Here is a 101,457-nt window from a genome sequence, read left to right on the forward strand (position 1 = left end):
ATCATCTTTAGCATTTATAAATGTCCCCTTTGTGGTCAATTCTGCACACAATTAGTGGGCGCCAATGGTGCTGAAGTCAACATGAAATCATATTCCAACATTTACTTGTCTTGACAATATATCACAGATACCTGGCCAGTGATATGCTCAGTATCACCTGAAAAGCTAATGAAAATGTTGATCACTTATCCTTTACACAGAGGTTTATGTTAGTTTTGCGTCCAATTTCATACTTTATGCCTTTTCAGGTCAAATCCATATTTGGGATCTATCTGATACGGACTTTGTTTGAAAAGATCTTTAGCTGGATTTTGATTTTCAGTAGATTTTCACCATTGTGAAATGGTGGGTGGAGCCTGAGCAGGAGGAAGGAGCCTCTTCACTATCAGTTTTTACAGGCCATGTGTACGTATGCAGATCAAAGTTGTATTCTACCGGTCATTTCAGGGGAACGTTAGTGAGATGACTAGTTTTAAACATTAAAAATTATGATCATTAAGAGAACTGAAGGGCTAGTAATAATATTTTGTTAAATATGTTAATTAAGTGTTGCTGATAGATAAGCTAGCATGTAGCATGAAGTAACCCTTCTCAGAGATCCTGAAGAGTTGAGTGGCAGTCACAAAAAGTAAAACTAAGAATGAGACCTGGCAAGTTTTTACAGCCAACTAGGGGTTGTTTAAACTCGCAACCTTATTGGGGTTATGTCTTCCTCCCTGTCCACCAGCACCAGATGATGCAGAGAACTGGCACTTGCTGAGAGGCTTGATTACATCATTGTTCTGAAAGATCATCACGCTGGTTCATTGCTGGATCATTTCTATGCTGGGGCAGATTCTGGCGTCAGTTCACAAGTACGCCATTCGCTCCACTGTACACACTGGAGAAATGAGAAAACGCCCGGCTCAGTTGTTGTATAAAAGCGTCCCCTTTAACTTTGTTGGATTAGAACAGTCAAATTTGTTGGTGATATGTTTTGGAACAGACTTACTTGAAATTATTCTTGAGTGTCGTTGCCTTAAAAAAAGGGACAAAGCTCCGCATTCTCTGTATTTCAACTACTGCTGATTGAAGCAGAGGCAGAAACCTCAGTCATTTATTCTGCCTTTGCCTCCTATTAAGCAACGCTGTCTCCTCTAATAACACAAGTACTGCAGACTAAACAAAATGTATGCTTCGACTGACTGTTTAGTTCTGGATCCCTCTTAACAGGCGTGACGGTGATGATGAAAGCTGAATTCACGTATGGTCACCAAAAAGATCTAATGCTCAGTTTTTAATTCTCCAAAATGATCCTTTGATCATGATGTTTTAATGGGTTAATTAATCTCACCTTAAGAAAACAAAAAGCAGAGTTCTCAAGACGACAAGATCATTTTAAACCCATTATCATAGAAAATGAGCCGAGTTATCTCAACAACTCGTGATCTCAGCGGAATTAATACAAATAATCGCAGATGCAGTTGTTTTTCGACTTAAGATGCTTTTTAGTTCAACTACAGTTTACACAGCGAGCCTGTTTTGGGTTACACATCTAAAGTGTGTAACTCTGGTTATCTTTCTCTCCCTGCACCAGCAGTGGATAAAAGCCTGGACTATCAAATCAAACGTTTACTGAACTAATTTAGTCTTGTATATTTTTGTGAGGAATCGCCAAAGGACACAGCAGAACCTCCACAAAGACAAAGCTCTACTGCTTTCTCGCTTGCAGACAAATGCAGTCTCACGCACACACACACACGTACGTAAAGAGGCGGTGCTAGTAGTAGTAGTAAACATTTGAAAGGAACAGGGGTAATTCACTTGATAAATGTCAACCGAAATGAAGCTATCAGCTGAAAGCAATTTCCTTGTGCTTGCCTGTGTTCTGCGCCAGGGACTTGAGAGATTTTCACCCCTCCATCGATCATGAAGCCTCTGTTTTAGGCCAAGGTACACAATGCCCTCAAATTGCTGACATATGGACCTAGAATCACCACAAAAACCTGCCATTTCCACCCCACCCTCCTCTGTCCCAGCCCAGCTACTCCTCTGCTAAACTCTTGTTTATCCAATGACTCTGTTCTGTTTAGACCATTAAAGCAGAGTCATAGAGGGAGACAGAGAACCAGTGGAAATGTATAAAACACATTCTGTAGTCTGTGGCATAATGTGGCTACAAGCTAGCAGCACAGATTTCACAGCGACCAAGACCGCTGTGAAATCTGCAATGTGACCATTCCTAAATTTAATGTCAAGAAGTCAGAAGGCATTCTAATAAAAACAAAATTAGCAGTTGCAAAGCTGCCGAGCAGTAATCATCAAATGACAGTGTGGCTGTGAGACCAAGTGTGTGGGCAAACTTAAAATAAAGCCTGTCTGACTTGTGGGCTGCCTGCGACCAGTAGCGGAAGGAGCAAAACAAATCCCAGTAAAGATGATGACACCAACCACATGACGGTGCAGAAAGCCTCTAGCTGGTGTAAACAGCGCATAGATGAAAGCGGAGCCGTGTGTGTGTGTGTGTGTGTGTGTGTGTGTCGCTGGATCTTGCAGGATACTTCGCGTCCAAACAATTCTTGTTATTGACTTGGTTTCAGCAAGTAATCGCACCGCGATTCCGAATGGCAGCTTTAAATGTGCAGCTATTTAAAGACAAAGGAGGCCAAGTGCACACCATTAAAACCCTTATTTCCTAATGGACAATCGTGGTGCCAGCAGTCAGGGCCCAGAGGTCCGTGTACAGGAAAAGTCCATTATCACTCCACCTAATGGAGGAGGGGGCGACTTCAAACCAAAAGTGGAGAAAATGAAAAGAAAACAAAAGAGAACAAGATGACGCACATGCTTCAAAGCAGTGTTTCTTTAATGGGGTCCATCAATAATGTTGCTTTCCTGACTTTATTGTGTTTAAAATAGAGTAGTCATGTTATCAATCCTAGACATGGACAGAAATTAAAGGCCTTTTTCTTTTAACTCATGCGCATTTTTTAACAGACTTGGAATCAATGAGAAACAAATGTTTGGCAACATGCTAATGGTATCTGTTCAGTCGACTCCTACATCTCTGGAACAAACTCTCTCTCGCTCGTGTCACCAAGAAAAACCCGCAGCCAGTTTACATTCGAACGGGTGCGCTTGCTTTGTATAAACAGACAGCCCATGTGGCAAGGGGTTTGATTAGGAGGAGGCCCACAAATCCCATTAAAAGTCCATTCTTCCCTTTGCTCAGTGTTTGTTTGAAGACGAGAAAAAGTAACAAGGGAGGAGGGAGGTGACAGGCAGTCTGTCGTTGTCATTTCCGTGCCAATTTCTGTTTATGCACTCGTGCAGCTGGACTTAGGTATCTCACAGCAGCGACAAGCACCAACAATGTGGTCAGGAGCAAAAGCCCAGTTTCTGCCTGGAGAACCAAACCGTGTACTCCAAGTCTGAGATGTCCTTGTGTGTGATTCAGAAACTACCTCTTTGACATGATGCAGTCCATTATCAACACGTTAAAAGACGTGTTGCTGCGGTCGTGCGTGTCCTCTAACCATTGCTGAAAATTAGAGACCTGCTTGTTTTTTCTTATCACTGCTTTTAACCTAACAACTCCTTGGTCTTGGCTGCCAGCTGTTTGTCGATGTCCGCAGCAGTGTTGTCTGCCATCTGTTGAATCTTTGGGGGAAAAAAAGAAAGGGAAAGTGAGAAGTATTTTAAAAAAACACCTCTCAATTGTCTTATTTTTGTTTAATAAAGAGATGCTAATGAGAATATCTCATTTTGATTGAAATTTCTCAGGTTTCTTTTAAACTTCCTTTCTTCACTATATCAATTAAGCAGCTGTATAGAGCTTGCTGAATGACCCTCTGCTTCTCTGGTCTCCTACCTGTTTCTCCAGGAGCCGTATTGTGTCCTCAGAGTGTCCCTCCTTTGTCTTTTTCACCTGTGTGACAGCATTGGAGCGCACCCTCCTCAGTGAGTCTTTAGCCTTGTTGCTGAACTGCTTGGCCAGCTTGGCAAGGTTTTCTCTGTGTTCCCGTGTCACTCTGCAGGGAAAAGAAGATGTCGGAACAGAAAGAAAACCCGAGTGTCAGATGATAAGGAAGAATGCCTGGGAGTTAGATGAGTGGCTAATACTATGGAAAGCTGTACTTCTACTTTGAACAGTCACACCTGTTCTCCCCTTCAGTTTGTTTCCATCCACAGAATCTAATAATAATTAATAATTCTGCGACAGCTTCAACCATGACATCAAGTACAAAGGGTGGAACAAAACACCAAAACAGCAACCAAATGAATGTAATCATGCTGTCATACCATCTGTATTCTCATCCTCTATAAGCTTTTTATTTTGTTCAGGGTGGCAGGGGTTGAAGTGGGGCAAGAGGCAGGGTGCGCTCTGGATGAGACAGACACCATTTCAGCTCGTATTCATATCCGTGTGCAATTTAAAATCACAAATGAACTAAACATGTTTTTGAACTGCGGGATGAAACTGGAGGACCTGGAGAAAACCCACACAGAGAGAACACGGAAGCTGCACAGGGAGACACCGGCTGAGATACCTTCGTGCTGTGAGGTGACGGAGGGAACCACTTCATTCAGCCCATAGAGCAGCCCTTAAGTTGTCAATTTTTTTTCAGGGTCACTGCTGCAGTGGAAACATTTTTCTCCCTAACACCGTGTTGACAGAGGTTCTACAGGGGCAGCAGCTGCATGGTTGAACACACACGTGGGGTAGCTTAAAAAGCATCCTCAAGTCATCTGCACACTCTCTATATTAGCTTAGCTCACCTGAAAGGACAACTACTACTACTAAACTACTATGAGTTTCAGCTACTGATGATGTTTATTCCAAATATCCATGGAACAACTTTTCTGAGTAAATCTAAATCAGAAACGCATAAATATACAAACAATGTGGCGTCCCCACTTGTGCAAACGGGAATGCTAACTGCTTGTTTTAAAGGATTAGATTCCTTTTAGGTCCGACTCATGACATCAGACAACAAGCACTTACCAAGGACATAAACCAGCAAGTTTGCATTCACTTTGCATTTGTTAATCAATCAGAAAAGTCCTTCTTTCAATTTCACTCTCCCTTTTTGCCCTTAATTGGCTTTTTTGCCTTTTTGCTGTGGGGACTATTTGCAAACAATCCAAGAGCAGCGTCTATTTACTGCAAACAATACGGTCTAATTACCGATTCCAAAGCCAATCAAGGAGCGCCTTCTCTTTGGAAATGCAAATGGCTGCTTGGAGCGTGCCGAGACTGATTGCAGAGGGAAAGCAGTCTGACTCTTGTGTCCCTGCTCTGCCAGACTAACACCTGCTGCTCCACTCGCACAATCATACATGCACGTCGGCTCACATGCACGTAGACTCACATGCACGCTACGTATATGTATAAGAAAAAACAAAAAAAACACTTTTTTTTATACACACGGAGCTGCATGTTGAGTGAGTGACGGATTGTTTTGTGTGAAGATGTTTGATTTGGCCGAGGAGAGAATGGACGGGGTGGGAGAGGTGAAGTCAGAATGGAGAAAGAGAGACTGACCCCACCCTCACATCAACACACTGAGGGTCTCTATACATCTACAAGAAAAAGTCAATAAACCTGTCAGCTACAGCAAAGCGCACGGAGACCGGTGGATGTATTAGTGGGGTGAACCACAAAACCATCGGAGAGACATTTAGCTATGGTCATTTACATAACAGGCTGATTATTTTATCAGTTTATTAGTTACAACATAACTGTGTAAAAATAAATGAAAAAAGTAAACGCATCTAAAAGTATTTCAATATGAGACAACGGGCTCAACAGAACATTAAGACTCTCTGGTCTGGCAGAAGTTCATTTTCAAGTTAAAATGAGTGAGAAAAACAGAGTAAAGGCAGAAGGAAAATAAAAGTGAAAGGAGACAGATGGTAAAGAAGGAAAGTGCTAAACGGGGGGGAAAGTATTTCTGGCCTTAGGCGTATTTGTGTGTCAGAAAGGGACTCACTTGGGAACAGGCACCTTGATGATCGTCCCGTCCACCTCTGGGTTTAGGTTCATGCAACTCTCTCTGAGGGCACGGGTGGCTGCTGCTGTAGCCTGGGGGCAAACACACACACACACACACACACACACACAGAAATACAATTTGAGCACTGGTGTGAATGGAAAAGCAGGGCTGCAACTGCAGGTAGTGGCTTAGCTCCAGCTGGCAATCATTAAGGTGTTGTATGTGTGTGTGAGTGTGTGTCAGGGGAATCCCACGCAGCGTGGAAGTGCCTTGGGCCACTGTTGGTGCTCAGCCTCCTGGGACTGGACTGAGAGGTTGCAGGGCAGAGTTTTGACCTCTGACAAGTCCACAGAAGAGTCTGCCTGTGCTCGTATTTGATACATGGACACACAAATGTGCTTTGCGTTTAATTATTAAGATGGTAAACGATAATTATATTGAAGTGATACGTTTAAGCATATTAATGAATGCACATATAAACATTTATTCACCTTAATTAAGAGTTCTCATGCATCGTGGCCAAATTTCACTTGAGGCCATCTCAGGACAAGATGGAACACATTCCTTTTCAAAAATTCTGGTTAAACATGCTGAAAGGTGGCAGTAAGAAATGCTTTTCAAACAGGCAACATATTAAAATAGCTGAGAGGAGGCCTTTGATGATAACTGTGATAACTGTGAAATGTAAAATCAGGTTAGAGCGATTTTTGGTGAATGATTTAATTTCAGCTGATATTTTGTCTTCATGGCAGCTGTGACACAATGTGGCATTGACTTTTACATATAGCTATTGTTACAATTGTTACCGACTTTGTCTCCAATAGACCATAATACTGTTGAAATACCATTATTGTCATTCCTATTTGTAGTTTTTGTTGTTGTTATTTTCTATAAATGCTGTGATCAGAAATTCTTCTGGCCACAGTTTTTCATGTTGTGAAATAGAAGATTTGTGTTTAAAAAAAAAAAAGCAGCAAACACAACATTTTGCAAAAATAAAATCCAAATTCCTCTGTATGAACTTTTTATTAACCATCATCTTCAGGAAAGAACTCAGCTCTCTTTGATGAAATAATAAATACTTCAGCGCATTAACAGATGTAGCTCATTTATAAATGCCTTTATAGACTAAAACTCTGACATCTCTGTACTGCAAACTCTTACTTTTACCTCTATGCTGACTTCTTAGAAGGTAAGTTGTATGTCAGCTCGGATGATTTGTCTGTCTGGCACTGCCAAATGAAAAATGTGTTTGTTGAAACTATGTCTAGCAATCAAACCTGTAGAAAAAACTTCCTTTTTCCTCTGCTGTGGATCAAAATATTTCCTTGAAAACAAACATTTCTCGTGACATGATCTGTAACACCATTCCAAAAAAAAAAAGAAAAAAAAAAGGAAAATAATCAAAGGGTGATGACAAAATTAGTATTAAGTGTTTAGTGAGAAGACAAGTGTGGACACTGACTGAGGAGGCAGCTGCGCAAAGCAACGAGTCAGACAAAAGATGTTGATTAGAGATTTGGAGAACTGCTTGTCCACACTCAGAAAGTCCTTAATGGTATCAAATCTACTACTTTGGTGCGTTTGTGAACTTTTAATTAAAAAGTAACATTTATGGCAAGAAGGTGAGCAAGCAGGCAGAGAGGAGGATCGCTTGAAACCCTGTTCTAAATGTTAAAGCAGCATTCACGTGCGTGAAACTTACAATACAAAACGCAATCTTTTAGCACAGTAAAGCCGTGCACGGAGGAGAGTGGAAAAACAGTCAAATTGCATGACAATTTCCTCAGCTGAGCTTTAGAAAGAGTAATACAAGAAAGAAAAGCCACAAACTTTCCTCCTCTTTTATTTATTCATTTATTTTTTTCTCCCCTAACTATCCAACTCTCCTTTCTTGACAGCTCCTTCTGGCCCTTTCCACTGGGGTGAAAAAATGGCAGCAAGATTAAAGGAATTTATTTGTGAGCACTAAATTAATTCATGAGGTTTCTTTTCTTTTGCTAAGATCATCCGGAAAGCAGGCCTCCAGTTGCTCTCTTTGAGTGTGGGTGATAGATTCAGCCCATACCTATGTTTGATTGTTCTCGGCATCAAATTCATCACCGTTTCCTCTCTCAGACTACCACTGCAGTGGTTCCAAAAACCCGAGCGGAATTCTTCTGAAAAAGCCGGGCAGGTTCTGGTTAATATGTTGGAGAGGAAGAGAAATTACACTGAAGTTTCACATCAAACGCTCACGGCCCGGTTCAAAGCAGATTGGCGAGCAGAGAGGAATGTGTGTGAGAGTCTGCGTGCGTGTGTGTTTAAAGACAATTCGCGAACACAGAGTTTAGATGCTGAAAAGAGAACATGCAAACACTTATTTCAAATCACACACACACGAACAACAAATTGCCCCCGGATTTAAATGTGGTTGAAGATGTTGTTATTCCATCGTGTCTTCACAGGCTGCTCCTAATGAATGAATAGAAAAAACAATAGTAGAGGCTCTGCAGTGCCCGGTAATGGATAGGCATCATTATAGGCCTATTAGCCGTGGGTACTGAGGACACCTCTGTGTGGGACAGAGCCAACGCGGGACCTGAAGTGTGTGTCTTTTGGTGCGTGTGTGGTCTGTTTGCTGGAAAGAAGAGAAAAAAAGAAAACGCAACTCGCCGGAAAACCATTTAGCCAGATTCATATTGAAAACTGGATTTCAAGATTTTAAGTGTTGATAAATACAAGGATTTGAATGCTGTTTTATGTTTGTATGACGCGGTTCCACCTGGAGAACAAACAAGTGAAACCAAAGCCGATAAGAAAGTAGAAGGGACAGGAAGGTATTTTGAGAGGACTGTGTTTGTTTGACAGGCCGTCTTTAGAAAGAACAAAAAGCTTTCAGATATCATCTGTGCTCATAAAATCTGGTTAATATCTATAAAGAAACTACAGCTGTGGCGATACGTCTTACAGTGTCACCAAAATAAGCAGAAGCACATCAGGAGCACTTTGGAAACCTGTTTATTTTCAATAATCCCTGAGCAACAAAAACAAAATTTTACATAACAACGTCTTGATAAGGATGTGTTTTGTGAGAGTTGTTGTTTCATTCAGATTTTGGTTTTGGTTTGTCCGTTTCGTCCAGTCTTGTTATAGTTTCCACCTCAGGACTAACAATAAAGCAGCAGGTCTCTGCGGGGCGTGCTGTATTTTCACTATTAACGCAAGGCGAGGTGGCATCATTTGTTATTCCTTTTCCTCTGAACTGGGCTCAGCTTTTAAATACATGTCCCGATCACTTCCTGTTTCCTTATCTTAGATTTTTATCCTAAATTTACAAACGTGTGAGGACACTTTTAAGCATTTCTAAAACAACCACACAAACTGTCTAACCTTAATAAAACAGGATTCATGATACAGTAATATTCTAGGGATGTACACATCAGTATGCATTCCACTGTATCAGTGTATCTGTGGATAGCAGTGAATGCCAGTGGCTAATATTTATCTGGCTTGTCCTGATTGAGTTGCATTGACTTTAGGCTGAAACTGAGAAGATATATTTACTTCTACTTTGTCTTAATAATCTTTTTTTTCTTAACTAAATTGACCCCGTTGTGTGAAATGTTGTAAAAATAAAGGTTTTCGATACATTTGGATCAAAGGTTTCGTGCTCATTCAAAGAAAGCGTGATCAAAGGCTGAAATACTTGAAAACTGTTCATCTTTATAAAGCATATTTCATTGTTTCCCATTGAAGGGTAAATAAATTCCAGATTTCCCCCAATTGGTGCATCCCTAGGTTATTTGTGTAGTAGCTTCTTGCTCTTTTTGATCAAATGTAAATTATCAATTTGCATGAAATCACTATTGAGGATTTTGCACATGGTAATATGAGCATTCTAACAAGTATTTTTTTCGACAGTGTGTAGTACAAAAATGAAAAACTTGAACTTTGCAAACAGCTGCAGATGGAAAGTGGAGCAGATATGAGATTGTGAAATCAATACACAGTGGACAAAATCACTAGTGACATCAAAGACAGAGAAGAAAGTCGATATATTATATATGATTTCATAATGGTGCGTAAAATTCCTCTCCAAAAAAAAAAAAAAAAAAGACTTTCAGAATTTCCAGGCTACCAGAAAGTCAGGCCACCTCTGCGCCCTTGAACAAAATCTGGGAGGGGGAGAAAAAAGAAAAAAAATAATCCATTTCTTCCTAACCTAGGGGTAAAGTGAGGTCATTTCCTATCTGTGACAACTCACACAGACATAACCACACTGCAGTGCACACATACACGTCGCTGCTATCTTTCACCCCTACAACAAAGGGCTCCTTGAGTGATCCATCAATTAGCATCTGAGACGCAGGGCACAGAGAGCGGCAGGTCAGGTTTCATTTACAGAGTGATGTGGGATTCCAGTTCTGGTCTGGCTCACTTTTCCTTCTGCGAGCACCATCTATCTGTCTGCGCTTTGGATTATTTTTACAAAGCTTAGTTATTTCGTGCTTGTCCATATGAGACAAACACATACCGGTAGGAAGAAACTGTGCCGGTGTGTGCCTTTGTGTTCGACTCTGTGTGTGAGCGTATGTGATTGTCTTACTTCAGGGAAGCTGCTCATGTTGACCATAATGAGCTGAGGTGACTTCATGGCGATCTGACCCAGCTGGTTAAGGGGGAACTTCCCATCTTGAGTCGTCACCACAATGTGATCCAGAACCCCTAAACAAACACAGATCAGTGGACGGGTTTACTCTCTTTATTTACCTTCACAGACATTTGAGGCATTGTTTTGGTCTTGCCAGGTGCAGGGTATACAAAGGCTGCGTTTCATGAATATTTTATTCAATATTTGGAGATTCAAGTATTATATTTCTTGTCTTCTGTGTCTTCTTACTATTACCTTAGATAGTAAACTGCATCTTTCAACTGCTAACTTACTTTTTCAACCATGTATTTATCATTGTGCTGCCTGTTTGGCATTTAGCAGTTACATGTTAATTGATATTGTGGTCTCATATTCTAAGTATTAATCCAGGTACTGGAGTCCTACTGAATGTGGTTGGCGTTCTGCTTTGATAGCACCGTTTCCATAAAGAAATGGGATGAATGAAAACACAGTCAATCATTTATTCATTCATACTAACAAACAGACAGACAGAGGAATGTGCAGCAGAAGCCACAAATTACATATGTTATGAGAAAAAAAAAAAAAGGTTAGGCCACTGTCAGACTGTTAAAAGTTTCCATGATCTATTGTCTCTTTTCACCATCAACAGTGAGAGAAACAAAGGTTAGTTTGCCAAAACAAGCTAACTTCTGACCCTCCCTCTCCTCTTCTCCTCTTTTCCTCCCTTGCTCCATCCATCCATCCCTCTCCTCTCCTCCATCTGGCTAACCTCAGACGCAGTTGTTTCCTTCTTCTCCACCTCTGCCTTACATCACTCCCTCCCTTCTTTCCCCCCCGTAGGGACTTTGCTGGTGCTCTGTGTGGAAAAGCGAGGTGAAGGGGAGGTGAGCCAGTGGTGTAATTTTCTCTATAAGATCAATTCATCATCTGATTTCAAGGGCAAAATAAAAGACATATCAATCAGAGATTTAATGCAGATGCAAAATATTAGAAACAAAAGGCTGGCATGATGCGATTACATTGATACCAGCTGCATTACACTGCTTACCTGCCTGCCAATTGTACCGTTGAATTCACATGGCCATTTACCTGCAGTCCATCCAAGGCCTTATTCGTTACCCTCTGCCTTTGTTACATGTGCATCAACACATAGCATAGTCAGCTTTAAGACAGTTATTTCTTTGACTGAAGGATGGATGCTGAGGAGGCAGCACAGAGCGGTTGAAAGATGGGCAGACGAAGAAAGGAATAATCTGTCAAATATCAGAAATTTGGCAAAAGTTTTTTCTTTACAAGTGCTGCTGTAATTGTTTTGAACAGATGTTGAATTTCAGAACACATAAAGACCCTTTTAATTGTTACACGACATCTTGTTGATGAGTTGCTGGGGACAGTGTGACTTTAAAGTGACATGGAGACCTTTGTTCAGTGGCAGTTCCTGTATTTTAAATAAATAAAGTAGTGTTGGGTCAGATCTGTGAACTGCTTTCATTTTTCTGACAATTAAAACAGTCGTAAGAACGTCGTTCAAGAGTGGTGATTCTGTATTTGTTTCCAGGTGTTGTAGATCAGGCAGGAATTTTGTTTTGTGCTCACTCTCTTCAAAGAGGTGCTCGCATTTCCCACCGAGTGCCAAAACGTAATCTCATATTCTAGCAACTGGAAAAATGCAGCAGTGCAGCAATCACGACTTCACTCTTCACATGATTTCATGTTGGTCAACTGTTTGAGTCTCTATAGTCGGCTGTTTTTCCTTCATTAAGGCCATGACACACTGAGCCTAGGGTTGGCTCACATATCTCTATCTACTTCGTCTCCCTTCCTGCACTCTATTATCACATCCTCTTGTGCACACTGATTGAAAATCCTATTAGGTATCTATCTGGTGTGTTAAATTGCTACACAACAAGAGGAGTCGTTCAGAATTGCTGAGACCTTTCCTGTATTACACTTAACTACTACTCTTTGCTCGAACTTTTAGGGCAAAGTTATGGGCTAACTGCAACTCTTCTAACACTGAATGGAGGCCCAGGTGAGTGCTGTGAAGTTGCCCCAGAACCAAACCAACAGTGTCTTTGCTCGCTTTTGTAAACCGAGTCATCTCATCATAGATAAGGAAATTAGTAAGAGTATGTTAATTACTGGGCTTTAAAGGTGACCTTGTTTTAACCCTGTGCATAGAGGCACACTAGTCGCTTATCAAGCTGAAAATGTTGACCGTTAAAATATTTTGTTTACATGGAAACGGAGCAAGTTTCCAAGCCATATTAACCATATGTGAATATAATGGACGTGCCATTTATCCCTCATGCATCCATCTGTCTGACTTCCTCCTATACGTTTGACCATTGATGCACACAAACAAATATACACAAATATGCACTCATGGCAATACACAGCAGTGCATGCTGTCATTATCTCACACACACACACACACACACACACTCGTAGATTTAATGAGAGCCAGATGAGAGGTTCATGGAACAAGCACACAGTCTTGCATGAGACACACGCACACACACATTCGGACAGCTGACGTCATTCCACCATCTCATCTCTGCTGTCAGCTCTAAGTCCTGCTGCCTCCCTGGATTACTGTGCAGCTGGACAGAGGAGAGAGGGATGAAGGGACTGGAAGAGAGCAGTTAGGGTTCGACAGATTGAGGGAAAAGACAGGAGGGATGACAGAATGAAGGGATGGATGCACAAATGATGAAACAGAGAGAGAAGGGTAGAGAGAGGACTCGAGAGATGGAGGAAGTGAAGCAGGGAACTGCTGAGATTAATGCCCCGTGAACAAATGTTTCCTTGTGGCTCAGTAAGAAATGTTAATTAAAAAGTAAGGAGAAGAAACTGAGAAATGACAGATGAGGATGGGAGAAAACAAGAAGCTCAGAATTGTTGGAAAAACAAATGAGGGAGGGTTTGAACACAGAGAATGACTCAAAACTGTTGAGTTATGAATGGCGATAGAATAAAAATGGTTGGAAATACAAAAAGTAAGCCAGGACACTGAGAGGTTAATGAGTAAAGAAAAGAAAAAAATCATCTAAACTGATTTTCAGTTTCTGTTGCATTTTTGTGTAAAAAAATGAAAAAGTCTACCAAAAAAAAGCCAATCTGAAAGTGCAAGTGAGGAGAAAAAGAACAAATTCAAGAGAATTTTAGTTTGAAGTCCGATTCTGGCGGCTGCCTCCTCCTCTGGGAGCTTCCATTACACACCCCATCCCTGACTCCCAGAGCCCTGCTCGTATTTGTTAGAACCCAGAGACAAAAGGTCATGGCCTGGATGTAGTTGGGGAAACATAGGCCGAAGCAAGGTCAAGGTAACGCCACATGGGGATCTCCTCATATTAAGCCCTTGAGCCATTTGTGAGGCGGATGAAAGCACAAGGGACTTTGATTCCAAAGTAAAAATATGTGATCTGCTGTTAAGTCAAAGGTCTCATGAATGAACTAAATGGTACACATGAGTATAAAACTACTCTTTCAGATTTGCACTTCAATACAAACTAAGTCAAGGAATAATTCATGAACAGTCCATACAGCAAGGACTTGGACAGCATTGTTCTTCAGCTCATGTACTCACATACAATTTAAAATAGGTTACAACAATTGAAAAAAGTTGAGACTCTGTAACTTATAAATTAAAACCAGAAGACATCTATCTGTAAACTATTCAATCCATATGCTGTTAAATGAAAACAGCCGAAAGACTGCAAACAAAATGCTGAAACAGAGAAATATGTTTGCTTTCGAAAATCAGATTTTCATTAGAAATTTTAGACCAGTAAAGGTTAAAAATAACAGAAATAAAACAACACTCTGTTAGCTTTGGGGAAATTACTTTAGCTGTAGATTTTTTTTCTTGCCTGATCTAGAATCTCAGCTGCTCGACAATTCAGAGCCTCATTTGTCCAGTTATTTTGTTCATCTCTACAAAAGTTTTTGAGTGAGTGACAGATCTGAATGGTAGACGAGCTTCAATTATGAAGCCATGCTGCTGTAATACATACCGAGCTACATGTGACATGTCTTCCCTGAACAAGACGTCCTCAGCAGCATTTATCAGTTCCAAAAAGAATCTCCACTTTAAAATGGTCAAACCGCAGAAGAGGTTTCCTCTCCCCTTTAAATTGGTTAACTTTATTTGTGTGTGTAGCAGTGACCTGTGTTCACTGAAATGAAACCAAGGCTCATGTTTTACATGCAGCTCTTCCTGAAGGCCCACAGATCACAGCTAATCAATTAACATTGTTTGTATGGGGATTTCTATGGATTCTCTCAATCAGAAACTGGCAAGACATCCAATGTTCCACCAGGTGGTTTTTTTCAGCAACCCTTTTTCAGTTTTTGTTGACCCTTTTCCTTTTTTGGAGGAACTTGAAGCTTTTCATTTAAGAGGGTTTAAAGTATCTGCAAATCTGTTTTTATTTACATTTTTCACAAAAGTAAACATTTTTGGAATGAAATGCAACAGCTCCTACATTAAAGTGCCAAGTCTCAGCTTTCATTTGAGTAATGCAGCAATTCAAAAACATCTGTTTCAATTCGTAGTGCCCAAACTGAAAGTTTTAACTCTGAGTTTTAATGTGAATGGACAGTGATACAGAACAAGTCAAACTAAACAGCTTTACTTAACATTCTGTTGAAAAGTGTTTGCAGTTAGTTACTGTCTGCACTTCTTTAATCCACAGTTATGAGGAAACTTTGCATTTTTTGGTTCCTCTTCTTCATCCTGAATAGCTCTTTGGTTGTTTTTGCCTAATGTACAGATTTCTTTCCCCTCTGACATCATGTCTAGAATGAACACAACTCTGGATTCTAGCAAACCATCCACCTTTCATATCTTTCCTAACAGCTTTCTAAATGGCATCTCCCCATCAAGTCTGAGTCTCTTGTGAGCTTTTCTGTGAATCAGTGAAGGTTGAAACAACGTGCAGCTGCGCAAGACTTATTAAGCAGCAAAGGGAATTATTTGTTAATCCATTAAGATCTGAGTCCCTCTCTAAACAACAGATTCATATGCCATTTTCACCATTAAAAAAAGAAGTCAGGAACTATCCAATTGGCTTTCTGTGTACCTTATGTTTGGTGTGGTAACTTTGCTTTGATCTTAAGAATAATTTGATTCATGCATGCCTTGCCTCACTGGTAACTGCTGGATTTTGTACTTGAAACATGCGAGAGACCAAATTAGAGTGACGTAAGGAGAGACAGGCGGACAAAAAATGTCAGAGGGAGTCCAAGAGAGGCATAAGCTGACTACCTGGCGAGGTTCGGATGCTGAGGCTGCGTGTGAAGTCATCTTTGAGCGCATTGACAACAGTGGTCATGTCCTCCTTTACTTCATCCAGACTGATTATGTCTTGCACCAGAGCAGAATTAATATTCACCTTGGCTGACTGGCCCTTTGCCTTGGCTTGGAAGATGAAGAGAAGGGGGAAGAGGAAAAACATTAGATTCATATCTAAGACAAACATCCAGTCAACAAGCTCACACGCATGACATCTGAGCTGTAGAAGTTCAGCACTTATGAGTTTGTGCTTTCCTCACAGACCTTTTGCCTTCTTGGTGGCATAGAGCCTGGCGCATGTAGCAGCAGGGTGGTGGCTGGCGCCGAGGTACAGAGGTGGTCCAACAATGACCCTGGAGGAGACCAGGACGGGAGACCTGACGTGTCGGACCAGGGACGGACACAGAAAATGTCGGAGCAGGCTCAGATGGTTCAAAGCCATAACTGTCACGAATAATAAAGAAATCAGTTCATTTAGTAAAATGAGGTAATAGCTCATATCAGCCAGCAGGAGGTAGAACTACATCTTATTCGAACTTTCACTGTTCCAAGAGCTCTTCTTTCCTCTCCAAATATATGAGAATAATTAGTTGCTGCATTTCCTTTGCAGTGTCAGACATATCTTCATATTTGACCATCTAAATAACATTCAGATACACAAGAGATCAACTTAGGGATGAAAGGTCAGCGTTCCCCATTTTTAAGAGCAACCACAAATATCAAGAATAATCTGTGTGGATCAAAGCACATGCACATTTCTATCTCCACCCTAACCTGATGATGTCGTACATTTTCAGTACATCACTGAAAAGTTAAATGAAAAAGAGCCAACAAATGACATTAAATCTCACAGCATATGTATCAAATATCATCCATCCATTAAAGAATAAGCAGTTTATCAATGACCAAATTGCTTCAGCTCAATGCTTTTTCACATAAAAAAAAAAAGTTTGGTTTTAATTGGCATATTAAAAGACTCTCTACATCGTTTCACACTGTACCAACATTTAACGGTATCAAGTGTTAACCCCAAGGTGCTTAACCTTTAATATTCAACTGGCTTTCTTTCAACGAGCGTTTGTTGACATCGACAACCACAGAGCTGTTGTGGACACATTCTGCTTGCAAGCCAAATGAAAAAGACCACGTTTGTTTGATTTACAGCAAAAAGTTACTAGCAAGCAATCAAATAGTTTATCAAAAGTATCAGCATGACAGTTAAGGCTACATTACATACAGATACACAACGCGTTTTCCTTGCTACAGGATACTACACAATATAACCATCTCCGTGCTGAGCCCACGCACAGTTGTTTGGGCATTCCTGAGCAGGAACTCCCATTCAAAAAACCAACAGAATGAGGCCATTCCCTGCCTTTCTATGGAAAGAGCCCGTCCCACCTTGCAAACAGGCTCTTGACTGTGAACTGTGTCACTGACCCTCAGCGTGCACCCACAAATGAAGACAACTGCCAAGGTATTTGAGCCCACACAGACACAAACACACATTTTAGGTCAATCTTTCACAGTCAGTGACTGACACCCTCTATTGTCTGATGGGTGTTTACAACTATTACCTGCAAGGGGGGAACATACCATCCTGCTGTTTAAACAATTCATTTACAGTGTTGTTTTTTTTTCTTTTTCTAAATACATTGTGTTACAGATTTTTTTTTTTCATTTCTGCTTGAAGCCAACATGATGCAAACTAATCCCATTAACTGGCTACTAGAGTCGTTTCTCTGCCCAACCACGAGGATCACAAAAAGTTCCAGTAATTCAAAGAGTTTTGGCTGAACAGAGGGAGCTGGGAATTCAAAAATAGTAATTCACACAAAGATGAGTTGCCCCAATGTGGCAGAAAGCCTGATAGCAGCATTTCTGTCAGGGGTTTGTTGGGAGTTTCACAGCAGTAAACCATTTTCATGAACAATCAGAAGTCTAACCTTTAAAGTAACATTTAAACATCCCACAGTGTGTTATTTGCATACAACTGTGGATAATAAAGCAATGCTGATCTCAGTGTCCTCTCATGTAACTACAGACATGCCACTAATCCCTGTTGTCACTGAAGAAATGTACCAGAATTCAATCATGTTTTGATTGCATAACTTAGGCTAGACTTTAGACCACCGCCTCCAATACAAACCCAGAACAGGTATCCATGGCTGGCAGGTTTCCTGACAAACCGATATGATACGCCACACTGTGGCAGAGCAGATAGGCAGAGATGTGGGACTGTGACAGATCTCTTTAAAGAGGAAGTCAAGCAGAAAAAGTGAAGCACAGGTGTTCAGTGGGATACTGTAGATTCATATCCTGTAGATTTCACAGCAGCTGCAGACACACATCTGCTCCTTCCAGTAACAGGAGCCAGCTGGTGAGCCCGCATGCTCCCTCTGTTCGCTTCAGCAAATAACACTGCAGAGTATCTGATGATGTTCTGCATGGCTTTGCCTCGTCAAACAAACAGCTCACAATGATGCTGAAACTCTCAAATCTAAACAGCTACAGGGGAGAGTTAAAAAAAAAAAAAGCGAGCCTAAGGTCCAAAATTACAACCGGAAATTGCTTTATTTACTCATGTATTTGCTTTTCCAATTAGAGGTCCAACACATCATCAAAGTTATTTTTCGACACAGCAGCATATCATCCTATGTTCAAAGTATGAGCCAGTACCTCTGTCATTTTTCATTAATAACTCTGCAACTGATTCGTTCAGTATGTCTAAATTAACTTGATCAACTGTTCATTTCAGTGCTCAAAAACTCACATAAACACTAACTGGATCCCGGGCATTCTTTATGATTGAAACCAAATATATATACAATTATCATACAGTTAAGTCTTTCCGTATTCATAATTTCATATTATTCAGTAATGCAAAGACCACCAAGTTCAAGTGTTTTTTAAATGGCTGCTTAGGACACACGAAAATGTACATAAAATACATAAGTAGGTATAATGTATCACAACAAAATACACAAATATCTAGGCAAATTAACTGTTGCAACACTGTATGACTGTAGAGCTGTGTGAAGGTCGGAGTGACTGGGGGCGTGCGTGCGACTCTTCCTCGCTTTCTTTTTAAACCGAGCCTCGCACAAACACACCCACGTAATGCTCAAAATGGTGCTCGTTAAATGCATTTAAGATTCGGCCAAACGCAACTCTAAATTACCCGGAAAAACCCATACTTACTTCAAGACCAGTGTCTTTACAGAAGAACCATGCTAGCTAATCGTGGAAACGTCGAAAAGTTTACGTATGTGACGTCATCAACAAGCGTTCACTGTATTTGTTGTCACCAAGGGTTGGCTTGAAACTGTTTATTTCATACACCGAATGAGCGGGGTTAGTCGCTGAAATGGTTACACATCGGGAGGTAGATAACACGGGAGACACCAAACATTAAACCGACTGCCTTCACTAGACTCCGCTGACAGTCAAACATCTTACAGCATTATCCTGCGCCTTTGTTGTCAGGTGGTAGCAGTTCGACTGTTTTTCCTTCGAGCTAGCTAACTCAATCAGTTATATAGAAGGTAAATCGGTGCTTGAAATGAATACAATGACTTTTTGACGTCGCTAAAACATCCCGAAAGAGGGATCGATCACACATTGAGTCAAAGGAGTCGCTACCGAAGAGGAAGTTTGACATAACGAGGTAAACGGATATGAGAGAAGCTAGATGCTACAATTCACTGCTGGTTTAAAACGGATGGTTTCGATTAGATTTACCTAATTTTAACAGAAAGTCTTACTGCCAGGACCGAGGCTGGTTGGGCATGAGACACCATGATATAGTGCGTATGCAGTCAGTCTGTCGTTAGCTAAGGCAACTTTAGCTAGCAGCAACTTTTCATAGTTGTGAACCCTGACTTCCTTTTTCAAGTTTTGAACACAAACTCAGGATTTATGACAGCATATAAACGTGTCAAAACAAGGTAAAAGTAGCTCGCTGTCCATCATTTCCTGATTCTGTTCAACGTTATCATCTCATTTGGATCCAGACTGTTTCTCATTCGAATAGATTATGTATTTTAAATTATTGGCCCTTTAGATTTTAAACAATCACTGATTTATACCTCTGTGCTATAGGTAGTGTTAATAATATGTGTCATTTTGTCTAAACCTCAGTGTGTTCAATCCAAACATCAGAAAAGAGTGAAAAGCTACGTATTACGGTCACATTGACAATATTTTTTTAATAATATATATATATATTTCATTTTAAGAATGAATAAGGTTGAAATGTTGAGCTCTGTCAGCTTGCAGGAATACATCTTCCAAACATCTTCCAAGTTTGTGTGGTTTCTGCTTTTTAACAGGCCCATATTTTCTCTTTAGAGTACTAATTCTCATTACTCTCCTATGTTTCTGTGCTAAAAGAGAAATAATTCCCTTGTGACTAAAACCTTTTCTGAAGTACATGACCAGACAAAAACAAGGCATTTTGTCTTCAAAATTCAGTTGGCCTGTGCCTGTTTGATGTTTATCTGAATGCTTATCTCTATCTTGAATGTTTTTTTTTGTCTGAATTAATCTTTAAAGTGGATGCCAACTTTATTCCTGTTAATTCAACACTACTTTGAAATAGTACTTCAGGTTTTTCTTTCAACACATTGGCTGTAGTCTTAACAATGTAACATTATTCTCTGCAAGTTGACTTTAATCTGGCAATTTCAGGGGGGGCGGGAAGGGAGAAAAATTATATTAACAACCTCCTTTTTTAATTTTTTCCTTCATGGCGTGACCCGACTACTCCATCATGGATCAGATTTTTTTGTTACATTTGATGACAGAAAAACTTTTATTGCTGTTTAATATTTTTCTGCGATGCATGTCCGCATGTGAAAACAGATAAGTCACAGGAAAATACAGTATTTACTTGAGTAGACCTTTCTGGACACAATCCATTACTCTGGCATAATGATAGCTACTCTGTGTGAAACTGTAGCTGCATAGAAAATAAAACTTGACTCTGTGAAATGTGAATCTTCCTTTCCCAACTTGAGCAAAAGACAGCGAGAGTTGCAACTGCTAATCTGAATTTATCTTTAAAGAGAAAGTCATGTAGTTGAATCAGCTGCTCGGGGCAGCATTGTGTTCGAACAGTACTCGTCTATCGATCCAGACTAAAGATGATGATTTGAGATGTTGTGATAGCTTTCAGATATTTTGCTCTCATCACACAGAGCAAGTGATCAAATTAGTAAGTGATGCTGCTCTGTTCTTCTCCATGTCCTAACCATAACCCCAATGTTTCATTGCAAAATTAGGATATTTGCATGATATTAACAGTATCCATGTATACAAGCAGCACTGCCTAATCTATCTATTGTTCTGGAGGTATATTTCAGGGAACTGGTGTGATTTGAGATTTGAATGTTCGTGGTCAAATTGGTGGCTGGTTTTCTGTTGTTGAAGTTGTTTGAAATTCTCCATAATGCAATTTTACCGTCACCAAATCAACATCTTACTTTTGTGCTGTTTATTGTTGTCCTCTGTGACGGTTGATTCTTTGTGTTTATATAGTTGCTGTCAGTTCCAACAGTTCCACACTGTCATATTTACAAGATGTGCATTTTCCTCTGCCTTTTCCTGGGAAACAACTCTTTTATTCTTGCTTCTCGCAGAGAACACATGTCGTCTGCCGCAGAGACTGTGGAAAATGCCTCTATTATTTCAGAGAGCATGGCTCATGACGGAAACCGCTTGTGGATTGGTAACATCGATCCCAAAATCACAGAGTGAGTAAATCCACCTCTGGTTTCTACCAGGCTCGTGTTTTCTTCACACATTTAGAAAGAGGTTCAGCTCTTCCATGTCATCCATCTTGATTTTATACATTAATGTTGTGACACTCAATGACTATAAGGCTCTTGGTTGAAAAAGAAGTTATCCATGTATACTTTCCACATTTAATAGGGATAAATCTCAGATAACTAGAGTAAAAGTATAAACATCGTATAAACCACTATTGGCATTGAAAAAATGGCTGAATGGGGAGCAACCTTTCATGTTGATGTTAGCAGTTGCTATAATTTAGCCCATGTTATAAACCTCAGGCATTGGTTTTCAACTTACGTGGCTCTGACTCATAGAGAGGCAACATGCGCGTGTATGATTAATTAACAGTGTGTGTTGTGTGTGAGTGTGTCAAAGGCTGAGACAGAACAGACAGGGCTGGGTGTGTGAAAGAGAGGCAGTGAGGCGCGGAGACCTGCTCTGCTAAGGAGCAGCCATCATTCCTCACTCACCTGCCCTGTTTACTCTCTCCGTGTCAACCCGTAGCTGCCTGTGTGTGTGCATGTGCGTGTAAGCATGTCTAAATGCACAGTTAAAGTTTGGGTGGCAGCTGGTGGAGGTGCAGGCTTCAACATACAGAAGTCTGTGAACATCATTGGTCTGTCTCACGTCATCAGACGCACGCACACACTCCCATCACACACCTCTTTGGTTGTGATGCATGTGTTAAAGGCTGTGTGTGCTGTTGATTGATAAGTACATCCCCACGTATTTTGGGATGGAGGGAAGGTATATTTTCAGGGTGAGGGGTGTGTTTGTGCGCCCATGGGGGCTGCTGGAGAATGTACGGGCCGCAGTTCTGGTGGGCGTCTAGACAGGCGTTTCCTTCCCCTTCCCCTGCTCTGCTCTACTTCTTCTTAAATAGTCCACCACTTCACAGTATGGAGGGAAAACAAGAGAAATGCCCGTGGCCCCTGCTGTTGATTGGGAAGATTAATTAGCTCCAGGATGGAACACGCAGGACCCTCTCTGTTTGTCCTGGTCAGCCAAACTCAGTGTTGAGTAGGAATGTAGCGTTGATTCTGATTCTGATTACACGAGCCCACATCACCAAACATACATTTGTTTCAGAATTTGAAATAGATAATAACTATTCTGTTTCAGCTAAGGAAATCATTGAAAAATGTGTTTAACAAGAGGGTTTCCAAATCAGTACATCAATACTTTCACTTGACTTGTAGTAATTAAATGATATTTTGACTTCTTGCAGTTGTACTTTTCCATATTTTCAGGTATTCTGAAGAAAGAAAAAAAAAAAGCATCCTTTGAATACACATGGGTCCCAAAAACTGACAGGTGAAGTGAGTAACTCTGAGCATCTTGTTCTGCTGGAAAATCTTGGGTCCTGGCATTTATGTGGATGTTGCTTTGACACATACCACCTACAGTACCTAAATATTGTTTCAGACCAAGCACCCTGCCCTCCCCCACATGGCAGCCGCACTTCCGAATGGTAGCACCCTCCCCCAGAAGAACAATGTGCTCGGGCACAATGCAATAAGTGTTTAGGTAAGGATCCCAAGTGAGAAAGCAAACCGTTGACCCAGACCCCAAACTGCTCAGATCAAAATCTGTTTGTACGAATGCATCATATGAAGCTTGATCCCACCTATTTCTGCTCTGGTTGGTCGGGGTGAAACATTAGGAATATTCAGATGTGATGATGTAAGAAGGCAGCATTTAATTTTGTTTATAATGTACTGCCTACGAGACAAATACGTTTCAGCCAGCATGTAGTTATGATTAATTACAAGCGTTTTTACAAGCTTTCTTGCTGGAAGAAAGAAGAAAAGGTTTCAGCTGGCTTCATATTTTCCAATGACGGGCTCCAAAATGAGGAAAAAGACATTCTAATATGGGATTTTTAAAGATAAACTTGTGTCCTTCATTCTGTTGCCGATAGCAACCATTTGAAAAAACAAAGACTCCTTTAAATGATAAAGTAATATGATACGTTTCTTCTCACAGTCTGTTTTTTGCTCTTGTTTTTTTCCCCCGTTATTTCCTCGCACATCTCACAAAGCAGAAGCAAAGCAGGTAGAACTGGAGTTTTCACCACTTATTCATGCTTTTGCACTTTTGCCTGCTTGGTAGTAATCCATCACCTTCTTTTTCTTTGTTCTCTCCCTGGACTTCGTGTTACATGTGAAGTTGTGGACCGGGAATTCTCCTGCCTGAGCGTTTTATGTGAAGTCCACCTTCTTTCAGTTCTAAAGTTTTATGTTATCAGGACATAGTTTTGAAAAGAATTGTGTGGTCCTTGCCAGGTCTTAAAATTAGGTAAGGAGAACCTCAGATGAACAGCGACACATGACACGTTACACTCTGCCATTATTTATTTTACATGCAGAGGCCGTATGTGAAAACTTAAGCACACTAAATACAATTTTATCAGCAGCCAGGTACTGCTAATCAAATGCACTTTAGTGATTGACCATCAGCAAGTGTGAGCACTCCTGTAAAAGCAGATGTTTTGGCAGCTTGCGTTCAGGTGTGTGTTGGCACAGTGGAGACAACGAAAGGCGTCAGAAATTATGTTAGAGATGCAACTGTTTCTGCCCACCAATCAGAAAAGGCCATTAAGACCATAATAAGACCACTTAGAAACGTGAAATTTAGAAATATTCAAAAAGAGCTGCCAAAGTTCCAAGGACTGGAAATACCAGCAAAGTCACCTCAAATGTGCAATACAGGTCTGTGTTAGCATGTTAAATATTAAGGTTCACATTAATATTGTGTACATTTAGAAAAACACTGAACAAGTCTGGATAGTTTGAAAAGGTTGCCTGATGAAAGCCTCTCCTCTCTAAAAAGAACATGGCAGCACAGCTTAGGTTTGAAGAGGTGCACCTCAATAAACCACAAGACTTCTGGAACTAATGTCGTTTGGACAGATATGACCAAAGTCGAGATGTTTGGTCATAATGCACAGCAGCATGACCTGAGTAAACCAAACACAGCATATCAGCACAAACACCTCATATCAACTGTCAAGCACGGGGGTGGAGGGATGATGGTTTGAGCTTGTTTTGCAGCCACAGGACCTGGGCACCTTGCTGTCATCAAGTCCTCCATGAACTCTTCTGTATACCGAAATATACTAGAGCCTAATGTGAGGCCATCTGTCCGACAGCTAAAGCTTGGCTGAAACTGGGTCACACAGCAGCAAATCTACAACAGAATGTCTGAAAAAGAAAAAAATAACCAGTGTTGCAATGGTCCAAGTCAAAGTTTAGACCTCAACCCGACTGAATTGCTGCGGCGGGACCATTAGAGAGCTGTGCATACATGAATGCCCACTAACCTCGCTCAACTTAAGCAGCATTGTAAAGAACAAAACTGGGCCAAAATTCCTCCACAACACTATGAGAGACTGCCAAAATCAAACGGAAAATAATTTTCCTTTTTGGGAGTGATAAACTATTATTCAATTTAGAACAACTATTTAAAGTCATGGGGTGATCCCAGTCGTTTCACACTGCCACCACATTTTGCCCAGTGGAATATGACACGTGCTGCTGTTCATCTGACGTTGAATTTCCCTAATTTTAAGACCTGGATTTTTTTTCCATTTTGTCCTGATACACACAAAAAAAAGTGTGGGCTTTCATTGTCACATTACTGTAGCTGCACAGCCAGAAAGTCGAGACTGAACCCCTCCTCTTTTAAATTTATTCCCTTCTGACCTGCACTTTTCCCGACCAAACTTCTTGTCTTATCTTTTTCTGGACTGGACTCACGAATCTCCCATTTTCCTTCCTTCCTCCTCTCTGCTTCTGAGCTCTTGTATCTGTCTCACCTGGCTTCTCACCTCCTCTTTTCTTCTGGCTTATCCTTCTCCTCCTACACCTTTCACCTTGCTGTCAACATCCCCTCCCTGAACTTTACTCTCCCTTTGCCCACCTTTCCCTCCCTTTTCCTCCCTTTCCTCTCCCTTCTCTCCCCCTCTTCCTTTGGTGGTTTTTACAGCCCCCATGAGGAGCGTCCCATTGTGGTTCAGCCGGCTAGCATCCAAAAATGTTCTTGGAGTGTCTACTATATAATCTCTCTCAAAAATAACACTTGTGCAATAGAATGTGGCCGTACAGCACCATCACAAGATAAAACTTTATGTGTTGCAAAATTTAAAAGTAGTTGTATTTGGCTGAAATACAACTATGTATATGTATATGTATATTTTCCCTGTGTTGTGACTTACTTGGGGGCTAACATCAGCGTGTTTGGCTCAGCCGCACCAAACTCCTATAATAAATCAGTTAAATTTAAGGAAAGTGCTCTCATTTCCTGATGAGTGATTCCCCTGTGCAGTTGTGCGCTAAGACAGAAGTTAATCTATCAGTGCGTGAGAAAATGGTTGATCAGATGAAGTGCAATAAAGAATTTTCTATGTAAGTGAGTGTAGTGCAGGATGAGCCATCTCCACATGGGAGGCTTGCAGGGTGTTGTCTGGGAAAAGCAGAAATTCTTGCTTGCCTATAAAACCCTCCAGGGAGTCGTAGAGGGGTGGAAGACATTAGTACAACCTGTTGCTTAAATCCCCTCTCCAGCCTCAGCATCCAGCATTGAGTCCCATTCAAACACATGAATGCACAATTGTGTGAGCACGTCATACGGCCACTTTTACTGTGACACACATACACACATGCACAAAAAAACACTTAAGGCTTAAAAATAACAGGCGCCTGAACAATAAAAGACTGCAGCATTAATTTCTCCTCAACACCTGAGGTCACTCTGAGGCCTGAACAGTTACACAAGGTAACAGCAGCGGAACATAAACACAGGAAGGTGTTTGCTTGTTTTATTTTGTTCTTGCTTTTCACTGCTTAAAGGGGCTCTTAACCTTATCAAATTGGGCAAAAAACAAACAATAAAAACCAATTGATAATGATAAAATGAATGATGGCTGGGTTACGTAAGTAACTCCTCATACATCATTAAATCGTGCAGTATTGGCCACCGTGTGTGGGGTTCAGAAAAACTCATTGGTGTCACAGCTGGTCGATCCCATTGCACATTTGTAACTAGTTGATTATATCCTAGTTGATTAGCCGGTGCCAATTATAACAAGGAAAAAGTTCAAATACCAAATTCTGATTTGTGATGGAAAACACAGAGAGCACAGCTGTAAAGAAACGCTGTGCTGTGAGAAACGTGGGCGATGAAAGTGAGTTGTAAAGCAGCTGTACACAAGGCAGACACCACTGTTTTTGTACTCATTGTCTCTATGATTTGTGACTTGGATAGTGACATAAGTTAAAGGTCCGTCAGGGCTGTAGGAGAGTCAGAATTTATTTGTAGTTATGTTAGTGTTTCTCTACTAATATGTAATCATCAAATATCCCCAGTAGTAGAGTGCATCCAGCTGTCGTTCTTTAGTTGTTCCTGAGATCATTTGTGGCAACAGCAGTTGCTCTCCTCTGACAGCAAATCACCTCTACGATGACACAACTTTGTCCTGATTTGTGTCAGATGTCACTGGCAATAGCAATATGTTTTTATTTCAGACCCTGAGATCCATTATCTCCTGATGTTATCTCCCAAAGGTCATATGATGGTTTTTATCTCCTCCTTCGTGGCGGCTCGTTTTTTAGAAATACCGACACGGTACGCTATAGTTTTTAATTGTGTTGTACTTTCAGCTCTTTCATTCTCCATAAAGATACATAGATTTTAAAGATAGCATCTCTCTAAAAGTGTTGCAGCAGGAGGTTTGAAGGGTTTTGAGCACCATCGGGCTGGTGCAATGTCTCTGTTGACATTTTTTTTGATAGTTCGTTCCTCAAGGTGCTGCCAGTTTATGTTATTCATAGTCCGACAAGTTCCACCCAAATGCAGCATTTTATTCATGAAAACACGGTAGATTGCTCATCCTTCTCCTGGGAGAAGATTTAACTCAATTAAGGGACACCAGACTTGTGTGCTCTGAGGCCTGAGACTATAAATAGAAATGAAGTGATTCACACAGAGCACATCTCCAACAGCTTTGGTCAGCTATCAGTTTTAGCCTTAAAGAATAGGAATGTTCTAGTTTTTTTTTTTTTTTTTTAGTGTTCTTTTACATTAAATTGAATGTGGATTTGTAAAAGATATCATTTCAATATTTGACAGAACAAGGAGCAGAACATGTTTGCTGGAAACATTTTTCCAAGCCTCTGGTCATTTACAGAAACCGCAGTGAAAATCTTCTCCAAGTGACCCTGAACTCATTGCTCTGTTCTTTGCTCTCAGAGAAATATTTTTTCCCATGGCTGCTGGTGGTCAGTAACACGCACGCTGCATAGCTCTTCAGTGAGCAAATCTCTATCGTCATTCATAGTCCAACAGTCCACAGCAGCTCCGCACAGTCAATGGAGGTTGTTTGTGCAGAACTCAGTGCTCAGGGGGGATTTGAGCCTTCCTTTGTTTTATTCCCTCATTGTCCTGCTACTGTATCCTCAGCATTGTCTTAATAAGAGATTTACTGTCACTGGCCTGCCACACCAGCTGGCCTGCTGCTAAAAAGGTGTCAAGGTGAGAAAGCTGTCATTCTCATTAGCCTCAGATGACAGATTCACAGACTGAACGGTGGCAAAGAGCCTGTGGAGCTGATCCACGTGACAGTTTCACAGCGGCGTCCCACCGTAGTTCATGTTGTCGAGGCCTGATATGGGCTGTAAGTTTGTTGTCTGAAAAGAAACTTTACCAAAGTATTTCTCACACATTTTTGCGTTCTCTCTCTCTCGCACCATTCCTCTCTCAACAGATATCACCTCATAAAGTTGCTGGAGAAGTTTGGCAATGTTAAACAGTTTGACTTCCTGTTTCATAAGTCTGGGCCTTTGGAGGGGCAACCACGGGGCTACTGCTTTGTCAACTTCAACACCAGAGAGGTACGTTTAAAAAAAAAAAAAAAAAAAATTCACTTATTTTATTATTCTTGCTGCCATACTTAGATTTGTGTGCTGTATATAAAAATTTTGATTACTAAAAGAGATTAAAACCATTTTTTTTGGTGGGGAAAAACCCTAAATCCACAAATATAATCTCAAATTGGTGCAGTAATTTTAAGTTATGTACACATACTCAGAGCATAAAAAGAGTAATTTTGTCCCTTGATGTGAACTATTACAATCAGACGCTCTATATTATATCACAGGAGGACCCCTCATTGATTTTAATATGATTCAACAGATTAGAATTGTTCAACAAACTTAATGAGACATCCACAAATGGTACAAGAATGAGCAGTCAGAACTTCTTTGTATGTCTGACTGAAGTGGACCAAGAAAAAGAAAAAGGGTAAAAAAAAAATTAAATAAAAGAGGACTTAAGAGGAGTGAGCTCAGCTTCACAGGTTCAGCAGGCAGTATTTGCTTTTGAGTGTGCCTGGGGATCATGATAAGCATCTAGTTGCACCGCTAGTGTCTGTCAGTGGGATATGAAACCCTCCCAACAGGATTATACAGAGGAAGCGAGTGTTTGTCTTACACACTTACGCACAGTTGTGTGTAGATATAGTTGGATGAAGAACTTCATTAGTACATTTTTAGCATCAAAGCCACTTATGCATTTGATTAGACCAAACTACAGAGGCACACACACCTCAGTTATGGCCCTCTGCAGGCAGAAGGGCCCATCATCATCTATTATAATTTCTTCTCTCTCTAATGATTTAATTACTTTGATGCAATTAACTCGTCTGGTTTTTAGAAACATTTTTTAAAGACTCTGTCTTTTTTCTCTTGCTGATGTTCTCTCTCTGTGGTTGTCTGCAGGAAGCAGAGAGGGCGATCCAGTGTTTAAATGGGAAGCTGGCTTTGTCCAAAAAGCTGGTTGTACGCTGGGCGCACGCTCAGGTGAGGGTAAGTCTCAAGCTCAATCCATACAGTACACAAACTTCTAAAAAATAAAACATGAATGATTGACTGTGGCTGCAGACAGTATGTGCATTTGAAACCAAAGGTTTAGATTCATAGCCGTTGCTGGCATTAAATCTGTGGAATTTCTGACTTTAAGAGAGAAAAGTGAAGCGAACACGATGCCTGTTGCCACACAAATAGAAACGAGACCCAAAGAAAAACAGTTAGACTTAAGATGAAGAGCACTGATGAAAGCAGATCTTGGATCTGCTTTGTTTGATATGATGATTGTGTATTTTTCATCAGTTAAGTTTTTTGATATTACTGCTGCTGTAGCTTATTTACAGAGAGCACAGAAATGCCAGCGCTACCTATGCCTGTGTCTGAACAATAGACAGCCTGCTGACGAAGGATGAAGGGATATCCTGTATAGAGACGACTCACGCCCTACGCACGCACACACACACACACACACACACACACACACACACACACACACACACACACATGCGCACAAAGATACGGTCGAGGGAGGTGAAGGTCAACCCTGCCGCCTCTTAGACAACACGCTGTTAGATAAATCTGCTCACAGATTCATAGGAACTGGGCTACGTCCACTATTCCAACCAAAAATAGCAGCTGACTCTCACAAATACACAATTTTAGATGGTTTCATCCCAGATGTATTTAGTCCGTTCTGACTTTGGATGATTCAAATGCCAAAAAAAAAAAAAATCGATGTAACTACTTAGCTTACAAAAAGTGTCCTCGCTGTGCTGTTCCCTCATGTTTGACTTTAGTTCACATGTAATATGAATGGGTTTTTAGATGTTGTGCTGCATGAATGGAGTGACCTCTGATGTTCACTATCATCTGGTTTTGATGCTCTTTCAAGGGGCAAATCACCCACCCACCCATCCTCACCTCTTGCAATTTGCAGCCAGCGTGCACACTGCTCAGAGCTGGAGTTTGGTCTCTAATGTTTTTAGCTGCCATTTAGACTTGCCTTTTGTAATTGTGTCCAGACTGCTAGCAGTGACACCACAGAACAAAGCAAACTGATCAATGGACATGCCAGCATGGGTTTAAATGCTGTATTTTGATCCTTCACTTGAAATAAAGATTATATACAACAACATGATACTACATTCCCCGGTGACACTGCCCTGGTAGACACAGCCCCATAGCGATCTGTTTTATTCTCCATGATTGCTTTATGGTAGTATCTGCACTCAGCATGCCGCCAAAGAGCTCAGCTGTCCCACCTCTTTTTTACTCATTTTATTCTTTATATTGCTCAGAATCTGGGAAAAGCTTGGAGGTTTATGAATCATTGTAATCAAATGTGCCCAGCAGGCAGGTATAGCATCAAAAGCATTCACTATGGCATGTTAAGTCATCACACCAGATTCTAAAGTATGAACTGAGTCAATACTTGAAAATGTTTTTCTTAGTGGTTTCACCCTGGAGGGATTTCACAGGTTGTGTTTCTTTATAGCGACTCAGATCATAGTGTTGACTTAGTTCCAGACCCCCCCCCCCCAACCCAATGAGCCGATGTTTGTTTAAAGAAGCCACACAAGATCCAAGCCCTTATGTTGAAGTGTTGCCCTGGTACCTCTGGTGTTGGAGGGGACTCGAGGGGACTGGCCTGTGATTTTTGCCACAGTCAGTTTTTATTATAAAAGCTTTGTAAAGGTTTGTCTTCACTGATTCCAATCCAGAAGTGACACCCTGGTATCAGTGAGTCCAAGACAAGCACCATTTAACCCCCACAACTTGACTTTATTACACACCTTTAGGAGAGAGCAAATCGCTCTCATAAGGTTTTATTTAACCTTAAGTATTACTCTAAAGTCTTATTGATAATCCAGCCATTTTTTATACCCGCTTCAACCTGTTCAAGATCGTGGGGGGGGTGGGGCCGAGGCCGGCTACCATCGGGCGGGATTGGTCGCTATTCCATTACAGGGAGAAAACCAAGAACAACACCCATACCTACAGTGAATTTACAATAACTAGCTAACCTAATCTGTGTATTTTTGAGTTGTGGGAGGAAGCTGTAATATCCAAAACCCGCGCAGGTACAAGGAGAAGCTGCAAATTCCACAAAGATTCAAACTGGGGAAACTTTTCGCTGTGAGGAAACTTCTGTGCTGCCTCTTATTACCAATCACAATAAGATATTTAAATCTGTTAATGAAGTTTTTCTGAAGTTCGGGACCATATTTATTAGTGTTATTTCACATTTATCATTACATGGTTCAACCTTTTTGTTTGACACGTCCTATTTGGAAGTGGACAGATTTGTTAGGAATCAATAACTAAGTTTTTTTTGTTGTTTTTTTTTTTAAGAAAAATTGTACCACTTCTTACTTTTTTGCCAATTCAATTACATTTCTATGACACTTAAGATCTTAAGTGATTGATTAGATAATCAACAAGTTAAAAAAAAAAATTCTATCTGTATTATATTAGTTATTACATGAGAATTTGTACATTATTACAAGTTCCCATGAAACAGCTAGTCTGTTAGCTTCTGCATATTTAACCAAGGAGCCCAGTCCCTACCAGGTCTGCTCTGATATGTCAGCTCCACCAGCCAGAGCAGGCAACATTATTCTCATTCTCATTATTCTGCATCAGCTGCTGAAATTGCTGAGAGATCATTATAACACGGAGGTTTAACCAAACAACTAGAATCATTTTGTGATGGCTTTCCCATTACGTAGGCCTTTGATTGTTTACTGGTTCAGTATGGCCTTACTGGCTCTATGCAGATCTATGTGCATTCCGCCCACATGCCTTTAGGAATAGGTGGAAGGGAAGGGTCCTGGCTGGTGGAATGGTCATTGTTTTACGCTTATTCTTGGCTATACGTGTTGTTTATGTCATGGGACAGTATGTAAAAATGTGTGTATGCGTTTGTGCGCTCATGTCACTGCAGCTGATTCTGTTCCAGCTATGTCAACTGCAGCTTTGTCAGATGATTTCTAAGCATTATATTTCTGTTAATGGAAGCTGCTGCAACAAGCCCTGGAGATTATTATAGCAGTCATGTGACCTATGCTTTCTTTTTTTTTCCTTTTTCCTTTTTGTTTTTTCTCCACAGGTTACGAGAACTCTGTGTTGGCTGTTGGAGATGTTTGGAAGGTGGTTTTGAAAGGAATGAGTGCAGATGTTGGTTGTTGCTCGTCAGCTGGTCCCACTTTATCCTCCCTCATCCCTTAGGGTGTGATTATGAGCTGGACACGGTCCTGCTTGGTTACTGTCTGCTCGAACAGAGACAAACAGCATCAGCTCAACTGTTTAATGATACTCATATTTGCGGAGGAGAACTCAATTTGGCTCTCCAGAGAATTGCTGTCTGTATTTATTGTTTCTTAATGTCAGGTTGATATTATTCCTTGTTAATCTTATCCAATCTCACTGACAGCTTCTTTTTATTGATGTACGTTGTGACTGTCCTTGTGTGTATGTGTGTCGTTTCTTGCTCTGCTTGTTATTTTACTCCTTTTGTTTGTCTCCCTCCATCTGTGTGTCTCTCTCTTCTTTTTTTTTTTTTTTGCTCACTGTTTACCGTTTACAGAGATTCGAAGGTTTCCGTAATGACAAGACGATGCCGCCAAGCCTGGAACCTTCATGCAGTGGTTCAGCAGAGGCAGGATCCATAACGACCAGCCACCTCAGGTTGGCATCATTCACACATATTTACCATTTGAACTTTTTGCTCTGTTAAATTCTTCTCAGACTTGAGCATGTTTACTCACGATGCGACGCTGCTTCACTATAAATTTACCCAGCAAAAGACATTATTTCATCATCACGCCCCTGCTTCAGCCCCAATTTAGGATTTCTTGGCTATGTATAGCGTTGTTGTGACCACATTTCAAAGCCCCTGCCTTTAAAGTAAACTGTAAAAAAAAAAAAAGACATTTGATTGGTGGCTTTTCATGTCTGCTAAGCCTGCAAACACTAGTTACTCAACGACCGTTAAACTAAAATAAAAACAGCCTATTTTTACCATTCATATGAATGTACATGTGAATTGACATGCTGTTTTTATTGTGTGTTGCATGGTGAATTTATTTGGACAGGCTTATGGTAGCCTCCCTCCAATTTTAGCAAATTAAGCATGCAATGTGTGTATTTGTTCAACAAGTGCTAGTTAGCTTGATAAGGTTAATAAAGTTTTCATTATAAAGGTCATGGGTGTGAGCCCCACACACGTCATCATTTGTCTTATTACTCCATAACTTAGCCAATGAAACCATGTTGAATCAAAGCAAAGGTGCAGGCAGCTTCCCTTCCACTAAACTCCCTTTTAAATAGTTTTAGTCAGAACTAAAAGACAACTCTGAACCATTAAATTGCTCAGTGGGAAGTTAGCACAGTACAAGCATTGTTAAGGTATCACTTTGCTTTAAGCATCTGAACTTAGTGGCTGTTTATAAAAACTTCTATAATCTTTTAAAACCCAAGAATCTAACCTCCAAACTCACTTCATGTTGTGCAGTGGGCCAGGTGGAAAATTTCCAGGCTCAAACTCTTTTACCTCAGACATGGTCAGATGCCACCTCAGCATACTGAGACTTAACTGAGGCAGCACAAATACGCTAACATATCCCCCACTGTCCTCAAGCTTGGGCCCTGAAGTTGTAACGAGAGAACTGGTGGGCTTTTTTGCTTTCACCACAGCTCAAGCTGAGTTCATCTGAGTACAGCTGGACCCACACTTTGGCTCCAGAACCATCTGGGTGTAAGTGTTGAAGTACTGTCAAAGCAAATTCCAAGATGTTCCATTAATGTGGCTACATTCGCAGCCCCTTTTCTCACACACACACACACACACACACACACACACACACACACACACTGCAAATGTTGCTCTGTTAGGTCAGCGTATGGTGTATGTGTCAACTCCAACCAATACAGTGCTGTGTGAGTAGAAAACTGTCAGCTATCAGGTTCTTCTGTGGAAAAGGTTGCACACTTTGCCTCTAGTGTAAACTTCACTTCACAACATCATTCTCTCCACACAGCACAAGAGAGGAAATGCACACTTAACCCCCCCCATTCCCCCACTCTTCTTTCATTCTACTGCTTTTTAGATACTTCGCTCACACACTTACTCATTCCCTCCTTCACTCCCCCTCTCAAGCACTACAATTTTTCCTGCCATCTTCTCTCACTTGCGCCTCCATATTCTGTTTCACCGTTTAAATAAAAGCTTCTCTCTGCTGTCTCATGCAGTTGTTGATCTCTTGCTTATGCTTCATTCCGCCTGTCACTAAGAGTGCTAATAGCTCTTTTTTTTTTCCGAACCCCTCAGCCAAAAGCTCAGTCTGTCCATCACTGAGTTTGTCCTTCATCCTCTCCTTCCCTCTTCATCCTCACTGTTAAAATCTTCCCTCTCTGCCCCCCCCCCTCTAGCACCAGTGCTAAGATTCGTGCCATCGAGGCCAAGCTCCAGATGATGGAGGACAATCCTGACGATAACTACTCTGGCCCCTCGGCCTACGTTTACAACAAACCGCAGGAGAAGAAGCGCTGGGAGCCCTACTCGAAATCGCACCACAGTAACCAGAGCAGGCCCTTCCGCAGGTTTAGGAGATGACCCATCCTCCCTTTTATTCTGGAGCCCTCCTTGTCCCTGTTTACAACACCTCAGCCCCCACCTTCACACAGACAGTCTTTTCTCTAGACTATTCACACCTGAGATGGGAGTAGATGATTTGGAAGTTGAGCAACAGCCGGACTTTAATGATGATCATGGTGAAGCCCTGAAAGTGCTTTTTCCCCCTCCGTGTTGATTCAGGCTACCCTACCATCGCTGTTACGTAGTCGGACATATGGCTTGTACCCGACTGCTGTGGAAGTTGTCTCCTTTGTCACTTGAGCAGGTTATTCATGGAGCTGTAAGTCACATGATGCACAGCTCAAATGTTGTTGTTCGGGAGTCTAAATGCTGATTTTGTTGTTGTTTTTGACATGCCTTCTTCGTTGCAGATCACCTTATTTAAACCATTTTTTTTTTCTTTTGGAAGCCTAACTTTTTGGTCCGGCTTTATTTTCAAGACTTGTCACTGGTCTGTATAAGCAGAATTAAAATAAAAGGGCCACAAGCCACATAGTGACCCTTATTGTTCCAATATTCTGTTTAGTTGGTTTTCTTTTTTTCTTTTAAACTTTATTTGTGTGTTTGTGTGGTCACTTCCTACTGTCCCCCTCTTTTTACCAACATCTGTTTCATGTGCATATTTTTGGTTATTTTCCTTGGCTCTGATCTCATTACTTTAATTTCAATTAAAGTTTAATAACCATACCTATAATGATAGTAACATAAGTTGTAGATATAAACTTGCCAGACCTGCTCCAAGCCTTTTATTACCAGATGCTGTTATTAAAAGGATTATCCAATAAAAGTTGATGCACCTTCATCACAACTAAGGAGCTCTCAAAATTTTACTGAATTTATTAAAAAGAAAACCGTGAACACAAACCTACCATGGCAACGCTGTTTACAATGGGCAGACAACCTCGGCTACTGTTGCATTTTTGATGTTCAGTTTTCTTTCCCACCTATATAACGAATATTACATGAAATCTAGAATGTGTACAGTCTCCTATACTCTGTAATTAATTGATTAATTCACTTTTGGTTGGTCCTCACACCGCTCAAGTAAAAGAATCTCTTATCTAGCTTGGTTTTGATTCCATTTTGTGGTCATAGTTCAACATGGTATTTTCACCCCCCCCCCCCCCCCCCCTTCTCCCCCCTCCCCCCACCTTTCAGGTTGAACATGCAGTATGAGCCAATGAAAACAGACTTTTTTTCTTTCTTTCTTTCTTTCTTTTTTTTTTTTTTTTAATCTGAATTTGGTTGTCTGGAGGATACATTTGCTCACCAGCAACATCAGTCTTTCTGGGAACCAACCAAGCAGGTTTACCACCCGATTATACATATAGCAGTGGGGCTGGAAATCCGCTCATACTGGATGGAAACAGGCTAATATAAAAAGGGACAATTAAAATCCTACCTCTTGACATCAGCAAGCAATTCTTTGAATTTCTATGTTGTAAAATCACTATCAATAAAAGGCCTCAAATATGTTTTCGGTTGAAATGAACTTTTCTTTGAGATGCATTATATATTTATTTTCTTTTTCTTTTGATTGGACGGTCTCTCACTGATTTTTGCGCATATTCGTGGAATCTTTGCGGATTGCCCGGTGAGCCGGTGTTGGCGCACGCATGTCCTGTAATTATGAGTCTTGCCTTTCGCGGAAAGATCCCGTGAGTTTTTGCAGCCTGAGCTGCTTTCTTTTTCACGAAAGCTTTTTGGTTGGTTGTTTTTCTTCGTAAAGATTAGGCCGAGAAAAACAACAGTTCTACGGACCAGCGTAGATGGGTTGAAATAAAACTTAAAGAAAATCTAATTATGAGGTTATTCTCTGTCTCCGAGACTTCTTTTAAATACGGCCTGTACAGAACTTCAGATGTTTGTGTGAATAACATTTATTTAAGCCGTAAAAGTTCTAGTGATGGTCATCAAATAACGTTGTACCTGAGCCGTGATTCTCATCCGAATTTAAATGAATAAACTACATTCAATTTTGTGCGTTTTGGGATTTCAATAAATGCAGTCTCACAATTTTCAGTTGCGTTGTGATCCGTTCTTATTGGTCTGTTTAAATGTGTAGGCCTTCAGCTGAAACTAGATGTGAAAATGAAATAATCGGAATGTTTATTCAAATGCGCAAAAAAATAAAAAAAACTTCGCGGGGATTCCTATGCACTCATCACTAGTTGTGTATTTCCGGTAGCAAACAGTTTACTTGACTGTGAACAACAATACGTCCGTGTTTCGTGTTGTGAATATCTGATATATCAAACATGCAGCTGCGGAGTTTGAGTAAGTTTCTGTCACAACTGTTCCAAACTGCGTCCACCCTTCTCACGCATATGAAACTCTTTCCTCGCCCTCCCCCTTCTTATAAGGCAGGCCGGAGAGACTCGCAAACTTCCACTGCAGCTCTGCGGAGACACTCTGGTTCTGTGCCTTTTTGCGCTCTGGTCGCCTCTGCAGCCCTCGAGTCTCTCCCGAAGTCTTGGAGTAAAAGCTTCCAGCCCCTCCATTTGATTAGCTTCCTGTAGTCAGACTCCTGCTCAAAAGTGGAGAGAGGGGGGAAAAGGAAGAAATCTTTCTGGTCTCAGTAGGGCTCTCTGAGGAGCGGCAAGCAGCCCTCGTCTCTGCACAGCTTCATTTCTGTTTTGTTGCGCACTGCAGCGTAAAAAGGAAAGAAAACACGCTAAAAACAAAACTGTGCGCCAGTCTGCACCCGAGTCCATACATGGTACGGATGATACGGGACTTGACGCCCAGCGCCGACTCTTCCCCTGATTCCAGGCGCCGAGTTTGGAGACACTGCGCATTGTGAGACTCCAGGGGTTCATGTACTGGAAAAATGAAGTTTTGTCCCCTCTTTCAGAGGGAAATAAGATTCTGTCCGAGGGAATTCCCACGAAGCAGGTACTAACACTTTGGAAAGCTTCAGCTCTGTGCGTAAAAGATTCAGAGTCGACTTGTGTACCATTGCGGGGCCTTTAATTTTAACCTGTGCTTGCTTTTATGTGATAACACAAATTCTATGCGTTAAAACGACGCACAAACACAGCCTTAACGCGGAGTCCTTTTGGTTTGAACAAACCGTTTGTCGTTTCGTATCATCAGTGTCCGCTCGGACCGAAGCGTTCACTTTATTTGCATCCCGCAGTAGTATCGTGCGTGAGATTTGTTTTTCTCCGTGTGATGTCACAAGAATCACGGCTTGTGTACTGAGATCAGCTGCACGCGCCAGCCGCTGCGAGGAGGCACACGCCTCCCTGTTATGAATAGCGTGATTTGCGGTCCGCGAGCCTCTCTCGAGCGGTCCCAATTCGCCTGAAGAGAATTAGATTTTAATTACAGCCATTAAAAATCAAATTTGCAATTCTGTGGGTGACCCGTTGCCTCTTCCTGATTGACAGTTGAAATCGACACTCCGGGTCCCTCTTATTCACAGCGTTTCGAGCTATTTGTAATTACAGGTAGTTGTTCCCCCCTCCACTCTGGTGTCCTGGATTGCGAAGAAAACACTATTATTCTGAGAGGCATGGGTTTAAGGGCAGGGTAAAATCAAGCCAAATTGAAATAGCTTCATTAAAATGTGCCTTTTGTTGTGGGGGCCCTTTTAACAGTTTTAACTGGGGTTTATTATCGGGACTACTTTATAAAGGAGTAGCCTTAAATAGCTTTCTGCAAATGTTTCCCGAGGATTTGTCAGCTGAAGATGAGATCGGGAAACTGATGAAGACCTGCCGTTCACTGCATGCTTTCTTGTAGGTGATCTGTGCCGAGCAGCAGAGCACACCGGGAGCCCCGCGCTGCACTGTGGACTCTAAACACACACCGATGGTGAGAGCTTTAATCCCTGTTTATGCTTTAAAATGTATGGATCATCCAGCGCGCCATCTGCGCGCGTTAGTTGACCGTTTGGCCCGCGCGCACCAATGTCATGTAGTTAGGATCAAAGATATATAATGATTATATATTTTAATGCATGAATCATGCGCGCATTGCCACAATTTAGAATAAAAAATGGCGACATCTGCAAACATGGCACTGCGGTGGAGGAGGATCAGAGTGTGTTACTGAGCTGTGCTGATGCCCTCTTGCAGTCTCACTCGGACGGAGAATCCCAGCGGTCCAACATGGAGCGGGATGACACCCGCTCGTCTCCCAGCACTCCGTCCACACCCTCCGTGTGCTCGCCGATCTCCACCACCAGCTCGGTGCCGTCAACGGGGAAGAACCTGTGCGCCAGCTGCGGTCTGGAGATCCTGGACAGATACTTGCTCAAGGTGAGAGGCCAACCCAACTGGACTTGATCTGGATGAGACTGACCGTCTTTTCTTTTCTTTTCTTTTTTTTAAAGATGTTGGCACAAACATAGTCAGATATTAGCTTGTCTGCACAAACAGGAACGAAAGACGGTGCCATGTTGACTTTTGGCTTATTTTGGATCAGACAGGCCTGCTGAATGTTTGCACTGATGTGTTGGAGTAAAAACAAAGTATTGACAACTTAAAGCTCTCTTTATTGCACTGAAAAAACAACCCCAATCAAATTCAAAACTTAGGAAGAAATAATTGAATTGATATTGCAGTGACATTTACTTGTCGTTATGGATCATTCGAAAGATGAGCAACAACATAAACAGAGACCATTAGATAGAACAGGCGGCTTGCGTTTGAGTCTGTAAGCGCTGTTATCTCCGCAGTAAAATGTTGGCTGACATAAGACGGATCTGTGTTCGGGAGACCGCAGACACAACAGGAATTTTTCGGCCTTTACTCTTTTACAGCCCCCCTGTCATTGCGCCCTGTCCTGTCGCGTGCTCCCAATCAAAACACTCGTAAACCGCGCGCAATCGTCTGTTTTTCAGGAAGTGTGAACATCACCGGTATCTATCTGACTTCACTTTGTTCTCAGTCTGCAAAGCAGAAAACCAAGAAAGTCATGACCATTACCTAAAAGACGAAAGGTTGTTTTTCATGCAGAATGATGATAGAATCTAATTAAAAAGGATGGTTTCCAAATTCAAGTGAATAAGCCTGAAAAAACCCAGCCTATAATTTCATGGTCAAACTGTCTTTTCGTGCGTTTGAGATGATTCCGTTTCTCTCCTCTACTAATAGGCTAATGTTTTTAACACTCTTTTTTATAGACTACAAGCAAAAAATGCTCATAAAACTATCCGTAAATTAAAAATGAATACAATTGAACCCAACGTATCTCACAATAAAACCTCGTGTTTGCCTCACTCTCATGCCTTCTTAAAACTAAACTCTCCTGTTAGAAAATTTAATTGGCATCTATTTTTTTCTTGCCTTAATTTTTTTCCCCAGGTCATTACGGCGTTTGTATTAAACTGCCCTAATTTAACATAATGTGTATTAACAAAACTGAGAATCTATGTGCTCATTTTTTATTTAAAATTGTTATTCAAAATAAAAGTCTAAATTAATGTAAACCATCATAAATAATTAGACCTCTTCTGGAAAAGCCGTTTTGGGGAGCATCTGTAAATCTTTGAACGAATTTCAAACATTTCGCAAGATGTATGCAGACTGGTTTGGGGTTTTATTTTAAAATGCAAAATGATTTTAATTACAGGAAGAAATGCTTTTTGCTCGGTATCAGAAAATACAAGCTGGGACATAGAATATTTTCTGCACTGCAATGGGCACTTATATGAAGCAGAAAGCAGGAGTGCTACAATAATTCTGTAATAATTAAATTAGAGATGATAGCCAGCAGCCGAAAACTGGAAAGGAAACTTAACGTAAATTTGAAGAGGAAAAAAAGGGTTTGAGGAAATATAGAAAATAAAAAACAACATAATCTAATTAAATTTAGTTACGTGTGAATATTTCAATGATCGTACCACGTTCAAATATGGATAAATTGGACTTTTAAATCGTATTTTAAGATAATTTAAATATCATAAGGCAACGTTCATCTAAATGAGACATGGAAATCTAGCCTATTAAGCTCTTCCGGGGAAATTCTAAACGATCCCGTAATTGAGCCAAATCAGCCTTTATCGTATCTGCTCTGATCAGAACAACAAAAAAAACCTCCACGGTATGGCGGTTATTTTTCAGCACAATGCAAACTGTAAGTTCATGCGCTGTTTCATTGTGCGTTTGACACGGTTGGTGTGATTTCGCAGGTGAACAACTTGATCTGGCACGTGCGCTGTCTGGAGTGCTCAGTGTGCAGGACGTCACTGCGTCAGCACAGCAGCTGCTACATCAAAAACAAAGAGATCTTCTGTAAAATGGATTATTTCAGGTAGGGTAAGTTTATGGTCGTGTTTTCAAAACACCACGTCCGCTCTCTTTCTCTCTCTCTTTTTCTCTTTGACACACACACACACACACACACACACACACACACACACACACACACACACACACACACACACACACACCACCGTGCAGCCCTTGGAGATGGATGTGGGTTGCTTCATGTTCTCCTGAAAGGCCTTTTCAGAAGCCGAAACTGTGTATCCAAATAAAAGTCTCTGCTCGCAGTGAAGAGCTGAAAGATCCGCAGTTTTGTTATGGCTATCCAAAGCACAACATCTCTCGAAGCTAAAAAAAAAAAAAAAAAAAAGAACAGCACTGTTGTTTGGGTAAACTAAGTGAGCTTAAAATAGGGAATAGTTGCCTTGTGTTTGGAGGTTATGTAAGGTATGCTTTTCTGTTTTCAGTCACGTTCTTACATCATCCACCGCTTGGATCATATCAGATTAAGGCAGTCACCTGACTTTATTTTGCTTCTTAATTTCATGTTAAACTCTAGATGTGGACGTGCTCTTGTTGAGTCTGCACGTGTGAGAGGTTTTTCCCATATAAACCCACACTATTGCCTTTCAAACACGGCAGTTAACGGCAGACTAACTCATATAACTCATACTTAATGCTCCACGCGCCACGAGGCTCGCGGTAGCTGTTTTATCACCTTGAGAGGGACACTTGAGACAAACGAAATCACCGGAAATGCCAGTTTGAATGTGTAGTTATCTGAGTTTAGTCGGTCCCCAAAGGGACACAAAGTGTGAAGTGCAAGGGAAGGTGGCTCAGTTGTGTTGTGTTGTATTCTCCTTCTTTGCTTCAATAATGGACTGGCCGTGTTTCCGTGATGTTTGTCTTCAGAGATTCGAAACACAATTTAAAAGCAACAACAAAGACAATTGATCTAATTATAACTACTGCTACTATTATATACTACTTTTTAAAAAAAATAAAAATGAGAATCAATCCTCATTTCTAATAACGCAGGTGAGGTAAAAATATACAGTTTGATCAAACCAACACTTTTGTTTGTCCATGCATCCTTTGTGTGTCTCAGTGGGTGTTAAAAGCAATGGAAGGTATGAAACTGTGTGTGTGGTACCTGAGGTTAAACTGGGTTCACACCCGCCATAGCATAATAAAACTATGTTTAGTGGCCTGGAGGTGGTGTATAGATACACGTGACTAATACTGTGTATATGTGTGTGAGAGCATGGAGCTGTAAGGGAACTTTGGTGTTTGTCTGATCAAAACCTGACACCAAGCCACCACTCTGAGGTTTATAATCACCAGCAATTAGTTGTCCTCCGACCCACACCCTCAGGCCTCCAGACCGGCAATTAGACCGCCCCGAGAGTCTGGTCAGCATGTTTCTGACGTGAATGACTCCTATCCAAAGTGAAACGTACAGACACACACGTGTGCACACACACACACACACACACACACACACACACACACACACACACACACACACACACACACACACACACACACACACACACACTCTAAAACATGTAATTGAAAACTTTAAATTGGGCAGGTTTATGATGGGAAATATCAAAACATGAATATGAAACGTTTAAATGCACATTAGCGTGAATGTACGTACAGATGATCATCCTTAACTCTCACCCGCCCTCACAGACGCAACCACACGCACACACGCAGAAATACACACTGAAATGTCTGTTTATTCATGCAGCACCTGTCAGTCATTTTGCTTTTTTTTAAAAAAACCAAACAAAATTAAGGTTGTGTTTGCACCACTGCACCATCATAACTTTTTACATGACCTGTTCCGAACTCTGGACTGTGACACACAGAGTGAACTTTACATCTAAAAAAATGGTAAAATAGAACTAAACTCTTGAATGGCTGTGAACCTCAACTGTTTTGATTCGTATTGTGTGGTGACGGTGTGTTTTGGAATGTGGCGTTACTCCATCCCTGGAAAACTGCAAGACTGCAGAAGTTTGTTTATCGTTTCGAAAGCATCTCACAGTTATTTTCGCATATTTTGATGGGTGGAAAATAAGGACAAATGCCTGTCGTTATTTCCCGAAGACCAAGTTAATATACCTAACAGTATAATGTACCGTTTGTTGTTTGATCAGCAGTCAGAACACAGGGATGCTGAATTTACTAAACATAAGAAGGTAGCAGGCGTTCACCTGTGAGAGGTTAGTGAGAGAAAACACCATTTTTCGCTGAGAAAATGACAAACAATTTCACAGACTAAACATTTGTAGCTCTAAATCTGGTTGGTTTCTGGATGCTTGCTGAAATAATTTCATGTCTGTGTGCAGTGTAGACAAAGTCAGTCGGGGCCTCTAGGATGTTAATTCAGGGATAGGTGTTGCTCTGCTGTATTCATATCACACATTGGCATCTGCAGTTTAAGTGATTAATTTGTTTAAATGGAAAACTGGACCGATAGATTAAGGTGTTATATGCTGTAGCTTAGCTCGATATAAGTCATTTTTTAAAATAGATTTCCACTTGTTGGACAGTTATTGCTGTTGTTGTATTTTCGACATTCTGATAGATCTAATCAAATCTTCCAGTTTCTCTACCTTCGTGAGATTCAAAGCTACTATTTTCCTAGGTTTAATGACCACAAGACAAAAGCATGCCATACAACAAAGTTTCACCAGTGTTTTTCAGTTTAGAAATGTTTTACCATCTAACAAGTAGAGCAGCTCTGAATAATAATGAATTAGATTTTATGTAGTAGAAGTGCTGTAGATCAAGCAGAAAAGTGTATCCTCTAGTATGTGTACAATCTCTTGTAAATTTTTTAAATGATATAATGTGTAGGTTTTGATGGCCTCATAAGTCACACTGAGAATGAGAAATGAACTATAACTGTTGCAGTAACAGCGAAGCTCTGCTGCAGGGCTTGCACAGTTCTGTAAATATAAACTGCACTCTGGGTTTAGGCCAGAATTAAACTCGGCTAAACACTGCTGCAAGTCCAGATCCTCTGGGCTGCTTTCAAGCCTCTGGAGATATTTCCTCATCTGTGTCAGCCTCTCATCTGGCTTTGGACTGACAGCTGCTTTAATGGGGCGTAATAGCAGGAAATCAGAGTGGGTTTCCCTCCATGTACATGTGAATGTGTGTGCAGGGGTGGGGTAGGGGGTAAGTCAGCATTTGGGGCAGGATAGAGCCCCCGCTGTGCCTCTCAAACCCATGTCAGGCCTCAGGGGTTTGATCTCACACACACACACGCAAACCATTTCTTTATCAGCCTCCTCCCCTTACCTCCTCTGCCTCACTCTGTAGAAACCTCATCCATGTCCGTGAGCTGCAGGCCACACAGGAAGTTGCATTGCTGCACTAATCAGGGGCTCCCTGCGATACTGACACTGTAACTAGAGTCTATGCAGGTAATGAACTTTGAGATGTGTGCACACGGGAATGTATCTCTTTATCTGTGTGCACTTGTACATTTTTTGTTAGTTTTGAAATAATAATTATTCATCAACCACCCACCTCTGGTTAACTGATTGGGTCTCCATAGCAACAAAGGCAAGCAGTGGGCACAGAGAGGATGGTTTGCATTTTAGTAAGAAGCAAGTGAATTAAAATCATAATACGACATCTGTCACACAGTTCAACACATTTAAATAAAAACTGCTCAGTTACAGTATTGAAATAGATTATTCATGCTGGCTGGAAACCAGAAAAAGAAAAGTGGTAGCAGTTTCGAGGATCAGATAATGAAAATGTCAAGGATTCCTCCTTTTTGCAGGGTTAATCTGTGAAATCCTGGTAAATATGATAAATTGGTTAAAATCTTCAAGTAAATGGATCACTTCCCCTTCTTTTCCCATCCAAGATGTCTACACGCTGACCTTGTACCATGAAACCACACAGTCAGGCAAGACCTCTCTTAGGACAAATCGAAAAGAGATTAGTAAATTCTCTTAGCACATCGGAAATAATCCAAAAAAACGTGTACCTCTTCAAGCCCCTCTTTCAGCAGCAGGTGAATTACTGTAAAAAAATAGAAGAAAATTAGGCGAAAGAAGGGGAGAAAACAGAGTTCTGGGGGAAAAGTGAGTTTTTTTATATGGGATGATGTAGGGACTGAGAGGATTGACATCTTTCCAACATAAACATCAGGTTTTTGGTGCATACACACAAAAAGTATGGGTTGAATTTGGGAGGGGGTGAAGATAGAGAAGGAGGAGGTTAAAACAAGGGATGATTTGCAGCTTTTCTGGGTTCTGTCTCAGAGCATGAAACTGACAAGCTGTCATGCTGGATTAGCCACAATGTTCTAAAATGTTTCCCTCTACTAGAAACAAGTTGAAATCACCCATAACAATTTTAAAGGACAGATGAATACTGTACAGTAAGCCACATGGTTAATTTATCTATTGCACGGCTTTAAAAGCCCATGTGTAGGAGCCATGCCGGCCATTTTTACTCCACTGCTGTCAGTAAATATTCAGATAATCTGTTTTTATTTGTTATGTCATTGAGTGTTGAATTGTTACAATTAAGGCTAAGAAAGAATGCCGATTAATGCAGAATCAGACTTGGGAGATGTCCTGTACTCCACTTTACAATATGCATGAAAATGAAACCTCTGGCTCGTACATATAAGGAGGGGTTATGAGCTTATGAGATGTCAGGGCTATAGTATGCTTTCATCCTAGACAGAATGGACTTGAGTGCACTGATAGGCTGCCAAACCCACTCACTTGGCAATGTGCCCCCGTCCTCCAGCTCTCTCTTGCTGCCATTCACATACTTCACATTGCCTCTTCCCTCAGCACTACAACTCTCTGCCTCTGTTCCTTACCTCCTCTTTGGCAGACTATGTTTCTGTTTGTTCCCCTCTGCCATTGCACTGACATCTCTCTGAATATGTTACATGTCTGGGCTTCATCTGAGCGAAAATAAAGATATATATATATATTTCAATATTAGGTTGCTGTTTATGTCCCTTCCCCCAAGACTTTTTTCAGGATGGTTACAAATCTTAGCCCCATCACACGAATTGGCAGCTGCTGACCCCAATAATGGCTCTTAACCTAACCCTAACCATCTCAAACCTAAAGCGTTCAACACCCATTAAACTCCATAATTTGCTCTTGAAGTGTGGGGCTTAAACTGTTTCATTCTTGTGTAAAAAAAAAAGGTTCTTTTTTTCCCTTCATACTCCACAGAACCTGCTGTTCAATCAGAACCTACTGTTCAATCTCAATTAAAGGATAAGTCTAGTAAGATTTAATCATTTTCTTCTTATAAAAAACCCCCAAAACAATTAAATAAGCTAAAATTCAAAATTGAAGCTCCATTGTTGCCCTAAAGTACAACCCAGCCCAGCCCAGCCCAAGTAATTTTGCAACTATTTCACTAAATGCCGTGATATTGTGCTCCTCTGTTTCGTGCCTGGCAGCATGAAAAGACACAAACTAGTCAACATGTCCTCCAATCAAAGCAATCAGATCATCATTTGTTCATGGTCTTAAATACGACCTACAAGGATGGAAGGAACTGTAAAATATTGCTCCCACGACCTAGAGGAAGAAAACGCAACTCATATAAGTGTATAACATTGGAGCTGAAATGTGACACCAGTATTCAATGACTACTTTTTCTTTTTTTTTGTTTACATTATAACATTACATTTAGTCAGTAACACAACATCACCTTATTAAAACACTATGGTTACTTCCTGGTTGGGTTAAGGCAATAGTATTATTAGATTTAGATATCAACACTTTATGGTTAGGGTTAGGGCTAAAATACCTTCTTCTTACATGGTGATTGTTACCTTCATTGATGCTATTTTTAAACGTCACATGCAGTTGCTGTTTCGACCATGAGAGGCTTCATGTTCTTCAAACATAATTATGGATAATTTTGTTCAGGTCGTTTTCAGACAAAGGAGAATCTCAAACTAATCAATAAAGATTTTGCAACTATTTAATTTTTCTGTGAGACTGGGCTGCAAAAAAACAGACACTATAGCTACTTTTAAGTCAATACATCATACATTGTCTTCATACAATACAATATTCATGAGAGGATCAAACCAATCTTCAGCTGAAACAACAGTACATTCAATTTTTGCCAAGTTTGAGTAACACTGCTAAAACTACAGTTCCCAGCTGTTAAGCCTTTAACAGGCTAAATTAGTCAAAAAGTACAGGGTAAAGGCTACAGCATCATCAGCGTTTTGTCAAGTTTTGTTGATGGTAAAACAACTTCTGCCTTTATCTGAGAAGCATAGTGTAATTAGATCTCCTGAAGTATTTGTTTCACCTCTACCCTCATGTTTTTTCTCTTTTATTTGTTTCTCAGCGTCACATTTACATCAGTTAAAAACAGGGTTATTTGAGATATTAATATCTCATGTTGCACTCATGCAGTCTTATGTCATTTGTTGATCTAAAATGTTCTTTTCCTCACCTACGGAGCCTCTTTTTCTGTAACTTGCTGGCTATTTGTCTCTCATCCACTCTCCCAATGTTCCCCTCAACCCCTGCAACCACCCACCCAGAACAGTAAATCAGGTGGTTTAAGTTTATATGCAGACGACCTCACTGTTGCTATCAGTTACAGCCTGGCAATCTAGAATGATGTCATCCTAGTCTTTCCTCATCTTCCACTGTGTGTAAAACCACCCCGGCTTGTGTGTGCAGAGTTTTTTCTTTTCCTTAGTGTCTGAGCGTGTGTGTGTGTGTGTGTGTGTGTGTGTGTGTGTGCGCGTGTGTCAGAGCCTTCATGGATCAGTCAGGAAATTGCAGGTGTTGGTTTGTTTGCATTCAAGGCTCAGCTTGCAGCCGCACTCTGGAGTCTTTTCTGAAAGCCATATCCTCCTCCAAGGTTTCTTCCTGAAAACATTTGAGATATGCCAGAAGTTTAAAATCACACACTGCACACTTTATCTTTATCAAACTACTCTCAAAGAAAAAGATGTCTGAATACTTATTTCTTTTTTTTGGTATGTCTTCTAAATAGAGATGTGATTTTTAAACTTCAGCTTAAATGTTTTTCCTGGTAATTTTGCATTTGGCCTTTGTTTCTCATTCTGTTTCACTTGTCTTTCTCTGCCACTGTTGCTCTCTCCTTCACTCCCTCACAGTAGGTTTGGTACTAAGTGTGCCCGCTGTGGGCGGCAGATATACGCCAGTGACTGGGTGCGCCGTGCGAGAGGAAACGCATACCACTTGGCCTGTTTTGCATGCTACTCATGCAAGAGGCAGTTGTCCACAGGGGAGGAGTTTGGTTTGGTGGAGGAGAAGGTCTTGTGTCGGATCCACTACGACACCATGGTGGAGAACCTCAAAAGAGCAGCCGAAAGTGGTGAGTGGCATTAGTCCAAACGTCAGCTTAAGATTCACTTTCTTACACAGTATTGTATCAAGAGGCATTTTGCAAGTGTATAACGTCCTGTATTAACTATTATTAATATTTTGATTTAATCATTTATGTCTGATGAGGCATATTTATTCACAATTTTTCAGTGATTTGATACCCATATAATTAGTAATTGTCAAAATCTGCATGCCAAATATAAATATCCCACTGCAAAAGTGCAATATTAGTACTTGTAACTCCATTACGAGTAAAAGATCTGAAAAAAGTTACTTATGTAAACATCTTAAAAGTGATTAAATGTATTCAGTTGTAAAATATTTCAATATATTTATGTAACTTGTCCAATTTCGATCGAACATCTCTGTGTCTTTCAGGCAATGGCATCACATTAGAGGGAGCAGTTCCAACAGAACAGGACAGTCAACCCAAACCGGCTAAGAGGGCGCGGACATCTTTTACTGCAGAGCAGCTACAGGTGAGACACACATCAGTCTCACTTTTTAATATCTCTTATACAATTAGCATTTCATTAATGTAGTTCGTGTTTACTTCAAAAAAATAATTTGAGTAGCAGATGTTCTTATGCTTTAATATGTTAACTCACTTTCCAGATCATGCAGGCGCAATTTGCTCAGGACAACAATCCAGATGCCCAAACGCTACAGAAGCTAGCCGACATGACGGGCCTAAGCAGGAGAGTTATACAGGTCGGTACAGTCACACTCTCGAGTTTGATCCTTTGATGCAACTATTTGCATTCTGTTTTTCTTTTAAACATTTTTTCTTGTAAATTCTTTTTACAATAGAACACAGAAAGCACATCAAATGTTGAAAGTGACACCTTTTAGTATTTGATTTTATAGCAGCTACAAAAAAATTCAGATTGTGCAATAAGAGACTTGAAAAGTAAGTGGTACTAAAAAGAATCAGCTGGACTTTGGGTATTTAAAAAAAAAGCACCTTAGAGAGGCAGAATCTCACAGAATGAAAGATTTCAGATTTCAGATTCTGTTTTCTTTGGGGCGGCGGTTGTTCAGGAGTAAGAGCAGTCTTCTACCAATCAGAAGGTCTGTAGTTTGGACCACACCATCCTGGTATTTGACCACACACCATATTCTGTATCCATTTAATCCAATTCAGGGTCTTGAGGGGACTGGATCCTATCCCAGCTGCCATTGGGTGAGAGGCAGGGTACAGCCTGGATGGGTTGCTAGTTAATCACAGGGCCACGTAGAGACAAACACCCAACAACCACACTCCCATTCACTCCAAGGGTCAGTTTAAATTAATCTAACATGTATGTTTTTGGGTGGTGGGAGTAAGCCCAAGTACCTGTAAAAAACTCACACATACACAAGGACTCCAAGAACCTTCTTGCTGTGAGGCGATGGTGCTAACCACAGCACATCCATGCACCACCTTAACTAGACTAGAAAAGCGTTATATGAGTACAGTCTATTTACCACTTTCTGGACCAAAGCCAGACTAAAAACATGGACTCTGCATCCTCTGGACTACAGAGGAAAGGGACCATCCAACTGTTATTAGTACTTACTTCAGAAAACTGCCTCTCTTTTGGGTTAGGGGTGCATTAGTGCCTGTGGAACTGGCTACTTGCATATCTGGAAAGGCACTAACAATCCTAGAAGGTATATATAGGTTTTAGAACAACATATGATCGCATCCAGTTGACATCTTTTTCAGGGAAGACTTTGCATACTTCAGCAATACAATACTTAACCGCATACGGTATCTATTATAGCAGCCTGGCTTTGTAGTAGGAGAGTCCAAGTGCTGGACTGGTCTGCCTGCAGTCCTGACCTTCCACCAACTGAAAATATTTGGTGCATCATGAAATGCAACATACGACAAAGAAGACTCAGGATGATTGAGCAGCTGTAAACATATACCAGATAAGAATGGGACCTCGTTCCTCTTCTAAAAGGTCCAGCAATCGGTCTCCTTAGTTCCCAGATGTTCACAGGCTGTTGTTAAAAACAGAAGGGATGCCACACAGTGGTACACATGCCCAGTCCCAACTTTTTTCTTTTTTTTTTTAGATGTGTTACTGCCATCTAATTCAAGATATTATTCATGAAATAGTGAAATGTCTTACTTGTTACATCTGATGTGTCTTCTATGTTCTATTATTAATAAAATACGGGTTTATGAGATTTGCAAATCATTTCATTAGGTTTTTATTTAGATTTTACAGAGTCTGAACTTTTTAATGGGATTAGAATTGTAGACCATCACAGTTGCTACTCATTAATAATTTTTGAAAAACCACCATGAACTAAATGAACATATTCTATGTGAAGAGTATAGCTCCATGATGTCTGGTTACATTGCATTCTTCATAGGTGTGGTTTCAAAACTGCAGAGCAAGACATAAAAAGCACACTCCTCAGCACAGTGGAGCTCCCCAGGGTCACCCTCAGTCTAGGATACCCTCATCGCTGCCCGATGAACTGCATTACTCTCCGTTTGGTAGTCCTGAGCGAGCACGCATGGTAGCCCTTCATGGGTACATCGACAGTGAGTTATGATTTACTCTTGTGTAGTGAATAGATGCAAAAACGTTTGAGATTTAATATTCATGTTGCTTTGTTGAAGACTAATATCTACTTGGTGTTTTTTTTTCTACATTCACCAGGTCATCCCTTCTCTGTCCTGACCTCTCAGAGTCTCCCTCATCAGGCCATGTCGCTGCCCCAGCTCCCCCTCAGCCGCTAGTTTTCCGCCATGACCCCTAACCTCTGGATCCTTACCCTTGATCTCCCATCAGTGACTCCTGCTGACCTTGTGCATATTGTGCAGGAGTCTGTGTGGAGAAAAGACTAATCTCACAGGAGCTCTGCCCATTCCTAAACAAACTGAAAGAAGTGAAAAAAAACTAAGACGCATCTTTGCTCTTTTCTTTCTGAGGACTGAAAGAAGATCTGGAAACCTGCAGCCAGTCTATGAAAAATGACAGTCAAGCATTTATGACTAGCAGGAACTCACAGACTTTATTTGAAACCACCAAATGGACCCATTTTGCTTCATGTGTACAGCATCCTCCACTCTGCTCACTCTAACTTGAAGATGAGGGATGAAACTGATAAAGGAAGCAGGACTGAAGCTTTTTGAGCGCTGTCAGAATACTGAGGATAAATTTGAAATTTACTGTGACCCAATGGACAGGGCACACACAATAAACAACATTAGAGGTAAGACTCCTCCCTCTTTTCTCTCTAAGCAACCATGAAGGAAACCCAAATGTTAACAGCATTTTATGTACTTTTGAACTGACTATTGACTTAACGACAGTTCCTAATCACTTTATTGCTAAATTATCCACTGAAATTAGGCGTAGAATTAGATTTTTGTTAAAGAATTCAAACATTATGTGCCTTATCTTTGCCATTGTTAAAGGAAATTAAAATGTGTACTCATTGCTGAACAATTATTTGGATGTTTTTGAAACTTAAAGTGTTGTATGATTTCTGAGGGTATCAAATCATCTCAAATCTTGAGAAAAATTACTTAAAGGAAATGACTAACTATGTCCACAGACTCTGCACTAGCAGTTTACTTGTTAGAATGAAAAAAAAAACTTAAAGTAAAATCAAAACGCGTCATAAAACTAAGATTTATGAATTACTGAATTGCAACCAGGAGTTACAATCCTTTTAACAGTGTAAAGACTGAGATGAGCATATAATCAATGCTACACATACCTGCAACATCAGACATGTTACTTTTTCCAAACAGTTGTGGTGTCACTAATTTATAATTTATAGGGTTGCTTGTTCAGCCTGTGTGTGTGTGTCTCACACAACGAGGGAAACTGAGTATTGGTACAATATAGACAGTATAAAACTGACTGGGTTTGTACATAGTAAGACGTGTGTGCATGTGTTTCTGTGTGTGTACTGGCAGGGGTAGCGAGTGTGCATCTGTATTTTAGTGCCATGACCATTGTGTGAAGAACAGGATCCAACATGACCTCAAAGTCTTTGTATTTATTGAGATGGTAAATCCCTGTAAAGCACTTTTCCCTCTCTGAAATGGTTTTGTTTTGTCAAAAAACAAAAAATGAAACAAAAGGTTTATTTGATAGACTGTGCGTCATAAATGTTTTGTGTAATAAAATGCAATGAAATAGTGTCATATTCTAGTGTCTTTTTTTGGGGGGGATCATTTCCAAGATTAAATCAGCGAAGCCCTTTTAATTTGACCCAACAACACGTGAGGCACAAAGTACGGAAATGTGAGCACAATCAAGAAAAACTTTTAAATGTAAAAATATAAATAAAATGAATAAATACGCTGTAACTGCGAGTATCATTTTGTATGACTCTGTTTTACTTTGCTTCTTGTGCTGAGGGCATTTAAATTCTTTAGTTGTAGGTGGAAGTTTCTGATTGTTGTTGGATGTGTGGCTTGAAGCAGGGAAGTTGCATCATGGCAACGATTACATTAGTGCAAATTACACCTGCCTTTAAAAAGTTTTAACAGTCTCATAACTTGTTTATGTTCAGATGTCTGCTTAAAGTTAGTTAAGGGGTTGGGAGGCTCAACTAAATCTGCAAATGAGATTTTATGGAGAAACGTGACTAAGAAAGCACAGTCCTTGTAAATGTCAACTACACTTCAGTTATAGATGTATAATGAGCAGCATTTTGTTTAAAGGGACATGCACTGTGCATATTCTGCTAATCTTTATCTTTAACAGAACACTTAACTTTTTTATTGATGGCCTACTGCTTCATTAAAGCCTCATTGCAGTGTATCATACTATCGACTTACACTCCAATCAAATGTGACAGGCAAATAATTTGAATGTTATCTACTTTTCTGTTTACGGGACTGTGTAAACTCTAAAATAATCCTATATGGGGTAAAAACTGCATCAAATCTGTCTCACACCCACTGAACTGTATTTAATTGGACAACATATACTGAATTCATGACCCAGGGTTGAACTGGTTACCTTTTCAGTCACATAATGAACCCTTCTGAATGGTAGATATCCTGCAGATTGATAACCATTGAATCAAAAGCAGCATTTTCTACTTCTTAAGTGTAAAGGAGTAGTGATCAAATGAAAATAAGCAATCACATCAAAAGTAAATAGACCTATAAATTCTGTCATTCTGTTTTCACTCATTTAAAACTAAATCAAAGAACAAAGCAAGACTTTTCATTCAGATCAGTTTTATTTTTGTCCTGAATGCCAAGTTAAAATAGGTACAGTTTAAAAACGGCCGTTTTCAGTCGATATTGTTGCTGTTCTTATTTCTGGGTACAACGGATTTTTCAGGATCACCAACCTCATCCCAAGCCTTCCGACAAGTCTGCACAATCCACTCGTGTTCGGAGTCATCTGTTGAAAAGAGTTGGTGGGAAACATAGAAGTTTGTTTTCTCAATAGTTTTTAGAGACAAAACACACAATAAAATGTGTCTATAGTTGCATGTCGCCGCTACGAGTCAAAATTAATATCAAAAAGTTCCTACAAACCTGCATTTTGGTGAAAAAGGCCGCGCTGCAAGAGGCTGTGCTCGATTTTTTTTAAGCTCACTTTAAAGTAAAATGTCTAATAACCAGTACCCTGCATAATTTATCCGCATGTCATTGTGTGTGTCTCTGTGTGTGTGAGAGAGGTTGCAACACTCAAGTGCCATTCAAATGACAGTTAAATCTGTCAAAGCAAGATAAGCCTGACAATTAGTAGAAAATAACTTCTCAGAGCCACTTCAGACACCAACAAATAACAAGCCCAAAAATGGACGGCAATCTTTTTTTTTTTAAAAAACGAAACGACAGCCAGAGGAGCTGATAATAAACCAGTTTTTCCTTGTTAAAAACTGAAATGAGTAGCTAATTGCAGGGGAAGTGAGCTTTCTCTGGAGCGCGCGCAGCTGCACGCACTTGAGCGGCTCGCGGGCCTCACCCCCAGGTTCCACGTCGCTCGCGGGGCCCCATTGTACAGAGAAGCAGGTCTGCGGCTCTCGGACTGATTGTGTGTAATTGCCAGCGATGGGCGTCAACGCTAACAGCCGCTTCAAGTACATAACCCCCCCGCGCGCGCCTCTCCTCTACCTGCACTGATCGCGAGGTCAATTGAATATGCTGTAGGCCACGCGACAGCTGCCATGGCGAACATTTTCACCAGTCTTTGTGACACATTTGGAAGTGGGGCAGGTAATTATTGAAGCGAATATATCACCACGTTGCCATGAGACTGACCTCAATTAACCGCGACTCACAACTTAATGACAATCAGATTGGGACATTTTCATATTTGCTGTACTTCTACCCTCTTCAGATTGTATAGCCGCAATTATGTCAGGATTTAAGTCACTTGTAATTGGTATGTTAAGTTATCAGAGGACACAGGTGGCTGGTATATTTAGGTTTTGTGATGCAGTGCAAGGAGATGACAGTTTTTTGTTTTTTATTTGTGATTTAGATTAACCAGTCTGTGGCAGTGCTCATTTATAGCTGTGCTACTAAAAGTAGAAAAAACGTCTATGGTTCTCTTGATATCCAAATTCCATAAAAAAAGAAAACTTTACCCTCAACACTGTACAGATACGCAGACAGTACTTAGCAGTTTTTGGGTAGACAGTATCTGGCCTAACATGCATGGCTGATCTTTGTTCAACGCACACAGGGGTGAGAGTGTGTGGAAGCGATAATGGCACCTTGTTAAAGTCTGTTTATCTTAATCCTCAAAATACACTCAGTGGGAAAAGTGTTTCCTTCCAGCCTAATGGCAGTGATTTAACCCTCACACACATACACAAAGGCATAGACACTGTTTCAATTACCAAAGACAAAAATGTGTTTTCTTCTCTTAAGGTGATTTGCCATAACAGCGATGGAGTTCTGCTTGGTTTGATGATGAAACTGAGAGCGAAATAGTAAGTTTGGACTCGGAGGTGTTGCCCTTAAAACATCTCCAGTGACAGCAAACAGGGGCTCAGCTACTTTCTCCAAGTCGTTTTGTTTCTGCATTTTAAAAATCGAACAAAACTGTAAATGCTAAAACAAACGTTCAAACAGATGTTTTAGTCCTCTGTCTCCGGTTCACTGTCAACACATCAGCCTGTAGTTTTACATACCAGATTCAGATCTTTCGAATGAATAATTCATCTCCTACAGATCACAGGAGTAACACATGAATCCTGGTTTATGGTAAAACTAATTCTGTAAGATGTTTGAAAGGGAAGCGTTTCAGAAAAGGTAGCATGGGGAATATATGCTCCACTCCCCAGAGCCCAGGCTGATTTTATCTGTCTGTGAAACACCTCGACTGGACAGGGACAAAGGAGGCGGGCCACGATTTGGTCACCAGAGGTGTTTTCCTTGGCAGAGGAATGTTTTCAGTGCCGCGCTCGTTCTGTGCACAGTTTCAAATGGAAGCAGTTATTCCAGAAACAGGAAAGTGCTACAAATAATATGGCAACACACGGCCCCTTCTGGAGCTGCCTGTTGCCAAGCAAGAGCACAGTTTACACAGCTCACGGGGTGCGTGTTTGTTTGTAATAACAGAACATGCTCAATCAGTCAGTGGTGGAGATTTGATTGTGCAGATGCAGATGTGACCTATACATTTTTTTTCTCACATTCTCTCTCATTACACTTTTGCAAATCTCCCACGTTGAACCTCCAAACTTAACTATCCATCTTTATAAGAAATAACAAATTAAAATATGATTGTACGTCTCTGGAAGTCTGCTGGAAATCAGATAAGAACAACCTCCTGAGTTGTTTTTATTTAAAATATTTAGTTTGTTGATTATGTGATTTGTGTTGCAGATTTAATGGTAATCACTTCCTCCTGTAGTAGTGTGTCAGCTTTAATTAAGCTGGGCTGGTTTTGTCACATTGAGGTGGAAGAACGTGTTTGCTGGAAAGCTCTCATCAAAATGAAAAACACAAATGAATTATTGATTGTCATTAGCTTATTGCATTTTTTAATGGTTTCCCCCTCAATATTAACAAAAAAATACATGCATATGCATGTATATATTCAAAAGAATAAACGCACACACAAAACTTAAGTCACCTGAGATATCCGAATATTTAATCTTAATTTAGTTCAATTTTGAGTATAAATCCCACCAGATGTCTGACACCAGTGAATAGAAATGTTTTTGTTGTTTCTTTAATAAAACATTTGTTTACAACATGTAAAAAAATGTCAAGCGAGACAAATGATAAACAACCAGGCCCACATATACTCGGCCACGCAGATCATTCTTTAATTTGAATAAGTAGACAGAGATGGGTTCGCTATAACCCACCACTTGTCTGTCACTATCTTGTCTTGTTGGAGACCGAGGTGAACAGGAGGGTGGAGCCAGTGAGCAATACTGGAAACTTCATTGGGAAAAAATGCATATATTTAAGGCCTAAAATCTATTTATTTGTCAAATTATTCTAAAAAGCTGAATTAGGGAATAAAACCTTAATGACTTGACTTAACATTTCATAAGAGAAGATAGCACTTTTTAAGTAGCAGTCTGTTGAAGCCAGCCCCTATTGACCACTGGTGGTTTTGCACTTGAAGGCACTTCAGTGTGCCAAACTTTTAGAGTTCGTTTTCAAAACTCCACTTATTTCTCACACTTAAAAGGTCTCTTCTGAGTCCACAGCAATTGGCCTTGTAAAAACAAATGATTCAGTAAATTTGCACCTACAAAAGGCAACCATAACCAACACTAACAGATGTGGGTCGAGCTAACTGTTTCAGTTAGTGAGTGCAATTCTCCTCTTTCAGCTAAAAAAGATCACTCCCTTGGCTTGCAGGGACATTTTAGTCAACACCTAGGACCTGCTCATCTACATCACACAGTAAATACTTTCATATACTTTCTTAAATAAAACAGTTAAAAAATCTTTGTGATGTTTCAAGGAATTAGCTGAGAATTCAAGAGTTATTAATGAGTCATTAAATAAGATTGCACAATAGATTTAGAGCTACAGAATCTCATTTTTTCCCCCAAGTCAGATTGCTGATAAGTTTTTTCATGTTTTTCAATCTATTTAATTTTACACAACTAACAGTTGTTAAATTCTTTGTTAAAGAAATCAGCTGGAAAAACTGGCCAAGAACTGAGAGAGCTCATTAGCAACCTCTTCCCCAGATGGGGCCACAGGCGATGACTGACTGACTGAAACGGAATCTGTTTTTCTGTAGCTGACGGTATTAACATGGATTTGTTAGAGTGAAGATATAGGAGGACATTTTTTTTCTTTACATCCTAATGCAAAGTCACAGCTCACTTTTTGCAAAGTTGATGATGGTGGCTGGCAATGAAATTGACTTCAAGATATCAGGTATCACAGTGCTCTGAGCACTTTGTTCTCAGTTTAGTCTGTTGTGCACCTCCTGATTTTTGTAAGTTGTCACGGGGCGGGTTGAATGGTGCATTTGAACAACAGGAGAGCTGCAGGCAAGAGAGTGGGAGCAGCTTTGCATCTATCAGAACCAAGATTTGGTGTAATTTTCACAAAAACATGAAACTACAGGTAAAAGTAAAACAGATCAGTTGAAGCTGTACAGTTATATTTGCGTATGTCATTTGTACTTCATGACTTCTTCTTGTGCAAATCCTGTGTCATTTTCTCTGTAGTGTCATTTTCTCATCCTGTTTACGATGAAAACTGCTGTGTCTTAATCCTCAATAGAAGACAATGTAGTCTTCATCCTGTTTAGGATCCTGTTTAAGATGAAGACTGCAAGTGAACCATTTAACTGAACCATATCAATGGTTGGCACAATACACTCATGCAATGCATCGAGCATAATCATGGTTTAAGGTTTCTAGTGTAACAGATTTATGTGAGGATTTATCAAGCATAAAACCAACATAAGCAGAAAACGTTAAATACATTAAACACAACATTCAACTGAAATCATAAAGTGTAAAGTGTAAAGACAGAGTGGCGTTTTGATGTTCATATTAGAGTGCACAGCCTCTCTCCCTCTGTGTGCCTCTTGTTTCCTGCACTAAAGCTCTTTTCAAAATTGTTCTTTTAAAAAGACTCCCAGAATACAGGGATATGATCTGAGTCAAGAAAGGACAATTTTACCTTATATTTATATAGCTAGACATACCTACTGTATGAGCAAATATTCTGAGATTTCGCTTCTGGTTTTGCCTAATTTTTATGATTTGGAGAGGATAGTGTGATTTAGCAAGATTACATCTTACAAGAGAAAGATTTAATGGGGTTTTGTATGAAAACATCAACTCAAGTTTTTAATTTTTAAATCTTAAAAGTATTTTGTGCAGCCAAGTTTTTCTAGCTTTCGTTGTGTAAAACAATGATTATCCCATTATTGTTATCATCGTTTGAATAAATTATTTGGACCATCCTTTTCCCAAGACTTACATCTAGGACGTGGTTTTGGGGTCAGTGTCGGAACATACAACCAAAGCTATTAATGGTCGATGCTTTCAGTTGATAGACTGCTGCTCCCAGTAACATTATAAATCAGTCCTATGTATAAATAAAGATTCCCTGTTGAATGCAGAGTGAAATTGGACGTCCTAACTTACACTTGAACACACTGCAGGTGCTCTGTGTTCACTCTTGTCACTTTCTATTTCATCTATCATTCTACATTTTTATATTCTGCTGTAATATTCTTGACAACACCTCCTTCATGCAGGCGTTGATGACAAGAAATTTCTTCTACTCCCAAAATAATCTATAACCTCCAGGGGAATATCAGCAATAGATCCTATTGTTTTGCTACTTGGCACCAATCCAAGATGAACTGTTTGTTCAAGTTAGCAACAGTAACTAAGGACGGTAAGTATTTGCAAAAGGTTAGTTTTGGCCAGTAAGTGAAGTTTAGCCCGATACCTAGCAACATTATTTACTTCCTGGGGGTAAATTGTAAGTCATCTGTGCTTATAAACAATTTCATGAGCATCATTATTGCAGCTTTCGTAAGCGTCAGTCTTCAGTGGCTCCGTTTTCCCTCGTCTCACATCCACAGCTACATAGGGATCTCCTTCCTCTTTCTTGCAGCAGCAAACATCCCCACTGGGAGGGTGGGTCTTCCCTGCGTCCCATCATCATTGCAGTCCTCATCCTGGACGGAAGCCACCAAGCAATAAATTCAGTCTTCACACCCACTCTGACAAATATGCCTTCACCTCCCAGGGTTGAAAAATAAATCCATACAGGATACAGGAGCTTTCCTCTCAAGAATTGTATACCAAGACAAAAGGGAGAGCACGCATAGACATAAATGGGGTGTGTGATTGTAGCTCTCGCCACATATAGAGCACATCCCTCCTCACACATGCACATGAACACTGAAAAAAAGACACATCAATTATATAGTTCCTGTTTGACTCCATGTTTATCTAAATGAAAACAGAGGGTCAGTGTACTGTTGGAAGGCACTTAGTTCCTCCTCTTTTTCATCTCGACTTCCAAAAAACACATTTTCTTTTTGTCCTCTCTTGCTCTCTTCCTCTATATCTCTATCTCTTCGTGGTTTCAGTAATCACTACCAGAGCTGTAATGGTGATGAACAACTCACATCAATCACAAAACATGTTTTTGTGTTCTTACACGTGCTGACAACATCTGGTGAGGATGTGGATCTTCTCTGTCTCCTCCTGTCTTTACACGTATGTAAACGAGAGTTGTGTACTTGTGGAACTCATTTGTGTTAAATTTCAAAAGGCTCATCTGAATACAAATATCCTGCCCCAAAACACGTTTCTACCTTAGGCTGCGAGCGAGTCATAGATACATTTTTGCCAGGAATCTTGTCCTCACACATGCATGCATTTTCAAAGGGAAAAAAAAAGTCTCATATTCAAAACAAGTTAGGACTGGGAATCATTAGAGGAGAATCAAGACATAGAGGTGGAACTTTGTCATATTTGACGATGAAAGAATAAGAGAATTCTGATTTGAATACTCTGCAATTAATGCAGAAGAGAGCTGCAAGATTGTAAATCTCTTTGCATGCAGTTCGTTAAGATACTGCTCAGCAGTAAAAAGACATCAAGACTACAGAGTCCTCAGCAGGCAAAGGGGCTCTGTAAAAGTCAGTCACTATAAGGTCTTGGTTCTAGCTTCACGCAACATTGTTTAACATATAAATGTATGGTTGGAAGACCTGACAAGCAGAGGATGTCAGAATTTAGGAGACATGTGATAGACGACGCTGATGTTTGAGTTCTGTACTGGGCACTCGATCATTGGAAAAATGTGTGTTCAATTTTCCACTTTTGACAAAAAAAAAAAATTTAAAATGAGTGAAGGAAAAAGGTCCAAACTGAACCAAAATCAGCACAGGTGCTTTACCAAGTTTTAAATTACAGTAACTTTACTAAAGCTTTATTTTGCTTCTAATTTAGTCTCTGACCCAATCATTTAATTGCTGCCAATAACTGTTCATTTCTCTGCTGCTGTCAGCTGTCATTTCAGAGCCAGATCAATTTTCATCAAGACCAGTGTCCATTGGTCCTCCCAACAAGCCCATCTGTCGTCTGACTCCACATCACATCCATCAAAATTTCATCACCATTCCTCCCCCTACTTCTCCACCACTCATGCGCAGATTTCATTATACAACTCATGGGATTATAAATTTCTTAAAATGTTGAAATCACAATGAGGTCTAACTGCCTCATCTCGTATTTCTCCTAACTTTCTTTATTGTGCCTATCATATGAAATAAATTATTCAGACAATCTTTAAGCTTTTCCTATATTTGATTTGTCTGATTCTATCCAGTGTGGCCTGCTCTTAGAAGATTTAAACTGTTGGAAAAATGTATGCTTTGATTAACTTAGCTGTACCAATGTGAACGGCAAGACCTGTTGAACTTCTGAGTAAACATTTATTTCCTTGAATAATCCAACTTTATCAACCAACAACTGAAACAGTAAAATGGAAAAATTGTGAAATTCAGCAAAGAATGTTATTATTTTAACCACTGGTTAAAACCTATGCTTGTTGCAGACATCACCAGAATTATCATTGTTTATAGTTATACTTTATCAAGTTACTAAAGAAACATTCCATTCTTATCAATATATTACTGAAATGTGCTGCAGTGGACATAAAACATTGTGCATAATTTGAAATGGAAATTTGTGTTTGCTCTGGACTTTCATCTTTCTAATTTACCTTGGTAGAAAAGGCCTTGAAGATTGGATGTAACTCAACAATCAGAAGGAGCCAAATTGGCATCAAGCTAGTGGAATAAAATCTAACAAACTGAAGGGATATAAGCCATGGAAAATGTAAGATTTTTAAATTGTTGTAAAAATGCAGTTACACGGGCTGTTGATGCCAACATAATGCCTCATTTGGTGCACCTCATAAGGAATACACACATTTCACAAAATATATGATTATAATATAGAATATACATCTTACAGGTGAGACATATTTAGTGACACACAACTAAGAAAAAAAGGTAAAAAAATATCACATTTTCTGTCTCACCTGCATTCCTGAGGAATCTGCCTGAGTAGGAAGTGACAACTCTGCTAGTAGGGTCATAGAAACCATCTCCACAATCGTAACACCCATCAGGAATGTCTCTTGGAGGATGTAGATCCGTCATCTGAGATTCTCCTGCATAGAGACAGCAGGTGTTTTGCTTTGAATGAGATATATGATGTCTTTGAGCAAGATTAGCATTGTGGTATTTGAGCCAGTGCAGTTGGGTTAAAAAATCTCAGCTAATTCAAGTAGCTTCCAGGTGTCTGTATGTCAGGTCGGAACAAAGACCCTGACTTGTGAAGCTGTGTTAAAAGCTAATAATCAAAAAAAGAGCTGAAGAAACATTCCATTAAAAAGATCCAGCCTGTCAAATGATTTTCTAAGATTAAATGCAATTAATTTGGAGATTTTGTTAAGACTGGTGCAAAATTTAGTTTAAAGATGGACTGCACAAGAAAAAACACTGAAATCAGATACTGGATGGCCGAGGATGTTATCGTAGATGCTACATTCTCAAGGCTATGCTATGCGGTTTGTTGTCACTGCACAGTTAAAAATTGAAAATTTTTTAACTGGAGCTGGAGCCTATCCCAGCAGTCGACGTGCAAATCATCAATCTAAATTGTACAGACAGGGGTTATTCCTCTTATTCTATCCTTCCAATCTCAGTGCAAGAGCAATGTATATTGATTCTTCACAAATGATTTAATGTTAAATTATATGAGTGTTTTGTATGGCAGTGGGATGGAGGAAAAACTATGATCTGAGCAAGTAAAAAGCATTCCAACCTGCAGGTCTGAGTCCGTTGCACCTCTCGTTGTAGAAGCGCCTGTCGTAACTGTTGCAGTAGTCCCAGTTATTCTCTTGGTACTGCAGACCATCAGCAAAGGTAAATGACCCCTTGTGAGGAAGTACAAGGCAAAGATATTGATACTTACACTGCTCATAGTCAGTTCATCTACACATAATGTTAATTTCACTCTTATCACTATTGACGTTTCACTATTTGAACAGTTGACATAATTTTGAACCAGAAATGTGTGATTTGCACAGGTGACGGATGAAAAACAACAACAACAACAAAAAACAAACAATTAAAACAGTGAAGCGCAAGAACAATGTTTCTGTCAGATACTGCAAAGACCTCATGGTTTTTCCTTGAAGTACTCCTCCGACAGAAAGTAGTTCCAGCAGAAATAGCTGCTGTGAGGTCGGAGGGTTATCCTGCATACCTCAGACATGGTTTTTGAAGAGATAAGTTGCTGCTGAGGTTTTCAAATGTCAGTTTGAAGTGCTTTAAGCCCCACAAAAGAATTTATATTTCCCTCTATTGTCTTTGGCTTGAGGCAGAACTCTGAGAGATGGATATCTCAAAAGCCTCTGAAGACAAAACAAAAACTATATCCAGAGAAATGCAGAGCAGAGAAAAACACCTTTTAGTGCTTTGGGTCAACTATTCTATAATTTTGTGCAGTGGAATTGTAATGATAAAATTTTCATGCTGTGTCAGTTGTACACTTTGCCACCACTGGATCATTTGTAAATCATCATTTGTCTTATTTCTGGTCAATGTTAGGCCTCTGTTGTTCCCTTGACATAATAGCATGCTTTGACAAAGTTTAAATTTATAAATTTCAGAGATTATTAGGCTACATGTAAAGGATCAGTTTTAATCTAAATTCATGTGGTCGAACACCAGAATGTTAGTCACTGAAATACACAATGAATCTCAATCTATTAGGCTCATTAAATGCTTGCTGATTGTCAACTTAAAAGGATGAAGGGGGAGGACAGGTTCAGAAACAGAAAGAAAATCCCTCCTTAACGGACATTCTTGTCCAACAGACTGAGAAGCATTGTCTAAACAAAGAGGTAGTTGCATTAAGAGCAATAAGCTGACAGGTATAACTTCCATGGTTTCAATTTCTGGGCTTGTTGGACGGCTCTGGTCTGTTGCGAATGGAGGAAGGTTTTCTTGGCCTGGCATCCAATGCAGGTGCAGACTAGACTTAGCCAAGATTAAAAAAAAAAACTGGAATGATCACTATTGTTGCAAAGCCAGCGAAAGATCACCTAAGAACAGAAGACAGCAAATCTGCCACAGAGGGAAAAATGGAAGAAACATAATTGCCACAATAATATTAGTGAGTGATTGCTAAAATAGAACAGATGTAATATCAGCTATGACCAATGCAAAACACACAGTCATGCATGTAGATGTATACAATCTGACATGCATGCAGTGACACACAACTTATCCACCTGTCTAGCTTTTCCGTTTTCCCAGGTGGCCTCATATTTGCTTCCATTTGGAAAGAGAAGCACTCCTTTGCCGTGGAACATCCCATCTTTCATCTCTCCCACATAATTAGTATCTGTGGGAAAAGTGTATTCACCCTTTCCATCCATTCTGAGAGAGAGAAGAGAGACGCTGCTTTGTCATCTGTCTTTTGACATGCTGTTTAAACCCTTCTTTCACAGTAGGCAACAAATATAAAAACTTTATGCATTTACCTGCCATTTTTTGTACTTCCTGTGTATCTGCTTCCAATATACTCCATCAATATATTGACAAACTGACGAACTCTCCTCTCTTTAAAAATACAAATATACGAGCCAAAGATTTAACACCTTGCTTTGTGTACAGTTACCACGACAACGCGGTAACATCAAACCAACGTGGCAAGCAAGACCTGTGGAAACGTTCAAAAATAATAAGCAATGCATAATTTGTGCAATTTAATCATGTTCCAAATCTCACTATCTCACTATATATGACAAAGCATAAAATGTAATCAAATTTAATTTTTTCAAAAATTCTTCTAGTGCGCATGCGACGTCGTCTCCTGGTCGCACTCTCGGTTGCGTCATCAGACCGCGCTTTCCTACTGTCGGCAGCAGGCGAAGTAAACTGACCTTCTCCGCGGCCTCGTCGCTCGTCTCTGAGTCAGACGAGGAGGACCTTGAATGTTTTTCGCTAGCTTTATTTGATTTTCTGCGCTTGTTTTATTGTACAGGCACATAGCCATGCCCACGACCGTGGAAATTCCCACACTGCAGGAGCTGAAGGTGGATGAGGTGAGCAGCGGTTATTGTTTAGCTGAAATAGGACATGCTAGCTAACAGGCAAGCTAGCCGGCTAGCTGCTGCTCGGCTCAGTGCCTGTTAACGTTGACCACTTGCGTTACCTATTTGTAGTCATCACAGTGGTGAAAGTTAGTTAAAATAATTCAGTCAAGTATCCGACGATTATATTGCTTCGTGTACTCGGACGTGGTGAAGTGTGATGGGGTGTTTAGGGTTTTCTTCATAACCACAGTGAATGGCGTTAACGGTGACTTTGACAAGTTTTGTACAACACTAATATTTAAATTACTTTGCTATCTCACCCATGAGAAGGCAATAACGTCACAACAGCTACTGTCAAATAATTATCCGGTTGGTTTATATAGTATTTTAGTTGGTGTAAGAACTTGTCCTTGGAAGTCAGGTGATATTGTCAGTACTCTGTCCGCCCAACACTCGATCAGGTAGTAAACTAGATGAAAGCACACGTTAGTTTTTCTTTTCAACTTCATGTCGGACAAAATAAAGCACTAGGTCAGCCGACAATGAATCTGGTGAAGATCCAGTTAGTCGAGACACGTTGCTCAATTTTTTAAATTTTGCTATGCGTAATAAAGACATTTTAAACTATTTTCTACAAATTATGATCATTTTTGGAAGCCACTTGCTGTTTTAGAAATCCGGCATAAACTTGAAAGGAAGGCTGCATATCTGAATGACCTCTATTCAGATTATCATAAAGATTCAGAAGTGCTTCCATATCCATTGTTTAACAACTTTTAAAAAATATTCCTTATTAACAACAGCAAATATTATTAGAACTTCACCAATGCTTCATTCATTGATTTGTTTCCTCACTTTTGTCACATTCTTTTGCAATACTTCCAATGACCTCTCAAGGAGCTTTAATTCCTGTTTAGAAAAATCATATGGTGGTACAGAAATACAAAACACATAATTTTTCAAATTTGAGCCAAAAAGGAAAAAAACTAAATTTCAGAAAACAGTAATACCTTCTGTTTTTTTTTTTGTTTTTTTTTTAATTTGTTTGCCCACTGTTGTGTGCTATGCATCTCAAAGTTATTCTTGGTGCATAAAGATAATGAATTATGAAAACTGATAATTAGCAATTTTACGTTTTCAAACATAGTATGAATTTCATAAGACTTCCCCAGATTAATGCAGCAAAATGACAATCTATGAACCCAGCAACACATTTGTGGCTGTGCCAGAGAAACTAGCTGATCCAGGACAGACTAGACCTGGTTTTGGGTTTTATCACCTGTGAGATTTGAAAGTAAAGTTGCATTTGGTCATCCGAGGTGTTTATATGCTCATTTACCTGATTGTTGTAGAATTGACAGAATTATAAAAAAAGAGGACACGTTCCTCCCTGTTAAGCGAGAGGTTGTTACATGGGAAATTTAGCAGGATGGTTTGCACTGAAAGTAGTGTCAGAAAGAAGCTGACAAATTAGATGTCTGAGTAATAATCCATCCCACTACTAAATGTTTGACTGCCGTTAAAAAAAAAAAAAAGATTGACACAAGAAAATAAACAAACCCAATTCACAACAACAGAATAAAACAGCACAAAAAACACTGGAAAAGTCATCCAAAATTATTTAAATCTAGGATGGAATAATAACTGAGAAGACATTTGCATCAGGGAAACAAAGTAGAAGAATAATATTCCCAAATGATTTTTTTAGACCCTTTTCAACTATCTACCTGTTACTTAATAGCTCACAGAGAAATCACAGATTGGCACTGACTATGCCTGAGCTGAAAAGCTAGCTTTCCACCAAAATATGCACTACTCAAAGTCAGAGTGGGAGGACCGAATCCCAGGAGGCAGATTATGAAATGCCCTTTTATTATAAGTGCACTAAGTCTTCTTCTAAATTGCTCTCCTCTGGGTTTTACCTTACGGATATGATTTCAGGACTATCAGTCCAATGACTGTTTTAAAGATCCAAGAAATCTGGGATCATTCATTAAATTCATTTGCCTCTTCATCAAGGCACATATGGAGAAAACCTTTGGAGAATTTTGGGAATAAATCCTTCTGTCTTCTGATATAAATCTTTGTCTTGTCATCTTTTATCAAGCACTTGCGTGCAGTGGAGTAATTTCTTTTAGACCAACTGTCTACAAAAGTAGATTTGAACAGAAGGTAAAACTAAAAACAGTCATTGAACCATGTGTACACAGTATTTATACACAATTCAACTCAGTACTCATTGTGTGCCATGACAAACAGTACATTTAAATGGGCATTTGGAGGGAAAAATCAGTACATTTTTGCACAACTTCTGCATCATTGCTTTTGTTCTCTCTTGTATGAATCAGTGTTAGTGTCACCATACATTCAATAAACCTGTTAAAATGGGTGTTAATCTGCCTAAAACCGAGGCATGGGTGGATGTGGACCCTTCGTCCAACAGTCAGGATATTAGTTTTTTCCTCCTTTCCTTTAATTTTTCTTTTATCACTCAAAACTGAATCTTGAGATAAATCTTGAGGTAAAGTAATTGGAGCAGTTGTTTGCCAAGCAAAAGTTTGGTGGTTCGATTCCCGGTTTCCTGAGACCACATGTTGAAGTTTTCTTTGGCAAGACGGTAAACCCCCACGTTGCATCCGATGTGTTCATCAGTGTCCTGTAACACTGTACAGACTGAGATGTGCTGTATGAGTGTGTGAATGCAGCTTTTAGTTTGAAAGCGGTTTGAGTGCTTGCATATGGATACACAGCATTACTGAAGCTATTTCTCATCTGCTTTTTATATTAATATTAATCACATACATGCAACTCTCACTTTCCTTGTAGGAATAACACACAGCAGCATGCTAAAAACAACACTGCATTCAGTATAATTATGGAAAAGTGAGCATTTTCGCATCTTTTATATCTTGCCCTGAATATATCATGACCCCGTCTCCTTGTAGCTGATGCTCATGCCCATCCCTTCTGTAAAAGTAAGGCTGCTGTTTCTCTGACAGTTTGACAGCTGGAAAGAGTAGCTACTTCCTGGATTTGGTTGCTTTGCAGCTGGTACTGAACTTGTTTGTGAACACTTTGCTCATGTGTACTCTTCTCCTCTACCCTGTGCTTTACACTTGTGGCAACCCAGCAGGTCAATGCTTCACGACCGAGTGGTTGGTTACTCCTGGCCTACTAAACATCAAAATCAAACAAAACAAAATGGAGAGAATGAGTAGGTCTCAGGGAAATACTCAAAGTTGATTGCTTCAGTATAATTTATTGTTAACTTGGTGTGTTGTTGTTGTCTGCTACTTATTTTATACTTTAAGAAAACTGAAAAGTATTTAAGCTATAAGCTGTTAGTAACAACCAAAAACAGGCTGCTGTGGTTTAAAAGAGTGATATGATGCACATGCTGCTTCATGAAAGGTCAGCTGCTGTCAAATCATGATACATTCTTCTCTGAATTTTATGCTCATCATTGAATGTTATTAAAACGATGACATGATAGATCAAAGGCTTCAAATACATCACGTGATCAATTATTGACCAATCCTGCTCCCTGCAATTGGTTCTCATCTGAGCGCCTTAAGATGAAGTTATTTTTTCTTTTCTTTTTAGTAATTGATTGTTTTTTTTTTGTGTGTTTCTGCTTCTTCCGCTGTCCAGGTAAGCGTGTCCTCTGCTGTGCTGAAGGCTGCCGCCCACCATTATGGCTCCCAGTGCGACAAACCCAACAAGGAGTTCATGCTCTGCCGATGGGAGGAGAAGGACCCCAGGAAATGTCTAGAAGAAGGGCAGAAGGTCAACGAGTGTGCACTTAACTTCTTCAGGTAACGTAAATCCTTTGTTTTCTGTGTTTTTGGTTCCAAACGATCATGGTACAAACTGATGAAACAGTTTTGAAGTTCGTAGCGCTTGCTTCAGACACAGGAGTACATCCTGGTGAAACAACGAGAGCAGGATCTCTCCTTTTGCATTAATTTGGAAAAAAGGTTTTCATGATATTTTCAGAAAAGGTGATCCTCAGTTGATCAGGCAGAATAATTCCTTTTTCATTGCTGAAGGTTGCTGCACTGTTGTCATCTGCAAAACTGAGCAGTTTGCTTGCGGTCAGAGAGTGATTGAAAATGTGGCTTAAAGCTGGAGCCAACAGAGTGCAGACTCTGAGAGAGTTCATGTGAAACTCGGGTCAGAAGAGGTTTGTGGTCAAGAGTTTTTGTATTTCTTACTCGGTGATGGACATGCGGGGTCAAAAATGTGGTCTGAAGTTGCAAATACTGCTTCTGGACAGTTGCTCTTCCAGAGTTTGAAGTTGTTAAGTATACACCGAAGATTTCAGAAGTTTCCTGTCCTTTGTCTTGTCCTGCTATTAAGCTGGTCCTGGAGAGACTTTTTGGCCGAGCACGATGATTTGTAATTTAAATCTAGCGCTGCAGGAGTAGAAGAGAAAAAGCTGGTGGTACTGAAGGATATACGCAGCATCTGGGATGGAAGTGAGCAACATGGATTTTATGGAAAAAGTAGAGCAAAGCTAAGGATTATTTAAAGATTCTTGTCCAAACTAAGGATAGACGTTAATGATAGTTGTCCTTCGTGAATGTCTTTATCCGTGTTTATTCTGGATAGCCTGAGATATAACAAGTAAGAATTTGCATTTGGATTAAACATCTACTGACCCTGTATTTGTCTACAATACATTGAAGATATTCAGGTTTGCATGGTTATTGAATACAAGCTTGTCTGTTCTCAGTACACACTATAGTTTGCACATAAATAAGACTAAGTAGTAAAGTAGATCTGATTACAAATGTTTTGAATGTTATGTAACATTCAAAACATTTTGGATTGGAAAACCCCCCCAAAACTTTAGTTTAGGACATGAATAAGTTCTCATGCAGTCTGTTGTGACCATTAAATGTTGAGGAGGTGGTCTGGCATGTGTCACTCTTAAATGCCGAGTGGGTGTTTACTAAAAGTTGTAGACCGAGCTTTGTCCCGATGCCCAGATATTAACTTAGGAGCTTTTGTGAGTGTGCAACAAACATGTTGTGGTGACCCTTTGAGAAACGGGGGGGTGACAGAAACACCAGCAATTATTATAATGGAAACAGATTTTAGAAAAGTTTAATTGCACCAGGGGCCTGGTTTTATTCTTTTGTGTCTGACAACTGCCAGCCACCTTTAGACGTATATTTAAGTCTGATTGAGATTTCTGTCTGCACTGTGCCTTTCAGACAAATCAAGGGGAACTGTGCCGAGTCCTTCACAGAGTACTGGACCTGCCTGGATTATACCAACTTGGCAGAACTGCGTCACTGCCGTAAACCGCAGCAATCCTTTGACAGCTGCGTCCTTGATAAACTTGGTTGGGAGAGACCTGAACTGGGAGATCTATCTAAGGTGAGACTGAATGTGCATTTAGAATGTGAGCAGCTTGGTTGATGGGCCCTATTCTTGCCTATTGTAGGCTGTGCAAGAGGCCCTGATTGCATCTGCACAGCATTCTCATTCAGTTACAGTCCTGAACAGGCAAATTATGTGTTTTAAGGAGTTTTTTCTTCCCCCAGTTAAATAGGAGTTTTTAAGTGTCTTTCATATATCTCACAAGCATCAGTTAGATGTCCACATTCAAGAAAGGACCAAAAGGTGATCTTGTCGGTAGATTTTGGACATTTTGTGCAGTGTTTAAAAAGATAAAACCTGTGAATCTGTTGATGGCTGGAAACTGTCTGGCTGAATCACACTTGTCGGAGCTGTTGTGCACACTGTCAAATCATGTAACGAAGGAAACAAAAGCACCTTTTCTCTGACTTTTAGATTGGGATTAAAATGTCTACAGTAGCATGTTTTTCCTGTGGATCATGAAACAAATGAAGAGATTAAATTTTTGAAGTGATGGTAGTAAACTATATTTGGATGGGAAAGTTAGTGTGGTGGATGTGTTTGGCCCAATTTGAAGATTACCAGTTGCCCAGAACATCTTCATTAAAGATGATCTTTAAGGAAGATGTTCCTTCAAGTCAGACAGAAACAGACAGACACAAAGCATCCTAAAATTCACTTTAAAGTACATAAGGTTTTCTTTTTTTCTTAGTCTTAAAAAAGGAATTCCTTAAATAGAGTAAAACATCTTTAAAAATGAGCTTAGTAACCAACTCAAGCAGAAAAATCTTAGGTTTGATGATTACATTTTGGATGTAAATCATGATATTTGGGATAAAGGGATGTACCTTTACTTTTCAGACACTTAGAGCTGTTTTATTGTAAAGGTTGTTGCTGTTGTAGAGTCCATGTTCAGGCTGCTCGTTACCTCTGACTGGTCCACAAGCCAAGCTATTCAGTTTACCATGGGAGCAAAAATGTTAATTTTATCTGTTAATTGCTTTTTATTCATTTTATCATCTCGTCATACACTTTGCCAACATCTAATGTAGCCGTCAGGTCATATTAGTATATTAATTACGCTTCCAGCTGAAGCAGTCCCTCTGAAATGGAGCATCTCCTCCTAAACAGCTTTGCAGAACAGTCATGTCTCGTGTGTTGCTGATGTGTGACCAGTCACAGCTTGCATGTTCCTTTCATTCCACAGGTGACCAAAGTGTCGACCTCACGGCCCCTCCCAGAGAACCCCTACCACTCTAGACCTCGTCCTGAGCCCAACCCCGTCATCGAGGGCAAACTGGAGCCTTCCAAATATGGCAGCAGATTATTCTTCTGGAACTGGTGAGGCAGCTCCAGGAGAAATCTAAGAGAAATAAAAAACATAAAATTAAAAAAAAAAGTCAGTCACCCTCCAAAGCCATGGGTTCTGTCCAAAAACAGCATTACTACTTGTGGGTATTGAGACATTGATGATACTTGAAGGGTTGATATCTCTCAGGTGCAAACACAAGCATTGATGATGCTGGTTTTAGCATCTTTATCTGTGGATGTGGTTGGATTTGGACAGGGCTCATGCCTGAACAGTCTTTCCAACAGCTGTACCTCCAACTTTGTCAATCAGTTTGATAAAGGAAAGAAGGATGGATGATGGTGAGAATAAAGTCCATGCATCCATACACCTTTCCTTACCACTTCTGTAAATTTAATAAGTGAACAAAAGCAACATCCTGTTATTATTGTTGTCAGATAATAAAGATATAAATTATAATACTGGAATCGAATGTCTTTTTTCTTCTTTTTTTTTCGCCTTATGATGGGATCAAAGTTTTAAGCATTCTCTAACTTTAGTAATAACAGGTATTTGGAGCTGTATTTGTACATCTGTGTTTTGTCAGTCTGTATTGTCAGAGTCATGCAGGGTGAGGTTGGAGGTCAAGGCTCAGGGTCAGTACCTGCAGCCTGTGAGAGCTGCTTCTGCTTCCTCCTTTTCTCTCAGCTCACTTCCTCCCTCTGACCTGGACTGGAAGAAGACCAGAGGGGTAGTGTGCAGAGATTCACAGCAAAGCATGTTATTGCTATAGGCACGTGTGCGTGCATGCGGATGGATGTGCTTTCATGACCTTGGATGGAATGAGATGTGAAGCCAAGTCACAGACGCTGCCGGCCTGTGGAACGTGGAAGACAATGCCAGTGCACACACACACATGCACTCACGTATCACAGGGACTTGGTCCAACATCAGAGGTAATCTGCAACATTAAACCATTTCCAGTGAAAGCTCAGTTTTTGTCAGCACTCAAATCGGCTTATGAGAACATATACTAGCAGTGGCCATTATTTGATTTGCTCAGTTACAGACGTCAGTCATGGCAGTCTTTATCCCTTCCTTTGTGGTTGATTTCTTCAGGGACCAACAGTAATGTAAGATTTGACAGCTTTCTCATACTCAGAAGCAGAGCTGTGGCCCCGGGGTTTTTTGTGAAAGATTTAACAAAAAAAAATATATATATATATATATTTTTAATATTGCTTTTTTTAAATTCTTGATTGGTTCTTGATTTAGACGTTTTGACGGCTCCATGCTGACAGTGACTTTGATTTTATTCAGAATATGTAAAAAATACACACGTCTGTTCTGTTTTTGTTTATTCTAGATGGAGCGCCGATATAATCCCTGATGAATGTCTTGTCTGTGCTGCGTGTTCAACATTTTTCCCACAAGTTTCTTTTTATCGTGCAGATGGCAAGTTCAGCAGAGCGAAGTCACAACCAATTTCCAAAAACAACCATGTATTTAAGCAGCATGTACTCACGCAGGCACGAGTGAGCATGTCCATGTTTCTACAGGGCGTCACTGACAGTAGTTTCAGAAATCCCCTCACAAGGTGTGGTCTGAGTCTGTGGCTTGCACAGGAAATGTCTGACAGACCCTCTTCTGACCTGGACAGGGGGACAAAGAGAGGAGGGAAGAAGGGATGCAGAGAGGAAAGGAGGTGTGGAAACACGAAGAAGAAAGGGGGTGTGGATATGCAGGAGGTGGCAAGTAAGAAAACAGAAGGAAAGGAGAGAGGTGCAAAGGCGCTGAAGGTGGCGAACTGAGGAGAAGAAACGACAATGGTAGAAAATAGTAGCATTAGAGGGACATGAAAAAAATTGAGCTCTGAAATGAACAAAGCTGGGAATGACTTGAAAGAGGACAGACACATGAAAAGAATGAGGTTGATCGGTGGCTGGGGGTGAGGCTTCGGGGCTCGTGGCAAGTCTGTCTCCATGCGACTTGCAGGAAGCGTAGGGTCATCGTCGTTTGACACAGAGCTGCCACAGGAAACTGGCTCTGGCACAGGAAAGAAATACAATACAGAGCTTTCATAAAGCTACAGCCCGCCTGGGAGACCAATGCGCTAAAATACTCAAACAACCTGGCCTGTTTGCAACACATGCCTGTCAATATTCCCATTGTTCAGTGTCAGGTTTGACAAAATAAAATGGATGTTTGAAGCGATGACAAGCACCAGCAGTTATGGCTGGGAGAGGTTTTTCTTTTCAAATAATACAACGAGAAACTAGCGTTTGGAACAGAAGATTGGGTTCATACAAACAAACAAAAAAGATGTTAATTTTCATTAATAGACCAGTGAGGATTTTTCTCGTTTTCTAGTGTATAACTCACTTCAAATTCATCACTTCTGTGTCTGAAACACTACGGTGAAATATTCCTTGTTTCATCGATGCCACTAAGAGCCCCTCACATGTGGGTGCACTTCACTGGACAAACTCTAAAATGTAGGTGCGTTTGATTTGTTTATGCTGCTGCTCCCTTGTTGCTATATGGCTCTGATCTTTGAGATAGTACACATTGTCGAGTGTTGCTTTCATGTGTCCCATCATCCCCCTCATGCTGTACAAGCTGGCTTTGAACTGCCATGCTGGCTGCAGTATGAAACACATGTTCACCAGGTCACAAGTACCACCACTACATACACTACAAGTACTAATGGAGATTACTAATCTGAAATCTTCAAAAGATTAACCTTATTAAAAAGAAAACACTCAAATACATCCACATGTGCACGTCTTATGCAGACTTTGTGTTTTCCAAGAGGAGTTGCAGGCATCTTTGCATGATTCTGACGATCTCAGCAACAAGACTTTTGGGTCACGCTTAAAAGGTAACAGCCAAATTATGTTTGTTGTTGTTACTGCTGGTCTCAAATCCCTCGAAATCATTGCAATGGTATTCAAATCTGGACTTTGATCATTCAAAGCTCGATGCATCATGTAGAATAACTTCCACCTGTATTTCTTTGGAGCTCCCCCCGTACAACACTGCAGGCTGAATTGTAGTAAACACACAAGACATAAAATAGCCTCATCCGGACAGTGCTGCTGGCTTTTTCCAGACGAGAGTGGGCTCACTGAAGCAGGTAGATGGATTGTGGCATCTGCAACCACCCCCTAAACAGTAAGTAAACTCTGACATGGTGCAGACTGCGCTTTGACTGAATTTATGGAGCAAACTGCCTTTGTCACATGAAATCTACACCGCGGGTAGATCAATTTTCTTGAAGTGGGCTAATTAGAAATAACGTGGAAATCTTTTTAAATCCCTTCGCAGACCCATAGACATCTAAAACCTTGCTTGTGGAGTCCTTTAAGTTCGTCAGATCTTGGCATGATGACAGCAAACTCTTCAACAGCAATGACACCAGGGGCCTGGTTTGATTCTTTGAACATCAGATCCTAGTGGTCAGGGGTTCAAATAAAACCGGTTCCCTCTGTGAAGCTGTAGGGAGGGATCTGACCTAATCTGATGATAGCTTAAGGAAGATATAAAGAATTCAACTTCAGTAAGGCTAAAACGTACATTTTTCATGCGGCTGTTCTGTTTTAATAGTGACTTACTCAGAACATATTTGCTTTGATTCACAGCTAACCTTTCCTCTTGTGTTGTCCACTTGTTTTTAACAGCAAACAGCGGCACTTAAACAATAATATCAGTTTTTTTCACTTATTAGCTTTAAACTTTGTCATTTATATGAAAAATAACACTGCATGGTTACACAAGCTTTTGCATTTTACTGTTTTCTATCAGTTGCATTAATCACTTATTTCCATTTTTGCAGACATTGCTGCAGACTTTTAATCCTGGACTTTGCTCTTTGGGTTGTTGTTAGTCATTTTTGCTTCATATAAAGTCATATTTGTGTTTACTTTTGTGTGGGATCAGCACTTCTTCCTCAGTGTTTTAGGTCAGTTGATGCAATTTGCTCCTGTGTTTGTGCTTTTATGCTGCATTATGTTTTGTTGAATTGCTTACAGGTCTACCTTTCTAATCTTTGGCTTATTTTATTTATGTATCTATCTATCTATTTTACAAATTTTGGGCAAATTAAATTTTCAACCAAAAGGGCTCCTTTCTCCATGTTTCGCGTCTTAGGTCCTAATATCTCCAAATGGAAGAAATAAATCTAAACCAAGCCAGCAAAATGTCCCTCGCTGTAAATCACAGACACTGGCTGCCCTCACTGTAGAGGTCAAGAGTTCATCTTTTTCCTTTAATTTGTCACCTGTCATCTCATTGTCCCTGTAGAAGTTATGCAGAATGCAATATTTTACCCTCACTGTGTGGTCTGTTTTGCTAAGCAGTCTCATAATTAGAGGCCATGGATATGAATGTCTGTTACATCCCTCTCCATAAGTGTGTTGAGAGCATCAGTTTTCTGCCATTAAACCTTTTAGCTGAGATATGTTATGTTCACTGGCTGGTCACTGACTTTGTTTGCAGTTGGGTGCTGGGCAGAAAGTGTATTGGCTTTTGATTTTATTGCTAAAACACCTGCTTGGTTCAGTCATAAATAAAACTCAGAAAGGTGAGTGAACCTATGCAGCTGCAAGCCAGAAAAATCCACCCAATGGGCTGGAAGCTCCTTAAGCTCCCCAGAGGTCAGAGGGAACAGCACACTGTGCCACATCGTGCACAATCCTTTGAAACACTGGTATTATAATACACAGCTGCTTCAAGTAACCTCAACTTTAACCTTTGTTTGTTGAAGATAGACTCTTTTTAACAATAACCCTGATTCACTTGAATAACATATTCACACACCAAATGGGATCAAATGCCCTGCTAAGGCGAAATAGAAGTGAATACTTTTGAAAATCATCCCCACGCACAGATCATAGGTCCTCAGTCTAAACCAGCATGTTGACTGAGTGATGACCACGACCTGTGTTTTGCATTCCAGCCCGGCACGCTTCACAGCCACTCTTTCATGCTGCAGTTTTGCCTCTGAATGCTTCACTTAAGATAACATTTGGCAAATTTTAAGGTTTCCGTCAAGGTGTTAGTCGGCTGAAAACAAGACGGAGCAGGAGCGCCCTCGCTTCATGGCACATGAAGCTCAGTCCCACGCACAGACACACTGTCACATCTGAATGTAGACAGACAGAAAAAAGACAAGCACGCACATTACCGGTGACCACAAATATCTTTTCCAGCATTCGTGATTAAAGCTTCAGCACCCAGTTGACATTTTTGACTTGTAGAATTTATGATAATTGCACACTTTTTTTTCTCTCCCAGGGATAGAGCAGAATTTTAAACGACTGCCAGAATAAAAAAGGGATTTTCTGAGGGCTCAGTTAACTTCACTGTTTATTCCACATGTTTAAAAATAAAACTCCCAACCATTTCTTTTCTCTTCATGTTTATTCTGTGGTATCTGAGCAAATGGACTAATGTAGTATGTGATGAAAAGAGATGTCAAAATGACAGCCCAGCCTGTTGTCACACAGATTAACACTCAAGAAGCTGTGGTCGGTGAGCCATACGTAACACTGTTTATTTTTCTGCAGGTGTGTGTGTGTGCATGCATGAATTTGTTTGTGTATATGTAGTTGTGTGATGGATGTAAATGGCTTGCAGCCTTATGTGTTTGGGTGCTTGTGCATTTGTACATGCATGTGCCGTAAAGTTCATAAATGCGTGTGTGTGTTGCTGCAGCTCCTTCTGAGCTGGTGTGTTTATCTTGGCTTGATCCCAGACCTTCATCACTTCTCTGCTGATAGCTCCATTCCTCCATCCCTCCGTCCCTCCGGCTATTTACAAGTCTACCGCAGACTGCCTCTCCCTGCGTGCCAACATCCAATCCCTTTTCCTCTCCTCTCATCTCCTGATCACCCTCAAAAAAAACCTTTCGTTCTTCTTCCTCTCAGCCAGATTAAATCATGACAATGTCTACATCTATGGCCACCCTTTACTCATTCTTTCCTTTGATTGTTTATATGCTAATTGTCCCACGAAGAGACAAGAATATTATTCATAAAGAAAACTCTGTTGATATACTTAAGTCAAAAGTGAAGACATGTTGTTGAATCCCTTCCCACAGTCGATGGAGACCAAACTGAGATTCAGTTTTTTTTTCAATAACCACTTTTCCCAAAATCCACAAATGAGTTCTCTTTCATATCTGACCACTTGCATATTACTGTATGTTTGCAGTATCTGTTTTAGGTGTCTGCACAAAAGATGCTTAAATAGACAAAAGCCTGCTGATGACATACAATAAAATGAAATATTAATTAATTGCCAATGAGACTAACTGTAATTTCAGATGAAAACCTGCCCAGGTATCCTGTATTAGTTGAATGGACAGGCAGATTGAGAACAGTACTACAACATGCCAGAATAAGCCCGACCCACATCCTACACTGTAAGATACTGCCCCAATGACTTCACAGATTTAAAGTGCCAGGGTTTCTGGTGGGAATGGACCAACTTTTTAGGGTTTGAAGTCAGATTTAAAGTTTATGGAATGTTAGCATTTAGCCACAGAGAGAAATTTAGCAAGTTCAATAAGAGATCAATTAAATAAACTTCAGTTCATTCCAATTGAATTAAATACAATCTGTTTCATAGAATGTATGAATAGCTCATTTATAAAATACTGTCTCTCAAAGGAAAGCAGTGATTTAGCATCTGAACTTTTCTTTGATTCCATTCCCCGCCTTTTGCGTGCAGGTGGTGGTGAGTAACAGCAGGGAGGTCCTTTTAAGGACAGAGCAAACAGAAAAAGACAACTGCAAATAAAAACAACTAGTTTCAGGTACCTGCTGAGAAAATAAAGAAAGGAAAAACTGACTTAGGCTCTGTGTGAGAGTCTCCACGGCTAATTTGTTTCTCACTCTTAGGTGTTTTTGTGTGCATGTGCGTCTCTGCGCTGATGATCTAAAGACTCAGCTTGCATGGTCTTTATTGTGGCCACCCTGCCACAGTTTATCCCCTTCTTGAAGAAAAATAACATGTTGACATCTAATTTTGATTAGTGGAGACTAGTTCTTAGATGTTTAAAGGTTTCCTGGCATACTTTTCCATGTTCCATGTTTTCTGTCTTATCTGCAGTGTTAAAATGATATATCTTCACCTTAAATGTCACCCAGTGCTAATGGGAAAAAGAAGAGCCATAGGCATTTTTTAGAATTTTTATGCAGAAGGAACTTCTTTCACACGGTAGTCAAGACTTTCACTTGCAAGACTTTTTTCAACAACTTCTCACTTGCATGTTAAGCCTGCACGTTATCCAGGCCGGCAGCAGTGCAGAAAAAGGTCAGATTTATTCACTATTTTTCACAGACAACCGTTTTATGAACAAGAACCAGTATGACTCTGACTTTGTGGGGAGACTGAAGCTAAAAGTCGAGGCTTTAAGGGCCAGCAGAGAGTAAAACAGTTTCATACGTCTGTGTTGGGCGGCATTAGACATACAAACTAAATTTAGTACAAACATCCTGGTTACACTGAGTGAAAAGGTAGATATGGGGCTATCAGTATTAAGTGTTAATACGTTTATTTGCAAGACAACTAAATGTGTCCACTTGTTGCCTCTACAGGTGCTCAGAAACACGGAGTTACTCACACAAGTAATTGCACAGTTGGATTTATTGAGCATATTTACCAAACAGAGACGCCCTGCTGTAATCTTTGTTATGATAGTTTGTAATTCTTCTCACTTTGATATTCAGCGATCCGATTCTGGCTCGAACACGTACGGCTGGATGGTGTGTGTTGTCATGCTTGAAAACTCGGGAGTGTTTGTCAAAACCTTTTCTTCTTTACGTCTTGTTATTGCTTCCTAGCCGAGGACTGTTCATTAACCAGTCACCATCATTCCATTCCCCACTCCTCAGCAAACCTCCAGTGAATCAAAAGAGACACTTTAGCCAGGTTTTAGGAGGAGGCTTCCATTCCTGACTGGAAACAATCATGCCATGTCCACTTTAATAAAGGCCGAAAGAAAGACTTTAATGTTGCATCAATCAATGTGTGCAGTACAACGTAGTTCCCTTTAGATAAGAATGTTTTGGTTTTTTCCCTTTAAATCAGTACCCCATGAGCTTGGCTAAAGGCCATTGTCACAGCAAGGTTAGACATTACAGGTGGTCCTATGGACATTTATAATGGCTACATTCAAATGTCTGAGTAAATGACGATAGTGTTGGCTGTCTTCTCAAGTTGAAATTAAAAGGTTTGTGAAGTGTAACAAGTTGCTGTCAAATTTCTTACACTGTTGTTTACAAATGCTGATTATGGTAAAACTGTTTTTGTCAGTTTGATTGTTTTACTGTGTTAACACTGTGTTTTTATTTAACAAGTCCTTTCAATGAATTTGCCCAAAAATTCATTACTGCAGCTGTGGAGCTATGCTAAGCCCGCTTTATTTATTTTTAACAGTTCTAGGATTTTACCCAGTCATAACTCATTCAGTCAGATCAGGTGAAGTCTGTCAAAGTCTCTAGTCTGCCTATGCTTTTTGTATTCACATCACTGTTGTGCATATCTGTGTGTTTTTGTTTTGAATCCTAAAAGATATCCGATTACCATCTACATAAAAAGAGATAAGAAATGATTGCATCACTGCTCCTTGCCACCAAAGTTCGGAACTGTCCTTTAATATCTAATGTACCAAACCCACGAACACAACCTATAGTAAAACCTCCTTGGAGACACTTTTTCCTCGTCAACTCTTATTATTGACTCTTTGCTGACAGTAACACAGCATCAAAGGGACTTTTACAGAGAGGTACTGTGTGCGCTCTTAGACACACAGAGATACACATCAGCTGACGTGCAGCAGTTATAATCCTGCTGGTAGCCAGACTTGTCTTGTTCCCATGGAATTCCCTGCAAAGTTGACGTCGCGCTAATTCTGTTGTGCTTGTGGTTTCTGCAAGGTATACTGCAGCATTCCTTTACAGTGTGTTCATCTAAACAGTGGTAGTTAAAAAGGACACACAGCGGCTCGGGCTGCACAGTTGTGGCAGGGCTCCTCTGGGTGGTTTCTGTGTGACACAGGGCTCAGAAAGTTTTGGGTTTCCTACGCATGTCAAGGTAAGTTAGCTGCTCCCAGTGCTGGGTTGCTCTGGGGCCTTGGTGGGCTGTCACTCACAATGCTTCTATTCCCTCCACGTCCTCTTCCCACGAACCATCTTGTCTGCCATGAAACATAGACCATCATCTTCGTTCCCTGTTTACATGTCAGTGTTAGCTCTTTTCCAAATTTTGATCTCTCTTAGTTTTAACATGTCTCGCTCTCTGTTTTCCACACAGATTAAGGCGTATCACAGTACAGTACTCTCTCGTCATCTCTAATTTTCATTTGCATTAAAGCAACTCTTGTTGGTCCTCAGTTGTCTGCAGTGAATAATCAGCCACAGAATTTCATTGCCAACAGTGTTAAGGTTGCAGAATGTCCTTTGGATACATTTTCATCCTATTAGTTGAGTTGAACGTTTTCCAAGCTGAGGCAAAAAAAAAGTAAGAAAAACCCACTTTTTTCAGTGCAACCTTGTTTGAGTCCCTGTTATTGTGAAAAGAGGCCGTCAGGTTCTCCAATCTCATCCATTCATTCATAAGCATATAAATGATCAACATCGTTTCCAGGTTTACCAAGTCCGTTAGCATCCTGCTCTGCTTGGGCAGAGTTACAACACCGTTGCTTAATTGTGAATGCAGGCAGTTTGTGAGTCAAAACTAAAACAACTTTATGCAAAAGAAAAATAAACTGACAGGGATTTTTCCTGAGAGGAAACCTTTAGTTTACTATATGACATGTTTCTTAATAGTGCTAAAGTGTTCAGTGTTCTTTAAATAAACAATGTGGAGTTTTGCATAGTGGGGCATGAAAGAATGCAGGAGTCTCACTGCCCCTCTCACACATGTCAGCAATTTGGCTGCCTTGTGTATTTTGGATGGTGAAAAAAAAAAGGAACATTTCAAAGTAAACGAAAGAAGGAAAGTCTTATCCGCCTGGCAGCTGTGCTCCGGACCAAATTGCTTTCAGCTGATGCTCTGCAACTCAAACTTGCTTGGGTAATGTCAAGTGATGCATTGCAATCCTGAGAAAACAACACAGACAAAAAATAAATAAGGAGGAAAAGAAATGCTGGAAAGTTCCAGTGCTTGTTCACATCCACAAACGCCCAACAAGTAGACATGCTCATGAAAATTCTTTTCAGTTTTGCTTTAATTTGCATTCAGACATATTGAGAATTAAACATTAGTTATGCCGCCTTGCAGTGAATTTACACTTTAGATTTTATGCATTTAAATAACCTACAATGTCAAATATTACAAGGATGCATGGACCGATGAAAGAAAAGAAGGATTGTTAGTGTGGGCACAATTAAACTTTGTCAATTATTCAAAAACTTTTGAGTGTAGAATAAAGAAATAAGTCTTTCGCTGCCTTACACACCTCAAGCTGACGTCACTGTCCAGAACATGATGATCTATGTCCTAAGTCGCATGCTGGTATCTTATTCTACCTGGCTAACTTGGACTGTATTCCACCACAAGCATGCAGGCTAAAAAATTAGATGCAAGTCAATCATCAAGCCAAATCTTTTATTTCATACATTTCTGGCATGCTTACAGAAATACACAGTAAATGTACCTCCTAAAGTACATGATACTTGCTAATGATACTGTCAGAAAATAGTCAATAAAAAGAGTTGACAAGGAAAAAGTCCTTCCAAAGAGGTTTTACTATATGTGTGTTTGTGGGTTTTGTGCGTTACAGAAGATTCCATTTTATTTTTTAGCAGAAGTTTCACAAACATTTCTGTGTTCTCATGGTTTCTCTGTTTGGTGTTTCTCAAATGTTTTCTTACATTTTCAGTCTAGAAAACCAGCATAATTTTACATAAGCTGTTCTGTGCACCTTTCGTGACCTGTGAAGAGTAATTATTTCTAATAACTTTAATATGCTCCGAGTGGCCATATGAGTGTTAGAGGAAATCTCAATGCACCAGAAAATTAACTTTTGGCTAAAATCAGTAGATGTTATCCACAGTCTAAAGATAAATTACTCAAAATGGACAAAGAGACATTTTATATATACGTTTGGTATGCAAACTGGGATATCAAGAATCCCAGTACTACCAGAGGTTAGCATGCTGGATATTAATTAAATGGGCTGTATACTAAACTTACCTTCTTCTGTTGAGAAAAATCTAAATCGTTAGGCTTTTGTCACTTTTTTGTTTCATGGCTAAAAATATCAGTTCTCTATTACATTCACAAGTCACAATCTAACCTATCATAACCTACCATAAGCATATTCTGAAGAACTCTTTTATAGATGTGCAAGGCAACTTATAATGTTTTTAAAGTGTATTGTAGGATTGTGTTTTGACATGAATGCTTTATCATAATGGTTTGTAATGATTTAACAAGGTGTTTATAATGAATGATACAAATGACCTTTATAGAGTGTTGTTACTGAATTTTCCCTCTACAATTACACAATAAAGCGTAACTTGGACATTTAACTGGACAAATATTCTGGTGCCAGGATACATGCACGGGCCCAGAATCAAATGATCAATTATGTTTAACGCCACAACATTGTGGACTGTAGAAAACGTTTTTCCAACCTTCTCTGTAATACATCATTGTAGCCGCTACAAGCAACTGTAGCCAAAATTACTGTTCAGACCTTGTCTTTACATACTTGTATGGTGTTTTGTTAGCTTATAACAACAAATTCTTATCTTCATCTGACCGAAACCGGAATTTTAAAATGAATGAAAGAATATTTGTCTGACTGAAGTCTTTCGAAAAAACAAAACTGCTCAAAACCGCACTAACACAATCAGATGATGCAGTTGGGGATCAAAGCACTCAGCACGTGTTCGCCCAACTAGATTCAGCTCTGCTGTAATAGAATCCTGATTTTTTTAATCGCAAGGTCATCTGACAAAATAACCATTCAACAACTTAAAGATATTGTGAAATAATTTCGGCCATATATATACACATCTGATGGTCCACAGCATGGTGGCGTAGAACACACTTCAGCTGATATTCGCTTCTGTGCGCGTATATAGGGACAAGGATGTTGGTCCAATCAAATGTCCAAGTCGAGCTGTAACCGTAGCTTGATTCAACAGTGTGACCGTCCTGAAGAGGGTACACAGAAAGTGAGGGGAAGTAAGGTCATCCAAAAATTGACTAAAATGTGGACATTTGGATTGTATGGTCAGTATATTATACAGCTTCTGCTGTATATTATACAGCTATCCTACCAGATACCCAGACTAAGCATTATTTAATTATGTCTCTCAGAGGAGCATGCAACTCCAGATTCTCAGCACTGTTAATTTTAGACAAAGAGAAACAACAAATGAAATATCCGCTTCATGAAGTCTGTTTCATCTCAGTACTTCTGACAAAGAAAATTCCCCATCAGAAGGTCCCAACTTAGAAATCTTGACTATATGTGCAAAAACATCCCCAATAGGCAGAAAAAAGACCCAAGCAGACTAAACCAGGCTGTGCTGTGTGACAAGAATACAACAGGTTCACTTGCTCTCCTCCCCGCTGGTCTCTGTTCACATTCTGCTGGAAGGGAGATCTGGAAGTGTTTGGCTCTCTCTGCACTCACTGGGAACTATCAGACAATCCACATTTTAAACTATTTTGATATCAGCTCTGTGGAGAGTTGCTGTTTCCCTGAGAACATGACTGGCCTCTGGGCTCTGGGGCCTGTTGTACACCACCAGAAGGATAAACAGAGGGAGGGGAGGACAGAGGGCGGAGAAAAACATACAGATTGATGGGAAGAGAAGGGGAGCGACCAGTGTGGTACTCACTCTGTGGATATATTTCTACAGCAAAAACAAATATGTTAAAAAGTATAATCACTCCGCCGCCGGCAGTCCTCCAAATCTCAAAACTGTGAGGTCAGTGTAAATTGACCATGAAGAAGAAAGAAGAGGATGGTTTGAAGATGAGAAAGTGAATTTCTCACATTGATTACAAGATGGAAAATGCACAGAAATATTATAAATAGACAAACAGTGAGATCATATTTAAGTAGCGCCTCAGTGAACTTGAGGTCAAGGTTTTCTGGTGAGTAGCCGGCTCTTAGGTTGAGGTTAAAAGAGCTGGAATTAGAAGGGGAGCCCTCAGCATGCGTTAATTATGTTTCACCCTTTCCCTTACATTGCCTGAAGCTGTGTGTGTGTTTGTGTAGGTGCGTAGGTGCATATGTGTGCACAACACATAAAAAACAGAAAGCTCTCACAATGCAACGCTGCAATTTTCTTTTTTTTGTTCTTTTTTAACAATAATCATCAATTTTTTAAGTCATCGTCTGCTTAAAGTTATCCAATACGCCTCATTTACCTATCAGCTAATTATTATCAATATTGGTGTTTTCAAGCTTGCTTTACTTGAATTTCCACCCTCTGCAGCTACTGTACACCATCCCAACTCACCCATGCCCTATTATATTTTTCTCAATTTGACAGCAGGAGGGATTTGATCCTTTTCAACCACACTATAAATGTTATATTCAGTACGCATTAATGTCGTAATCAATAGTTGTGAAACAAATTTGAGCTTCTACTATCCAGATGAAGGTTATACATTAAAAGGTGATCAAATTATAAAATGAAAGAGTGGCACAAAATAAATAAACCACAGCGATCATGAAGCAGTTTTAGCTGCACAGAACCAACCACTACAATACTTGCATTGATGTAAAAAATCTTAACATATGATAAATTACTTGGATAGGTTCCACTTGGATAGGTATTTTTACTAATATTAAAAACATATCAATGACAAAACGCCTTTAATTTTACCTGAATATGTCAGGACTAGGGACTTTTACACTGTTGTTTTGCTGCTCTACTTATCTCTTCTGCTGCTGCTATTGATTGTAACTCTGCTGTTTGTTATATTTGTTATCATGTAGGATTTTCTTTCATGTGATGATGCTCATGTTATATTGGATCCCTGTTATCCTCCAGCAAAGGGACTTTTGATTAAACATTTCCTTTTGGCTAACCTTTTTTGTGCTAACCTGGGCACATTTGCATTTAATTTATTTATAGGTTGATTGATGTCAATTGTGCTTTTTGAATTAGATAAATAGATTAGATTTCAAATGATACTGGTAGCACAGATTATGGAACCTTTTGTTGTACGAAAGGTGCTTTGATAAAAAAATACAAACTCACATGAATGAGCCTCACTCTTAAATAGATACATGCAAAAAACACAATAAAGCACATTTACCTGCATCCATCCATCCATTTTCTATACCTGCTTAATCCGTCGGTCGGGTCGCGGGGGGGCTGGAGCCTATCCCAGCGGTCATTGGGCGAGAGGTGGGGTACACCCTGCACAGGCCGCCAGTCCATCACAGGGCCACACAGAGACAAACGAGACAAACAGCCACATACATGCTACATTTATCTGCATTAATCATTTCATTTTAAGTTCATGTTTGACTTTTGCTCATCACTTAGTTTAAGTTTTGGTTCTGTGTTTACTCTCATATTTTTGTGAATTACTGATATAACTGAATTATTGACATGAATTGTTTTTGATCAACCTCATTTGCACAATGTTTTTTTTTTTTCTTTTGCTGTTTGTGCACAAAATAAATGAACAAATAGATCAATAAATACACGAATATAAAGAGTAAGAGCTGATACATCACATTTATGTAAATATGTGTTCATACACGAGCCGTATGTGTAAAATGTTAAGACTTAGATTATCTGGAGCTGCATTTTAATTGTTCTTTTTGTCTTTAAAACCTCTGCACTGCTAATTCAGCTCAGTCAGTTTTATGGTGCATTTGTGCACTTGTCGAAAATATAATTTGCAGAAGCTGCCATAGTCTCATTGAACAAACATGACAGCCAACAAAAAATACATACTCTGAGTTACTGTATCATAAAGTAAAATGTACTTGTTAAAGCATTTGACTGTAAATGCAATTGTTGCTTGTTCACGTACTTAAAGCAACCTTGTAGCCAATCAACAAGTCCACCATCTCTACTTCAGGTTTGAATGACCTATTAGCCAAATGTGTTTATTCAGTGTTTAGTCACTATTACCCTCAGTATGATCCCTGCGCTAAAGGGCTAATGGCTGAAATTTTCCCCCCAGCCCGACTCCAGCGTAAAATAATTGATCACATGTGAGAGCAACTGGCACGCGTTCCCTCTTGTTTTCCTAAAGAGGTGATATCATGCGGTCAGGCAGCTTGTTTGTCACCAAGATAGCGTGATTGCTTCCGGTGCTGAAGAAAGCAAAGGAGAGATGGATGAGAGGGCAGTGCAGATCTCAGTGAGGAACTGCGGCAGTAAATCACACATCAAATCATGTGGCGTTATCGTTCAAAGGCTGGTGATCGCAAAATTACTCCTTTGGAGTGAAGCCAGAGTCGATTTGTTTTACAAGCTGGGTTTCAAATGCTATGTCATTACATCGGCAGGAAAATTGTCCTTCATCAAAAACTGGACTTATCAGTTGAACTTATGGTTTATAACTTCCAGGGGGGTTGGGGCACAGCATTAGTCTTAATTTGTTTTTATTTGATATTCTTATTTTCTTCTATCTTGATTTTTCTCCAGTCTATGAATCTCTCACCCTGCTGCCAATTACACCATATGATCATGTAGTTTTACAGCTGTTGTATCTTTAACATTAGGCTTAGTCTGTCAAAAATGAGCACTGACACCTTTAGTCACATTTTTGCACTTTTCAGTAGAAATACAAATATTTTTTGTTTGTTTAAAAGCTGGCTGATCAGTGTGGATGAATTCAAAAGGATCTGTGTGTTACCTCCTCCAGATATTCAGTGAATGATTGTATTTTCTAAAATCGTTTTGATGCTCTGCATCGATACTCATTTTGTGCATACATGTAAAATGAGCCGAAGCGTGGAATGGGTGTGCTCAGAAAGTGAATCGGCATATGTAAGAGTATGTCCTTTTTGTGCATGTGTGTGTCTGAGTGGAGTGCAGGTTTGTGTGTGTGTCCCCCCTATATATTACATTTACCTAAACTGCTGCTCCCTCTTTTTCCTGCTTCATTTTGACAAATTTGTGTTTCCAGGAAGCCTCTGAGGTCAGAGCGGCATCTGTTGCTACTTAGGTCCATGATACAGTCGTGACTACACACACACACACACACACACACACACACACACACAGTGCAGAGCTGCTCTGTATAAGTTACCAAGCAACGGAGACCCACTCAGACTTGAAGGCGTATTTAAAGTACCCAAAACGACTTTAAAGAGAAGTCCATGTCATAACCTCCATATTTGATGTGAGTTTGCATCACAGTTTTTTTTATTTTAGCTTTAGTCCATATTACTTAAGATCATGGATGATGCTTGAGAGTTAAAAAAGCTTTGGTTTGGCCAAAGTTGCCCGCTGTATAAGCTCTACACCTTAAAGAGTTTAATTTTCATTTACTTTTAGTGATGTCTCCTTGTCTAAAACCACATTCATGATCAAACAAAGCTTGATCCCATCAAAGGTATGCTTCAGCTACTCCAGAGCTACTACAATGATGGAATTGAAAATTAACCATTGATTGATAACACGACAGAGTGAAATCAGAAAAAAACTGAGTAGTCAGATGAGAAAAGTCAGATACCCAGAATTTTTCTGGACTTGGTTTGGTCTGAAGCCACAGGAACTAGGCTTCACAGCCAAGTCCCTGAGCCGAACCAAAGTAATCTCTGTGGGTTATATAGAACCCAGAGCTGCAGATCACTCTGCTGTATGCAGTAGGGGTCTGGATTCCAGTCAAACCTTGTGTTTGTTTTTCACATTTATGCTATAAAGAGAGGTTAAACTTAAAACATACACATTTAAAATGATTTATATAACTCAATAATTCAATTGTCAAACAAACCTCGTGTGGATAAAGAAACAATGATTGTAGAGCCCATTCAACTTGCGTGTCATTAGTTAAATCTCTACACCGTTTGAGAGTCTATAGGAGGAATTGTGGCTGAAGTCTCTCACTTGGGCTCATTTGTTTGTGGCTGATATTTGGTTCTGGAATATATTCAGATAAAGATCCCCTTGGTGTTCTGTTGACTCAGTGGTCTGAGATGCATATTCACTTTCACTTGATTTTTGGTAAACTTTAGGCACCAATTACAACAAAAGAACCTTGTAGGATTTAGGATAAAGATCATATTCCGGGTTAGACTTGTCTCTTTCCCTGTGTGTGATATGTGGTATGTAGACATACCTGGTTTTGGTTCCCAATAGGGAACATTTACTTTCAGTAGCTTCTCTTTTTGGGATCCACCTTATGTTTTTTGTCAGTATACCAGTATTGACAAAAAATGGGGAAGCAATAATAAAGCAGATGTTTATTAAGAGTTTTTTTTTGTCATTTGTTGAAACTCTCACTATATCCTGGGAGTAGTGAGTTGTTTCCTTGTTGAAAAAAAAAACTAAATTGCATATCTCCACCAGCCCCAAACGTCTTAGCTGCCTGTCTTTATGCCACACAGGGCTGCAATTTGGCAGCGTTGCACCAAGATGAGATGTTAAGATGGAAAGATGCTGGCCTACGGGGACATGACCTGCCATGTTAACAGGATAGGCGCGTTAGAGGAGCAAGGACCACCCAACTGTAGCTTCCCCCAACAAAATTTAACCAGATGTTCAATGAAGGCCAGTGTATGCACGATGATGGTGTGTACATGTGTGTGTAATCATTCTCACCTGTGTTGTGGTGTGTGCTGATACAGCCCCCTGTAAAGAGGTTAATGGATGCAACCCAGAGGTGCTGTGTTAGGTTCAAACAAGCTGTTTCTGCCTGTCTGCCTTAGTCTGCCTCCCCCCTTGTCTGTCCTCTTTCAAGCAGATCCCACATCAGCTCCATCTCCACTTTTCTTTTTTGCCATGTCCAACATTTTCTATTAACAGTCTAAGTTCTCTTCCCCCTCAAGGCTTACATTCGGGATGACTTTTGATATTCCACTTCCCCTTAACTAAAATCCTCCTCAACTCACAGCCCTCCTCCCACGTACGCCTTCTAACCAGACACCCCCCCCCCCCCCCCCCCCCCCTCTGATTTCTACCTTACAGCTGTTGTTTTGGATTAGTCAAATAGCTCCTGTCAGATCCACTGATCCCTCTCCTTTGCCACCCACGGAGCTGAGCTGCACTCTCTACTTACACCCTATCTGTCTCTCCCTTACCCTTCCTGTTTCTCGTGCACGTGCACATGAATTGATGTCTCTAGGCAGGTGCGTGTCAAGGTGTCTCTGTGGGCAGGGCCTCGAGGTTGTCTTGGTTTCAGAGACCTACGAAGACTTTCTTTCTTTTCAGGTCCAGGGAGGCGCGACGGTGTTGGCATACCACTCACACCTCTCAAGAGTTTAAAAAAAAAAGTTTGTTGTTTTTAACCAAACATGGAGGCTCCCCAGCGTAAATTCCCAGCGTTTGACTTTGCCCTACTTTTCGACTGCTTCTCTCTTTCCCGTTGTGTTTACTGTGGAGTCTTTTCACCGTCAACTGTACTATGTCTCTTTGATTTTCTGAATTTTGACAGCTGTAGGTTTGGTCACACATGCTGCGTGAGACAGACTGACACTGAAAAAGGTTTTGACATGATGATGGCAGGAGTAATAGTGTTATTTCAGTCATTTGGGGAAAAGGCGTTACTGTGTGTGCAGAGTCCAGTTGTAACAGCATGGCAAAGACATGCAATGAAGCAGAAATGGGAGAGGTGATACCCAATAATTTGACAGAGACACGTCAAATCAATTATGATGGTGTGTAAAAGATCAGTGCAGGAAAAGGAATGGGTTGCTCTTAATTTGGGTTTTCAACTTACTACAGGGATGGAGTGCAAAGATAAAAACAAAAATGAATGGAATGATAAGTAATTAATCCCAAAGAAAAAAATTATTTCCTTCTTTGGGATACTATACTACTACTACTAAAATACTATGATTTTATTAAATAAATGATGAAATTCTTTTAGATAAATGAGTAGTTGTTGCTGTAATGTTTCAATGGTTTCTTTATCCTTATGGTGTGTTTTAAGTGCAAGAATGTGTTCAATTTTGTATTAATGGAATTCAAGCCTAGCTAAGCAAAAAAATTACAAGTTTTATCTGTGGGCTTTAGTCTAAACCACAGATTATGAATATGTTGTAAAGAGGTGAAAATATTTAAAATTATTCTTGAATTTGAAAGGGTTAGGGTTAATTCAGAATGGAACACATAAATTTTAATCCTCTACAATGGGAAGTAAAAGCTGCATGTTTACCCAGTCAAATGAGACTGTACCACTGGTTAAACCATGAGGAGGTTATAACAGAAGGTAAATATACACAAGAAAAGAGTGTACAGACATTCAAGTGACTATTCTGATAAAATACACATCGATGTGCTGATCTAAATACTTATGGTTAAATGGATAACAGGCTTATGATTGCCACAATTTTGCTAATTAGTAATATATGTCAAGTGGAGCTTAGGCTAACCCTTCATCATGGAACAAAGTGAACACAGAGAAGTTTAATTAATTATGGACTTTCTTGTTTTTCCACTAAGATTTCACTAAAAACACAAACCTCCAGGTGGTCAAGTGAAAGGCCAGTGAAGCAAAAATGGTACAGCTGATGTGTTGATATTTCCATCAGTTTAAGCAACTTGAAACTCGTAACATTCACGAAGTCAGGATTTGAGTTGAGGTGACCAGGGCTAAAAGAAACAGCCTCGTCTTACAAAATGTTGAACTTGAACTGATGCATCGGTTTTTCACAAGTTATAGTGCTTGCTATTGCCATGTATTTTATGCTTCGTGTGTCATGTCAGAGCACACACTCTCTATGGACTTATATGCTGAAAAAAAACAACACCTTAAACCTGAGCCTTTTAGGGAAGCCGCAATTTCTTTTCATTTTGCTGGAGTGGATGACCCTTCAAGTACATTGGGAATAGAACTCAGCTAGGAAAAAATAATGACTGTAAGAATAGTTTAAAAAACACACGGGTGCAATTTCAGGAGAGGAAAAGGATTGGGCTTATTTCTTGGGGGGTTATTCGATATTACCCATGCAAATTAGACAAACTAGGAAGTTAACACTTCTCTAATTAATTCTGATCATAACCTGATTCCCAATCTCTAAACCCAGACTTCTTTCCCAACCCTAACTCCCCAGCACTCATCCTTGACTTGCTGCGCCTCCTTCTTATGAATCTTTTCATTGCTTGTATTTATGTAAATAAATGTGTGCAAAAAACACATTTAGAAGCTACGCGTTGGCTCCCAGCTTGAGCCTAAAGACGCTTTTTGCAGATCCGGTCGTTACAAGAAAAATTGTCTCTTAGATGGGATGAACAGAGGCTTGTTTTTCTCCTCGTAGTGCCTTCCATAATAATATAACATTATTTTAATTAGAACACTGTTTCCTTTGTTACAGGCTGTACATATCAAGTACAGTAACTGTTAGGTCTTTATGCCGATATAAATAATGTATCAATCATACACACGTTTGTACACACACATACTGATGTGGTGGCTTTAATCAGTCAAGTGGCTCAATTCCAGTCAAACTATTTCAATCCGGTAAGCAGACACTATTATAATGCCATCAGAATCTCACACGCGTTATGTGTGTGTGTTTGTATGTACAGTATGTGTGTGAGAGAGAGATTACTGAGCTCTGTTTTATATACTTTGAAACTGAAGGGTTTTTTATTCCTTGCATAATCTTCCAATAAACATACAAGACCTGTTTGTTCAGGTTTTATCCCACAAAAATTACGCTTGGTTTAAACAAGATTTCAAAATATTATTTTCTTATTCAAGCAGGGACCTCCTCGGACTCCTACCAGGAGCCTCAGTGGTTCTTCGCCCCGTGTTTTGTCTTAATATACACGGTCACATTTAAAGTTAAAAAGTTATTTTTGATAAAACTGTTTTGTGACGAATGTTGCCCCCCTTATTGTTGCCCCCCTTAACTCATCCATTAGCCCCCTCTGAAACATGTTCTCCTCCAGCTGAGTACAAGGTTCTACCTCCTTCTTTATTGCAGGCTTCCTCTTCAAGACAATGGCAGGGCAAATGAGCTGTGTGCGCAGCGAGGACTGTATGCCCTTGTTTGTGAACAAATTCAAGGATGCATCACTGTGTCTCATTAGTTACTGCTAGCATATTTTCAGGATAGTTCAGCTTTTCTTCTTTCATGTATTTTCATAATGTTTCATAAAGTTATTTCTCACTGCAATTATATGAATATTTGTATTTGAATGTGTAGATTTATGATGCAGGAAACAGCAACTGTGTCACTGTAAAACAATAGAAGATTCACAGCGCTACTGCAAACACACACACACACACACACACACACACACACTCACACAGACAACTGTTTTGGCACTAACTTACCATGAGTCCCCTCTGTGTTTCTCACAAGGAACTCCCTTCCTGCTGCAATGCCATCAGAAACACTCACATCCAAACACACACACATTCACACACTTGAACTGACACGTCTTCCTGGACTCACAAGTCATCAGGATGAGGCGGCAGCAGTCGTGCATCCTCTTTTCAAAGGTGAGGGTAAAAAAAAAGCAAGAAAGCACACAGCAGAGACAGGATACATGATATAAAAGTGAGAAGAGTGTCCACAAAACCAGCTGTCAGATTTATTTATGAGCTTTCTGAGAGGAGAAAGAGGAAAGTGTCAGGTGTGCGTCATGCTTTATATCAGTAAACTTCCTTTGCTTAATGTGGCAGGGTTATTGCAATCACTATGTTCTTTTCACAAAGAAAATGATAGATATCCTGTATGGCTGGCGTGAGCCTATTGCCCGTTCACTATGTGTACTGCAATGAGACAATGACCTAAAGAGCAGTGTTCACTTATTGTAAGCCTTATTTCTTGTAACCCTTCCCCCCTCTGCTTGGATGGAAGGCCCACTTCAGACAGGCAAAAAAGCCGTAGCCACAGTCCTTTTCCACTGTGAATGGAGACAGTCACTCACAGATAAAGGTGGTACTAAACACAAGAGATCATGGTCGTTTCATTGAGCTCTTCCTCCAGTTCTCTTTCACAATGCAATAACAGTCAATCACCTGCATAAAACAACCTAAATATAGGGTTTAAGACTTGTTACACCACTACGCACAGCCTTGGCTTATAATTGAAACTTTTCCATTCTTTTCTCTTTTTTTTCCCCCAAATGCTTTGGCTGCTGAGAAGAGATTGGCAGCTCTGAGTGGCCAGCAGATGAAGCGGCTGGCACAGTAATGAATAGAACACTGATTGCAGGATCCCCAAGATGCAAATTACCATGCCTACCACCCCCGACGACCGGCAATTACCGGGCCGCAGCGACGGACGCCTTGTGCATATTCATCGCACCCGCTGGGCATATTGATCAACAATTTATTTCAAGCAAGAAGCAGTGAAATATATCATGTTGATTTCTCTGTGCTAAAAGAAATACTCTTTCCTTTCCTGTTGTTGAAATTGACTGAAATATCTGGTGGGACAAGCCCTTTAACTATGAAGGAGTGCTTATTTTAATCAGGCTCAGGTGTAGGCTAATTGCTAATATACTGCATTGTAAAAGAAGGGACAAAATATGCCATTTATTTTAAAGTAGATCCAAATATTAATTCTTGCTTTTACTTTACTTAATTAACTGTATTCAAAGTTCTTTGCCCCCAACAGTGTTGTGCAGTTTTGATTTTTGTCTTTACCATGACAAATTCTTCTCATTTCATTGATTAATTACATATAAAAGGCTTCTTCTATTTGATTTATAATAGACTAAATCAGCAAGAGTTCTGAATGCTGTGTATTTTTCTTGGCTTGCTTTATACAGCAAATGCTCTTTAAAACCTATTTCTTTTAACTATGTTTTCAAATCAGAAATTAATCTTGGTGAGATTTATGTCATTATAGTTAGAGTTGTTCATTAGGGCTGGGTTAACACAGCATTTTTCCTTTTTCGTTCTGCTGCGATTGCTTTGGTTGAATATTTAGCTCTCAGCTTTGTTCTGGAACAGACTTTTTATGATATAATTTCTGAGGAAACACACACACACACACACACATATGAGTGCAGACTTCAAAACATATGAATATGAAAAGGCTTCTTTCAACAACGGAAAAACAAGAGTGCTGCCAGCAGTTAATGGGACCAAATGGAGAAAAGCTGAGCAACATTGGATTTTGAGCTCTCTCCCGCAAAACAAACATTCAACGATCACATTAGCGATGGAGCACAGAGAGGTGTCATCATTGCCCTGTGCACTTTATTTCGGTAATTTTCACTCTTTAAGTATTAAAAAATCTCCGGTTTTAAGAAGAAATGTTGCCGTTTTATTAAACCGTTTGGGCAGATATAACAACCGACATCGAGCAGCCATGAGTGGCTTGTTGGTAGATGGCAGGCAGCAATACTCTGGTGTTGGGCCTCTTCTGCCATCCACTGTGCACTTTAGTGATTGTGCTAAGTGCCGATCAGGTACGATCCACACAACAGAATACACATGACAGCCAAGAATGACAATTATTATCCCCCTACATCTCCCAAATTATATGAAAAATGATTGATCACTTTACCATCTTTAAGAAAGCTGGCAGCTCACTCTCACTCCTGCTGAGAATTGGGCAGTGTGGCAGGGGGTGCAGACACCCACTGTTTGATTATCTCAGAGAGTTGTGCTCATCAGACATTGTGGTCCTCTTAGAGATAGTTACTGGACTGGTTCTGAGTACACTGTAGACCCCAGAGAACTGAGGATAAACACAGTACCACTGGCAGTGGAAAGTTATCCGTTTGTTTTTAGTAAGTGTAGTCGTGTTTAAAGAAAACCTGATTATATGTGCTACTTTTGGTGTAAAAATAGCACGAGTGTGTCTGTCCACACCAAAGAGGGTTATTTCAACCGAGCACACTGCTTCTGATCTAAGTGAAACCACCACTTTTTTTTCTCCTTTTTGAATGCGAGCTTTGCAACATTTGCATAATGCCTGCCTTGTAACTAGTTTGGCACACTTCGAGCAAAGAACGAGCAGCTGTCCAGCATTCTGCCAGTTTTGACCAATCAGCTGACCAATTACAGATGTTGGAAAGCTGGGCATGTCAGGGTAGGGGACCTTAAGGAAGAAGAAGTTAAAGTATTTCGTAGGAATGTGTTGCAGTAAGGTACAATGAACAAAACAATATGTTTTAAAATAAAAAAGTTGGACCTGTCATAAATCATTAAACTGTAAATTATCATAATATCTATGCCATTTTTTCTTTTTTTTTTTAAATGAACTAGTCTAATTGTTTGGGTCTGTTTGAGAGTGAATTGTTCTGACAGCATTACCAAACAACCCTACAGCTGTCATCACATATTTCCTTTTTTTCCCAACACCTGTCCTGACAGTAACAGAAATATAAAATAAAAATTATAAAAACTTCGCCTGCTTTGGAGGAAAATTTTGCCTTCAAGCCCATCACTCATAAAAAAGGGAGTAACAGAAATAATTTTTCAGGGCATTTAATACTTTTTTAAAATAAGGCCCCTCAACATTAGAAGGCCAATCTATTACCTAATAAGTCAAGGTCTAGATTAGTTTATAGTGCTTGACTGTCACAATCAGCACACAGTAAAATATGTGCTTTTGGATCATTGAATCAATTACCCGCAGCTTTGCCCACGATGTAATGCAGCATTGAGCAGGTGAACCTGAAACAGGGACCTCAGCGGTTTAAACCCATACACTGGCAGCATGTGGGAATGTGCCAATGAACAAAGCACTCAGTTTGTATGATTTGCACAGTAGTTCAGCTATGGTCGTACCGTTAAGCAGCTCCCAAAGGTGCTGCCCTGCCTCCTTCTGTTGCTACTTCCCCAGGTCATGTACAGGATAAGACTGGATAAGACTTTTAGCCAAGTTTCCCCTCTTAAAAAAGGGTTAGCACACACATATGGACACACACAAACAGACTTCTTTCCCTTTCAACTTTTCATACAGTCACCAGCTATGTATATAGATCTGTATCTTAAATATTACCAACCCCACTGATAACAATCTAAACAAACACACTGAGTGGTCTGACGTGTTTCCGTCACACAAAAGCAACCTGCACTTAGGCTGGGGGAGGAAAACCCAAACGTAGGGGGAAAAAAAGATAGTTCAAGCAAAAGAACAGAAATAGCGAGCATGTGCAGGTGCTGACCTCCAAACTTGCTCACATATGTTGTTATCTGTGTGCAATTTCTCCGCTGAAGATTCTTATCTTCTTATCGTAGAGGGACTGTTGGACTGAAGTCCGCCCATCAAACACTGACTTGGGGCCCAAATAGCATCAATCAGATATTTGGAAGGGAAAGCGGGGCTTTGAGTTCCTTAAATTGATGGAATAACGAATGCACTTTGATTACGTACCTTAGATTTAGACCTTTGATGGGGAACTGTGAGAAATAGGGCAGAAGGAGAACATAAATTGTAAAAACACTATGCTAAAACAAAAAGTTTAGCGTCTTATTTGTCTACTCAGAAAGTAACAGTTTCTTATAACACTGCCTAGTTTATATGATCGGCTCACACATTATAGGAATGTCAGTTGCGGCAAACAGTATTGCTTTATCAACCATGAGATTAAAGTCAAGTTGATCCCTGGAGTTTATCTTTAATTGATAACTGACTGACTTCCCTGTTATCATCTCCTTTCTCCCCACAGCTAACAACTCAAACCTGAAGGGGAGCCAGAGAGGACCATCAAAATATGTTTCCTGTTTAAAAAGTTGTGTGACAAAACTCTGTCATTAATATTAAAAAAAGATAGATCAGACAACATTCACAGGCCTATTCTAAGTCATTATCAGCACAGGATATGGCAGAACTTTTTTCACACGTGTGCTTTGTTCCTCGATCATGCCGCCATGTGAGATCAAATGATGAGCGTGTTTTGCCCCTATTGTACCAGATCAATAAGAAACCAGAGCAACTGTCAGCCAGGGAAAGTGTAACTTTATCAGCACAATCAGGTGATTGATATTTTTCATCTCTGTTCATTGAAAACTGTTTATCAATTAATTTGGTGGTTTTCCTTCATTTAATCCTTTAATTGCATTTTCTTTTTTAAACAAAACTACATGACATGTGACCACACATGTAAATGGTTTAATAACTTCTGTTTCTTGGAGAAAGTTTTATTGGTATGTGTTATTCATATTCCAGTGAATCTGACTGTTTTAATGCACTTTTGGGTATATTTTCATTTGAGTTTCTGAGAACAACTTTTTGACTCAGTGTGATTGATAGAAAATAGGTACTGTATGTATTTATTAGTTTTTTCTTTTTTTCAGATAAATGAACGCAGAAGTCCAAGTACAGGATTGATGTGTCTGCTGTGTGTATCACATTGTCAACGTCCAATTCAGTAAGTGCAGCTTAACTTGAAACAATGCTACCTTGCTGTCCTTATTTGACCAACCCCCACATTGTTCCACAGAAATATCAAAGTCTTACACAACAACTAAACACACAATAGCAACTTGCTGGGTGGACTGAGTCTGCTTTGCCTGCTTGGACACATGTAATTGAGGCCAACACGAGTTGTCAGCCAACTAAGCTGAATGCTGGCCGGAAAGCGGCAGAATATTGACAGGAAGCAATCACTTCAGGGGGCAAACTGGCTATTGACAGGTGTTTGTCATGTTCACAACACATCCTGATGAGAACACATGTAAATTTAGTATTTCTTAGTCTCAGCCTGGTCTTTGCCACATCTGAATAACTTTAAAATCAAAAGTTTTAATAATCGCATTGACTTTACGCAGAGGTTTTGTTGTGTTATATGTTTTTATAATCCTACCAGCTGACACAATTTTGTAATTCTTAAGAACTTATAGCCGCATCGAGTTGTGTCATTGAGTCTCAGTGCAGTATTTACCCCCAAATGACGGTTATCTCTGCACAAAAACGCATAACTCTGATACTTGTCTCTATGTAAATCTAACTTATATTTTGCCTTTGTCCTTTTGTGCTGTGGATTCTGCAGCTGTGGTCACATGATCACATGTGACAGAGGTCATAAGGGGTCAAGTGGGGCCATGAGTAGGATCCTGACATCCTGCCAGTCTAATCACCTGTTTATTTATTTAACAGACAAACTCTGCTCCACACTGACTGACGGAAGGAGAAAGTGAAAGTAAGCTCAGGAGGGGTTGATTAAAGGTTCAACTTGACCATGATTGATCTCAAGTTTGATGTGGATCTCATATCTACTTGAGCTTGTTTGGGTTGTAGTTTACAGACCTTTGTTGTGTCTCCAAAATATTTACACTCACCAATTTATATTTCAAATATTGGCAGAAAAACAAGTTTCCAAATATTTCTAAATGGACAACCATTGACTATAAATTAGTCAGAAATGTTGAAATGATGAATAAGAAAATCTGGAACATTTTCATTCAAGTTAATAGTGCAAATGATACAAAAAACAAGCAAACAAAAAGAACAAATACAAACATGGAGACATTACCAAGGTTGAATATAAAGAAATACAATTAATAAAAAAAAACAATAGAACATGTTTAAGGTTTAAAACATACTTTAAATCACATCTTTCTTTATGTATCAAAAGTAGATGCAAACATCCAGTGGAAATGATGAACAAAAGCTTGTTGCTGCCCCCTTTTGGAGAATTCTGGTGCCTTTTGCTTTTTTGTTTTTTTGAGTAAATGGAACTTGTATTTACTAGCATTCACCACACAGTGGAGGTAGATTACAGCCACAGCAGTGAATTACATGCCTGAAGGGAAAAGGCAACAAAGCAGTAGCAGCATTTTTATGTATTTGAGATTGAATGTATAATCAGTTATATTGGAGAGTATTTACCTAATTAATCACTCTAACAAATCACATCCTTTTGATTTACAACATGGTCTTACCACATGGAATCCTTTGCATCTTTTGTTCAGATCACATCCTGAATTATAGCTTCGTAAACGTTTCTTTTTAAGTTTTTACCTTGTTTCATTGTCTTTTTGCCTCTTGTGGCATGTTTTTGAGAAGTACCTCAAGAATTAGTCGAGTTGTGTTTTTGTTCTTCATGGTAGAACTGGTTTACCGCTCAAGTTATAAAGAAAGAATATGTATAGCTGCAAATAAAAAGAGAAAAAAGAATTGTCTAACAGTTTAGACACTCTAAGTCAGTGTCTGGATCCAATGCTTCTTTAAAAGCAGCAACACCCCACAGAAGGGATGCTCCATTACATAATTACATAGTTTCTGGATAAATATCAGTGCTGCGTCAACAGATTGCATTGCATGTTACATTTCACTGCTAGACATGTTTAAAGCGGAGCAGATTTAAGACTCATTATATTCTGTTGGCTAGTTTTTTTGGGGGGCAGAAATACACTGTAGTCTAAAAAATAACTTTACGAAGTGCTAAAAATATTTACGTTACTTGAGTTCCGAAAAACTGTGTTCAGCTATTATAGCTTCCCAAAAGCCAGCTAACCTAGGAGCATTTTTGATGATAGTTTTTCCTAGAGATCAGCTGTAAGTAGCAAATAAAAATCACCCAAATTTGGGACACATGGCAATCATAATCTGTAAAGTTACTGAAGCTTTCGGACAAATGCAGAAAGATGAAAAGCACAATATTTGTGTCTGAAAAATTGTGGAGTAGATCAATATAGTTGCAAAAAATGGTAAAAGTAAAGTACAAGTGTCTATGTACATTGAGGTTATACCTTGAGGTGATATTATTGTGATGAAAAGGTGTGAAATAGGATCTGAAAATAAAGTCTAGTCAACTAAGACCAATGTATTAAAGCAGAAGAGTTTTCTGTACTTTTAGTGAGACTTGCTAGTTTGTTAAATAAAGCACGCGTGTGCTTTATTTATTGATGTGTTTGACTAGAACACATCAAAAACAGAACATGTTCCAGAGGCTTTGAAATAGTCCTAATTCAGCAGTGAACAAGACAAATAAAAATAAAAAACCAACATATAACCATCTGACCTTTCTTACTGAAGTATAATTTTCAGACATGAAGCACAAAATGTTGGATTAAATGCAAATTGAGACATTTACAATGCCGACACGCTCATCTCACCAGAATTTGAATATGTGGGAAGAACAAGCCTTAATATCATAGGCTCCTCTATGTTCTATGTCTTGTACGCCTTTGCATAGACAAAGTTCACAAAAGCTGAGTGCAAATGTTTATAACTGCTTCTCATCCCTCCTCCATTATGGGAGGTGGAAGCATGAGAGTGAGCCGGTGTGCTATAGATGTACACACACACGTTCGTGAACATGTTTTGAGGAAACATGTAAAAATGCTCCCCAGTTGATCAAAAGCATCAAATTTTGAATGATAACTTTAGCAACGATGACATGATGAGTGTAAAACCCAATTGTTTTTTTTTCAAATGA

The 101,457-nt window shown here is 39.9% G+C and overlaps 5 protein-coding genes across 8 annotated transcripts; 3 read left to right on the top strand and 2 right to left on the bottom strand.

Moving 5' to 3' along the window:
- Positions 1-2,827: 2,827 nt before the first annotated feature.
- mrrf (mitochondrial ribosome recycling factor) lies at positions 2,828-19,147 on the bottom strand. Its single transcript, XM_072372019.1, has 7 exons — positions 19,088-19,147; positions 16,151-16,330; positions 15,860-16,012; positions 10,564-10,682; positions 5,973-6,064; positions 3,851-4,010; positions 2,828-3,639 (listed from the first exon to the last, which is right to left on the bottom strand). Exons 2-7 carry the CDS (start codon positions 16,326-16,328, stop codon positions 3,562-3,564), a joined length of 780 nt encoding a protein of 259 aa, XP_072228120.1. The 5' UTR covers positions 16,329-16,330; positions 19,088-19,147; the 3' UTR covers positions 2,828-3,561.
- Positions 19,148-19,322: 175 nt separating this feature from the next.
- rbm18 (RNA binding motif protein 18) lies at positions 19,323-36,375 on the top strand. 2 transcript variants are annotated; one of them, XM_072372037.1, is made up of 6 exons: positions 19,323-19,553; positions 21,526-21,639; positions 28,443-28,569; positions 29,455-29,541; positions 33,128-33,228; positions 34,972-36,375. In XM_072372037.1, exons 2-6 carry the CDS (start codon positions 21,533-21,535, stop codon positions 35,153-35,155), a joined length of 606 nt encoding a protein of 201 aa, XP_072228138.1. In that variant the 5' UTR covers positions 19,323-19,553; positions 21,526-21,532; the 3' UTR covers positions 35,156-36,375. The 2 variants fall into 2 exon arrangements, with proteins under 2 accessions (XP_072228138.1, XP_072228139.1); XM_072372038.1 differs by having other exon boundaries at positions 19,325-19,553; positions 29,455-29,535.
- Positions 36,376-37,556: 1,181 nt separating this feature from the next.
- lhx6a (LIM homeobox 6a) lies at positions 37,557-52,936 on the top strand. Of its 3 annotated transcripts, XM_072372217.1 has the most exons (9): positions 37,557-38,071; positions 38,924-38,995; positions 39,259-39,441; positions 41,316-41,437; positions 48,551-48,771; positions 49,161-49,261; positions 49,398-49,493; positions 51,150-51,324; positions 51,443-52,936. In XM_072372217.1, exons 1-9 carry the CDS (start codon positions 37,994-37,996, stop codon positions 51,520-51,522), a joined length of 1,128 nt encoding a protein of 375 aa, XP_072228318.1. In that variant the 5' UTR covers positions 37,557-37,993; the 3' UTR covers positions 51,523-52,936. The 3 variants fall into 3 exon arrangements, with proteins under 3 accessions (XP_072228318.1, XP_072228319.1, XP_072228320.1); XM_072372218.1 differs by lacking the exon at positions 38,924-38,995; XM_072372219.1 differs by lacking the exon at positions 51,443-52,936 and having other exon boundaries at positions 51,170-51,272.
- A 1,067-nt stretch (positions 52,937-54,003) lies between these two features.
- On the bottom strand, positions 54,004-65,011 carry morn5 (MORN repeat containing 5). Its single transcript, XM_072372220.1, has 5 exons — positions 64,786-65,011; positions 64,534-64,681; positions 63,060-63,171; positions 62,272-62,403; positions 54,004-54,157 (listed from the first exon to the last, which is right to left on the bottom strand). Exons 1-5 carry the CDS (start codon positions 64,830-64,832, stop codon positions 54,045-54,047), a joined length of 552 nt encoding a protein of 183 aa, XP_072228321.1. The 5' UTR covers positions 64,833-65,011; the 3' UTR covers positions 54,004-54,044.
- A 132-nt stretch (positions 65,012-65,143) lies between these two features.
- On the top strand, positions 65,144-72,475 carry ndufa8 (NADH:ubiquinone oxidoreductase subunit A8). Its single transcript, XM_072372031.1, has 4 exons — positions 65,144-65,349; positions 68,992-69,155; positions 70,560-70,725; positions 71,915-72,475. Exons 1-4 carry the CDS (start codon positions 65,299-65,301, stop codon positions 72,050-72,052), a joined length of 519 nt encoding a protein of 172 aa, XP_072228132.1. The 5' UTR covers positions 65,144-65,298; the 3' UTR covers positions 72,053-72,475.
- Positions 72,476-101,457: the final 28,982 nt, after the last annotated feature.

The sequence above is a fragment of the Leuresthes tenuis genome, unplaced genomic scaffold (genome assembly GCF_036924035.1).
Source record: "Leuresthes tenuis unplaced genomic scaffold, fLeuTen1.0.hap1 SCAF_19, whole genome shotgun sequence".
Taxonomy (NCBI): Eukaryota; Metazoa; Chordata; class Actinopteri; order Atheriniformes; family Atherinopsidae; genus Leuresthes; species Leuresthes tenuis.

Excerpts from the sequence above, each read along its gene's own strand:
- ndufa8 (XM_072372031.1), top strand. The coding sequence starts at position 65,299 with ATGCCCACGACCGTGGAAATTCCCACACTGCAGGAGCTGAAGGTGGAT. Across the intron at positions 69,156-70,559 it reads TGTGCACTTAACTTCTTCAG|ACAAATCAAGGGGAACTGTG; the intron begins GTAACGTAAATC and ends TGTGCCTTTCAG. Across the intron at positions 70,726-71,914 it reads AACTGGGAGATCTATCTAAG|GTGACCAAAGTGTCGACCTC; the intron begins GTGAGACTGAAT and ends TTCATTCCACAG.
- mrrf (XM_072372019.1), bottom strand. The coding sequence starts at position 16,328 with ATGGCTTTGAACCATCTGAGCCTGCTCCGACATTTTCTGTGTCCGTCC. Across the intron at positions 16,013-16,150 it reads TGCCACCAAGAAGGCAAAAG|CCAAGGCAAAGGGCCAGTCA; the intron begins GTCTGTGAGGAA and ends TCATCTTCCAAG. Across the intron at positions 10,683-15,859 it reads CAGCATCCGAACCTCGCCAG|GGGTTCTGGATCACATTGTG; the intron begins GTAGTCAGCTTA and ends GTGTTTGTTTAG.
- lhx6a (XM_072372217.1), top strand. The coding sequence starts at position 37,994 with ATGTACTGGAAAAATGAAGTTTTGTCCCCTCTTTCAGAGGGAAATAAG. Across the intron at positions 39,442-41,315 it reads TGGACAGATACTTGCTCAAG|GTGAACAACTTGATCTGGCA; the intron begins GTGAGAGGCCAA and ends GTGATTTCGCAG. Across the intron at positions 51,325-51,442 it reads CCTTCATGGGTACATCGACA|GTCATCCCTTCTCTGTCCTG; the intron begins GTGAGTTATGAT and ends TACATTCACCAG.
- rbm18 (XM_072372037.1), top strand. The coding sequence starts at position 21,533 with ATGTCGTCTGCCGCAGAGACTGTGGAAAATGCCTCTATTATTTCAGAG. Across the intron at positions 21,640-28,442 it reads ATCGATCCCAAAATCACAGA|ATATCACCTCATAAAGTTGC; the intron begins GTGAGTAAATCC and ends CTCTCTCAACAG. Across the intron at positions 29,542-33,127 it reads GGGCGCACGCTCAGGTGAGG|AGATTCGAAGGTTTCCGTAA; the intron begins GTAAGTCTCAAG and ends TACCGTTTACAG.
- morn5 (XM_072372220.1), bottom strand. The coding sequence starts at position 64,832 with ATGGAGTATATTGGAAGCAGATACACAGGAAGTACAAAAAATGGCAG. Across the intron at positions 64,682-64,785 it reads GGAAGTACAAAAAATGGCAG|AATGGATGGAAAGGGTGAAT; the intron begins GTAAATGCATAA and ends TCTCTCTCTCAG. Across the intron at positions 54,158-62,271 it reads CAGATTCCTCAGGAATGCAG|ATGACTCCGAACACGAGTGG; the intron begins GTGAGACAGAAA and ends TCTTTTCAACAG.